Consider the following 144,179-nt stretch of genomic DNA (forward strand, 5'->3'; position numbering starts at 1 on the left):
ACAGTAGCATATAACAAATGAGCCCAGTGACGTATGAGGAAACATTGCAGGTGGGGATTAATGTATTGGTGTATGATATATGCATGCTCTGCATTCATTGTTTTTTTGATCCTTCTGGTACACACTGTCTGTTTTGTTGGTACAACAAGTGCAGTAGTTCCTTGGATTCTTCCCACACCAGTGACCCTTACAGACATATCTGTTGTACGAAGGCCAAGGCCCCATGTGCTTAGCCCTACACCAGTGACTCATGTGAAGTCACCTAGCTCTCTGACAAATGTCCCTATGACTCCCCCTGTAGGAAGGATATATACTGATGGTTTACACAAGTTGCTTAAACGTACTTACTTTGCAAGAAAGAGACCTCAGAGAGGTATAAGAGAAGATGATTATGAGTTAAATGATTATCTAAACAGTACAGCAGATTTGGGGAATAACATGTGGTATCAACACATGAAAGAGGTAGGCAAAAGACCCTTGGAGGAGAGTTGCTATGGTTGTGCTCTCCTACCTTATGCATTGGGGAATTCATAGATATGTACAGCTATAGAAATAGATGTCCAAACAGCTCATTGCCTGACACACCATGCACTCTGTCACACAATAGGTCAATTTCAGGGTCGAACAGCAACCTTGGTTTGGGTGACAGAATGGTCAGCACAAAAAGAAGATGATTATGTACAAGATTTGAAAACAAGACCCCACACCAGAAATCATGTGATAAGATATGAACAGCCTGGAATGAAAGGAGTAGGAATTAGATGGGAGATAAATAAAAAACTTAATTGCCAAGGAAAGACTGAAGAAGAAATCTGAAGATAAGAGAAAGGACAAATGCAGATTTGGGGAACTGTACTTTCACCAGATGGATGGGAAGAAGGAATAGTTGTATGCAGAGCAGTATCAGTAACTGGACATCACAAACCAGTTATAGATCATGTGGCGATAGGATGCAAACCTCTCTGACCAAGACTTGCCAAGCTACTGGCCTGGGTTGAAGATAATGCAGGCCCAGTGCAGATTGTGCCTTTACAAGTGCAGAGCTGTGCTTCAGAAATAATGGCACAAGAATAGTTGGAGAGTTGGAGAGAATCAACACTGCAGATTAATCTTTGATGTGCCAAGAATGAAGGATGGGACAGTAGTGATCATGGACCACTACTGGGTGTGTGGATCCAGAGTTCATATGAAGTTAAACAAACTATTTTTGGCAGAGAAGGATTATTGTGAGAAACAAGGCGCCCTGAAGTTACCCACAGATTGTGGAGGACTATGTTCTATAGTGATCATTCATTTACCAGCATTAGTTATTCCAAGAAGCGATCTGAATATTCCAAATGCTGATGCTCATCTAAGAAAGAAGAGGTCACTTGGATGCCTCAATCGAACAAAGAGGGAGAACTATTTCTCAGCCAAGTCAATAGAAGCTTTCAATGCTATTCCATATGAGCAGAGGTTGTTCAGCAAGACTGTGTCAGTATTCACAACTATCTTCATGCCAGGGATCCAGACGATGGCAAATGCTAAATGGTTACAAATAACCAGATGGGAGCTTTTGCAGACAATTAACACTACCATAAAGGGATTCAACACGATCATAGAAGAGCTGAGATCCATAAGACTGATGACATTCCAGAATAGATATGTCTTGGACATGATCACAGCAATGGATAGAGGTGTTTCTGCCAAAATTGGGGAATCATGTTGCTCGTTCATACTTTCTCATGATGATGAGAATGGAACCTTGACAGAGGCTATAACGTTTCTGTTGAACTTACATACCAAGATGGAAGATGAAGTAGAAGACAATGCAGATGACAGCTGGTTTGCATTGATCTTCTCATGGGTACCGCAATGGATGGCAAACATGTTCCAGTTTTGTTCCAGTTTCTTGGAACATTACTGGTGATGATAATTCTTGGATTCTGTGTGATGAGGATGATAATGACACAGGGCAAGAAGGCAACGAAGAAAGCAGTAGGAATGAGAATTATGATCGATATTGAATCTGGGCTAAAACCCAAGGAACTGACTTATGAATAGATCAGAGACTGTACACAGGCCAGTATTTGTGCACCTGAAGGAACAAAGTTCCCTTAGCCAAGAGACCACAAGAAGTATGTGGGAAGATGGATCTGCTGCAGATGAGAACTGGTTGTCGAGCTTCAAGAGATACAATGAATTCAGGCGACTGGCCAAGGTACAGCAAAAGGACAATGTGTGCCAAGTTTTATTCATTTTCAAAACAATTAAATATGAAGAAGAAGTTAGAAAAATGGTCTCCAGTCATGAGAACTAGATAGAAACAGACTTGGTCGGACAACGCTGAGGCGAGAAGATGAGAGCAGACTCACACTCCCTTTTTGTTCCCAGGAGCTGTGCAGTTTGCAACACCATGTTCAAAGGATAATTGAATGACAGAAAGTAAGAGTGATGATAGATGTTGGGCTAATTGGGTGGGGAGGCATGGTCAAGCCCAACACACCAACACCTGGGGTACCAGCTTGTGTATTTGCTAGCAAGTGGAATATTCCAGGATGGTGCAACTTTGCCAACCAATTATAGTGGGCTACGTATGAAAGAGCCCTATAGTTTGTGAACCAATAAATTGTTGTGTATTTTATGATGCTGAAGATGACTTGCACTAGAGAAGGGCTTAGTTGCCCACCTGACAATAGAGACCCAATCACACCTCAATACAACATAGAAAGTATATGTAGATGTTTTCCATTATCCAACACAATCCAGTTTAAGTTTTACAGTTTTCCACGTGGTGTGGCATCATTGATGATGAGGTTTTACTATAAAAGCTTGTTTTTTATGTAAATTGGAGAGACCTTGCTATGACACGTTCATTGATGTCCGTTGTACTCCCTGTTTTAGAGAATTGTTAATATAACAGCATACTTTTTGCCAACTTCCTGAGTCGATCTTTTTATTGATGTTTGAGTAACTTCTGCATCCCCATCCATCCTATAAGAGTGGCACCTCGTCTTAGAGGGCCCTTCACATGTTCAGATACAAGCATGCAGCAATTCATCAAAAAGGGGAGAGAAAGTGGTGTGAAGGTCATTAGAGTCAGTACCCTGAAGCAGGGACATCTCAAAGGCCTGGAGCCAAAACAGTAAAAAACATCAAATGGCATCCTGACTGCTTTGGCCTTTTGTTAGATATGTGAGCTGAAACTCAACATCTTGCACCCTCTCACCTCACTTCTACCACCGCAGATCTGAGATCCTGGTTGGGCTGCCAGCTCCATACACTAGCACCAAGTTCAAAAAGGGCAATCCCAGTGTGAGTGGTGGGGCAAAGTCCAGAGAATCCAAGATTACCCACAAATAGTTTGTCTTGCCAAGCATCCAGATAAGATAATTGAAAGATTGTTTTGTTTTCATTTGTTTTACTTTGGGTTTATCTGTAAGAGACACTGGTAAATGTGCAACTCAGGATTTGTGCCTGTGTACACGGGATCCTTTGAGGCATCTGGTCTCCTGATTAAGAATAGATGTACTTGTTCCGCCAGTGATTAATTTGATTTAACCCTGGTGACAGTAACCTGCATATTATCGTGTTGGGAAACAATCCTTGTGTCTGGCCTATCCTTGATCCACGTTTGCTTTGTGACAATACATTTCACACCTCTTCATCTCGCATGAGCCTATCCTTTTCAAGTACATTGACACATTTCATGCTATGCTCTACCCTTCTGGCTACTCGAATACTACAATTTGGGTTGCCTTTGAGCTCAGGTGCAACAAGTTCGCCTTGAAAGCAAGACGATGCAGAGCCACACAGGTTTGATCCCCGGGTCCGTGGTTAGAAATCTCTGTGTATTAAGGGCATTATAAATAACCAATTATAATGATCACCATACAATCACAGCATTGAAGTGCAAATTGATCCCTGGGCTCCTTTCTGTTTGGTTCCTGAAATTACAAATGGATGCCAGCATATATAAAATTATGTACCTTTCCACACCTTCCCCTTCCTCTTGCCTGCACAGGCAAACACTGTATGGTAATAACAATATTACGCCAATCTTAGGATTGCAGTACTTATCTAGTTAACGCATGCACATTTTATATACATTCAAATCTTCACTCTCTTCTTCCAACTCAGGTAGATTTTTAAATATGTTAAGCCCACTATTGCCTATTATTGTTATTATAATTATTTTGGTATTTATTGAGCATGGACCTAGCTTCGAGAAGCAAAAGAGCGCTTTACAGAGGTATACAACAGTACAGATGCATAACAGAGCACTTTTCAAAGGTAACAGCAGAACAACTATACAGCGGGCTGGTGGAATACAGAAGGGCACAGGGGGCGGGGGGGTACATCTGTACCGAATGGCATGAAGAAGAGGAGCCAGTGACGTCTAGTGAGTCAGGTGACGCGAGGGGCGATGTGATGGCCTAGGTGTTGAGGCAGAGAGATTCCTTGAAAAGGTTGGTCTTGAGTTCTTTCCTGAATTGTAGGAGTGTGGAGGTGAGTCTGATGCTGACAGGGAGGGGGCTCCATAGTCTTGGGGTGTAGCCTAAACAGTGCATTAGGAGTGACTTCTACCTGCTCCACTGAAATGTGGCAAAGGCCATTTTCCATTGTATCCATTGAACAGCTCACTTGGTAATGATAGGGATATGGAAGGTAGGGCGACGCTCTGCGTTACCTCATTCTGCAGAGGTTCCATTGAATGACCAATTGCCCGATAGCGATGGGCACGCATTTGGCGGTGGAGCACTTTGCTTTATCTCTAGTGGCCATTTTGTAGACTGGAGAAATACAAGGAATTTGTGGGTGAAGGCTATCGAGTAGTCCCGGGGCCTTAGACCAGTGTATGCTGTGTCATGCACCAAATACTATTCAGTCTAGACAACATATTGTGACTGAATGTAGTACATTACAAGATTTACGAATTCAATTGTTGAGTAGATTTGTCAATAATGAGGAATTTTTAAATTCGACAGATATGTATTACAGACTCGCTAGAGGGGAAGACACTCTTTTAACCATGGCCATGATAAAGTTACTCAATGGTGCGGGTTCAATACATTGAACATGGTAACTTGCAACTGCAACTTATTCATTGATTTTTATTTCCACTGTATCTGTTGAGAGATGGAGAATCAAGATGCAAGGATTGGTGGAATTTTGTACCCTGTATACAAGATTGTATTTCCCTTTCATATTCATGTTTTTATATTGATGTTTTATATTTATGTTCTATATATATGCCTTTGTATTCTTTTGTATTCTTTAATTCTGATATGCGATAATTTGTGTGCATTTTTGTGTAAGGTTGACTTGTATCAACCAGAATCACAATAAAGGTAAAACAATGATCTCTGCTGTCCGCTGACTTGTTGCTTAAGGATATGTGATGCTTGATATTTTCCAACCCTGATATCTGGAGAACCAACTTGGGGCTTGAGTTTAAACTAGCCCAGGGCCTAGTGATATGCTCACGGTTAGCCCTCATCGGCCCCCGACTAGATAACTGAGTTCAACTACTCGGTCCCCAACTGGGTGCCCACGTCCTTCTTCACATAAACAGGTGACCCTATTCCTAGCGCAGACGTTGGCTCAAACCACTTATTCTAGTTTGCACTGTTTACCATTTCTTGTTCGTCGAGATGTAAGCGCGACTTAATTGGCTAGCATTTTGCCTACAACCACTCTCCATGAGTCTTTGCTGTCCATTTCTTTACCACTGCACTGTTTCGCGACCGTACCCTAATGGAATCTTTGGTTAACATTATTGTGCATTCATTTTTTTTAGAGAGGAAACCTTCCTCAAGTTACCCCTGATATATGTTCTCTTATGAGTTGCAACCACCGCTGGCCTAGTCATACGTGGGCATTGTCTGCATCTGGTGTTACTGTCATATGGGCTCAGAGCCATACTGCCAGGGTTCTGCACTGCACAGCAATAGCATGCTGCAACGTCCACCTTAGTGGGTGCAGTGGAGAGAGGCGCACACCATTGGGCCGGCCACATTATGCATGTATCTCATTCATGCAACTTCTTTGTCCCACCATCATTCTTCAGTAACAGACTTCTGCTTTAGAAGTACCTGGTCACACATTACTGGTGCAGCTACATAGCCTGAAAAGTCCAGCTCAAACTCAACCCACACAGTTGGCTCCCCAGAAACACTGTGACTGGTCATTGGCGTAGACTGTAGACCTCCTGCTCCGACTGCTTCCAGAGTACGAACAGGGCTCTTCCTCGCACCACTTAATCTCACGAAAAATGAGCACCTGTTGACACTGTAATGATGCAAAACTACCATGGTATTGTTCAAATCTTTTTTGATTTACTTTTTGATGGTCCCAAAGAGCTCTGATGCCTTGCACCTCCTCACTGCTTACTCTCTTTGTGACACATTGAATTATGCCCTGTAGGAATGCAAGGATGAGTAGAGGCTACAGCGTACACTCAGCCCTCACACATCTACAAACTAGGAGCCAACACAATCATAAAGGTGAAACAGGCACAGTTTTGAGATTCCCTCCTCTGCCTTTTGTGATAACATTGGACGAGGCAAGGCTACACTCTCAAGAGGGGTGGGAATGTGGTTCAGTAGCAACCCAAACAGCAAAGTAATAACAGTCAGAAATAAAGGAGTGTCCAATCAAGTTTCTATAAAAATAAATACTTTAATCAAACACACCATCTACAATAATACCTAACTAGAAAACACTGTAAAAAACCCACACTTGTAGAAGGAGCAGAGAATATGCAAAGACAGAATAGATGCAGTACTCTGGGTAATGGAACATAGGGAGAAAAGGCAATCAAAGATCACAGTGCTCAAAGGATATGTTTGTGAGCTTGCAAAAAGGGATTCAAATAACCTATCCAGTCTCTAAGGTCCAAATATGGACTGTGGGGCAGATAATAGTCCATAAATCCTGTATAAAGGTCTTGGTGGTTCGATGTCACTGAACCAGGCTTCTCTGCATTGATCGCAGGTTGTCTTCAGTTTGAAGATGCAGCAGTTGTGGAGGTCCAGAGGCAAACTCGAATTGAGTCAGGGCTGAATGGGAGGTAGCTGCAGGCTCGAATAGTCTACTTGAGCGGTGTAGATCGGGCGGTCATCGGGTTTGTGTCAGTGGTCGAGGATTGATGGTGGTCAAGCTGGTACGGGGATGTGCAGGTGGGTCAATTCTATGCAGCGCTCAGATGTCACGGTTCAGGAAACACCACGGCCAGGGCGATTGACTTACAAGAGCAGTGATGGTGAGGCTGGTGCTTCGGACTTGGATTCGGCAATGCAAGTCAGTGGTGCTTTGTTGGTTAGAGTCGAGGCAAAGACACTCTTCAGTTGGCGAGGTGCGGCGGCTTACAGAGTCAAACAGAAAAATGGCAGTTTGAAGAACAATGAACACCAAAGGCAGCGTTGAAGGGACCTTATAGTTCACTCAACATTGAATACGCTTGAAACACGGCTCACAGCGGGTCAACATCAAAAACAGACATCACGGCTGCTCTGACTTACAAGTGCTGTGAGTCCCACTACAGGGTCTCATGGGCCAAGGTTATTCCTTTCTTTGGCTTTCAGACATGTGGGAGGCTGACACACACCTTCATGGCTTCTGCAACACAGTGAGGTCCCTGGAAAGAGGGTGGCTGGCCGAGAGGTGGTCTTGGACCAGCAACAGAATTCATACCCAATGGTCCCAAGGAGGGTTTGGGGGCAGAGCTCACCTCTGCCTTGGAACACCTGCCTTGACCTCACAACTGGAGCACTCTGGAAAGGACTACTCTCCCAGCAGGGTCCAACAAAATCTTCTTTCACGATTGGAGGACAAAGGATAATTCTTTTAAAGTTGAACGCCCCCATGGGATTGGACTAAAGCCAGCCTGCTTTAGGAGGCCATTCCCTGCTCTTGAAATAGTTGGTTTGTTTGTTTGTTTGGTGGACTTTGCTCTTCTGACATCACACCCAAAGTGTTTTGTGCTACAGGAAGTGGAGCGGACAAGTAAGAGAAATAGAGGCAGAGATAACCAGGATGGCAGAATCTTCCCATAACTCTACAGATCTTTCTCTGGCTACACTAACCCACACCCTTTCCCTTCTTAATGGTATCAAAGGCCTTTATAAATACAGCAAACCAATGTGAGGACTAGCCCTTTGTGAATGGGTGTGCCCTTTGATTTCTGTTCCCCGGCAGCTTCCTGTGGCATGGCTTTATCTGGGGAAAGAGTGTTATCTGTCATTACAAAGGAACAAAGGGAGGTAATCCCTGTAGCACAGCCTGGACCTACTTCTTTGGGAGTTGCCCTTTGCCATGGGTCCTTAGCAGAGGGCTGCCTGGGCAGTAGGCTGCCCTGGGAGTGATGTAGATAAGGAGTTCATGGGGGAGGCCCACAGGCCAATCAGCAGGTGGAGGGCAGGAAGGGAGGAGGGCATGGAGAGAGAAGTGCCAAGGATTGGGAGGGAGGAGGAAAACAGGAGCTCAGTGCCCAGGGGGGAAAATTGCATTAACAAAAATGTCTAAAATCAATGTTTAAAAGAAATGAATTTCACTTCATTAAACAAAAGTGGGAGCACTGGGGTCTCTGATTAAACTCACCCGACTCTGCGTGCAGATGAGTCCTTAGGGGCTCAGCTGCATATGCCCTGGTGTCCCTTTCCCATCTCACGTGACTCACTGGTCTCCTCTGACGCCTTTGCTTTCTCTCACGGTGAACTGTAGCACTGGCTACGGTGAAGTCTGCTATGCTTTTGCTTCCTTCAGTTCCCTCTGGCTTTGGCGATCACCACTTCTCACAGCGTATTGGATAAGAGCTCTGGTAGGCCTCGTTCATCTTGCCCGCACCGGTGCCTGGCCCAGAGATTCTCCTCTGCTCTCTGTGTCCCCACAGCCTGCTGCTTTCTTGCCGCAGCTCTCGTCAGTAAGCCTCTCTGCTCAACCACACCGCACTCACTTTTTCCTCTGCACGGCTTCCCAGGAAGATGTGTTCTGTTTGTGTCCACAGCCATAGCTGACACCATCTCTCTTCTTCCTGTAATACGGATATTTAAACATCCTTCTGAGATGATTGGTTCTTTGACTACTAGACCGCACATTGTTGGTTCTAGAGTCTTTTGTCTCTTTGTTGCTTCTTCCTCGTCCCAGTAATAAAGTGGTGTTTATATGAATGAATGTCAATGGGAAAATAGGGATCTGACCTGCAGTAACCCACAAAGGTCTGGGGAATTGAGGGGACCTTTTGAGAGGAAAACAGGGATTCCATATCTAATCTAAGGGTATCTCATCTCCTCCCCCCAAGACTTCTCCACCCAGGTGATCCTCCTTTTCATATCCACCCCCACGGACAGGATCCAATAGCAACAGCCTTTTTCATGGCCAACAGGGGGAGTGGATATATTTGGGGAAGAAGAGAGGATGCCCTCAGATTCTTCACACCGTGCCTTTGGCTAGTTTCCATAAACAACACCGTGTGTGATATGTACCCGTGTGCACCGGCTGGTTTTTGGTTGCATAGATGCAGCTGGATTTAGAGGGTGTGTGAATTCAAATTGCAGCCACAATTCTGACCATTAGCTATTTAAAACACCTAGTATTATACAATGGCTACACTCTAGAAATCCAATCTAGATTCAGGCTATAGGTTGCCCTCAATTTCATCTAGATGCAGTACATTGGTCTGGCTTCAGAGTTGCCAGAGGCACGGAAACTGCTCTCCTGAACACCTGTGAAGATCTGCCCTCTAATATTGACTGCAGCCTTCCTTCTGTCCTCATCTTCCTTGATCTTTGCTCGGCTTTTGGCATGGTCAACCACTCCATTCTGATGAAGCGACTCTGTGAGAACCTGGGCATCACTGATCAGGCCCTGGAGTGGTTGACCTCCTTCCTCCTGGACCGACCTTGACATGTCCATTGGTCCTTTCTCTCCACCAACTCTGTCTCCACATGTGGTGTTCCCCAGGGATCTAACCTCTCACCCTGGCTCTTCATGTCTTCTTGACATCTTTGGTCCACCTGATCTCTACCTTCTCCACTAACTTTCAGTGTTATGCAGATAACACTCAGCTCTCTTTCAGACGACTCCACTCAGCCTCCTCTCTTCTCTCGCTCATTCCTGTCTTTCCGTGATTCAAGATTGGTGAGCCTCCAGCGACCTATGCCTTAATGCCAGTAGGACAGAGATCCTTCTCATTTGGACCCCTGTGCTCGCTTTCCCTCTCTCACTCTGACCACCCTCCTTGTGCCGTATTTCTTAGCCTTCCTGTGAGGAAAAAACCCTTGGTGTCATCTTCGACTCCACCGGCTCCCTTTCTCTGCACATCACAGACCTTGCCAAGAAGGCCTCACTTTCCTCCAGAGGCTCACTGTCTCTAGAGCCTTGGTTCTCTCTGGGCTGCACTTCTGCAACAGCCTCTCTCTCACTCTGCTGTCCTCTACTCTACGCCCTCTTCAACTAATCCAGAACAGGACTGTGAGACTTATCCTTCGCCTCAAGCCCATGGGCTGTATCTTTCCAGCCATGAAATCCCTCCACTGGCTCCGGGCGAGGGCAAGGATCAAGTTCAAGAGCCTTTGCAGATTTTTAGGGCCAGGGCCCACACTACATCCAACTCTCGCTTACAAAATACCTTCCTTCTCGAGCCCTTCGATCAGCTACCTCAAACTCTCTGAGGGTGAGACACTTCTGCAGGCAGAGATTGGGTGGCAGATCTCTCTCTCCTCTGCTGGTGCCTCCCTCTGAAGGGCCTCCACTGAAATGGCCTCCCTTCACCTCTCAATCCTGAGCTGGACAACCTAACATTCCAGGAAGCAGCTCTCAAAACCCTGCTTTTCGCCTCTGCTTTCTCTCTCTCCTTTCCGTGCTGACCTACCTGCCTGCGGCACTGACTGGCTGCTTGGCTGTCATCAGAGACTCACTGGGTACCAGGCTCCTCCATGATCAGTCTCCCCTGCACTGCCTCCGGGCCTACAGTGCATTTAGGGGCTGTAAATGTAACCTCCACAGACCCCTTCCTCATTGCTCTTGCCAAGAGCTGTGCTGCCCTGGCTGCACTTACTCAGAGCAATGCTGTCCTGATTGTACTTCCCCCTTCCCTCTCCCTGGTACTTCCCCCTCTCCCTTACACTTCGTATTGTCGCACTTGCACAATCTGAATGACACAAAAGATTGTTTGTCTTGTCCTCCCTATGTCTTCCCTTCCTTGACATATCGCACCTAGAAACACTTGTGTACAGGTGCGTTATAAATGACATATATGATATCAAGGCTGCAGACCTGCCAGTGGGCAGGGGGACCCTTTAATCTTTTCACACCTGAACTGGGCCCACAGGGCTGACACATGTGTGATGTCAATTTAATGTGGTTGGGATAAGTATGAGAGATGCTGGCCACCATACCCTAACTCAGGTCAGGCTTACATTTTGTCCAGGACATTGCGGGGTAGCTACTCAATGTAGACACAGCATGATACGGAGATCTGCATGGCAAGTTATCTGAATATTTTTTCCTCACTCCAACATTGATTATGAAAGACAACATCTTTCATACCATGCGACAGGAAAAGGGCCAATCCCTCACCAACTTCGTGATGAGACTCTGCATCAAACTGAAATACTGTGAATTTCACTGTTACTCCAATGGAGAAGTCCTACGGTCTCAGGTGACTGCCGGCTGTGCAGCGCAGCCCTTCATTAAACCCCTACTGCAGAATCAAGGGGGAGGTTCTCGCACTAGCTCTGATGAAGGCGGCTGCGGAGTGCCAGCTCGACAGTTTGTAAAAAATCATGATCCAGCACTGATCGACAAACCCTGATGTCATAAACAAACTGTCCTCCACACCCAATCAGAGCGGGAAGCGCTCAGAGGCCATGTGCTTCATGTGCGGCTATGAATTTCCACACACGAGTGAATGCCCCACCCTGGGGCAGCAGTGTGCTGTCTGCGGAGGAATGGACCATTTCAGAGCCGGCTGAAACAATGCACCATCCCCTACACCCGGTAGACAAAGATTCCAAGAATGACGGAGGAGTTCTCGGCTAAGCCCACCAGGCAATAGGTGTCATGACCACTGTGAGGGGGCACAAGTTGTGCCACAAGCAGGCTCCCACCAGAACCCTGAGGGCCTTAAAACCACTGCAAAAGGTCTCCTGGAGCCAGTCCTGGCGCCTTTGGCCCCAGGCTCATATGTAGGAAGGAAGGGCAGTTCAAACTAGGTCCCATTTATGTACATGGGCCTTTAAATCCAACATGGAAGCACCCACACAGTCTAGTTCTAAGAACCAAGACCTGCGGTCTAGTGTTTTGGGTGTGGCAGGCCTGGAACTACTTTCCCTGGTACTACTTTACCTGGGCTATATAAACCACACCCTGACTGCAGAACAGACTTCGAGTTATTCTACAACCTGCAGCGTGACGGTCACCGTGTTCAACTCCTGGTCTTCAGCATCTTCCTGTAATCCTGCAAGAACAAGAACAAGATTATTCTGCCTTACCTGAGAAAACACCATCCAGCACTCAGCATCTCAACTGGGCTGCAATCTGTGTAAACCGAGATAAGAAGAAACATCACTCAACTGTGAGTACTAGCTTAAGGACTTCCGGCGAACCGCTACCACAGCTGCTGTTCGAACATTGCGACCTGCAATAATGAGAAAGGGAAAAACAATATTAGAACGCGCGCTTCCAAAACATCGAATTCCATCAGTCTGACCTGAATTCCATTGCGTTACGCCACGCTTCCATCCGGGGCAACACAGCAACATCTGCAAAGGAAAAGACACATATTCAGGTTTGCTTTCAATATTAAACAACCGCACAGCGCTGTACTTACCTTAACGGATTCCGGGGGCCTGTTTTTCATCGCGCTCTCATCCACTCGCAGCACCACAGCGGCCTGTGAGAGACGAAGAAGAAAACACAGGTTAGCTTTAAAAGACAATGGGCCTCATTACGAATCTGGCGTTAAGGGGTTAACGGCGCTGACCCTTAACGCCTGATTACAAGGTCCCTTAGCGCCATGGTGATATTAACGCCTGCTTTTTGCAGGCATTAAAATCCATGGCGCTAAGGGACCATGGTGCTAATTACGCCACCATAATTTACGGTGGCGTAATTAGCGCCTTCCCCACTCCCATTATGCCCTATGGGGCAAAAATGGGAATGGGGAAGGGTAAAATGGGAAATGGGGATTTACCGCCCCGCTGACCTTGGAATGGGGCGGTAAATCCGCCATCCACCATGGTGTAAACGTAGTTTACAGGCCCACACCACGTAGTTTACACCATGGTGGTAAGGGTACGACCCAGGCGGTAACTTACCGCCTGGGTCGTAATGAGGCCCAATAAAGGCGCTGCGCTTCGCGCTTTCTCTTACCTAGAAAACGTGCCTCTCCATCCGGGACGCCAGCATCAAGACCTTTGCACCTGAAAAGAAGGAGATAAAGACATTAACGAATTCCCACCATAATAAGAACAAAGACTTACAATTAACAAACCTACCTGCCAACCAGCAGATTCAGGGTCACAGCAGGCCTGGGCCCAAGGAAGGCGTACTGCAACAGTGAAGCAACTCGGGCAGCTCGCCAACAAACATCAAGCGCCCCTGCACAAGAAACGCAGGACGGATAGCTCACCCTACAAATAACTAAAGTGAGAAAAGAACCCAGTGGGAAGGGAATCAGTCAGAGGGAGGTGGGAGATTCACCCATTAGAGACAGTTATCACAAATCCTCCCTTCTGTAATTGCAGATTCATTATTCAGCGCTGGACAACTACGCATCTAGGGTTCAAGATCTCATAGCCTTCCAGATGCCCCCGGGGATATCGGGTGAGCGTAACAATAGGTTGGAAGGTGACCCGAAGAGTCAACGGTGGGAGAACAGAGAACGCAGAAGTGAGTACACCTGAGAGGAGAGACGGCCATCAGAGGGATCCAGGCGCAGCAGGAGGAGATGATTCATCCGCTATATAGAGATGAGATCGCCCTCGAGCAGTGAGTCCCCATCGTCAGGTGAGGATCAGCGGAAGAAGGGATATGTATGGGTGCTTAAAAATGACACCGCCGCCCAACACAGCCCTGTTCTCACGCTACAAGTAAATGATACGCCACTGGAATTCCTCATCGACACAGGGGCTACCCGGCCCCCAAGGCTAAAAAAGTCAACAGTTGACATATATCTATACGGGGCAACCATGCCACTGCCCTGTAAGGGCACCATCATGGTCTGGTGAACACACAAGACGCATGTGGAAAAGATCCTGTTACATGTACTAAAGACAGCGGCTGCATACTAAGCTCCAGGACAACTGTCGCCATGGATCTAGTCCACATCTTATATCAGCTGATGGCCCACAAGTACTTTGCCAGGCCAGAAGCGGTGGAAGCAGCTTTCCCGAAGCTATTCAAAGGACTGGGGAAGATGAAGCACAGGAAAATCCAATTGGACATAAACCCAGAAGTTCGCCCTGTAGCCCAACACTATCGTGGCATACCAGTCAACATACAGAGGCAAGTCGAGGAAGAGTTAGACAAACTCATCAAATTAAATGTGATTGAACCAGTCACAGAACCAATGCCCTGGGTGTCGCCCATAGTCCCAGTGCCCAAAATGTCCACTGACGGGTCCATACGCCTGTGTGTGGACATGCGGAGGGCAAACAAAGCAATTGAAAGGGAGCGACAAAAGGCACTGAGGATCACCGACATGATTCACCTACTCCATGGCACGAAGGTATTTTCCAAGCTTGACATCATGGGGGAGTAGCATCAGACCAAAATTGCGACTTTCATCACTCAACTGAGGCTTTTTCAATGCAAGAGGCTCTGTTTCAGCATCTCGTCGGCAGCCGAGATATTCCAAGGGGAAATACACAAGGAAATACACAAGGTCATACAACACGTGCCCAACAGCCACAACTACTCGGACGACGTCTTGGTATTCAGGAAGACAAAGGAGGAACATGATGTAGCGTTGCACAGGGTGTGTGCCGCACTGGAGGTGGCAGGCCTCACTCTCAGCAAGGCAAAGTGAGAGTTTGGAAAAGGGTACTGGAGGTTCTTCAGACATATATTCTCTGAAAAGGGGATGAGGCCAGATCCAGATAAAGTGGCAGCCCTCAACACAGCGCAACCTCCCAAAAACACGACAGAGTTACGATCCTTCCTGGGCTTGGCGAGCTACTGCTCGAGGTACCTCAAGGATTATGCCACCGACAGCAACCCTCTGCAGTTGCTCATCTGCAAAGACCAGCCATTCGAGTGGTCTGATGACTGCCAAAGAGCGTTCGGGACCATCCGCGACAACATCGCCAGGGCGGAGGACATGGCGTACTTTGATGCACAAAGGGAGACCCAGGTGATTGTGGATGCCAGTCCCGTGGGGCTGGGAGCCATCTTGACACAAGGACACCTGGCTTACCCAGTCAACCTATTCATCGTGGCCTACACCAGCAGGAGTCTCACTGCCACAGAACAGGCATACTCCCAGGCAGAGAAAGAGAACCTGGCAGTGGTGTGGTCCTGTGAATACTTCATTTACTCCTGTACGTAAAGGCATTCACGGTCATAACGGACCATCAAGCCCTGCTGACGATCTATGGGGATCCCAAGGCCAGGATGCCTCCCAGAATCACTAGATGGGGGCTGCACCTCCAGGACTATAAATTCGATGTCAAACATCGGCCAGGCAAGGGAGACAATCCAGCTGACTACTTGTCCCGCCACTCCACCGGCCCGGCTCGAGCACAGACATCCATGGCTGATGCTTATCTCAACTATGTGGTGCATCACCTATAACCAATCCCAGTATGATGGTCTGATCTCATCACCCAGATGGAGCAGGATCCAGCCCTTCGCATAGTCAGACACTGCATCTAGTCGGAAACACAGGCCCATCTCAAACAACAAGAAAAACTTGAGAGTGAATCTATAAAGGAAGGTATCCGATGATTAGACCTGGTCAAGGATTAACTCTCCATTGTAGATGACCATGTCGTCTTGAAGAGTTGTAATGTGATGATCCCGGAGGCGCTACGAGAGAAGACAGTCTGGCTGGTGCTTTAAGGCCACCCGGGGGTGGTATCAACAAAGGGCCTGCTATGTCAAAAGGTGTGGTTCCTGAGACTGGACGCCTTGGTGGCGGAAATGGTAGGAGGCTGCCAGACATGCATGCAAGTGGCCCCACCACCACATATGAATCGGCTGCAAATGTCCCCACTCCCTGAACATGTGTGGGACAAACTGATGATGGACTTCTTTGGCCCTCTCCGCAGCGGTGCCTATGTCCTTGTGCTGATAGATGAACATTCTTGTTTTCCAGAAGCACAGCTGGTCGAGAGCACGGCTGCCACGTGTGTGATCCCGGTGCTGGACCACATGCTGTTCACATATGGCGTCCAAGAGTCATAAAGTCCGACAACAGCCCGCCTTTCACCAGCCAGGACTTTCAGAACTTCGCAAAGTACATGGGCTTTCATCACAGGAAAATAACCCCACAATGGCCTCAAGCCAACGGCATCATTGAGAGGTTCATGGCAAGTATCAAGAGGACTCTTCAGATAGCCACTATTCTTAACAAGCCCTTTAAGCAGGCCCTCTACCAGCTGCTGAGGGAATACCGGCACACCCCACACAGCACTACAGGGGTATGCCCGGCGGATCTGATGTTCAGGAGACCCATTAAGAATAGGCTACTGAAAGGTCCATACCTTACACCATCAACTCTGCTAGAACAGCAAGTGAGCTACAAGGATCTGGAGGAAAATAGCAAGAAGAAAGACAGAGCCAATGCTCAGAGGCAAGCTCACAAATCCACCTTGGAACCGGGGGATCGAGAGTTGATACATCAACCGAAGAGCAGGAAGGAAGAAACCACATTTGCACCAGAACGTCTGACAGTGAAGCAAAGGAAGGGCACCACGATCACGGCCCGTGGGGATGGACATTCGTCTGTGACGTGTAATGTATCGCACTTTAAGAAGGTGACAATCCCGCCAGAGCCTGAGTGGGAACACATTCAGGACAGCCCTGACGAGAGATGGTCAGATGAACCATACCTTGGTGATAGGGAATTGTCAGACGAAGATGGGGGTTGTGGAGGTGAACCTTTGCCCCCGTCGATGCCTCACATTTCCATGAGGCCACAGAGGTGCTGCATGAAACCCCACAGACTGATTGAGGAGATGGGATAATGAACAGTGAGTGATACATTGCTTTAAAAAGGGGTGTGTGCAGGAAACACCCAGATAGCCCCACCACATTGTTGCGGCCGTCTTCCAGGGCATGTGGGGTGACGTTGGGGTTAGGGAGGAGGGCATTGGAGGGTAAAGGCAGTTCCTGTTTGTAACGACTAAAGAAGGACGTGCCCAGCAGCTCCTTTTGTCTGTGCCTCATTTGTGTTTGGCCCGCTCAAGTGAATGTGAGTGTGAGGCCCGATAGTTGGTTGGCCCTGGAGGCCAGCCGGCAGTTCCACAGTGGAATATACTTTTCACGCAAGAATGGGTCACCATGTGTATTGTAAATATCAGTGTGTATAGGCCCATATTACCAAATTACTGTGAATGCAAGCAGATGTTCAGGACCAAAGGATGATGACTTGTTATAATATAGCACTTACACTTAAGCGCTTTATATAGAACAAACAAACATGCATTATCGCCCAACTGGTGTTGGTACACATTTATCAACCTCAGAAGGATGAAAGGCTGAGTTGGCTTTGCCGGAATTCGAACCTGAAACCTGCAGATCACACACATTGCAGCAGCAAGCGCTCAACCCATTGAGCTATCTTACTGACTATCGCTATCTTACCGGCTATAGTAAAATTAGCAATTACATATCTGAATGTTCTCAATGTCAGGAAGCAAATTACACTTTGTAGTGAATGCTATTAAACTGCAGGTCTGGTGCAAAGTTGGGCACATGTCAAGCCTGCGTGGATCTACTTTTCAGGCTTCAGAGGTTGGCAAAATACAGACCATTGGGAGGGTTCATAACTTTGCATTAAAGAATTTAGAGTAGCGCAGGGAAAGCAGCGCACTCACACGGAATCGCGTACTATGGGCACTTGTCACTTCATACATGCAAACAAACATCCTGAACAGAATTCCAGGGAGCCAGGAAAGACAGACACATTACAACAAAGCATTAATGGTTGGACAATGAAATCAAGGGCCACTTGATGTGCTAGGTTATACATTTCTACTCTGTACACAAGCTTTTAAGTGCAAAGATTTTGTCAAGTAACCAAGGACACTGAGATGGAATGTCGTGTGATGATCGAAACAGAGACAACGGCAGGAAAAAAACATGCTATAACGGCAACTTACAAAGAGCAAAATAGATGGTTATTCTACTCTAAATGCTTTTAGGACGTTTGTGTCTGCATTGTGAATTCGAGGTGTTTAAGAACAGACTAAATCAGTGACTCTCTCCCCCTTTGAAGTGTGCCTGAAATAAATCTTTAATGAGTCCAGCAATTATTGTATAGAGTTCCAGAAAGACAAAGTATTTGTTATTTCTATTCTTTTTTATTTAAGGTCACTTCTCAAAGTGTTAGACTTAAGGAACTCCCTGTTTCTTTTAAAGAGGCCTGAATAAGAAATCCAGCCACTCCAGAAACAAAGAGCCACATTGCACTGGCCACAGCCCAGGAGCTTCAATTTCATTTGTAAACACTTTTTTAGACATGACCTTTCACTTTACGTCTTCCTACAGCAGCCCTAGTGTTCCTTCTGTCCAAACTCGACTACTGGACTGCTCTCCTCACTGGACTCCCCAACATCACCCTTGCCTCTCCCTTTCAGGCCATACAAAAAGCAGCAGCAAGACTCATCCTCCCAAACATTCACACATCACCCCAGGTATCACCAAGCTCAATTTGCTCCTCGTACCCCAGAGAGTTTCTTTCAAAGAACTCTGCATTGTATTCAACACCATTCATCTCACTTCATGACAAATTCAAACCCATCACCCACAGAAACACCAGAGAAGCCAGCCAGCATCTTCAATACATTCGACTCTGCAAACTTACAAACACACAAAAACAAGCATTTATTCAGTGGACACCCAGAGCATGGAACACCATTCCACTTACCATCCGAACTCCACTCTTCATCACCCCTTTCTGAAAGAAGGAATAGGTAGAGTCCATCACAGGTTTTTCCATAGAGGGAGAAATCATCTAATTATTTCAACTGATGTTACAGCAAATGTACGTGGGTGTGGGTTAGGGTAATAAAAAAAGTTAGAGGAGTGGGGAACCCGCGGAGGTCTGCCCTACAAACCTTTGTAGTCAAATGTCCTACAAAATAACTTAGAAGAGCATCCAAACATACCTGTTTCCCCACAAGTAACCCATCTAATCTGCCTGCCCTCCTACCATGTGTCTATGATATGTTAATTTATACCGCACACCGCTACCACCCAGGGGCAGCACTCAGGTGCTCATCTTAATCTTCCTATACTATCCTGGAAACATTTTCTAACTTCCGTTTCACCTCCCACCTTTTGAACCTTTGAACTTTGTAAGCCGCGTCAAGACCCTCTGGGTAGAGCCACCACTGTACAAAAAGTCAAATGTTAATAAAATATTCAAGAATTTTTCCTGGCCCAGGCATGAACAGCAGATCTTTTCTTGAGAGATTTCACAGATCCACCAGGCTCCACAAATATACATCAGTTATTCCTAAAATCTCACAAAGTAACAGCAGGAGGTAGCACACCCTACATTCTGACTCAACAGGTAGGCAATGGTGTTTGCATATCTTCCTTGAGGATCCATGCAATGGGTGATATTTTGGCTTTCCACAGCCTGGTTTTCCACGTTTCATTCTGGGGCTTTTTCCCCCGATGTCAGTATAGACCTACAAATTCCAGCATGCAATGGCAAAACCAGGTCTGGCTGAAGGTTTCACACAAGACTTTCGGACACTTGCAGCTATGTGTTTGCTGTAAATCAAGTAAGAGGAGTTGCAACATTGCTATGTTTCTGCAGGCGTGTGATGCAACTGTGGTAGCAAACTAGAAATGGTACTTTGCCAGTTTGTTGCATGAAAACAGCCAATGCGTCCCATGTTCACTGCTGTGACAGTAGGCAGTGGCTGTATCTTTTGTGTACTTTACCAATAGATGTTAGTAGTACGAGGGGTACCTTTTATTTCAATGTTAAATTTGACAGGTGGCCTGCCCCCATTTCCGGTCTTAGCCCCGCCCCTTTGATATAAATGTGATTGACCCCCACATTTTTGATTGACCCCAACATTTCTGATTGACCACCAAAATATTTCATATCAATTTAATGAACCGTCCAAAAAATTCATCGGACCCCACCTTTTATTATATAATTTTAATATACATTTTATATAAATGTTATAAAAAATTTGATATACATTCTCTATAGTATAGATAGTATAGATGATGTCATAACACCCCAGACTTTGATGCCTTCCAAAAAAATCCTATACATTTGAGTTCACTTTCTCAAGCAATAGCATCAAACATTGATATAAATGTAATATGCATTCTATATAAAGGGCCTGATTCATGGTATTATCTGCGTGGAAAATTGGGATTTTGCATGCCAAACAGTGTGCAAAATCCCATTTGTCGTTTTATGGAATGGACTGCATGGAACATTTTTGTACTTTACAGGGAATTTGCACAGGCTCAGCACATCACTGGGAGAAGCCGAGTGCCTTGCGTGAGACACCATGCAGAGTGTGGGCGTACAGACACTTGCACATGGGATTCACTGTGCAGATGTAAGATCTGGTGTTTAATTTAGGGGTGCGCGCATGCACGCAGCCGTGGTTACTATCTCACTTAGGGTTGTGTGTACGCAGTGTAGCCGGGTGCAGGAATGGTTTACGGGGGTTCACATCGGGGGTTCACATGCAGATTTCCTGAGTTTTACCCGAGTTACGATTAATTGTTTGCATGTTGTCGTGGTGCTCGTAACTTTTATGGGGGACTCCATGCAGGGTCCCAAGATGCGGCCTGCTTGCGGGGGACCCCACGCACTGTTTGAAGGGTGCATGTATTTGCACTGGGGGGAGCATGCAAAGGTAGCTGTTCTGGCTGTTTTTTGTTTGCATTGGGGTGTGTCGGGGTCTTTCCAGCAACGACTTGCGTATACAGTACTTTGCGCAAACAATTCCATGAATACGTTGAGCTTGCAGAATTAATTATGCATGCAGGTTCGTGCAGTGTCGTTCTCCGCACGCGGCCATTGCAGCATAAATACACACTTTTCCATGCATTGGGCCCTAAGTGTAAATAGATGATGTCATGACAACCCAGACCTTTGATAGCAGGCAAAAATAACCCTATAATTTTGAATTTGGTTTATAGGTAAAGTATGTTTAAAAGTGCCTACACAAAAGGCTGAGCTATTGGTCTTGACCATGCTTGTTCTTTCAGGAAAGTACCGGTATTTTAACACCAACTAGGCATTTGAATTGCTTTAGAAACAAAGTTTCTTCACAGCACTACACAAAAGTTCTAGCTATTGGTTTTGAGATTTTGACTATGCATGTTTCTTTTAAATAACGAAAACAACTTGTGCCATGAAAGTTTGCCTTCATCAGACTTACACAAAAGCAAATGCTTTGGCAACGCATTAATCTTTTAAATTAACACAATGTAGGTAGAAAAGGGCTAGCAAAGGGGGAATATTCTGGGAGTGTGAAAGTGACCACTGACTGGTGTTTCAATGTTTCAGAGGCACGTTTCCGATGCACCCACACTGTTTTGCAGGGGGGCTGCAGCGCCTCTTGAGGCCTACGGCCCTTCAGCAGACAGATACAAATAGAAGTGACGGAGCTCAGCTACTGTTGCAGCGCAAGAAGAGTTTGCTTCTGCCACAAAGATGTCAGAGGAGTGGGGTTGCTGTGGGGAGGGGCTGGAGTTTTGCTGTGCAAACCCCAGGATCAGCTGAGTAAACAAGAGTTGCAGCTATTTACAGCCTCTGACACAATAACGTGACTCAGGAAGCCAGATATTTCGTAATTTATGTTGACATTTCTGCATTCTGCAGACATCAGCAGTGAACCCACATGAGTATTGATAAAAAAGGGTTGTATTTCACTGAGTTAGCTCTGCGTGACACTACTTCGACTTCTGTGAGGTTGATCACCAGCTGTGTAAACACTGGCTCCAAAATACACACAGAGGCTGTTTATGTATAGTCATCCAGGGTGACCAGGCTATTTCTATCTTTTGAACAATGACACTTAGGTGATTTGAAGGAAAAAGGAAACATTTGTTTCAGAATCGGTGTTCATATAATGTGCGTTTTTGCATTTAGGCCAAAAAAACAGCTAAAACATTTCTGAATGTGTGATTTGGCTGAAAAGTTTGACCAGATCACGCAATCGGTCCTGGTGCTTCAGGGCTGTCCCTCGCACCTTGCTCACTATATTGTGAGCAGGGTTTGAGGGTTGTCCCCCGCAATTTCCCGCTCACTATACATAACAGTATAGTGAGCGAAGGGTTGCGGGGGACATCCCTGCAGTTGACCCAAAGGAAAAAAAAAAGGAAAGACCCTGCGGCGCCGGTTCCTGATCATGGAAGTGAAAGGGAACAGGGGTCGCAGGGACATAACGAGACAGAATGCAAGCTAAGTAAGGGGGTGGAGGGTGGGGGTGTGTCAGGGTGTGTTGGGGGTGTGGGTGGGGGTGTGAGTAGGGGTTTGGGCACATCGGGAATGTTCAGGGGAGAAAAGAACGAAGATTATTTCGAACAAATGATCTTCGGTAGTTTCTCCCTCGAACATTTCGACCTCAGGAAACCAACCCCAAATCCATTTTTTATGCGCCATCAGGAAATACATGGCTGCAGGATATCTGTGGTTTGTTGATAATTGTAGAGGCCTTGTACTTCTATGCTCAGGGTGCGGCAGGAGATGGGATGCAGGCCTTTACCCCTTAAAAAACGGTAGGACTTCCAGTTACCCCTGTGGATTTTTACCTAGAGTTTGGGGATGTATTTCTGGGAATTACAACCATGGAAGTCTTTGGTCTTTGGAGTCGCTTGCTGTGCAGCTAATTGACTGATTGGAGTTCCTTTCAAGGACTGCGAGGAAGCATTGCTGTGCTATCCTAGAGTTAATTGCATCCATCATAGCTCAGGGCCACTGGGCAGAGGACTCCCCCCTGGAGAGCTCTATTTGCAGGGTATTGCTGACTACTAACAGGATTATGAGCTAACTTCAAACTCTTGCTGGCAGATATTAAGGTAGCTGCTTTTTATTTTAAAATTAAACATGCATATGATTTGGTTATATTTCAAAATCTGTGTTTCATTGTGTTGCAGTTTTTATTTTCAAAAATGTATAGTTTTGGGGGTTCAGGAGGGGGCTGTCTCTGGGTTGCAACTTTTGACTGTCATGGGGCTGTTAGTCTTTAACTATTAAATGCGGGGCTTGAATTAAATGTGGGTATTTTGTTTAAAATGTGTTTTGACTTGTGAAATATTTAGAATGCATTTATTGTAAAGAGCAAAGACACATGTAATACTGCAAAGTGTTGTCATACAGGCACCATTCCATACCCTTTTTGAGGCAGTCTGCTTAAATATGTTTGTAGTATTTTGCGGTCGCAGGCGCTACCCTGTGTTCAGCCAGTGGATTTTCACATCAGCTAGGATAACTCATAGGTGATGAACAGGCACATACAGAAAATGGGATGCTTCTGAAAACCGTGAACTTTGCCAAGGCCAAGTCAAACCGTCAGCTCGTCAGCACGAGCGAACTGAAAAGCGAGCGGTGAAAAGGACGCCGCCGCTTTAAGTGCTTCGTTCCGAGGATTCCCCTTTCTGTGACGTGAAAGTCACGTGACATCCAGCAGGGGATATCAGCTGATCCAAGCCGCCCTTGCGGCGTAAGCCCTGTGGCAAAAGGGCTGTGTGAACTGCTGTTTAGCTGTTTGGCGGCTTTGGCGATCGGCGATCAGTGAAACTAACGCTGTGAGCGCTGTCTGATGATTGCTGAAGAGCACAGGTAAGAAGTAAAGAAATGGCTGAGGTGGGTCCTCAAACACGATCGAAACTAAAGACTTGTGCACAGGCTGTAGACAAAATTGTGTCTCTAGATGGCAAAACGATCACCAGAAAATGTGAGCTTGAGGGGTATAAGTGGTCGAGACAAAAGCAACAAAATGACATAGCGGAAAATGCGGCACACACCACTCGAACTGTCCAAGCATTACAATCTTCAAGCACAAATGCCTCTGTGTTTCCTTCACTAGCTAAACTCACTAGTATATACCTTGCTCGAATCTCGTCTGAATGTGCCCCAATACAACAAGACGAGGTAGAAGGGAAAAGAATAGCAGACATCGCCCCCAAGGGTGACAAGTCAAACTATGACAGTTGTAAGGAAATCACAGGGAACAGTGAAATCGTGAAGGAGGACGACGCAATCAATGCCAAAAGTAATTCACACTTAAACAAAACCAGCGTGTGCTGCTTAGAAGTAAATACAATTGAAATCTCACAAAACGTATAAAATGATAATGCGATTGAAATTAATACAGTGGTTTTTGATTCTCCATTTGACGTAACAGACCTTGAATTGCTGCAACTCGAGGTTCCAATTGGAACGTGTGAAGAAAGCTCAATGAGATTTGTTTACCCGCCTACAGAAAGAAGGAAAAACGACGTGGGAGTGAGAAAGATGCTAAACAAAACATTAGCAAATCCAGGGCAAATATGTTACAAAATGCCTGTTTCTATCAACAAACAAGGTCCAAACAAAGACCTGACTGACAAAGTAAACGGAAATAGAGCAACCACGGAATCAAGGCTTGTGAAGGGTCCAGCAAGTCCGAGCAAAAGTAAAAATGGTCAAAACAACAACGAAATCATGAAGGCAAATGACCAAAAGCAGACCAGTACCTTTGACTTTGCAGGTCGTGAAGCACGGCTTACAGAACGACTAAAAGCCGATTTTGAAGCGATGAAGCACAAATTGGCTGAAAGCTTTACTGACAAACACAAGTCTAAAGACAGCCAACCATGTACGGAGTCTCTTCAAAATGCTGCAAAGAATGGAGAACGTCTAAATATACAAACAACTCCTGCAGTGCACGGCAGATCAGGATGTCGTGACTTCAACACTGAAAGACCAAGGTTAAAAAAAACACTTCCATGGCACTCCGGAAAATACACCTAATGACAAGCTGTATGATCCGCAGGAAAAAAGGAGCTGTATAAGAAATCCTTGACAGCCAATGGTAAGCTGCACAACGCCAGCCGTAATGACCTCTTCAGTTGATGTCAGTCCATTGTCGCTGATGATCAAAGAAGCTCCAAATCAAGATAGACTCGATAGGGAAAGAGAGAGGAATGATTTAAAACACTATGGGCCTCATTACGACCCAGGCGGTAAGTTACCGCCTGGGCCGTGACTTTACCACCATTGGGTAAACTACGTTTACGCCATGGTGGTTGGCGAACTTACCGCCCCATTCCGACCTTGGCGGGGCGGTAAGTCCCCAATCCCCATTTACCCTTCCCCATTCCCATTTTTGCCCCATAGGGCATAATGGGAGTGGGGAAGGCGTTAATTACGCCACCGTAAATTACGGTGGCGTAATTAACTCCATGGTCCCTTAGCGCCATGGATTTTAACACCTGCTAAAAGCAGGTGTTAAGTCCGCCATGGCGCTAAGGGACCTCGTACTCAGGCGGTAAGGGTCGGCGCTGTTTACGCTGCCGTAAAACCCTTACCGCCTGAGTCGTAATGAGGCCCTATGAGGCAGAAAACGAATCATCACTAAAATCCAATTTGTCTACGGCGGCAGCCATACAAATTCATAACAACGTACTTGCCGCAACGTCCATGGCACTAATTCCATTCATCAAACTATATGAATCTCTTCACGACGAACTACAAAACAATAATGCGCTACTCAGTCATTTAAATGAAAAAAGTTTACAAAATGGAAAGTGCAAATGCAAAATTCAAACATCAATTCGAAAATGAAGTGTCTAAAACTTGGACCCGGCCCATTGAGCTAAGCACACAGCTGAGGAGTGATCACATGGAAAAAAGTTCCCTACTGAATTCCTTAAGGTGCAGCTTAATGCAGGGTCCTTTGCATCTCAAAAATGTGCCTCAAGCCTCTGCAAGCCTGATAGAATCGGACAAGAGCATGGCAATTCTGCCCTCTGACGGCAGCAATGGTGGCACAAAGCCCATATCATCAGACCATAAAAATGATACCACAGAATTGCAATGCCAATTGATCGAAAAGCAAGACCAAAGTACTCAAAATAACGCCTACTCACCAAATGACAAACGGCAAAAGGGTCAGGCGAGCGGTAGCGACTTGCCACTGGCTGAGTTAATCATTTCTGAGGAGCCACCATCATTGCAGAAAATAAAAACCGTGACTATTGGCGAAGTACATGCCAAAAAAAATCCTCAGCACTTCCTCATGGGTCGACTGACAAACTAACTTATGGAATCTTTGGAGGCACAGCAAAAAACATCATAAGTGATCCCAAATCAACTCAACCGAATTTGGTGAAGCAGTGCCCAGCTAAAAAAAAAAACTGAAAAAAAGAAAAATCTCGAGGTAGCAAAAAAACATTCTAGTGGCTTGCGAAAGTTCATACGAAACTTGCCTACCCCAGTCAAACAAAGTCTCTTTGTAAGAGATAAACAGGTCTGGAAATGGAGAAAGCTTTAATAAAAATAACAGGAGTAACCGATAAACTTGACACGACTAATCCCAAAAAAAGAATGAGACTAGATTTGGATAATGTTTCCATCCAATCTATACAATCTTTGGTGGATCTCTGTAATCTTTCAACTTATTCTGATGATTTCGGAGATGAAATGATGGCTGATCCCGAGGAGTCAGATGAAACATGTCAGGCAATTACGAAGGAGCCAAATGAAGGAGCCGCAAAACGATTCTTGACGCAACCAAATGCGCAATTAACAAAAAAAGTCCAGAGGAAAATGGGAAAACACAAAAAACCTGAATAGCTTACCAAATTCTGAGGTCAGCCAAGAGCGTGACAGAGTGATATAACATCATGTTTTATTAAATCCAAAACTCACACGAGCACAATCTCAGATCAAATCACTTGCTGCTGAAAAACACAAACATATTGCAACAAAAGATCTGCAGGGCAGAATACAGATTGAAAACATATTCCATGAGGAAAATGACATAAATCTGAACAGAAGAAATGTCATCCGATTACTGCATTCAGTGCCAATATTGAGAAATGTTAAAACAAATGACATTGCAATAGTGGAATATGTTTCAGAAGAACGTGGAGACCAAGTTTTTCTGCATATAAATTCAAAAGCTGTACGAAAAACCCTCATGGCGGCAAAAGATGAACTCTTGTTCATGGGCTTCGAGATTTCGGATGAAGAGCTACCTTTCTCTAAAAATTCTAGAGGCACAAACACAAGCAATAATGCAAAAGAGTCCTTAGAACAGCGCCGGGATACACTGAGAAATCAGATGAAAGCCAGGCAGCCATGTGCATCGCAAAAAGGTGATGTGGAAACAAGGCAAATAAATCATTAGCTAGACATCAACGACTGCGAAGGGCTGGTCACACTGATTTCATGGAACACGCGAGGTTTCCAACACCTATTTGAAGACTTCGCAGTTGATTTGTCTGAAAACTTTCTAATCTGCTTACAGGAGACATGGTTACGAAGCCCGCCTGTAAAGGGCGGGTACCTGACTCTGCTCAATCCAGCGGAAAAAAACGCTCGATGTCGCCCACAATCCGGATTAATTAGTATGGTGAAACATGGAACTACATGGGAAGTTTTGCGAAACCGAAAACCCAAATAGCCCTGTACAGGCAACTTTAATTCGAAAATCAAACGGTGAACTTACCGATTCAAAATATCTGCTCGTAATAAACCTGTATTGGAACCCAGTGAAGATTACAACTGAGAATTTCATCCAAACAATAACACACATAATTGACAAAAATCAAATGAAATATCAAGACCTATTGATAATCATATGCAGCGATATGAACCTATCTTGGTTTAATGATGAAATGAAGCTCATTTCATCAAAAACAAAGGATAAACAGATTATCAGTGAAAGGAGAGTGCGTTGGGACATTGAAATGGACGCTAGAGACTGCAATATGGTAAATGGTCAAATACCTGGAGACATACCGCCAAAGTTCACTTGGAGAAATTTTGGTCACAAAAAGATTCTTGACTACATATGGACATATGAGAAATGTATGGACTAAGATCACAAAGCTACGAATTATCCAGACTGATCGAAGTGACCATGACATCTTGGAATTGTCATGGCCTCTAAGTCAGAAAACAGAAGCAGCGTTCTGTAAACAATCAGTTGAAGTGAATCAAGGGCGAAATCGGCTACGCCTAAAAGAAAATCAAATAAAAGTACTAACAGAAGAATATCGAATAAAATAGCAAATTCGATAAACTATGTCACCCTATTGCCCTATCAACAGACGAACAATCCCATGTTTCAAAACAACAGGAAATCACACAAGCATGATTGGAGCAGAGTAGTAAACGATCAGAAGAAACTGCTCAATAAAGAAATAAGGAAGCTAAAGCGGAACATGGGAGTGAACGCCGCCCGACAAATCAAACAACGGCGACAAAAATACCATAATTGGCACAAATCGTTCGCCTGCGTAAGAGATCAAGAACGTGGCAAGTTGATGTTATCTTTGATTCAATCGAATAACGCAAGAGAGATTTGGCGCATTTTAAACAACAATAATGCAAATCAAACAGACGTGCTTGCCAATGGAGTTTCTGAGGGAGCCTGGCAACAACATTTTACAGGAGTCTTTAAACAACCACAACAAAGCCCATTAACAGACACGAATAGTGAGCTAACGCGTTGGGAAGTTGCAGAAACCGAGGAAGATATACAACATGCAATCTCTAAGCTAAAAAACTCAAGAGCAACAGGGCCTGACGGCATCTCCAACGTAATGTTAAAAGCACATAAAGCGGAATGGTCCATCTTCATCGCTATACTGTTTGACAGAATCGCATACCAAAAATCACTCCCAGCATCCTGGACTGCGGCGATTGTCGTGCCAGTATTCAAGAAGGGGGAGCGGTCTGACCCAGTCAATTATCGGCCAATCGCCCTTCAAGATACAATTGGAAAAATAATGGCTACGTTTCTCCAACAAAAATTAACAACATGGGCAACCAACAAAGGAATCATGGATTGCCGTCAGACCGGGTTTACTAGAGGAGTCGGGACGGAGATTGATCTAACCATAGTTAACCTACTGAAACTAGAAGCCTTATCAAAAAGCGCAAACCTATTTCTTGATTTTGTAGATATGCAACAGGCTTTCGATACCGTCAATCGTGATCTTTTATGGAAAAAACTCAAAAACTGGGGATGCCCAGAAAATATTTTACATCCGATAATGGCCTTCCACTCCAAAACATCAATTCGACTAAGGATAAATGGAAAGGGTGAATTAACTGAAGCAATAGCTACGAACAGAGGGGTGAAACAAGCTGCAGTCTCGTTTAAACTTTTCATTGCTGACATCCCGGATGCATTAACAAAAATACATCGCTTTTCTCCAAAAATAAATGGTCATCAAATCTGGTGCATAACCTATGCAGACGACCTGGTTTTGTTTGACAAAACCCAAATAGGACTACAGCGACTAATATTAGGCTTGCAACAATACATGGAGAAAAACGACCTAAGAATCAATGTAAAAAATAATGAAGTTTGGACCGTCAAACGGAAAAAGAAACCGAGACTTTAATTGGAGAATAGATAACGAAGAAATTGAAGCAGTCACTGAAATACGCTATCTGGGAGTTTTAATAAACAAGTCAATTTGAGAAAATAATTGGGCACTAAACCTGCTGCAACGAATGAAAACGTTCGCTCTACAAGGAGCTCGAATACATACCTTCTATGGAAAGTTCAGCTTAATTCCAGTGCGGCAGTTTTATGTGCAAAAGGTAGTCCCAGGAATCACATATGGCTCAGAAACAGGATGGAATATGGACCATAAAATCTGGGCCAAACTAGAGGGAATTTTCTGGCGGCGAGTGTTAAGACTACCAAACTATATCTCAATTATTGCAATAAGGTATGAATTGGCGTTAGAAGAACTATACAGCTGCGTCATCTGGAAATCCCTAGCGATGCTACGAAAAATTCAAATCGCAAATCCAGAACCTGCATACAAGTTATTAGCACCTAGAGATAACTTGGAATACACAGGACTACTTAAGAGCTGGACGCAAAAGCTCGAAGAGGTTCTAAAAGCGAGTGACATCAAGCTTGAAACATTGCTAGACCAGCCTCAAATCGCAAAGAAAAAGATAAAACAATGGTTCTGGTTCCAAAATCTGTCCAAATATGAGGATCTTGCATCTGCCCTGAACCACAGTCTAGTAAACATTTCCTTCACAACGTCATCGAAATGGATTCCTGAGACTGCGTCTAAATCCCATAAAGACAAAACAAATGTTAGTGGCACGTCATATTGAAAAATCAGATGACAACGGCTGCAGATTCTGTAAGACCAACATAGAATCACTCAAACATCTAATAACACAATGCCCAGAACTTAAGACCCTGAGGTCAATCCACCTAAGCCAATTTGCGCCTATATATGACAACATGGATTAATGGTGGTTAAGAATCTTGGGTGGAAGTTCAACTCATCTGACGTGCTCAGTAATAAACTTTGTGTAAGCCTGTTTGGACACTGAAACTTAAGTCTGGGCTTTATGAACTGTATTTGGAAGATGCTTGTTTTCTTAAAGGTTTGATAAAAAAATGTTTGTGATAAAAGTTTGATTCAAACTAAAAATTACAATAAAAAAAATAATAATAAAAAGAAATGGTTTGTAAAAAGGCGTTGCTGGCAGAGAGATGGATTGCATCTTTTTATTGTAGTATGTGAGATCACAGAAGCGGTGCTACTTGATACAGAGCTTATGTTCTAGAACCGTTTTGAGATTTTGACTACGGCACTTGAAACATTTGGCAAAATCATTGTCTGCCTTTCCACGGTGACACATGGCGCGGCACAGGCATTGAGGCATTGAGAGATCATTTTTCACCAACATGGTACACATGTCAAATTTAGAGGTATCTGTTTTGATTTGTGCCATGGGAGCTTTGAAACTTGACTCGCTCGAGTGTGACTGTTACCACAAGATTGTGGTGGCAAAACAGTTGAAGGCCTGCAAATGTATGTGATTCATCATAGAAAACACGTTTACAGTAGATGGGTATGACGTCTGGAGTGCGTATCCTGATTGAGAAACAGTGAGAGGGCTTACCATTCCCCTGAATATTTAACAAATGCACCCAGGCGGTCACTTTATCTTTACTCAACACTGAAATATGGCCATCATCTCGCTTTTGCAAGAAGAAAGAACTAGTCACTGACAAACTCTTTACCTGTCCCCTCTATAGCCACCTTCTTTTCTTTGGAAACATTTTAGAATGGACAGTTGTTTGAGACTACAGCATTTCAAGATGATAGCACCATGACCCTGACAAGCAGCATACAACAAAGAAAGCTGTATGGTGGTAGATTTAGGGGCTGGTGAAATCCTGAAAATATGATGTGTGGAATTTTCTGGGGCATTTTCATATTTTTCTCAATTACAACCAACCAGCTAAAATATACCCTTGGTGCACAAATTATTATATATTTTCCCGTGAACAGTATTGCAAAATCCCAAAGTTGCACGTATTTCTCTTTCAGAATGTAAATTATTCAGGTTTAGCCCAATGCAGTTTTGCCACTCAACAATCTTTTGTTCTCTGTAAAATGTAAAATGCTAAACATTATATACATACTGCAAAGGTTGCTTCCCAATGTCTGTAGTTGGAGGTCACACAACAGTATAAAAAATCAATTGTTTTTTAACCCAAGAGGAAATTGAATTTGGAAGACCGCAGATTGTTGGAAATTGAAACACTTAGCAATCTGTGCCACGCTGAAATAGGTACTGCAGACATGAGAGTTGGTTGTATATCTGTGCTGCTTAATTGTCCGGGAGAATACTGTTCATTGTGAGATGTCAGAAACTCGTGGACATCTTGCAGGACACTACCATATTTATGGGTGTTTAAGCATTGTGTCGGGTGGCATGGCTGCAGCGAAATGTATGGAGGCTATTTCAGGTGAACAGTGTCTATCTCCATGAACAACTTTCCTTATCTTTCCGGATAAGCACACATCGGATCAATTGCTCTCCTTTTGAAACCAGCCTGCAGTCCTGCAGCAGCATCGCAGCGCACAGTTTGTTCAGTCTGGAATTCAATTTTCATATGCTTTAAAGGCTGTATAGAAACCCCCATCCACTCTGTATGACACATGACATGCCTTGGAGCATTGTTATGAATCATCTGGCATATAACGGCCCCATCCCCAGACTGGCAGAACAATGCATTTCAAATGAAAACAGTAGTGTCCACCACCACATCCGGTAGCATTGGCTGGGAGCTAAAGACCACTACATAAAGTGTTCCATGATTGCCGACTTGATAGTGACGCTGCCCCAGATGTTTAACCCCTTGCTATAACAAAGCAGTGGGATCCGGCACAGTTCTTTGGGCTTGCGGATTGCTACTGCATCCAGAAGAGCCCTCCTGCTTGCCGATGCATTTCAAAGGTACCAGTTGCCGATGCCTATTGAAAAACCACTGCCCATCGTTGGGGTGCCTCGTCCATTCATCCTTGTTGAAGCACCCCAAAAGCCTTTATGAAACTGGGTTGAACCTCAAAAACAGCCAGGACTTATTGAATCAAATGCACCAAATTCCAGAAATTCAGCATCTGACGTCTGTGGGTGGCACATACGACATCAAGAGTGTGTGGCTGGTTGTGCAATCTTACTGAGAATATAGAATTATTATTATTATTATTTTTTAATGGTTTAGTTTTGTTACAAAACTTTTTATTTATTTTCAGGAGATTGATACTTTAATAAAATCTGTCCATCATCCTCATGAGTTCTAGTCTTTTATTTATCAATCGAACATTTTGCAATCAAATCTTCTGTGTATGGCTCCATGATATTTTCCAGAAACTGGATAATTGTTTTGACAAGGTTTTTGTTTATTCCTAAAACCAGTGGTCGAAGTGTACAAAAGGAAGTAGTGGAACTATGTTCCTTGCTGGTCTGCCCCACTCCCAACAAACCCAATCCCTGCACCCCCTCCCACACACAATCCATACCCCCAAACAAACATACCTGCTATTTATGGGAATGTGGAGTCCGGTGAACTGAAGTGCAAGCTTCAACTTCTTCCTACACGTTTATTTTAAAACGAAAACATTCCAGAAAGGTTTATTTTTAAAATAAAAGTATAGGAACAGTGAAACTTAAAAATAAAAAGTATGAGAACACCAATCCCGACCGCTCCCGCCCTCTTCAACCTCTGCCTAAAACAATCTGCGCCCATCTTTCGTTCAGGGCGAGCAGCATTTTTGATGTAGTCAGCATGTCTCTGAAGAGGTTTTGTTTTTCTGTGAGGCCTGGGTGCTCCATTATCATATGATAAAGTGATTCCACAATATCCTGCTGTGCACAGAATCAGCAATGTTGCAGGGATTTTGGGATTAGTCTTGACTTCACAAGTACTTCTTGAGTTGGTAATAGGTTGAGCCGTAGCCTCAAAAATTGATCTGTGATACGTTGGTACAGAAAAATGTGCAGGTATTGCGGCAGTCTGTTGATTGGTCTAATATCTAATTCACAGTTGATGTTAAGTTGGTATTTCATTTTTAAGTTGATCGCGTCTATCCAATCAAGTTGCAAAATGTGCTTCTTTGCATGTTGTGGTCGATGTATACGCATGTACAAGCTAATTTCATATTGAGTTAGTTTCAGCTCTGCTGCCTGTTTCCATATATTAAGGGCTGTATCGGATATTGAGTTCTTTCTATGGTGAAGTATATCTATTGCTGGTATTTGTTCATCATTACACGTATTCCTATATAGATCTAACTGTTTCCAGGTAACGATAGATTTGAGTGATTGCGTTGCTATTTCATATCTAATTCCGGGCATCGGGTATGTAATGGGCAATGTCAGGGTTTTGCGCCAGAATATACCTTCGAATGTCTGCCAGATAGCTTGGTCCATATTTAGTATATTTTGCATAGTTTCACTGCCGTAAGTGAGAATAGCCGTTACCTTTTGTTTATAGAAAATGATGACAGGTTTAATTGAAAATTTCCTGAATCTCCGATGAATACAGAGACCCTGGCGAGCCAGTGATCGAGCCTTCAATTTCAGGTGGTCAGACCATTCCTTCATGGTTTCGGAGTGACGAGGCCATATTCCCAGATATTTGATCTCTTTTTCATGTACCAGTTTTTTCCTGTCAATGAAGAAGGCCTTGGTTTTTACTTTAGAATTGGGGATCTTGGACAAAGTCATAGGGCCTCATTTCACGGTAGGCGGTAAGGGTTTACCGGTACCGGTATTTTACCGGTACCGGTAAACCCTTACCGCCTTACTACGAGGTCCCTTTGCGGGTTGGAGAAATTAACGCCTGCTTTTTGCAGGCGTTAAAAACCAACCCGCAAAGGGACCAGGGAGCTAATTACGGTACCGCAATTTGCACCTTCCCCATTCCCATTATGCCCTATGGGGAAAAAATGGGAATGGGGAAGGGCAATGGCGGATGGGGGAATTACCGCCCCACCAATCTTGGAATAGGGCGGTAATTCCCCTTTCCACCAAGGCGGTGCCGGTATTTTACCGGCATGGACCAAGGTGCTAATAGCACCTTGGTCCACTGCCGTCCGTGTAATGAGGCCCATAGTTTTTGTTTTAGTCGTGTTGATTTGTAGGTCATTTTTGCTCATATATTCTTCTAATTTAGTAAGACTTCTTTGTAGACTTATTTGGGTTTTATCCAAAATCACTATGTCATTCAGCAAATACGAAATATGAGGAATCAGAGTAGCATTGAGCTTAGGTGGATTTGCTGTTATAAATCGATGTTCCTCTGCAATGTCGCATGTATACAGTTTAAAAAGAGTTGCAGCGAGTGGACATCCCTGTTTCAACCCATTTGTGCTGGCAAGGGAGGCTAAAACCACTCCGTCTTGTGAAAGTCTTACTTTGATGGTGGTGTTGGAATACAGTTGCTTTATTGGCTCCAAAATTTCAGACGGGCAATTCCAACAGATGAGTGTATCCCACAATTTTGATCGGTTGACCAAGTCGAAAGCAAGGTGAAGATCAATGAAGGCAGTGTATACTAGGCTTTTGTTCAAGATTGATTCCTGCTTCATCATGTTTAAGATGATCAAGTTGATGTTGGTGCCAGTGTTTTTGACAAAAACCAGTTTGTCTGATGTCGTACTTTTGGTATTTTTGATCCATTGTTTTAGATTTTTAAGAAGGAAGATGGCAAAGATCTTGCCAGGTGGATCTAAAAGGGCAATGGGCCGATAGTTAGACGTTCTTATCGGTCACCATGTTTGTATATGGGAATAAGCATGGCTGATTGCCATGATGATGGTATTTGTTTTTGTTTTTCGATGGAAGTAAAAAGTTGTAGACATATGGTGGCCCAGATGTCAGGATTGCGCTTAAGAATGGCATTGCATAAGCCATCTGGGCCAGGGGCTCTTGATGTATTTAGCTTATTTATCACTGCCCGAATTTCATCTATTTCCCACGTATTTGATGTTGGTTTGGATCCTTTGTTCATCGTCGTTTGCCCTTTTCTTGTATAGGAGTGAGAAGTGCTCGAGCCATATTGGTTCTGGGACATCGTGTAGCATTTGATCTTGTCGTTTGGTTTGCGGGTTGAGAAGATTCCACAAATCTCTTGTGTTGTTATATCTAAGAGCCTTTAATATGGTTTCTGTGTCATTTTGTATCATGAGCATCTTTATTGATTTTGTCCAGTTTTTATTGCGTTGCCTTGCCTTGTTCATGATTTGGTAATGATTGGGTCCTTTTAATTTGCCCAGTCTTTTCACTTCTCTCCTTAATTCTCTTTTCTTTTCAACAAGCTGAGGGTTATATACATGTTTGTGTGTACTTGGTCTCTTTTGCATTATGATTGTTTTTTGTTGAAAGGGGCGTAGCATCCATTCATAATTTATTGTGACCATGCCTGTAAGTCTTGTGTTCTGAAGACTCTGTAGCATGGTTTCTAGTTGTTTCTCATTAATTCTCAGTCTGTACATTCCACTGTTTAGCTCCATCTGAGGGAGTATGGTTTTTTTCCTTGCGCGTGCATGCAGACTTCCATTGGATGGTCAATTATTGGTTATAATGTTCTCAAATTAGGTGATTTGTTTAGTTATCGCTTGTGATACATAGTTATAGTCCAGCGTTGCAAACGAGCTACCAGGGGACCAGGTTGATTTATATATGGAAGTATTGGAGCTAGATGATTAAATTAAATCCAATTTTCTATTGTTCGTCTCTTTATTCCAACGTTGAACTCTTGCCGGGAGTTTATGATGTGAAATGAATTCCCCAGTAGAGCTAAACAGATGGATATGCAAGTCTCCACATACAATCAATTGCATCTACTGATATTTGTTAATTGCATGGTCAATGGCTGAGAACACGCTGTCAATAAAGATGTCGTCAGTGATTGCAAATGGGTTCCAGTATAAATTCACTATGCCGAGAGTTTCTTTACTGTGTTGTAGGCCATAAGAATCTTGTGCACAGTAAGGATATGTGGGATATTCACAGATCGTAAATTGTGTCCATAGATTTATATTCTGGGCTTCAAGTATATCTATCTTTGTCTCATTTTTGATGAGGGATAGTTGACCTGTAGATGGACGTCCTCTGGTATGCTGAAGCGCTGGATTAATAAGAATATGATACCCATCACAGGCTGGTAAGTCTGATATCCACGTTTCCTGTAAGCAGATGAATTGGAACTTGGATAAATCGTTTTTGTTAATATGGAAGAGATGGGTGAATCCTCTTATGTTCCAGAAACATAATGATAGGGGTGCCTTTGTTGTTTTATTGATGTTCTCTTTGCGATTTCCCGGTAGAATTCAGTGAGGTGTTCCATTCTTGTATCTCTCTCCCAATGAAACGTTTAGTGTAGTTTGAACATGGGATACTCCTATGTTCGTTGTACGCGGTTCTGTGTTCCCTAAAGAATGCATCATTGGGGGTTTCTATGTATTGTTGATGTGTTTCGTCTTTACTGAATGTAATATCTTTTTCTTGTTTAGGCCGCTGTTTGAGCATCCTTCCCCTGTCATCTATTGCACTTGCATGTTTACATCCAAATCCTAATTGGCGAAGTTGTACTGCTGCTTCTATGACTTTCTTCATGATGTCAATCGAATTAAATTTGATCATTACTCTGGCTGTGACAGAGTCGTGAATAAATTGGACCAGTGTTATGTCTGCTGATCTCATATTTTTTAGCATAGGGACGGTGTGAAGGAGGCAAAGAATATTTGTTCTATTAAGAATTAGTATTTTATCGCTGCTGTCCAGCCTTTCTATTTTCAATTTAGTTTCTTGTCCCACGTACCGTTTAAGAGGAGGTGCCAAGCACCATCCACACTCCAGCCACCCCCTTCAAAGTGCCAGGTACGTTCACGCCAAAATATGTGACTTATGATGGACAAATAAACCAGCAAAGAGTAGCGGTTGGGCTTTGCCCAGTGCCTATAAGAGTGACAGCACCTATTGAAGTACCGACACCTAAGAAAACTTGGACAGTAAGGTACCCATTGATAAAACCACATCTACAGGCAAGACAAAATGACGGTTGTCAGAATGGAATACCCAAAGTAGCCAAGAAGATAATAAAGGAAGACGAATGGTGACACATAAGAAATCGGACTGATGCACATATAGAAGATATAATGACCTAAGAATACTGACAAAGAGACGAAATGCCATGGATAAGTGACATCTTGAGCCTAAGGTGAAGCAGTTGATGTCAAGATGCAGAAACATGTGCTATATGCACAATGAAGATATTCATTTAGTTTAAACGTGTACAGATGCAAGAAACCGCAAGAAGCAAAGACATTGTTAAGCTTCCTTATGCTTAGTAGCAAATAGATTGCGGCAAGTGCCAACTTATACATATATATGCCTCAGAGAGTGTAAATCCACTACGCACATGAGCAGAATTGTACAAAGGTTACTAAAGGTCTCAAGAGGAGAGTGTTGCAGCAAACAAATCGAAAATTAAGGCAGAGAGAAACCCAGCTGAAGGTAACCATGCCAAGAAGCCAAAGTCATATCGGGCTGGAAAAGGCCAACAGTGGATACAATTAAAGAGAAAAAGAACAGAGTATCCTGTTCAGAAAGGTTAAGATAAGCCACAGATGGTAGAAGACTGGCAGAATGAAATCAAATACACAAATATACATGAAGAAGAGGCTGATTTCATGGTGTCCGAATCACGTGACAAGGCAGGCAGGAAGTGATGAGACTTTTACACCTATGCATGGATCCCTGCCATACCCATACTCCTTAAACTTTCTCAGACCAAGAAGCAGACTCGAGGCCAAACTACAAAGAAGTAACTGACACATGACCACTGAGGTGATGATTGATTGTAACATAATTGGAGGGAAGCTGGGGTGCAGACAAACTCCTTGCACCTGGCTGGTTGTTCTGCATGCTGCTAGACGTAAGTGGAAAGGTATGAGTGGGGTTGATGCCAACCCAATCATAGTGGACTCTGTAATCTAGGGTCCTATAGTGAGTAGAACCAATGGGACGTCGTACTTTTAGTGACGTTTATAGTGGCCATTTTGAAGGAAGGGCTTAGTTGCCCCACCTGACATTGATTATCCAATCCCCTCTCCCCGTTACCACATACAGTTATATTACCTATGTTAAAGTTACCTTCCTATAACCAATCACGTTGCATGTTAGGTTTTTAAGATTGCGTGTCAGTGATGATGAGTTGTTGATATAAATACTGTGTTTTATCTGAAATTAAGTGGAGTTGAAGCAAGAAGGAACATCGAGCGGTTGCTGATGTTCATTGTACTCCCCGTATTTTGGACTTGTCATTAAACGGACTGCCTTTGCCAAACTATTGAGTTGTCATAGTTATTTGATGCAAGAGTACGAATCTGCATCCCCATCTATCTCAAAGGTGCTACTATGCATCTAAAAGGGCTGTTTGGAGACCTACAGTTAAATGGGCCGGCTGGGGTCCATCCAGTTCACTTGGTAGCAGAGATTAGATGGTTCGATTAGATAAGATACCCATTGGTCATCGACATAAGTAACTTCGGGTCCTCAGCAATATCACCATCCTTTGCCATATGGATTGGAAGAACGAGAAGCTCCCCGTAGATAGTGGTTAGTTTAATTAAAAACCCTGCAGGTTAGGTGTGACGAAACCTTTGCTTCCCCCCCTGGACCCCTTCCCACTTCTACGAACAGCTGATCGAACGAGCGGCACGGAAAGGAGTCAACGAAGGCGGTGATCCCGAGCGTCCGGAGAGGAAAAATATGCAAACGGTGAGTGGAAAAAGACTTAAAAACAAGTAAAGGGAAGGTAACGGAGGGAGGTGGAACAAAAATAATGTCATAGTAAGAGTATAATGATTAACTCAAGGGTGGCCAAGCAATATAGAGAGATACCGGGAGTGGCCGAGATAAGGGTATATGCCCAAGTACCTAGGTTTTAAAGAGTGCTAGAAGAAGACTTCATTTAAAGTCCTGAATTGATAGGATGACGTAGAAGACCATATCGATTAAAGACAATCTGAAAGAAATGGGCTTAAATTCTGTGTCAGAATACAAATTAGGGGCAGGATGCATCTGAGGAAGCAGATGGCATGACATTTGTGTTGCCGGCCGCAGTATGGCTGTCTGTTTTATGTGTTTTGGTAAATCTATGATGTCATAAGGTAAAAAACATTTTGGGAAATAGCATGAAAATTGCACGATTGTAAAAATAAGATGTTACATGACATTGATTGATGGTTGTAGTTAACAAAAGTAAAAGTGAAATTATTGTTGAAAAAGGGATTGGAGCTTGCGACGATTGGTGCCTGCTCATATTGTTGATCTTGTTTGTGAAACGTAAAGCATAACAAAGTGTTATATAAGGAGAGGATAAACAGGGTAAGTATGGAAGACATTACCCCATTGATACACTTGTGCAAACAGCTGCCGAATCATGCACCCAAGCTTAAACAGTACAGTGAAGAATGGGTTAAAAGGACTGCAAACAAAATGTTTATGCCATGGCCACAAGGCGGATCTAAAACGGTCCTGCAGCACATGACAACATATTTGCACGCCACGTATACTGGCAAAAAGTTAGACAAACGCCTAGCTAGTTTAGAACTTTGGAAAATGTACCAAGAAGAAAAGGAGGAGGAGGAGCCACCATTAGATTGGATGCTGAATATATGCACCGAGGAGGGTGAAGAGCCTTCTGCACCACCCGCCCCAGCTGAAACAAAAAGCGAAGCTGGTAAAGACAAAGGATTATACCCCCTGAGTGAACTTAAAGCAGCCACAGGATATAGCAACCCATCATATAAATCGCCTATGCAAAGTAGTGACGAAAGCCTAGAAAAGGGCAGAGAAAGAGATGTTGTCTCCAAAGTCCCGAAGGACAAGGAGAGACGTGAAAAGGAAAAAGGAGACCAAACACAAGCAAGTGCATCTATAGATATGGGAAGAGAGGTAAAGAGATGGTAAGGAGATGAGGATAGGACTGATGAGGTGGCATTCAAACAGAACGAATGGATGGGAGGTCAGATTTTATTGAAACTCGATGGTAAAGGCATTGAGGATATGAGACAAAGAGGAGAACAAGATGAATTAGAAAGGAAAGAGAATTAAAAGGAAAACGATTAAGAAAAGAAGGGGCCTGGAAAAAAGATAGGCAGAAACGAGAACAGTTATATTGTCATGAGCAGGTCAGAAAACAGGAAAAGGCGGAGGAACAAAGAAAACGCGATCATAAGCAGAAAACAGCTGATGATCAGGATAGAATAGAACAAAGGAGAAGAGAAGAAGAACAAAAAATACGGGAGAAGAGAATAAAAAGACAAAGAGATGAGGAAATGCGAAGGGCAAATGAACAAAGAGATGCGAGGAAGCAAGAAGAAGATAGGGTCAGAGAGGAAGCAAGGAAGCGTAGAGATTTTGATGACGACATAGAAGACACAGCGCACGGGATCGTAAATATCTGGAAAGAGAGGTTAAAAAACCTGATCCAGTAGTAGACTGGGAAGATATGGAAAAATTATTTCCTGAGTACGATTCAGTAGCAGGCACGTATAGGGCAAATATAGAAGATGACTTTGACACCAGAAGCATCAGAGAGATGATTGATAGAATATACGATGAGAAGGAGCTAGAAAAGGTACCCTAAGGGAAAGGAGAGGATGAGCGTCTTGAGAGCACTCAGCTGTGCGATACTGAGGATGCCTCCCGAAGTAGCAGAAATAGAGAGCTGTCCTTAGATAGGCTGACACTAAATAGAAATGAGGAGGATGAGAGAAGTTGCACGAGTTGGGCACAGACAATATTGGATGCAGAAAGAGAAAAATGTGAAGGAAGAGAAGATGAGAGAAGTCGCAAAAGACGCTTCTCTAGGGGAAAGGGAATAAGATGGTCAGATTCTAGTGGGTTTGCACCTAGGGCAACGGAGTTATCCAACAATCAGATCGGCATGAAGGAGTATCATACGGTCAGCGGGGGGTGTCTCCGCCACCCTATCTGAGCAGATTAAGGACATTGCTGGGTAGACGGCGATGCGGGAATATTCCCCTGCGGTAGATAGAAAAATGATGAGGAAAAGGGGTGTCATGTGTCACAGTTCCCTTTACTAGAAAAAGGAGGAACAAGGCCACAGTATATACCTTGTCCACAGATGGATAGAGAAAGCCTGAAAAATAAGCTCCCAATATTGACATCTGGAGCTGGAAAATGGATCCATGACAGGAGGGAACACGTTAGCTATAGGGGATATTAAGGGTCTTTTAATCCCCCTAATTGGTGATAGAGCTGACGATGGGTGTACACGTGCAGGTTACCCTGGGGTGACTACAATTAATACTGCGCATGATGGAGCGCTGTTTAACAATCGCAGAAGCACGGTATGGAAAGCAATTTGAGTGCTATACCCAGACACTTCTGATATGGCAGCTATAATGAAGGAGAGAGATGATCTGTTGCTTTACATCCATATTTTCCAAGACGCATGGGTACTGGAAATGCAGGAATCTTGGGGGAAATCTATACCCGTGTTTTACCATATATTATGCCAAGGGCTGCCAGAGCAAGCACAGAAGCAGCTCAAGAAATTGGTAGGGATTGAGGCTTAGCCATGGTCTGAAATGCCCCTTGCGCCTGGTCTTGCAAACTCATCACAGCCTGCAGACCTTTTCTGAACCCTCATAACTGCATTAACCTTGCAAGAACACTCATTATGTCCAGAATCGATTACTGCAGTGCCCTCTACTTGGGGACTAGCCAGTCTAACCTCAATAAACTGCAAACTATCCAAAATAATGCCATAAGGGCAGCTCTCAACATCCCTAGACGGTCTCATATCTCTAAAGTCAGAGCTGATCTACGTTGGCTTCCAGTAAAACATAGAATTGCCCTGAAAACACTAGCCTTGACTCATAAATGCTTGGACAACAATGCCCCACCTTACCTCTCCTCTCGTCTCACACTCCACACCTCCTCTGGACCCACTAGATCAGCTCAAACTCACACCCTAATCCTGCCTAGATCTAAACTCGAAAGAGCGGGTGGTGTGAGCTTCCCTGTCCTAGCTTCAAACTCTGGAACTCTCTGCCTACCTCCATCAGAACTGAGCGTTTGTTCCTAACTTTCAAGAATAATACCAAATCTTGGCTGTTCACGCAGAACCTATGAAGCTGCTTCATTTAAGACTTACTACTGACTTGTAATATATCTCACCTGTGTATATACGTTATAATGTACTTGTATTATAATTTGTAAATTGAAATCTGTGTATATTGTATATATTGTAACCTGTATCTAAGAATATGCGCCCTGTTGCTCAGGGGCCTGGCTGCGCTTTACAAATAAACTAAACTTCAAACTAAACTTCAAATACAGCTGACAATCGTGCACTATTGCAGATTGCTGCAAGAGAAGAATTGCAAAAAGGATGCTGCATGAAAAGGTGAAGAGGCTAAATTAGTGCAGAAAAAATTATCAAAGTATGCCATTGAGGGGGCAATGATAACTAATACAGATAGATCAAACATGCAGCAAGTCATTAGCCAAAGACAGTTTGATCAAGGTAATTACTGGTTTTACCCAAGAGGAAGAGGCTTTTGAGGAAGAAGATGGTAGAGAAATCAGGGTGGTTTTCAGACTAATCAGGGAGGTTTTCAAAATATGCAAAGCGGAAACCAGGATATTCAAAATGGGCAAATAATCAGAACACCGCCAACATGTTGGATGTGTGGGATGACAGGGCATCTAGCATGCACGTGCAGAAGTCAAGGAATGGTGCAAAACGACCAATTCACAAGAGGAGGGATGGTGAATCCATCTGCGTTCTCGCAGCAGGGTGGAAATGGATTTGTACAGAATCACACAGTGCAGTAGCAAGCGCCAAGAGTCCAGCAAAGCTTGCAACCACAGCAGAAGGTAACACATTTTCCACAGGGACAATCTCAACAGTCGCCAATGCAACTTGTACAAACAACAGGCACAGGACAGGTACTGAATTCTGGAATAGGAGATGCCACAAGTGACGGGGGAAATCCATTCACTCAGAATGGGACAAGGTAGGACAGCTCACTTGGAGACCTGATCTGTTCTATACTATCATGACAACGAACCCTCACGAGGAACCATGGGTAGATGTCTGCAAAGGGGATAAGGAATATTCTTTCTTAGTTGGAACAGGTGCGATACGCTCGTGTATACGTGAAAGGTTTTCTTTGTCTGGCAATGCCATAAATACTCAAGGCTTCACAGGAGCAACAAGTCGTGCTCCTTTTACAAAAGAACTTCCAGTTTCCATAGGAGAATGTGACATCAAAGTGCCACTGCTATATTCAAGGCAGACACAGGTGAATATTTTTGGACGAGACCTAATGACAAAATTAAACATAACAATCTTGTTCACCGAGAAGGGCTTAGTATGTTCAACTCCAGGAATGCATTATTTGAACATGTGCAAAATGATTAGAGCATACGCAGGACAAATGGCTATGAGAGCTATTCCATTAGAACCCGAAATATTTGCAAATGGAGTGCGTATATTAATGCCATGGATACAAGGCCTTGCAGACAAAACAATGAGAGCCCCAGATGAGTTTGTGTTCAGACCAAGAATACCTATGCATGAGGAAAAGGGTTAAGAGTTTCCCTTAACAATGCAAGCAGCCATAGTGCGAGGAGAGATGGCTTTGCTTGATGGTTGTGATGATGAAGGCAGACAATGGTGCGCATTAATCGCCATTGGGGAAGGTTGACTGACGTCACTGATGATGAACTATTTGAAGAGCAAATAGGTGAAGATGAGATGACAGTTGAGGTTAATCTCATTTATTGGGGGAAAATGATCAAAAGAGAGGTGCCTCAGAAAATGAAACTGGCACAAAAACGTCCTGAATATTTTGATGATGACCTGGCAAAGGTGCCAGTCTCAGTATGGACTGCAGGCCTTTATGACATAGGCTTACTGAAAGTCGAAGAAGTGAAGATTAAAATGAAACCAGGAGCAAAGGTACGACAGTATCCCATGTCTACGGAGGCAGATGAAGGGATTTTTAAGACAATTCCTGCCATGATGGAGCAAGGCATCTTAGTGACATCAGAGTTGTCATGCAATACTTTGGTTTATCCGATTAAAAAATCAAAGGGAGGGTCTTGGCGTTTAATACAAGATCTTCACCCGATAAACCAGATAGTCGAGGGCGAGTTCCCTCTAATCCCGAACCCATCCACGATCCTATGTAATATACCCATTGAAGCAAGGTAATTATGTCAGGGCTTGGGACTTTGACTACAGCTTTGACTATGCCCTGACATAATTAGAGGCCCTTGTTACAAGCCTTAAAGAAAGCACAGGCAACGTAAGAAAAAATTGTGTGGACAGAGACCACGGGAGAAGGGTTTGATGAACTAAGAAAGGTCATTGGCACTGCACCAGTTTTAGGGATCCCCAATTATGCAGAGGAATTTTACCTGTTTTCACACACGAATGGCAGTGTTATCACAGTAGTACTCACACAGAAAACCACGCTGGGATACAAGCCCATTGCATACTACAGTGGGAATTTAGACCCAGTGATGACGGGTCACTTCCCGTGCGAACAAAGTTTGGCTGCCACAGCGTTCATGGCCTTTTCCATGGAGAAGGATACAACCATTGTAATGGGGTGCCCAATGACGTTATTCATCGAGCACACATTATTTGCCATTTTGGAGAAACCGAAAGGCACATTGACATCTCAGAGAGCTTCTGCTTATGAAGTGGTCATATCAAATCCAACAATTAAAATAGTTTGATGCAAAATAGTGAACCCAGCTATGTTTATAGCAGAACCAGTCACTGAATGAGAGCCAATACATGATTGTGCAAACTACGAAGAATGTTATGATGAGATTCCCAGAGTGAAAGAAAATGCACTGGCTGAAGGAGAAATCGTCTTCGTTGATGGTTCTTCGAGGATCGGTCAAAATGATGGATAGAGATATACAGGTGCCGCTGTGGTGAAGCACACAGCAAATGGGGAATTTCGAGTACTCATTAGTGCACAATTACCATCACATTATTCAGCACAAGCTGCAGAATTATTGCCGTTGATACTCGCACTCGAGAATCAAGCAGACCACGAAGTAACGGTGTACAGTGACTCTGCCTATGTGACGTCGACAGTGCACGCAGGCCTAGCGCGCTCCAAAAGGAGGGGCTAACTCCGAGTGGATGGCACACCAGTGCAGCACACAGCCTTATTGGACAGACTCATAAGGCACTACAACTCCCAATGGGCATAGCAGTTGTGAAATGCGCAGCCCACATGAAAGGGACAGATTTTATCTCACATTCAAATCAAGCAGCAGGCACTGAAGCTAAACGTGTGGCAACCAAAGACAAAATAATAATGAATGTGGAAATACTTGATATGCATGAGAGAATGATTGTTGCATGAAGTGAGCTGGAAGGCTATATCAATATGGCAAAAACTCAGTTAATGGAGCTCCAAGGAGAAGCACCACAGGAAGAGAAGAACCTATGGAAGCGACGAGGGTGTTCTTTAAACCCCTCCGAGAGCTTGTGGCGACAAGACAGCACTGGTAAACTGGTGATGCCTATAGCCTTATAGAAAATAGTGCTGGAACAGTTACACTATCCAGCGCACATGACAAAGGAGAATTTAGCAGCAACAATTGCCGAGGACTGGTTCATACCAAACTTGGCAGAACACGTTGCATTTTCTATGGTAAACTGTATAATCTGTCAGCAGTTCACAGCTGTGCATATACTATGTGAGATTAGAGGAGTTATCCTAAGGCCTAATGGGCTTTTTTCAGTACTTGCATATCAATTATGTCGATATGATTCAAGTATGTAACGGGTACCGGTATTTAATTGTTGTGGTGTGTCCATTTTCTAGATGGATAGAAGAAGGTTCATATACACACCCAAACTCTACCTGTGCGGCCAAATTCCTGGTGAGGGAGGTGTTTCCCAGATGCAGAGTGTGTGAAGTGATGAGGTCAGACAATGGTCCTCATTTTGTCAATACAGTATTTGAACAGATTAACTTGTTGCTTGGTATAAAGCACAAGTTTTCTTCGGCATATCATCCTCAAGGGAATGGGAGATGCGAGAAGCTCAACGGCTTGTTAAAGGAAAGGATAGCCAAGTTGAAGCTTACTCTGAAGAAGGGATGGCTGCACTGTCTTCCACTGGCACTGTATGCTCTCAGAAACCAGCCTGGTTCTGACCACCATCTCATGCTGCACAAAATCATGATGGGCAGAAGGATGCAAATGCCATTACCACCTCAAAATAGAGCTAGATGTGATGCTCAGCCAACAGGAGAAGTATTAGGATTGGAAATGCAAAACTGCTTGAATTGCATGACATCTTGTCTTACTGTAATTTCAGGACAGCTGCAGCGACGACAAGAAGGGTGTAGGGCAGTACAGAACACAGAAGGAGATGCTGCAATAGACAAAGTTCCAGAATTATGTGTTCCTCCAATATTCCCTGGGGACAAGGTCCTGGTGAGAAATCACACAAGGAAAAAGTGGGACGAGCCAAGGTTCAACGGGCCCTTTAGAGTGGAGGATGTCACACCCTCTGCAGTCAAGTTACAGGGAAGAAGAGCTTGGATCTTATAGGGTGACATCAAGCCATACATCGAAGAAAACCCTCTGCCTGCACCCCACCACAGAAAGACTAAAGATTATGGGGAATAATCACAGCACATGCAGACAAGATCCATGACGAGGAAGAAGGAAGCATGACCAGCCAAGCAAAAGGCAAAGAACTTTTGTGCAAAGTTGTGGCTTGGTTCTGGACACTTCCTTTGAGCAAAATAAGGGAAGAAGGACATAAAAACACGGACACTCTGGGCATCCTAGTTGCAGGGTAAAGGAGAAGAATTGCGCATATAAGCAACAAAATAGCTTGTTGACTTTGAAATTTGGACTGAGGCACACCGAAGCCTTGATAAGAAAAGATATGCCACATTTTGATCGAGGATACATCAGTTGGAAGAGAATACAGTATCCTGAGTCTTTCGACATAGAATTCCTGTTTTGGACTTTCTTATGGTGTCACGCAATAATGACCTCACCAAAGACATTCTGATCTATTTTGAGTTAGTATTGAGGTCATACCCGTCGTTGGTGGGAAGGCTCACGAAAATAACAGAGTTTCTTCAAGACCCTGAAAACGAAAAGACAATAAAGAGGCTGCTCACAGTGATTGCAGAACTGTTTCCTTTTCTCCCAGAGTACAGCAAGGACAAGACAAATGTCCCTGTTACAAGAGAATAGCAGACTAGCCAGTAATGTATTTTCTCGCTTAATTGACAATTTTCCAGAACTTGTGGGGAGACATGCCAATGTCGACGTCCTCACTTTCATCAGAGACCCAGCGAACACTACACATCTGAGTATGCTCCTGCATGGTATCATAATTCCGGTCGAACTTTCTAGTCAGCATCAGAATCCCAGGAGAAGATTGTAAATTTTCCTTCGTGGGGCAGATCGTGAAGGTGCTGCCACGGACTTCACTTTTTATGCTGACAAGGAACCAACATGTCGTCTGGAGTGAAACAGATTAGAGGCATAGACTGGGAATTGGTTTACATGGAACATGCTAATTAAGGCTTACTGAACTTATTGCCTCATTTGATACTTTTGTTAATAGAAAAAGAACTGTTTCCAGAGACATTCTATTATTCGGACAAAGAGGATAATCAGTCAAGCACCCGTGACATGCAAGCAGAGGCAGCATATTCCAGATAAAGCAGCAATATTTGGCATGTATTAAAGAATTAGTTTTGCTTCCTTAGATGATTGAGTTGGAAAACCAGAACAGTAACGTTGTACTCCCTTATGAGGAAAGATGTTCATATTGGCCCAGGAACAAATGCTGCAAATTGACGTATAAATGTATCATTTACACATGCATTGTATTCATTATCATATTACTGTCATTGATGATTAGAACTGTGTTTTTCATTGGTGCACAACACGTTCAGATTCCCGTACACCCACCTAATGTTCTACGCATGAAACCTACAAAGGTACCGAGACCTTACATAGTCATTACAGTTCCTAGAAAGAATGATAGAGTGACTGAGCATGAGATGGATGTGATAAACAATGACACGCACACAGCACTTGCATTAACAAATGGATTGAAACACCGGCGACAGGGTCGGCAAAGCAAACCCGAGAAGGGGTTGATGAAAGATACAGGTATACAAATAATGAGTACATACACACCTGGTCTAGTGTCAATGGCATCAGAATCACATTCCAGAAAATGGGGAGAGGTTGGACAGAGCTCAGCAAGGAGCTTTGTCCCAAAGGGTGTTATAAGACACATGAAAAAGGAACTGTTAAGGAGACAAAAGACTCTAGAAAGTAAACGAACAGAGACTGCACCGATGAGCTCGAATGATCCAGTGATGAAAGGGTCAAGTTTAAGTCCTGCAATACAATCAGATGCTGAGATAATAGCAGAATCAATATGGACGTTAATAAACAGAGCCAAAAAGAGACAGGAAGACAAGGAAAGACTTATCAGACTTCCTCCTACTAAAATGATACAGATGAAAATGCCAGGATCATTGATGGAGATACATGAGAATGCTCCAGCAAGAAGAAGCTATACGGATCTGTTCAAAGATGTGGTTTTAGCAAACTACAGAAAGACTTTAAGAATTAGAAGAAGCCCACAAGAAGACAATAATGAATTGAACGATTACCTGGACAGCACAGCACAGTTGGGAAACAACATATGGTACCAACATATGAAGGAAGTTGAAAGATGAACTTCAGAAGAAGAATGCTTTGTTTGTGCACTCCTAGCGTACAGCATGGGGAAGTCAAAAATCTTCGTAGCTGTTGAAATAGATGTCAAGACAGCGCACTGCCTATCACATTTAGCAATGTGCATGACCAGAGGCCAGTTCATGGGAAGTGATGCTTCACTCAAATGGGCAACTGAAGCAAATTACCCAGATGAAGATGATTATGTCTAAGACATAAAGACGAGAAACGATGGCAAAACAAAGAACATTGTGATCAGATATGAGAAGCCTGGAGTCAAAGGAGCGGAGATCAGAAGAGAAACAAACAAAAAGCTGAAAGTCAAAGGGAAATCCACAGAGGAAGCTCAAAGATGGAAGGACAGCGGTCAAATGCAAATTTGGGAAACAGTGCTTTCTCCAGAAGGATGGGAGAAAGGAGTAGTGATCTGCAGAGCATGGATGATCATTGGATACAATAAAGAAACAATTGAAAATGCGCAGATGATATGCAAACCATTATGGCCGAGACTTGCAAGACTGCCTGAGACAGAGGAGGACCATTGAAGATAGTGCCATTGGAGAATGCCAAACTGTGCTTCAGAAACAATGGTACAAGAAACATGGGAGAAAATTAGAATTGTGGACAAATCTTCGATGTTACAGGAATGATGCATGGAACATCAGTGATCATGGATCATGATTGGGCGTGTGGATCCAAAGCATATATCAAATTGGCGAAGAATGGGGGAGGTATATGTACATTGGTAAATGTCCATGTTCCAGCATTGGTGATTCCAAGAAGTGATCTGAGTATTGACAGTTTCCCGAAAGCAGATGCTCACCTGAGGAAGAAGAGATCTGTGGAACTGACAAACAGGACGAAGAGAGAAAACTACTTCTCTACCAAATCGATAGACGCCTTTGATGCAATCCCATATGAACATAGATTGTTCAGCTTAACCTCATCAGTGTTCACAACAATCCTGAAGCCAAGAATTCAGGTTGGAGCAAATACTAAATGGTTGCAGATAACCAGATGGGAGTTACTGTAGACCATCAACACAACCAAAAGGAATTTAATGCAATCAAAGAAGAGTTAAGAGCAATTTGACTAATGACGCTCCAGAACAGATATGTTCTAGACATGATCACAGCTATGGATGGAGGTGTTTGTGCAAAAATCGGAGAATCATGTTGTACATTTATACGATCACATGATGAGGAAAATGGAACCTTAACAGAAGCTATAGGTATGCTTACACAACTGCAGAATCAGATGATAGATGAAGTTGACGAAGTTGACGATGACAGTTGGTTTGGAACACTGTTTCCATGAGTTCCACAATGGATGGCAGATGCATTCAAGTTCCTAGGAGCCCTGTTGGAGATGATATTGCTTGGATTCTGCATAATCAAGCTAATTATCTGTCAGTGCCAGAAAACTGCAAAAACAGGCCATAGGGATGAAAATCATGATTGATGTTGAGTCAGGATGGAAGCCCAAGGACCTGACTGACAAAAAAAGAAATAAGAGATTTTGTGAAGGCCAGAATTTATTTATCAGAAGGAACAAAGTTCCTATATCCGAGGAAACATAGAACATATGTGGGAAAATGGATCTACTGCAATCCAAGTGAAGAATGTCAACTAATGAGATGGAACAAACATGAGCATGTAAGAACAGCAGGATGCCTGAAGGGAGTCATAAAGATATGGACCCTAAAGAAGCATTTCTTATGACCTAGATGTCTAGATCCAGAGGATGAAATTAAAGTGAATGCAAAGAAAGAAGTGAGAGTGGTTGATGAATCACCCAGAGGGGGGAGTGAAGAGGAAGTGCAAAGCACCATCCACACTACAGCCACCCCCTTCACCAGGTACATTCACGCCAAAATATGTGACGTATGATGAACAAATAAACCAGCAAAGAGCAGCGGTTGGGCTTTGCCCAGTGCCTATAAGAGTGACAGCATCTATTGAAGTACCGACACCTAATTAAACATGGACAGTAAGGTGCCCATTGAGAAAACCATATCTACAGGCAAGACAAAATGACGGTTGTCAGAATGGAATAACCATACCAAGAAGCTAAGGTCGTATCGGGCTGGAAAAGGCCAACAGTGGATACAATTAAAGAGAAAAAGAACAGAGTATCCTGTTCAGAAAGGTCAAGATAAGCCACAGATGGTAGAAGACTGGCAGAATTAAATCAAATACATGAAAATACATGAAGAAGAGGCCAATTTCACGGTGTCCGAATCACATGACAAGGCAGGCAGGAAAGGATGAGACTTTCACACCTACGCATGGATCCCTGCCATACCCATACACCTATTGAAGTACCGACTCCAAAGAAAACTTGGACAGTAAGGTACCATTGATAAAACCATATCTACAGGCAAGACAAAATGACGGTTGTCAGAATGGAATACCCGAAGCAGCCAAAAAGATAATAAAGGAAGACAAATGGTGACGTCATAAGAAATTGGACTGATGCACATATAGAAGATATAATGACCTAAGAATACTGACAAAGATACGAAATACCATGGATAAGTGAACTATTGAGCCTAAGGTGAAGCAGTTGATGTCAAGATGCAGAAACATATGCTATATGCACGATGAAGATATTCATTTAGTTTAAACGTGTTCAGATGCAAGAAACCGCAAGAAGCAAAGAAATTGTTAAGCTTGCTTATGCTTAGTAGCAATTAACCTTTGTTCAATTGAGCAGAATTGAACAAAGGTTAATAAAGGTCTCAAGAGGAGAGTGTTGCAGCAAACAAATCGAGAATTAAGATGGAGAGAAACCCAGCTGAAGCTAACCATGCCAAGAAGTCAAGGTCGTATCGGGCTGGAAAAGGCCAACAGTGGATACAATTAAAGAGAAAAAGAACAGAGTATCCTGTTCAGAAAGGTCAAGGGCATCGGGTATGTAATGGGCAATGTCAGGGTTTTGCGCCAGAATATACCTTCGAATGTCTGCCAGATAGCTTGGTCCATATTTAGTATATTTTGCATAGTTTCACTGCCGTAAGTGAGAATAGCCGTTACCTTTTGTTTATAGAAAATGATGACAGGTTTAATTGAAAATTTCCTGAATCTCCGATGAATACAGAGACCCTGGCGAGCCAGTGATCGAGCCTTCAATTTCAGGTGGTCAGACCATTCCTTCATGGTTTCGGAGTGACGAAGCCATATTCCCAGATATTTGATCTCTTTTTCATGTACCAGTTTTTTCCTGTCAATGAAGAAGGCCTTGGTTTTTACTTTAGAATTGGGGATCTTGGACAAAGTCATAGGGCCTCATTTCACGGTAGGCGGTAAGGGTTTACCTGTACCGGTATTTTACCGGTACCGGTAAACCCTTACCGCCTTACTACGAGGTCCCTTTGCGGGTTGGAGAAATTAACGCCTGCTTTTTGCAGGCGTTAAAAACCAACCCGCAAAGGGACCAGGGAGCTAATTACGGTACCGCAATTTGCACCTTCCCCATTCCCCTTATGCCCTATGGGGCAAAAATGGGAATGGGGAAGGGCAATGGCGGATGGGGGAATTACCGCCCCACCAATCTTGGAATAGGGCGGTAATTCCCCTTTCCACCAAGGCGGTGCCGGTATTTTACCGGCATGGACCAAGGTGCTAATAGCACCTTGGTCCACTGCCGTCCGTGTAATGAGGCCCATAGTTTTTGTTTTAGTCGTGTTGATTTGTAGGTCATTTTTGCTCATATATTCTTCTAATTTAGTAAGACTTCTTTGTAGACTTATTTGGGTTTTATCCAAAATCACTATGTCATTCAGCAAATACGAAATATGAGGAATCAGAGTAGCATTGAGCTTAGGTGGATTTGCTGTTATAAATCGATGTTCCTCTGCAATGTCGCATGTATACAGTTTAAAAAGAGTTGCAGCGAGTGGACATCCCTGTTTCAACCCATTTGTGGTGGCAAGAGAGGCTAAAACCACTCCGTCTTGTGAAAGTCTTACTTTGATGGTGGTGTTGGAATACAGTTGCTTTATTGGCTCCAAAATTTCAGACGGGCAATTCCAACAGATGAGTGTATCCCACAATTTTGATCGGTTGACCAAGTCGAAAGCAAGGTGAAGATCAATGAAGGCAGTGTATACTAGGCTTTTGTTCAAGATTGATTCCTGCTTCATCATGTTTAAGATGATCAAGTTGATGTTGGTGCCAGTGTTTTTGACAAAAACCAGTTTGTCTGATGTCGTACTTTTGGTATTTTTGATCCATTGTTTTAGATTTTTAAGAAGGAAGATGGCAAAGATCTTGCCAGGTGGATCTAAAAGGGCAATGGGCCGATAGTTAGACGTTGTTATCGGTCACCATGTTTGTATATGGGAATAAGCATGGCTGATTGCCATGATGATGGTATTTGTTTTTGTTTTTCGATGGAAGTAAAAAGTTGTAGACATATGGTGGCCCAGATGTCAGGATTGCGCTTAAGAATGGCATTGCATAAGCCATCTGGGCCAGGGGCTCTTGATGTATTTAGCTTATTTATCACTGCCCGAATTTCATCTATTTCCCACGTATTTGATGTTGGTTTGGATCCTTTGTTCATCGTCGTTTGCCCTTTTCTTGTATAGGAGTGAGAAGTGCTCGAGCCATATTGGTTCTGGGACATCGTGTAGCATTTGATCTTGTCGTTTGGTTTGCGGGTTGAGAAGATTCCACAAATCTCTTGTGTTGTTATATCTAAGAGCCTTTAATATGGTTTCTGTGTCATTTTGTATCATGAGCATCTTTATTGATTTTGTCCAGTTTTTATTGCGTTGTCTTGCCTTGTTCATGATTTGGTAATGATTGGGTCCTTTTAATTTGCCCAGTCTTTTCACTTCTCTCCTTAATTCTCTTTTCTTTTCAACAAGCTGAGGGTTATATACATGTTTGTGTGTACTTGGTCTCTTTTGCATTATGATTGTTTTTTGTTGAAAGGGGCGTAGCATCCATTCATAATTTATTGTGACCATGCCTGTAAGTCTTGTGTTCTGAAGACTCTGTAGCATGGTTTCTAGTTGTTTCTCATTAATTCTCAGTCTGTACATTCCACTATTTAGCTCCATCTGAGGGAGTATGGTTTTTTTCCTTGCGCGTGCATGCAGACTTCCATTGGATGGTCAATTATTGGTTATAATGTTCTCAAATTAGGTGATTTGTTTAGTTATCGCTTGTGATACATAGTTATAGTCCAGCGTTGCAAACGAGCTACCAGGGGACCAGGTTGATTTATATATGGAAGTATTGGAGCTAGATGATTAAATTAAATCCAATTTTCTTTTTTTTTAAACTTTTATTTATTGGCACAAAGGTCAAGACAGGCACAGTTCAAAGTACATAGCAATGGGCTGACAACACAGCCGAACATTCGGCACCACATCATGATCAGGTTATACATCACAAACTGATAGCAACTGATATCGCAGGGGAGGCTCTGAGAGTCCCAGAGGGGAAGCATAAAACCAATAGGAGAAGCTAGATCGCCCGTAGCACGTCGGGCTGTCCTGGTGGGGGAGGTGAGGTCAGTTCCACCTCATCTCTACCATTTAAGTAGCTACAGAATTCCGACCAGACGTTTTTGGGTCGAGATGTCGGAGGTAGGGAACCAATGTATTCCTCTTCGCACATTTGTGTCCAGGTAAGGGCTTTCAGCCACATCGCAAAAGTGGGAGGATTGTGGCGCTTCCAACATTGCAAAATGCATCTTTTGGCCACCATAATACTTACATTTACAAATTTTGCCATTTTCCTTACATTCTCACCCTCCCATATACCAAATAGTATGGCGAGTGGCTCCATAGTTACCGGGGAACCAACTATTTCGGAGAGGGCCTCTGTCACGGCCGTCCAGAATGTGTTGAGGGCGGGGCAAGCCCAGAACATGTGTACATGGTCTGCCTCACAGGATTTGCATTTGGGGCACACAGGGGTCTGGGTGCCTGTGAATGACGCCACTCTATACGGTGTGTAATAGAGCCTATTAAGTAGCTTAAATTGTATGCAGCGGAATCTGGCGCTTAGGGAGACCTTTCGTGTGTGTGTACACATTATGCCCCAGAGCTCGTCTGTGATTTCAACTCCGAGTTCCCTAGCCCAGGCCTCGCGCGGTTTAAGGGAGTTGCCCGCAGTGTCATTCAGTTGCATCTTGTACAAATTAGAAATTATGCTCTTGGCACCTCCGGAGTTTGCTATATAATGTATTTCAGGAGAGTCTGGGGGCTCAATAGGGAATGAGGGCCACATCGAGCGCACTGCAGCTCTAATCCTATAATACTGCAGCATTTCGAGTGGAGAATTGGAGTGGTCAGGGCGCCATGTTTGGGGGGTGATAAAAACACCATCGGGGAAGAGGTCAGTAAGAGCACGGTATCCCAGGTTTTCCCAGCAGCGTATGAGATTTGGATCATGTGTGGGGGGGAGTCCGGGGAACTGCCACAGGGGAAGCCACTTGTAGTATGGGGACTGTTCCTGGTCAGAGCCGAGGATGCTCCTCCAGGCCCTAAGTGTAGCGGCCACCGGGTCCGCATGAGCATCTGTCTGGAATGCCCGGTTCAGTAGCAGGGACATAATATTAGTTCCACCTCCCGCTAGTTTCTCAAGTTTTACGTGTATGGGAGGGTTCTGGAGCGTGTACCAATGGGAGGCATGGTGGGCCTGTGCCGCATTCCAGTACAGGCGAAGGTCTGGGGCTGTGAAACCCCCTTTGTCGTAGGGCAGCGTCATGTGTTGCCACTTCTTGCGGACCGAGCCTGGGAACCAGAGAAATTGTGCGCACTCCGAGTGGAGTTTTTTGAAGTATTGGGTCCCAGGCCAGATCGGCACGTTAGCAAAGACATACAGGAGTTTGGGCACCACTACCATCTTTATCAGAGAGAGTCTGCCCGCTAGTGATAGAGGCAGGTTGCGCCATTTGGAGAACTTGGAGAAGACTAGGTGGGCCGCTGCCTCATAGTTATCTGTCAGTAGGGAGGCCTTGGTTAGTGACATTTGTACCCCGAGATACCTAACCCCACCCGGGGACCAGCGTAGAGGGTACTCACAAGACGGTCGTTGGGTTGCCACAGTAAGAGGGAACATTTCGGACTTAGAGTAGTTGATTGTGAAACCTGAGAACGTACCTATCTTAGTGATATCACGGATGATCGGGTCCAAATATGTGGACGGATTCCTGACATACAGGAGCACGTCGTCTGCATATAGAGAGATGATCTCTGGTGCCTCTTTTAGTCGTATGCCTTTCCCGCTGTGCCGAGCCCGTATATGATCAGCCATGGGTTCTATGGCGAACGCAAAAAGGAGGGGAGAGAATGGGCATCCCTGGCGAGTGCCTCTGTGTAGCGTAAAGGGAGAGGAGGGAACCGAGTTTACGAGAACTCTAGCTCGTGGGTCCGTGTATAGCAGTTTTATGTAAGAGGTCATTTTTGGACCCACGCCCATTTTCTCCAGCACTGCCCACAGATATTGCCAGGAGACCATATCAAAAGCCTTTTGGGCATCCAACGTTACCGCCACTGCGTCCGCGCCTGGGTCAATTCTGGACATCACGTTGAATAGGCGACGGATGTTCAGCGATGTGGATCTGCACGGGATGAAGCCGCACTGGTCTTCATGGATCATGTGGGACATGAAGGGGAGAAACCTCTTAGCTATTATCTTGGCAAAGATTTTCGTGTCGGTATTAATAAGGGATAGGGGTCTGTAAGACCCACATTCGTCTGGGGGTTTACCAGGTTTGGGGAGGACAGTTATTAGAGCTTCTCTAAGGGAGGGGGGGAGACAATTCTTACTAAGCGATTCGGCCCAGACCCCGTGTAGCACAGGCGCTAGTATCGCCACATGCTCCTGGTAGAACTCAGAAGTGAGCCCGTCCGGGCCAGGCGGCTTGTTTTTGGGGAGGGCCGATATCACCTGAACTATCTCCTCCAGGGTGAATGGGGCGTCTAATATTTCTTGGGTGTCTTGGGAGATAAGAGTCATAGGGATGCTTTCAAGGAGGTCGTCTAGGTCTTGGGCAGAGTGTTCTGGTTGGGGACCGTACAGATTGGCGTAGAAGCTAGTGAAAGTGTCTAGTATGGACTGATCTGACCAGTGCCTCACTCCACTGTCATCTATGATGCTGTCGATGCGGGTCCCACCAGTCTCAGCACGCACTAGCCTGGCCAGGGTTCTACCCGGTCTATCCCCCTCCCCATATTTACGGGCCGCGACAGGGCGTGTGTGGTATTGTACCTCCCTCATAGCGTGTGACTCAAACTTTTCCAACTCTGATCTGATTGCAGCTAGGGTCGTCGGGGACTGGGTGGTCAGGTAGTCCTGTTCAAGTGCTTTAAGTTTGGTTTCCGAGTTGGTTAAGGCCTGCCTTATAGCCTTCAGGACCCCAGCTTCTCTGGAGATGCACATCCCCCTGATATAAACCTTAAACGCCTCCCATCTAATACCTACGGGTGTGTCGGTTGTATTGTTGTTTTCAAAGAATGTAGTTATATCGGCTAGGATCTCAGCTTTAAAGACGATGTCTGATAGGGCGGTGGATTTGAAGCGCCAGTGGGGTCTTGGCGGCACTGCGTTACCGAGTTGAATCTGTAGGAGTACAGGGGAATGATCAGATAGCGTGCGTGCAAGTATCGTGGCATCTGCGACCTTCCCAACCAGCCTGCCAGAGAGTAGAAACATGTCTATTCTCGAGGAGCTGTCATGCACAGTGGAATAGAAAGTATAGTCTCTGTCGTGGGGGTGAAGCGTCCTCCATACATCGTGTAAATTGAGAGAATCCATATGTAGGAAGAGACGTTTGGTCGCTCGTGGTGTGGGTCTGCGACTAGTCGTCGTCCTGTCTAGTAAACTGTCCAGTGTTAGGTTCATGTCTCCGCCCCATATTATGGGGACGTCTATGTATCTCATGAGTATGGCCGCCACTCCATCAAAGAACTCGGGTGAGTCGATGTTGGGCGCATATATGTTGACCAGTAAGCATTCCTCGTGGGCCAGGGTGCAATGCAGGATTACATATCTGCCTTCTGCGTCAATATGCGATGAGTGGAGAGTAAAGTGGATAGACTTGTGAATGAGAGTCAGGACCCCTCTAGCTTGGGTGCAGTATTGGGTGAAATATCTGTTGGGACCCCAGGTTTGTGCAATGTTCGATGATAGGTGTTTAAGGGCATGTGTTTCTTGTAGTAGGAGGACCTTGACCCCGTGTCGTTGTGCGTAGGCTGCGATCCTACGTGCTTTCGTGAAATTTGTCAGACCACGTATATTCCATGTCATCATTTTAATCGTCATGTAGGCAGCCTACGGGTCATCCCATGGAAAGGCCCTGCCCTTGATATATGCCATGAGTGCTGCCATGCTGGCTCGCCGCCATCGTGTGTAGCCCGCCCCGACCCCCGTGCCATTTTGAGTGAAGTCTACCCCAACTTTCCAACCCCCCACCCCCACCGCCCTGTTCCAACTAGCAGTGTGTGAGTACCCACCCCAAAAGTGAACTATTGAATGCCATCCCCAACTTGGCAGTGCATGAGAAACAGCCCAACCGGGGCGAAGACACAAACATTTAAATTCTACAGGAATTGCAGCTGCAGTGGGGGCCACCGCTGCCGTTCTGCCCACCAGTATTGATACGAATCTTGAATAAACAACATAATCGAAAATACGGCTCACATAAATGAGGTTACAGGACAAGGATGCATGTGTTAGCGGATATCAAGACTAACTTATAAGGAGAGGACAGCGACCAGATCTAGTCGTCGTCCATCGGGCCCTCAGGTGGCTCTGCCAATGGAATCTGTGCCTCGATGAACTTTACAGCCTCGTCCGGGACCGTGAAGAAGTAGAGCTTGTTACGATGGGTGAATTTTAGGCGTGCGGGGAAGAGCATAGCATATTCAATCTTTCTATCGCGCAGCATTTTCTTCACCCCAGTGAATCTGCGTCTCTCCATTTGCACACCCACTGAAAAGTCGGGGAAGATCCTGATTACTTGTGCATCCATCCTTAATTCCCCCTTCTCCCTGGCCAGGCGGAGTATATGATCCCTGTCTTTGTAGCTGAGCAGTTTTGCTATGATAGGTCTGGGGAAGTCCCCTGGCCGCGGTCGAGGTGCCAGGGAGCGGTGAGCTCTTTCGACCGTGAAGAATGGCGAGAGCTCGGGGTCATCCAGGAGATCTCTGATGAGTTTTTCCACCGCTATTTCCATTCGCCCTTTGAGTGCAGTTTTGGGGACCCCAATTATGCGAATGTTATTTCTCCGCGACCTCGATTCAAGGTCATCGCATTTTGATTTGACCTGTTTCATGTCTCGGACGAGCTCTGACACTGTGTTTTGCAGAACATGCACGTTATCTTCAGTGGAGCTAGTCCTCTGCTCTACTTCCGTAATCCTAGTCCCGTGCTGGTCAAGCTTAGCCCTTAATGATGCCACATTTGCGTTAATATCGTCTAGTTTTTCATGAAATGCTGCAAAGTTTTTAGCCATGGATTCCATCATAGTGGCCAAGTCTGGCTGCGGGGGGTCCGGCAGAAGGTCGCCCTCCTCCTGGGTTGTAGAAGCTGATGCCTGGTCACCCCTGGGTGTCGCTCTAGCGAATTTGTCCATAGCCCCGGCTTTGCTGGTGGCCCGCGATCTGTTAGACATTCTCCTGGGGAAGAGTCAGGACCAGCACGACAATATAGATGGTGGAGGGGGCTTGGGTCGCCCCGCACTGTGCTGGACCACGCCGAGGCCCCGTCACGGCCACAAACGCCGCAGGTGGAGAGAGCCGGGGGAGGGCGGGCGAGCCTTGTGCAGCTTGTGTCGCTAGGAGTGTGCCCGGGCCCACAGGCAGGGTGTCCCCACAGGGCTGAACGGGTGAAACTGTTCTCAGCTACGTGCGTTTAAATATTGGGATGCCTTCCCCAATCCGCAGCCCCTTGTAGCCAGCACTTGAGTATGTGGAGTCAATTCAGACACGGCGCCTCCAGGTGGCCATGGAAGTGATAGGACAATAAGGCAGAGCGGGTGTATCGCGGGGGGCCACAAGCACCGTGGGCGCAGCTAGTAGCGGGGCAGATGGAGAACCCCCAGCAGGGCGTAGAGCGGTCGCCAGCACCCACCTTATAGCCTTTAGGGTGGCTAGACCCGTATGTTCCTCGACGCAGGGCTGGGGCCAACGAGGCAGTGGCGCCGCGGTCGGCCAGGGGTTAATGTTGCAGTCCACACCGCCGAGGGATGTGCAGGAGTCCGGCACAGGTGCGTCCCGGGGGGGGGGGCAGCGTAGCTCGCTCCTCGCTGGGGTAAGGGGGGCCAGTCACGTTCACCGCCGCGGCCGCCACAGGCCAGATATGTCGCTGTGTGGACGGCGGGTTCTCAGGCTCACAAACGAATATTCCGCCGCCTCTCAATCCAGCTCAGGCAGCCCCCGATCTCCCAGCCCGGGGGGGCCGCGACTGCACGCGACTGCACGCGAGCGGGCGCCGGGGCCCCAGCCCAGTCCACGGCCGCCGAATCGAGCCGGCACTCCACCAGGCCGGCAGCCGTCAGGGCAGCCGCGCCGAGCAGGCCAGCCACACGCACACGGCCGGGGCCGGCGGGTTTCACGGATGAGAGGGTTCAACCGGAGCCAGGGGGCCGCAGGCAGTCAGCCGATGACGATGCCCCGGGCGTGGCAGCGGCCCGGCGGTCGACGCTGGAGCGGGCGGGAACGGTCCCGCAGGGAGGCCGGATGCCGCCGCCGGCCCAAGTGCTCGGAACTCCGGATTCCGACTCCGATTTCACCCCAGATTTCAGGCACCAGGAGCGGAAAGCGTCTGCAGCAGAATCGTGGCAGTAGTGATAGGGGAAGATGAGGATTAGCGCCGATATCAAGCTGGTTCTGATGGGCAAGAACGGAGCTCGCTAGCTAGGCAGCCATATTGCTTGGCTGCTCAACAGCGCCCCCTAAATCCAATTTTCTATTGTTCGTCTCTTTATTCCAACGTTGAACTCTTGCCGGGAGTTTATGATGTGAAATGAATTCCCCAGTAGAGCTAAACAGATGGATATGCAAGTCTCCACATACAATCAATTGCATCTACTGATATTTGTTAATTGCATGGTCAATGGCTGAGAACACGCTGTCAATAAAGATGTCGTCAGTGATTGCAAATGGGTTCCAGTATAAATTCACTATGCCGAGAGTTTCTTTACTGTGTTGTAGGCCATAAGAATCTTGTGCACAGTAAGGATATGTGGGATATTCACAGATCGTAAATTGTGTCCATAGATTTATATTCTGGGCTTCAAGTATATCTATCTTTGTCTCATTTTTGATGAGGGATAGTTGACCTGTAGATGGACGTCCTCTGGTATGCTGAAGCACTGGATTAATAAGAATATGATACCCATCACAGGCTGGTAAGTCTGATATCCACGTTTCCTGTAAGCAGATGAATTGGAACTTGGATAAATCGTTTTTGTTAATATGGAAGAGATGGGTGAATCCTCTTATGTTCCAGAAACATAATGATAGGGGTGCCTTTGTTGTTTTATTGATGTTCTCTTTGCGATTTCCCGGTAGAATTCAGTGAGGTGTTCCATTCTTGTATCTCTCTCCCAATGAAACGTTTAGTGTAGTTTGAACATGGGATACTCCTATGTTCGTTGTACGCGGTTCTGTGTTCCCTAAAGAATGCATCATTGGGGGTTTCTATGTATTGTTGATGTGTTTCGTCTTTACTGAATGTAATATCTTTTTCTTGTTTAGGCCGCTGTTTGAGCAGCCTTCCCCTGTCATCTATTGCACTTGCATGTTTACATCCAAATCCTAATTGGTGAAGTTGTACTGCTGCTTCTATGACTTTCTTCATGATGTCAATCGAATTAAATTTGATCATTACTCTGGCTGTCACAGAGTCGTGAATAAATTGGACCAGTGTTATGTCTGCTGATCTCATATTTTTTAGCATAGGGACGGTGTGAAGGAGGCAAAGAATATTTGTTCTATTAAGAATTAGTATTTTATCGCTGCTGTCCAGCCTTTCTATTTTCAATTTAGTTTCTTGTCCCACGTACCGTTTAAGAGGAGGTGCCAAGCACCATCCACACTCCAGCCACCCCCTTCAAAGTGCCAGGTACGTTCACGCCAAAATATGTGACTTATGATGGACAAATAAACCAGCAAAGAGTAGCGGTTGGGCTTTGCCCAGTGCCTATAAGAGTGACAGCACCTATTGAAGTACCGACACCTAAGAAAACTTGGACAGTAAGGTACCCATTGATAAAACCACATCTACAGGCAAGACAAAATGACGGTTGTCAGAATGGAATACCCAAAGTAGCCAAGAAGATAATAAAGGAAGACGAATGGTGACACATAAGAAATCGGACTGATGCACATATAGAAGATATAATGACCTAAGAATACTGACAAAGAGACGAAATGCCATGGATAAGTGACATCTTGAGCCTAAGGTGAAGCAGTTGATGTCAAGATGCAGAAACATGTGCTATATGCACAATGAAGATATTAATTTAGTTTAAACGTGTACAGATGCAAGAAACCGCAAGAAGCAAAGAAATTGTTAAGCTTCCTTATGCTTAGTAGCAAATAGATTGCGGCAAGTGCCAACTTATACATATATATGCCTCAGAGAGTGTAAATCCACTACGCACATGAGCAGAATTGTACAAAGGTTACTAAAGGTCTCAAGAGGAGAGTGTTGCAGCAAACAAATCGAAAATTAAGGCAGAGAGAAACCCAGCTGAAGGTAACCATGCCAAGAAGCCAAAGTCATATCGGGCTGGAAAAGGCCAACAGTGGATACAATTAAAGAGAAAAAGAACAGAGTATCCTGTTCAGAAAGGTTAAGATAAGCCACAGATGGTAGAAGACTGGCAGAATGAAATCAAATACACAAAAATACATGAAGAAGAGGCTGATTTCATGGTGTCCGAATCACGTGACAAGGCAGGCAGGAAGTGATGAGACTTTTACACCTATGCATGGATCCCTGCCATACCCATACTCCTTAAACTTTCTCAGACCAAGAAGCAGACTCGAGGCCAAACTACAAAGAAGTAACTGACACATGACCACTGAGGTGATGATTGATTGTAACATAATTGGAGGGAAGCTGGGGTGCAGACAAACTCCTTGCACCTGGCTGGTTGTTCTGCATGCTGCTAGACGTAAGTGGAAAGGTATGAGTGGGGTTGATGCCAACCCAATCATAGTGGACTGTGTAATCTAGGGTCCTATAGTGAGTAGAACCAATGGGACGTCGTACTTTTAGTGACGTTTATAGTGGCCATTTTGAAGGAAGGGCTTAGTTGCCCCACCTGACATTGATTATCCAATCCCCTCTCCCCGTTACCACATACAGTTATATTACCTATGTTAAAGTTACCTTCCTATAACCAATCACGTTGCATGTTAGGTTTTTAAGATTGCGTGTCAGTGATGATGAGTTGTTGATATAAATACTGTGTTTTATCTGAAATTAAGTGGAGTTGAAGCAAGAAGGAACATCGAGCGGTTGCTGATGTTCATTGTACTCCCCGTATTTTGGACTTGTCATTAAACGGACTGCCTTTGCCAAACTATTGAGTTGTCATAGTTATTTGATGCAAGAGTACGAATCTGCATCCCCATCTATCTCAAAGGTGCTACTACGCATCTAAAAGGGCTGTTTGGAGACCTACAGTTAAATGGGCCGGCTGGGGTCCATCCAGTTCACTTGGTAGCAGAGATTAGATGGTTCGATTAGATAAGATACCCATTGGTCATCGACATAAGTAACTTCGGGTCCTCAGCAATATCACCATCCTTTGCCATATGGATTGGAAGAACGAGAAGCTCCCCGTAGATAGTGGTTAGTTTAATTAAAAACCCTGCAGGTTAGGTGTGACGAAACCTTTGCTTCCCCCCCCTGGACCCCTTCCCACTTCTACGAACAGCTGATCGAACGACCGGCACGGAAAGGAGTTAACGAAGGCGGTGATCCCGAGCGTCCGGAGAGGAAAAATATCCAAACGGTGAGTGGAAAAAGACTTAAAAACAAGTAAAGGGAAGGTAACGGAGGGAGGTGGAACAAAAATAATGTCATAGTAAGAGTATAATGATTAACTCAAGGGTGGCCAAGCAATATAGAGAGATACCGGGAGTGGCCGAGATAAGGGTATATGCCCAAGTACCTAGGTTTTAAAGAGTGCTAGAAGAAGACTTCATTTAAAGTCCTGAATTGATAGGATGACGTAGAAGACCATATCGATTAAAGACAATCTGAAAGAAATGGGCTTAAATTCTGTGTCAGAATACAAATTAGGGGCAGGATGCATCTGAGGAAGCAGATGGCATGACATTTGTGTTGCCGGCCACAGTATGGCTGTCTGTTTTATGTGTTTTGGTAAATCTATGATGTCATAAGGTAAAAAACATTTTGGGAAATAGCATGAAAATTGCACGATTGTAAAAATAAGATGTTACATGACATTGATTGATGGTTGTAGTTAACAAAAGTAAAAGTGAAATTATTGTTGAAAAAGGGATTGGAGCTTGCGACGATTGGTGCCTGCTCATATTGTTGATCTTGTTTGTGAAACGTAAAGCATAACAAAGTGTTATATAAGGAGAGGATAAACAGGGTAAGTATGGAAGACATTACCCCATTGATACACTTGTGCAAACAGCTGCCGAATCATGCACCCAAGCTTAAACAGTACAGTGAAGAATGGGTTAAAAGGACTCCAAACAAAATGTTTATGCCATGGCCCCAAGGCGGATCTAAAACGGTCCTGCAGCACATGACAACATATTTGCACGCCAAGTATACTGGCAAAAAGTTAGACAAACGCCTAGCTAGTTTAGAACTTTGGAAAATGTACCAAGAAGAAAAGGAGGAGGAGGAGCCACCATTAGATTGGATGCTGAATATATGCACCGAGGAGGGTGAAGAGCCTTCTGCACCACCCGCCCCAGCTGAAACAAAAAGCGAAGCTGGTAAAGACAAAGGATTATACCCCCTGAGTGAACTTAAAGCAGCCACAGGATATAGCAACCCATCATATAAATCGCCTATGCAAAGTAGTGACGAAAGCCTAGAAAAGGGCAGAGAAAGAGATGTTGTCTCCAAAGTCCCGAAGGACAAGGAGAGACGTGAAAAGGAAAAAGGAGACCAAACACAAGCAAGTGCATCTATAGATATGGGAAGAGAGGTAAAGAGATGGTAAGGAGATGAGGATAGGACTGATGAGGTGGCATTCAAACAGAACGAATGGATGGGAGGTCAGATTTTATTGAAACTCGATGGTAAAGGCATTGAGGATATGAGACAAAGAGGAGAACAAGATGAATTAGAAAGGAAAGAGAATTAAAAGGAAAACGATTAAGAAAAGAAGGGGCCTGGAAAAAAGATAGGCAGAAACAAGAACAGTTATATTGTGATGAGCAGGTCAGAAAACAGGAAAAGGCGGAGGAACAAAGAAAACGCGATCATAAGCAGAAAACAGCTGATGATCAGGATAGAATAGAACAAAGGAGAAGAGAAGAAGAACAAAAAATACGGGAGAAGAGAATAAAAAGACAAAGAGATGAGGAAATGCGAAGGGCAAATGAACAAAGAGATGCGAGGAAGCAAGAAGAAGATAGGGTCAGAGAGGAAGCAAGGAAGCGTAGAGATTTTGATGACGACATAGAAGACACAGCGCACGGGATCGTAAATATCTGGAAAGAGAGGTTAAAAAACCTGATCCAGTAGTAGACTGGGAAGATATGGAAAAATTATTTCCTGAGTACGATTCAGTAGCAGGCACGTATAGGGCAAATATAGAAGATGACTTTGACACCAGAAGCATCAGAGAGATGATTGATAGAATATACGATGAGAAGGAGCTAGAAAAGGTACCCTAAGGGAAAGGAGAGGATGAGCGTCTTGAGAGCACTCAGCTGTGCGATACTGAGGATGCCTCCCGAAGTAGCAGAAATAGAGAGCTGTCCTTAGATAGGCTGACACTAAATAGAAATGAGGAGGATGAGAGAAGTTGCACGAGTTGGGCACAGACAATATTGGATGCAGAAAGAGAAAAATGTGAAGGAAGAGAAGATGAGAGAAGTCGCAAAAGACGCTTCTCTAGGGGAAAGGGAATAAGATGGTCAGATTCTAGTGGGTTTGCACCTAGGGCAACGGAGTTATCCAACAATCAGATCGGCATGAAGGAGTATCATACGGTCAGCGGGGGGTGTCTCCGCCACCCTATCTGAGCAGATTAAGGACATTTCTGGGTAGACGGCGATGCGGGAAAATTCCCCTGCGGTAGATAGAAAAATGATGAGGAAAAGGGGTGTCATGTGTCACAGTTCCCTTTACTAGAAAAAGGAGGAACAAGGCCACAGTATATACCTTGTCCACAGATGGATAGAGAAAGCCTGAAAAATAAGCTCCCAATATTGACATCTGGAGCTGGAAAATGGATCCATGACAGGAGGGAACACGTTAGCTATAGGGGATATTAAGGGTCTTTTAATCCCCCTAATTGGTGATAGAGCTGACGATGGGTGTACACGTGCAGGTTACCCTGGGGTGACTACAATTAATACTGCGCATGATGGAGCGCTGTTTAACAATCGCAGAAGCACGGTATGGAAAGCAATTTGAGTGCTATACCCAGATACTTCTGATATGGCAGCTATAATGAAGGAGAGAGATGATCTGTTGCTTTACATCCATATTTTCCAAGACGCATGGGTACTGGAAATGCAGGAATCTTGGGGGAAATCTATACCCGTGTTTTACCATATATTATGCCAAGGGCTGCCAGAGCAAGCACAGAAGCAGCTCAAGAAATTGGTAGGGATTGAGGCTTAGCCATGGTCTGAAATGCCCCTTGCGCCTGGTCTTGCAAACTCATCACAGCCTGCAGACCTTTTCTGAACCCTCATAACTGCATTAACCTTGCAAGAACACTCATTATGTCCAGAATCGATTACTGCAGTGCCCTCTACTTGGGGACTAGCCAGTCTAACCTCAATAAACTGCAAACTATCCAAAATAATGCCATAAGGGCAGCTCTCAACATCCCTAGACGGTCTCATATCTCTAAAGTCAGAGCTGATCTACGTTGGCTTCCAGTAAAACATAGAATTGCCCTGAAAACACTAGCCTTGACTCATAAATGCTTGGACAACAATGCCCCACCTTACCTCTCCTCTCGTCTCACACTCCACACCTCCTCTGGACCCACTAGATCAGCTCAAACTCACACCCTAATCCTGCCTAGATTTAAACTCGAAAGAGCAGGTGGTGTGAGCTTCCCTGTCCTAGCTTCAAACTCTGGAACTCTCTGCCTACCTCCATCAGAACTGAGCGTTTGTTCCTAACTTTCAAGAATAATACCAAATCTTGGCTGTTCACGCAGAACCTATGAAGCTGCTTCATTTAAGACTTACTACTGACTTGTAATATATCTCACCTGTGTATATACGTTATAATGTACTTGTATTATAATTTGTAAATTGAAATCTGTGTATATTGTATATATTGTAACCTGTATCTAAGAATATGCGCCCTGTTGCTCAGGGGCCTGGCTGCGCTTTACAAATAAACTAAACTTCAAACTAAACTTCAAATACAGCTGACAATCGTGCACTATTGCAGATTGCTGCAAGAGAAGAATTGCAAAAAGGATGCTGCATGAAAAGGTGAAGAGGCTAAATTAGTGCAGAAAAAATTATCAAAGTATGCCATTGAGGGGGCAATGATAACTAATACAGATAGATCAAACATGCAGCAAGTCATTAGCCAAAGACAGTTTGATCAAGGTAATTACTGGTTTTACCCAAGAGGAAGAGGCTTTTGAGGAAGAAGATGGTAGAGAAATCAGGGTGGTTTTCAGACTAATCAGGGAGGTTTTCAAAATATGCAAAGTGGAAACCAGGATATTCAAAATGGGCAAATAATCAGAACACCGCCAACATGTTGGATGTGTAGGATGACAGGGCATCTAGCATGCACGTGCAGAAGTCAAGGAATGGTGCAAAACGACCAATTCACAAGAGGAGGGATGGTGAATCCATCTGCGTTCTCGCAGCAGGGTGGAAATGGATTTGTACAGAATCACACAGTGCAGTAGCAAGCGCCAAGAGTCCAGCAAAGCTTGCAACCACAGCAGAAGGTAACACATTTTCCACAGGGACAATCTCAACAGTCGCCAATGCAACTTGTACAAACAACAGGCACAGGACAGGTACTGAATTCTGGAATAGGAGATGCCACAAGTGACGGGGGAAATCCATTCACTCAGAATGGGACAAGGTAGGACAGCTCACTTGGAGACCTGATCTGTTCTATACTATCAGTGACAACGAACCCTCACGAGGAACCAGGGGTAGATGTCTGCAAAGGGGATAAGGAATATTCTTTCTTAGTTGGAACAGGTGCGATACGCTCGTGTATACGTGAAAGGTTTTCTTTGTCTGGCAATGCCATAAATACTCAAGGCTTCACAGGAGCAACAAGTCGTGCTCCTTTTACAAAAGAACTTCCAGTTTCCATAGGAGAATGTGACATCAAAGTGCCACTGCTATATTCAAGGCAGACACAGGTGAATATTTTTGGACGAGACCTAATGACAAAATTAAACATAACAATCTTGTTCACCGAGAAGGGCTTAGTATGTTCAACTCCAGGGATGCATTATTTGAACATGTGCAAAATGATTAGAGCATACGCAGGACAAATGGCTATGAGAGCTATTCCATTAGAACCCGAAATATTTGCAAATGGAGTGCGTATATTAATGCCATGGATACCAGGCCTTGCAGACAAAACAATGAGAGCCCCAGATGAGTTTGTGTTCAGACCAAGAATACCTATGCATGAGGAAAAGGGTTAAGAGTTTCCCTTAACAATGCAAGCAGCCATAGTGCGAGGAGAGATGGCTTTGCTTGATGGTTGTGATGATGAAGGCAGACAATGGTGCGCATTAATCGCCATTGGGGAAGGTTGACTGACGTCACTGATGATGAACTATTTGAAGAGCAAATAGGTGAAGATGAGATGACAGTTGAGGTTAATCTCATTTATTGGGGGAAAATGATCAAAAGAGAGGTGCCTCAGAAAATGAAACTGGCACAAAAACGTCCTGAATATTTTGATGATGACCTGGCAAAGGTGCCAGTCTCAGTATGGACTGCAGGCCTTTATGACATAGGCTTACTGAAAGTCGAAGAAGTGAAGATTAAAATGAAACCAGGAGCAAAGGTACGACAGTATCCCATGTCTACGGAGGCAGATGAAGGGATTTTTAAGACAATTCCTGCCATGATGGAGCAAGGCATCTTAGTGACATCAGAGTTGTCATGCAATACTTTGGTTTATCCGATTAAAAAATCAAAGGGAGGGTCTTGGCGTTTAATACAAGATCTTCACCCGATAAACCAGATAGTCGAGGGCGAGTTCCCTCTAATCCCGAACCCATCCACGATCCTATGTAATATACCCATTGAAGCAAGGTAATTATGTCAGGGCTTGGGACTTTGACTACAGCTTTGACTATGCCCTGACATAATTAGAGGCCCTTGTTACAAGCCTTAAAGAAAGCACAGGCAACGTAAGAAAAAATTGTGTGGACCGAGACCACGGGAGAAGGGTTTGATGAACTAAGAAAGGTCATTGGCACGGCACCAGTTTTAGGGATCCCCAATTATGCAGAGGAATTTTACCTGTTTTCACACACGAATGGCAGTGTTATCACAGTAGTACTCACACAGAAAACCACGCTGGGATACAAGCCCATTGCATACTACAGTGGGAATTTAGACCCAGTGATGACGGGTCACTTCCCGTGCGAACAAAGTTTGGCTGCCACAGCGTTCATGGCCTTTTCCATGGAGAAGGATACAACCATTGTAATGGGGTGCCCAATGACGTTATTCATCGAGCACACATTATTTGCCATTTTGGAGAAACCGAAAGGCACATTGACATCTCAGAGAGCTTCTGCTTATGAAGTGGTCATATCAAATCCAACAATTAAAATAGTTTGATGCAAAATAGTGAACCCAGCTATGTTTATAGCAGAACCAGTCACTGAATGAGAGCCAATACATGATTGTGCAAACTACGAAGAATGTTATGATGAGATTCCCAGAGTGAAAGAAAATGCACTGGCTGAAGGAGAAATCGTCTTCGTTGATGGTTCTTCGAGGATTGGTCAAAATGATGGATAGAGATACACAGGTGCCGCTGTGGCGAAGCACACAGCAAATGGGGAATTTCGAGTACGCATTAGTGCACAATTACCATCACATTATTCAGCACAAGCTGCAGAATTATTGCCGTTGATACTCGCACTCGAGAATCAAGCAGACCACGAAGTAACGGTGTACAGTGACTCTGCCTATGTGACGTCGACAGTGCACGCAGGCCTAGCGCGCTCCAAAAGGAGGGGCTAACTCCGAGTGGATGGCACACCAGTGCAGCACACAGCCTTATTGGACAGACTCATAAGGCACTACAACTCCCAATGGGCATAGCAGTTGTGAAATGCGCAGCCCACATGAAAGGGACAGATTTTATCTCACATTCAAATCAAGCAGCAGCCACTGAAGCTAAACGTGTGGCAACCAAAGACAAAATAATAATGAATGTGGAAATACTTGATATGCATGAGAGAATGATTGTTGCATGAAGTGAGCTGGAAGGCTATATCAATATGGCAAAAACTCAGTTAATGGAGCTCCAAGGAGAAGCACCACAGGAAGAGAAGAACCTATGGAAGCGACGAGGGTGTTCTTTAAACCCCTCCGAGAGCTTGTGGCGACAAGACAGCACTGGTAAACTGGTGATGCCTATAGCCTTATAGAAAATAGTGCTGGAACAGTTACACTATCCAGCGCACATGACAAAGGAGAATTTAGCAGCAACAATTGCCGAGGACTGGTTCATACCAAACTTGGCAGAACACGTTGCATTTTCTATGGTAAACTGTATAATCTGTCAGCAGTTCACAGCTGTGCATATACTACGTGAGATTAGAGGAGTTATCCTAAGGCCTAATGGGCTTTTTTCAGTACTTGCATATCAATTATGTCGATATGATTCAAGTATGTAACGGGTACCGGTATTTAATTGTTGTGGTGTGTCCATTTTCTAGATGGATAGAAGAAGGTTCATATACACACCCAAACTCTACCTGTGCGGCCAAATTCCTGGTGAGGGAGGTGTTTCCCAGATGCAGAGTGTGTGAAGTGATGAGGTCAGACAATGGTCCTCATTTTGTCAATACAGTATTTGAACAGATTAACTTGTTGCTTGGTATAAAGCACAAGTTTTCTTCGGCATATCATCCTCAAGGGAATGGGAGATGCGAGAAGCTCAACGGCTTGTTAAAGGAAAGGATAGCCAAGTTGAAGCTTACTCTGAAGAAGGGATGGCTGCACTGTCTTCCACTGGCACTGTATGCTCTCAGAAACCAGCCTGGTTCTGACCACCATCTCATGCTGCACAAAATCATGATGGGCAGAAGGATGCAAATGCCATTACCACCTCAAAATAGAGCTAGATGTGATGCTCAGCCAACAGGAGAAGTATTAGGATTGGAAATGCAAAACTGCTTGAATTGCATGACATCTTGTCTTACTGTAATTTCAGGACAGCTGCAGCGACGACAAGAAGGGTGTAGGGCAGTACAGAACACAGAAGGAGATGCTGCAATAGACAAAGTTCCAGAATTATGTGTTCCTCCAATATTCCCTGGGGACAAGGTCCTGGTGAGAAATCACACAAGGAAAAAGTGGGACGAGCCAAGGTTCAACGGGCCCTTTAGAGTGGAGGATGTCACACCCTCTGCAGTCAAGTTACAGGGAAGAAGAGCTTGGATCTTTTAGGGTGACATCAAGCCATACATCGAAGAAAACCCTCTGCCTGCACCCCACCACAGAAAGACTAAAGATTATGGGGAATAATCACAGCACATGCAGACAAGATCCATGACGAGGAAGAAGGAAGCATGACCAGCCAAGCAAAAGGCAAAGAACTTTTGTGCAAAGTTGTGGCTTGGTTCTGGACACTTCCTTTGAGCAAAATAAGGGAAGAAGGACATAAAAACACGGACACTCTGGGCATCCTAGTTGCAGGGTAAAGGAGAAGAATTGCGCATATAAGACACAAAATAGCTTGTTGACTTTGAAATTTGGACTGGGGCACACCGAAGCCTTGATAAGAAAAGATATGCCACATTTTGATCGAGGATACATCAGTTGGAAGAGAATCCTGAGTCTTTCGACATAGAATTCCTGTTTTGGACTTTCTTATGGTGTCACGCAATAATGACCTCACCAAAGACATTCTGATCTATTTTGAGTTAGTATTGAGGTCATACCCGTCGTTGGTGGGAAGGCTCACGAAAATAACAGAGTTTCTTCAAGACCCTGAAAATGAAAAGACAATAAAGAGGCTGCTCACAGTGATTGCAGAACTGTTTCCTTTTCTCCCAGAGCACAGCAAGGACAAGACAAATGTCCCTGTTACAAGAGAATAGCAGACTAGCCAGTAATGTATTTTCTCGCTTAATTGACAATTTTCCAGAACTTGTGGGGAGACATGCCAATGTCGACGTCCTCACTTTCATCAGAGACCCAGCGAACACTACACATCTGAGTATGCTCCTGCATGGTATCATAATGCAGGTCGAACTTTCTAGTCAGCATCAGAATCCCAGGAGAAGATTGTAAATTTTCCTTCGTGGGGCAGATCATGAAGGTGCTGCCACGGACTTCACTTTTTATGCTGACAAGGAACCAACATGTCGTCTGGAGTGAAACAGATTAGAGGCATAGACTGGGAATTGGTTTACATGGAACATGCTAATTAAGGCTTACTGAACTTATTGCCTCATTTGATACTTTTGTTAATAGAAAAAGAACTGTTTCCAGAGACATTCTATTATTCGGACAAAGAGGATAATCAGTCAAGCACCCGTGACATGCAAGCAGAGGCAGCATATTCCAGATAAAGCAGCAATACAATATTTGGCATGTATTAAAGAATTAGTTTTGCTTCCTTAGATGATTGAGTTGGAAAACCAGAACAGTAACGTTGTACTCCCTTATGAGGAAAGATGTTCATATTGGCCCAGGAACAAATGCTGCAAATTGATGTATAAATGTATCATTTACACATGCATTGTATTCATTATCATATTACTGTCATTGATGATTAGAACTGTGTTTTTCATTGGTGCACAACGCGTTCAGATTCCCGTACACCCACCTAATGTTGTACGCATGAAACCTACAAAGGTACCGAGACCTTACATAGTCATTACAGTTCCTAGAAAGAATGATAGAGTGACTGAGCATGAGATGGATGTGATAAACAATGACACGCACACAGCACTTGCATTAACAAATGGATTGAAACACCGGCGACAGGGTCGGCAAAGCAAACCCGAGAAGGGGTTGATGAAAGATACAGGTATACAAATAATGAGTACATACACACCTGGTCTAGTGTCAATGGCATCAGAATCACATTCCAGAAAATGGGGAGAGGTTGGACAGAGCTCAGCAAGGAGCTTTGTCCCAAAGGGTGTTATAAAACACATGAAAAAGGAACTGTTAAGGAGACAAAAGACTCTAGAAAGTAAACGAACAGAGATTGCACCGATGAGCTCGCCTGATCCAGTGATGAAAGGGTCAAGTTTAAGTCCTGCAATACAATCAGATGCTGAGATAATAGCAGAATCAATATGGACGTTAATAAACAGAGCCAAAAAGAGACAGGAAGACAAGGAAAGACTTATCGGACTTCCTCCTACTAAAATGATACAGATGAAAATGCCAGGATCATTGATGGAGATACATGAGAATGCTCCAGCAAGAAGAAGCTATACGGATCTGTTCAAAGATGTGGTTTTAGCAAACTACAGAAAGACTTTAAGAATTAGAAGAAGCCCACAAGAAGACAATAATGAATTGAACGATTACCTGGACAGCACAGCACAGTTGGGAAACAACATATGGTACCAACATATGAAGGAAGTTGAAAGATGAACTTCAGAAGAAGAATGCTTTGTTTGTGCACTCCTAGCGTACAGCATGGGGAAGTCAAAAATCTTCGTAGCTGTTGAAATAGATGTCAAGACAGCGCACTGCCTATCACATTTAGCAATGTGCATGACCAGAGGCCAGTTCATGGGAAGTGATGCTTCACTCAAATGGGCAACTGAAGCAAATTACCCAGATGAAGATGATTATGTCTAAGACATAAAGACGAGAAACGATGACAAAACAAAGAACATTGTGATCAGATATGAGAAGCCTGGAGTCAAAGGAGCGGAGATCAGAAGAGAAACAAACAAAAAGCTGAAAGTCAAAGGGAAATCCACAGAGGAAGCTCAAAGATGGAAGGACAGCGGTCAAATGCAAATTTGGGAAACAGTGCTTTCTCCAAAAGGATGGGAGAAAGGAGTAGTGATCTGCAGAGCATGGATGATCATTGGATACAATAAAGAAACAATTGAAAATGCGCAGATGATATGCAAACCATTATGGCCTAGACTTGCAAGACTGCCTGAGACAGAAAAGGACCATTGAAGATAGTGCCATTGGAGAATGCCAAACTGTGCTTCAGAAACAATGGTACAAGAAACATGGGAGAAAATTAGAATTGTGGACAAATCTTCGATGTTACAGGAATGATGCATGGAACATCAGTGATCATGGATCATGATTGGGCGTGTGGATCCAAAGCATATATCAAATTGGCGAAGAATGGGGGAGGTATATGTACATTGGTAAATGTCCATGTTCCAGCATTGGTGATTCCAAGAAGTGATCTGAGTATTGACAGTTTCCCGAAAGCAGATGCTCACCTGAGGAAGAAGAGATCTGTGGAACTGACAAACAGGACGAAGAGAGAAAACTACTTCTCTACCAAATCGATAGACGCCTTTGATGCAATCCCATATGAACATAGATTGTTCAGCTTAACCTCATCAGTGTTCACAACAATCCTGAAGCCAAGAATTCAGGTTGGAGCAAATACTAAATGGTTGCAGATAACCAGATGGGAGTTACTGTAGACCATCAACACAACCAAAAGGAATTTAATGCAATCAAAGAAGAGTTAAGAGCAATTTGACTAATGACGCTCCAGAACAGATATGTTCTAGACATGATCACAGCTATGGATGGAGGTGTTTGTGCAAAAATCGGAGAATCATGTTGTACATTTATACGATCACATGATGAGGAAAATGGAACCTTAATAGAAGCTATAGGTATGCTTACACAACTGCAGAATCAGATGATAGATGAAGTTGACGAAGTTGACGATGACAGTTGGTTTGGAACACTGTTTCCATGAGTTCCACAATGGATGGCAGATGCATTCAAGTTCCTAGGAGCCCTGTTGGAGATGATATTGCTTGGATTCTGCATAATCAAGCTAATTATCTGTCAGTGCCAGAAAACTGCAAAAACAGGCCATAGGGATGAAAATCATGATTGATGTTGAGTCAGGATGGAAGCCCAAGGACCTGACTGACAAAAAAAGAAATAAGAGATTTTGTGAAGGCCAGAATTTATTTATCAGAAGGAACAAAGTTCCTATATCCGAGGAAACATAGAACATATGTGGGAAAATGGATCTACTGCAATCCAAGTGAAGAATGTCAACTAATGAGATGGAACAAACATGAGCATGTAAGAACAGCAGGATGCCTGAAGGGAGTCATAAAGATATGGACCCTAAAGAAGCATTTCTTATGACCTAGATGTCTAGATCCAGAGGATGAAATTAAAGTGAATGCAAAGAAAGAAGTGAGAGTGGTTGATGAATCACCCAGAGGGGGGAGTGAAGAGGAAGTGCAAAGCACCATCCACACTACAGCCACCCCCTTCACCAGGTACATTCACGCCAAAATATGTGACGTATGATGAACAAATAAACCAGCAAAGAGCAGCGGTTGGGCTTTGCCCAGTGCCTATAAGAGTGACAGCATCTATTGAAGTACCGACACCTAATTAAACATGGACAGTAAGGTGCCCATTGAGAAAACCATATCTACAGGCAAGACAAAATGACGGTTGTCAGAATGGAATACCCGAAGAAGCCAAGAAGATAATAAAGGAAGATGAATGGTACATCATAGAAATCAGACTGATGCACATATAGAACATATAACAACCTAAGAATACTGACAAAGAGACAAAATACCATGGATAAGTGACATCTTGAGCCTAAGGTGAAGCAGTTGATGTCAATGATGAAGATATTCAGTTAGTTTAAACGTGTACAGATGCAAGAAACGGCAAGAAGCAAAGAAATCGTTAAGCTTGCTTATGCTTAGTAGCAAATAGATTGCGGCAAGTGCCAAAATATACATATATATACATATATATACCTCAAAAGCACTTTATAAATGAGTGTAGATCCACTATGCACATGAGCAAAATTGAACAAAGGTTACTAAAGGTCTCAAGAGGAGAGTGTTGCAGAAAACAAATCGAGAATCAAGACGGAGAGAAACCCAGCTGAAGGTAACCATACCAAGAAGCTAAGGTCGTATCGGGCTGGAAAAGGCCAACAGTGGATACAATTAAAGAGAAAAAGAACAGAGTATCCTGTTCAGAAAGGTCAAGATAAGCCACAGATGGTAGAAGACTGGCAGAATTAAATCAAATACATGAAAATACATGAAGAAGAGGCCAATTTCACGGTGTCCGAATCACATGACAAGGCAGGCAGGAAAGGATGAGACTTTCACACCTACGCATGGATCCCTGCCATACCCATACACCTATTGAAGTACCGACACCAAAGAAAACTTGGACAGTAAGGTACCATTGATAAAACCATATCTACAGGCAAGACAAAATGACGGTTGTCAGAATGGAATACCCGAAGCAGCCAAAAAGATAATAAAGGAAGACAAATGGTGACGTCATAAGAAATTGGACTGATGCACATATAGAAGATATAATGACCTAAGAATACTGACAAAGATACGAAATACCATGGATAAGTGAACTATTGAGCCTAAGGTGAAGCAGTTGATGTCAAGATGCAGAAACATATGCTATATGCACGATGAAGATATTCATTTAGTTTAAACGTGTTCAGATGCAAGAAACCGCAAGAAGCAAAGAAATTGTTAAGCTTGCTTATGCTTAGTAGCAAATAGATTGCAGCAAGTGCCAACTTATACATATATATGCCTCAGAGAGTGTAAATCCACTACGCACATGAGCAGAATTGAACAAAGGTTAATAAAGGAGTGTTGCAGCAAACAAATCGAGAATTAAGACGGAGAGAAACCCAGCTGAAGCTAACCATGCCAAGAAGTCAAGGTCGTATCGGGCTGGAAAAGGCCAACAGTGGATACAATTAAAGAGAAAAAGAACAGAGTATCCTGTTCAGAAAGGTCAAGATAAGCCACAGATGGTAGAAGACTGGCAGAATTAAATCAAATACACGAAAATACACGAAGAAGAGGCCAATTTCACGGTGTGCGAATCACGTGACAAGGCAAGCAGGAAGTGATGAGACTTTTACACCTATGCATGGATCCCTACCATACCCATACTCCTTAAATTTTCTCAGACCAAGAAGCAGACTCGAGGCCAAACTACAAAGAAGTAATTAACACATGACCACTGAGGTGATGATTGATTGTAACATAATTGGAGGGAAGCTGGGGTGAAGACAAACTCCTTGCACCTGGCTGGTTATTCTGCATGCTGCTAGACATAAGTGGAAAAGTATGAGTGGGGTTGATGCCAACCCAATCATAGTGGACGTGTAATCTATAGTGAGTAGAACCAATGGGATCTCGTACTTTTAGTGACGTTTATAGTGGCCATTTTGAAGGAAGGGCTTAGTTGCCCCACCTGACATTAATTATCCGATACCCTCTCCCTGTTATCACATACAGTTATAGTACCTATGTTAAAGTTACCTTCCTATAACCAATCACGTTGCATGTTAGGTTTTTATGATTGCGCGTCAGTGATGACGAGTTTTTGATATAACTCGGAGGCACCTCCTTCTACCACTTAGCCGCAAAAACCTGGAATAACATCCCGAAAGAAATAAGAAACACTGAAGATCACCTAAAATTCCGAAAATCACTAAAAACCTGGCTCTTCAACACCACAGGCTAAATCTGGAAACCAAAACCGGAAAAAGGACGACTAAGCCGGAAAGGACACGGACATCTCCGACCTGAGAGGGTAGCTCCCACAGCACCTGGACGGGTGACGCGGGATAGATTGGAACACAGGCGGCATGCACAGAGACTAAGTGAACTACCCCAGACAATCCCACCAACACTTTCGCCCGCCCCTTAGTAACCGCCAGATACCACAGTAGCGTGGAATTGTCGAGATATTGGCTATCACCACACTACCTGAGAGGTTGACATAGGCAGGTGCACTGGCCACAGGAGTAGGAAGGGAGGGTAAGGGGAGCTATGAGAGAGCATGTTAGAGGTGGGGGCCAGAGGAGTGAGGAACCCTGTCTACCAGTCGGACCCAGATCAGGACCGAGCCGCATCAGGGGAGACTACGCAAGCCGAGCGCCTCAATTCAGGATAGGGACGCAAACTAACCAACCCCACTAACAATTCCCTTTCTGCATACACCTCTCAAACTCCAAACCAAACACAACCAAAACCTACAGGACAACAAACCGCACAAACTTCATTACATTGCAACAATGAAACAAAAACACACATAGTCTTGCACAAAAGTACACAACGACTACTGACCGCAAACACCCCAAGCCCAGCCAACGGACCCACCGGGCTGAGGCCGCCAACAGCACATCACTGCTCTCTTGCACTTTTCCTGCTTCCTCCCACTAACTCAACCTCCCCTCCTCTTTCAGAGCCGCCAGAGCGCCAGGGGACCACTCCGGTGGTGATAGTGCGCGGTACAAATGTCCTTTAACATTAACATTAACATATAAATACTGTGTTTTCTGAAATTAAGTGGAGTTGAATCGAGAAGTAAGATCGAGCGGTTGTTGATGTTCACTGTACTCCCCATTCTTTGTACTTGTCATTAAACGGACTCCCTTTGCCAAACTATTGAGTTGTCATAGTTATTTGATGCAAGAGTACGCATCTGCATCCCCATCTATCTCAAGGGTGCTGCTCCTCATCTTAAAGGGCTGTTTGGAGACCCACAGTTAAATGGGATGGCTGTGGTCCATCCAGTTCACTGTGGATCCACGAAGATTGGTAGTTTCAATTCAGTGGGGCCTGTGTCCTGTGTCTGGGCCTCTTTCAGATATATGTGTCTCCTACTTCTTTCACCTGTTCCTTGTATTCTTGGTTTGTTAACATCTGAGGTCAGGTCGATCACAGTGGTTGATTCCCAAACAGTAACAGCAAGATCAGCGTCAGAGATATCTTCGCATGACAGGTCATTTGGTTGAGCTTGGACAGTATGGCCTTTATCATATTGGTCTAGGATGACTAATGAAGGATCGTCATCTTCCAGCATTTGCACAACATATGTTGTATATTCATGATCCGTATGAGTTGATAAGTTCAAGGGTCTTCAAATTGTTGTTCAGATGGTAGAGGCGTTTGAACTCGATATTTCTGAAGTCGCTTGTACGGAATCTGTGGCAATTTATTGAATATTTCAGACCTTATTGTATCAGTTGTCTGATTCTTAGGTTGTTCCTTTTCTTTTGGTCATCCTGGCGTGGTGAGATTTGTAGGGAAAGCTCTGGACCCACTGGTTTTTCTTTTTGCTTTCTTTGCCTTTACTTGGTTTGGAATTTGTGTGTTCTTAAGTGTCTTCTGAGGGAAAATTGCGAAGGTTTCTGAACCTTTCCCTGCGACCAAAACTATAGTTGTCATTTCCCCAGCGGGTTCTGAGATAGTAGGCTCTTGGGATTGTTTTTTGTTGAAATAGATGGACCTACCGTTGGGGGTGAAGGTGGTAACTTCCCAAAGTCACATCATTGTCTGTTGACATCCCCTTCATGATCAGTGGTAGGGGTATCTTCATATATAGAATATAGAATTGGAATATGACATCTCTGATATGATATGATAGGTTATTTATAACACGCTTAATACCCAGAGGTTTCTAAGCGTGGATCCGGGGATCGGACCTGTGTTGCTCTGTGTCGTCTTGCTTCCAAAGCAATCACGTTGCCCCTGAGCTATCCTCCTGAGACAGGGCCAATCAGCACCTAGACAGCGCCAATCACTGTTTTGTGATATTGAGTTTTATTTTCAAACATTAATGGATACTGTGCTACATTTACCATTGATCATTGGTAAACGCAGTAAATGCAGTTTTTAAAAAAATCAACATTTCAATCAGTTTTTGTGAAAGAATCCTGGCTACACAGCTTAATCAAAATGTGTTATCTTTGAAAAATACTCGAATTCCACTGTGCATGGGCTGCCAAAATTGGGAGTTCATAAAACCCTGCATCTTGGTGTGTGTCAGTATTGTGTGAAAAACAGCAGAAGTTAAAACTGTATTTTAAATTGGTATCACATGATGTCTCACTTTTAGTTCAAAGTCAACAGATAAAGTGGTGTGCACATTAGCACCAAGCACACTCTTCCACGTGTAAAAGATGAATTCTAGCACTCTGAGCTTCCCTTGCATGCAGAAAGTAGCGCTGCAAACTGCATATGCTTTTTACCGCTTTCCTCACACAGAACAAATAATATAAAAGTAATAACAATATAACAATATGATAAATAATGAACCATATACACATATAAAATCAATCAATCTAAAAGCTCAAGTGGCATGTACAAGATAAAAAGAAAGAGACAGTACAAATTTACACAATAACACCCACAATGTCGACTATGATATACGGACAATAATTCAAGGCGATAAACTAGACTTAGTCCATTTCTCACAACTACAGTACGAAGGGGACTCACAGCACATCCAATTACCTCGTCCCAAGGCAGGGGCAGTGACTATTTTAGGATACGAGTACTAATTTCAGATCTGAATATCCAATATTTCTTCTATCCTAGTCCAGATGTTGAAGAGAGCTAACATTACTCGCATACTCTCAGAATTCAAGCAGTGATGCCAGAATAATGACGTTCCGATTGATGCTAGATTATGGGAGAACTTCCCCAAGTGACATTGTATTACATTAATCATAGTGCCACATTCTGTCAAGATATGTCTTGCTGACTCTAATACATTGCTTCCTTTACACAACCGACAGGTGCGTTGTTCCACTGGCAACTGCAATCTTCTGCCCATGACTAACAGGATAGGAAGTTGGTCCAGCCTTAATAGAAGAATAAATCGTCGCAGTTTTTTTGAAGGGCAGAGATTGAGATACCCTTGGGGTTGCATGAATGAGTATAACCTGTATTGTACAAATGCGTAGCTTTTCAACGAGCTAAGATGAGCGAAATTCTCTAACCAATCCCACATTTCTACCCGCTTGTCAAGTGCATTTTGAACTTGCTTAGAATATGGCCCTTCTCGCCAGGTCCATCCAATGGTAGCAAGATGTTTTATCATCATCACAGATGGAGACTGAAGATTTTGTTTCTTGCACAATTCTTGGAAGATAGTGGTCAGGAGAGGGTTGGATGTTACACTACGCATTTTCAAGTAGTGCCCCAATCTCCTTTTCATGACGATGGCCTTCATAGAGGGTAATCCCAGTTCCAGTCGAATAATTGCCATCGGAACTCCCGGACCCAGGCCAAGTATACAACGCCAGAATTTCCCCTCGATGGTTTGACGCCAACTAAGATCTAAGTCTAGAAGTGATTCTAGACCATAAATCATCATAGGGATAAATACCTGCGTATACAATTGGCGCGTACCCCAAAGCGTGAATCCTCCTTGCTTATTGGTGAAGTTGGCTATAAGAGATGTTACTTGCGCCGCTGGCATTATGCGTGAGAGTTTAAGTGCCACATATTCCCCGTTGGGCTCAAAGTCAATGCCTAGATAGCGATAGAGTGGGGCGTATGGGATCAAGTTATTATTCACCGTGAGGTTCACGCGGGACACTCTTTTGCTAGTAAATCTCAATACCTTAGTTTGATCTAGGTTAATAATGAGACCATTGGATTCGGCGTACTCCCATAATGCTGTGGCTGATCTACGTAAGCCACCAATAGTATGGTCAAAAATGACCAAATCATCAGCATATGCCATAACGGTGCAAACCGAATCCCCGTTTTTAGGGGGGCAATTACGGGCAGAAGCTAGAGCAAGCGGAATATCATGCACATAAAGATTATAAACTAGGGGGGCAGTCACACAGCCCTGTTTGACCCCCCTGTTTTGACATACCTTACTAGTCAGATGACCCTCCTGGTCTAATTTTAACCTGACCAAGGTATTGTGATGTAACAATCTAAGAAAATACAGTATGCCAGCAGGGCAGCCTAGGGCAGCAAGTTTAGACCGTAGGCGTTCTCTAGGTACCAGGTCAAAAGCTGCTTTAAAATCGATATAAAGTGCATACAGCAGTGGCTCATTTCTTTTACGGGCTCTTGCTCTCAATAGGTTCATTACCAGCAGGTTATACCCAGTGGAGTAGCCTTTTCTAAAACCACATTGGAATTTAGATAGTATATGCGCCTGGTCTACCCATGTCTGAAGGTCCTTGAGCAACAGGGCGGCGAACAATTTGCCTGTCGTATCCAGCATAGAAAGGAGTCTATAATTATTCGGGTCTAGCCGATTCCCCTTTTTAAAAACCGGAATCAGCACGGCTGTTTGCCACGACTTAGGTATCACCCCCTGGTTCAAAATTTTCTCAAACATAATTGCCAACAATCCTGCCCAAAACTCAGGTTGGGCTTTGATAACTATATTGGCTAGGCCATTAGGGCCGGGAGCTCTAGAGGATTTTAGAGTTTTTATCTTACAGAATATCGCAGTGTATGACATATCAAATGATATACTGGATCTTGGAGGAAGCGGTGGGAACCTCTCCTCTGTCTGCAAGATGGCGTTACGATTCTGCAGGAAGTCCTCCCATTCCTTTGCACCGATGGGATTTACCAATTGCCCCTTGACTGTTTCCCTAGCTTCACCCAAAAGTGCCCAAATGCTACGTGTGTTTTTCGAGCAAATGGTGTGTATTAATTTCTGATATGCCAGAGATCTTTCGGCGAGCCGTAGCTTTTTGATATTGGCTCTATATTTATTTTTGCATTTCCTAACAGCCACCCTAAGATTTTCTATAGGTTCGCACCTCTGCTTGATCGTGCGAAGCTCCCTTCTAAGTTCCCTCTTAGTGTCTCTGATCTTTTTATTAAACGGGAGAATCCCACCCTCAGGTCTAGTCATACGCCAGTTGGGGGCTGAGGCATGAGTATTAGAGAAAACACTGATCGAAGTTTCTATAGATTCAATAGACATATCGTTGAAATTGGGTATTAGGGGCCAGTTTTCAATATTTAGTGCTTCTGATGCTAAGTGTATGTTCTTAGCTGTCCACCTAATACTAGAGCCCACTTTGTTTACCCGAATTGTACCCATATTGCTCTTTTCTGGATTAGTATGGGTAATATTTAATACACACTGGAGCGCAGCATGGTCACTCCATTCATTTAAGGATACCGTTAGGTCAACAACACACATCAACATTTTAGGGCACACAAATATATAGTCAATTATACTGGAAGAAGACCCGTTAGCCCACGTTTGTTTCCCTGGATGGTCACTGTCAGTGTAACCATTCAACATATCCAAGTCCCAGTCATCGAACAAAAGACGCCACTGCGGACCTTCAGTATCCTTTTTAATATGCGTAAGTAACCGCTTGTTTCTTAACCTCGGATTTTGTGGCTGTAGCCTTCCCTCCCCCGGTATTCGGCAATTGAAGTCACCTACTACCATAACCGCTCCGTTTCCCAGAGTGGCTGACCAGGATGCCAACAACTCGTGGAGGGCTGCTTGAAGTGGTTCTCTTATCCGGGCATAAGGAGGATTATATAGATTTATCAGCAGTACATTTTCTCCTTTGCCCTTAGTCCCATATTCAACTTCCACTGCCAACAGATTATTATCTTGGCTACAGGGTATCTGTTTCGAGTGCAGACAGCCGGTCACCCCAGTAAGCAACCCACCGAATGGTCTACCCTTCTCACCCCTTTTCGCAAAAGATTGATAAGTCACATATCCATCCAGTAATAATGGGTCCATTGCCCAGGACTCTTGTAAACATATTAGCTCATGTTTGGCCACAAAGTTTACTGATCCCTCCGTGGACAGCAGATGCGCAAAACCTCTGCAATGCCACGATAATAATGACCAGGTTCAATGATTGGGTAGAACTTCAGGAAGCGATTCGGCCAACCATTTTAGCACGTGTTGTATGTCAGCCACTTCCACTTTCTTTCCCTTAGGTACAATCGGACAGACATCAAGATCAGCCGATCCACTTGTTTCACTGTTATCGACACATGGATCAAGTTCGTCCAATCTGCATCTATCTCCACATCAACTGCCCATAACTCGTCTCGATATTTCCTGATCAGCTGTGCGGTAGATAGAAACTTGCAATGCAGGGCAGATACACACGAATTCCGCCCCTTCAAAGGCTCCACAAACTGGAAGTCATCAGATTGCAACACGCGCAGTTCAGGAACGGAGTATAATCGAGTTAGAAGCTCCGACCGAGACAGCCATCTGCGATTGCCGTTGTTGTAAAGGTTCTTAATCCGGCATATCCTACTGAATGACTTGCCTGAACCAGCCTCCGTTGGTTTGATAGGGGGATGGATGATTTTAGCCTGAGGCGGCAGAGGCTGGGACGATTTCTCCGGAGACCCACATAACCTTTCCTCTATCAACTGAGCATCGACTTCAAGTTGTTCCCACTCTTCGTCCTGCTCCTCCAGTTCATCCAAGGTCAATGTACCTTTGGCCTCAGCACCCTCAGCCTCCCTTGTAGGCGTTAGCGGCTCCTTCAACTGTTCCTTGTTCTGATCTTGGTCAGTAATCAGCCAGCTAGTCAGGCAGCCACCTCCAGTGCTGTTCTTTTTCTTAGCTCGGGCAGCCCTTTTCTTTGCTTTTTTTGAACAGCCACCGATTTTCACAGATTTTTCTATTGAGGGACATACTGACAGTTTTTTCCTGTTTTGTTGAGCCTTCTTGGCCAATTTGCGCTGTTTGCGAGAAAAAAAGACCGTCTCGCTCTGATCCATGATAACAGAGGCTTCTTTTGTTGACATTGCATTTATCTCCTCAGCTATGTCAATGGCCTCCGCTAAGTTGATTTCTGCCTCGTCTTCCACAGGATTTTCATAGGTCCGGATAGTAGTCGGTGCGGTGGTATTGGCTAAAATACGCCCGGTCATTTGGAGCAGAATTTTTAGGGCAAACTGAAGAGAAGTTACAGAAGATTGTATCTCTGCTAATTCATTTGCTCCAGGAAACGGGATAGATACGTCTATCCCCTCATTGTCCGGGACATCCTCCATTGACACCATTACCAAATTAGGGGAGGCAGATAATCTGCCCATCTGCTCTGAGTGGCCCGAGGTAATAACAGGAGAGGCCGCAGGATTCGATCCCTGCGTCAGATCTTTATCATCCTGCCTCCTGGGTATCAGGGGGGGTCATCCCACGTTGAATACTCAGGCATAAATCTAGTAGAGAGTTGTTGTCGATGTCATCGAAGTTAGTAGTACTCAAACAGTCCCCCCCACCCCCTCCAGTATATGCTGGTTCTTCTATAATCGTAGAATTAATTTCAGGTATAGGATTTGGAGGGAAGAAACCAGTAATCATCCCTTGACCTGGGAGGGTGGACTTTTTGGGCTTCTTCATGGAGATTTCCTTGGGACTTCCCATCTCCTCACTCTGCAGTGCCTCTACTTCTCGGGCTTTCGTCGTCTTCCGTAAATTATATTTATTTTGTGCTGTCTTTTGCCCCGAAGACATTTTAAGTTGTTTCAATAAGTAAATGATCAAAGGGAGGGTGGTGTTACTGTTTTTATAAAGCCACCTACCTATCCCACCCCCAAATAAAATATAAACAAAAGAGGGAAGGGAGAGGTAAAGAAAGGGGAGGGGGGGTCCAATGGGCCTCTTCCACTAGGAATACCTCCCACACCACTTCCAGCACCACCCCAGACAGAGTGATTATCTATCACAAAAAGGGGAAAATCAACCGCCCCTCTCAAAGTCCTGGAACATCCCCTGCACCACAGGTGCAGCTTGCTGTAATGCGCCAAAGGGGGGGAGCAGGGACACCAATAGGCACCCAACAGAACGTCCGCTGCACTTACTTTAAGTTCTGTGGTCCCAGCTAAGACACCCGCGCCTTCCTCCGATGAAGTAATGAGCTCGTGCCTCCTTAACAGGGCCCCCGGGAGGAGCGCGGGCACGCAACACTCAATTCGGGATTTACACGCGCGAGTAGCCGTGCCGACCACCAATAGTAGCCCCCGCAGCTCCCTTTATCGTGGCGTAGCGTGTTCCTGCCTCTCGAGCAAAGTTCCCCGGTTCCAGGCTGCGTTCCGGTCGCTCAGGTCGCTCAGACAGGTCGCCCAGACGGCGATCAAACAGCCAAATTCCACGCCACACTCTGAGGACTGGAGGGCTGGAGGACTAGAGGAAAGAACCTCACACAGCAACAGGCAGACTGTCAAGCCGCGCCGCAGTCACAATCTCTCCCAATCAGTCCAGAGGATTGAACGGCCGCTTCCGACAATGCAGCTGGCAGAACTAACAGAGCTAATGCATACTTGAAAATACAAAATCAGTCCAATAGACCCCATTAGACATTAGCTAAAACATTAATTGGCACAGTAATTGGAGCTTGAAAGAAGCCAGCTTTTACACAGTGGCAATCACCTTTTTGAAATATTCAAATACAATTATCCATCTGCAGGAATACACAACATATTACAAAGTAAGCGTCCACATCTTAAGTCCAGTGTAAAACCCTAGCACTTGATCCTGTGATAATGTATTGGACCTGATTCACAAAAGTGTTTTTAGTGGTTATAAGCCTACCACAAGTCACATTTATCCAAGGAAGAGCTGTGGGTCTCGAGATCCATCCCCTGCCCATGCTAAGACTTGCTGAGACCAGTGAGTTGTGTCCCAGGCTGCTAAGTGCTGTTGAGTATGGTGCGGACCACTCGCCACATCTTGCTGCTAGTCTCTGACTGTGTAATGGGCTGCGACGGGCCGAGAAAGCTGGGTATGGTGAATCTTACTAACCTAGCGAGCACCTCTGACTTTCAATTAACCAATTGTTAATTCAGCTAGTGGAGGTGGTTTTGCATTATGACATTCCGCAGTTGGGTAAGATTCCCCTCTTACTTATCGAGTTCGCTTTCTAGGACCGGCTTGTGTTGGCGGTGTAATTTCCTTCCCAACTGAAGTCTAATTGCACTGCTTGATGCGGCTTGCTGCTTGCCTTTAATCACGCTCTCTGCATATCGAACCTTTGAGCCCTCATGTTTTTTGATCAATTGAACAGTAAGCATGAATACTGATCCGATGGGTCTTATATGGCATTTCTTGGGGGGGATTCTGTGCTACTGTTATTTTTTTCTCTGGAACTGTGGACCCCTGACAAAACGCCAAAGTGGTGGGCCACTGGGGGGCGTGGCAGTCCAAGCCTCCAAAAGATTCACATTTTCTAAAAAGGGGGACATGAAGCCCTTCTTCCTGGATTATGTTGTTATGGCTAGTGGCAGGGAAGATAGTTACTGAGTGGGCAATGCTCCTGAGGACATGGCTATGTTGCCTGAGGACTTGGAGCCTGGCGCCCCATCCAATTCAGAACTAAATTTAGGTCTTCGCCGACGTTCCGGAGGCTCTCCGCAAAAGACATTTATTCTAGGCGAGGCCTGAGGGAGACTGATTGACCAAAAAATAACTGACTTTTACTCCACACAGGCTACGGCACAGGCTTTGGCAATCGCCACCACCACTGAATATTGCTACTACTGACTGGGGAACTAACAGCTTCTCTTGCCTGTTTCGGAAAAAACATGAATATAAATGTGTTAAGGGCTTTGGTTTCGGGCCGCTCGGAGCAGTCTATCCCAAATCCATCCTCAAATCTCCTCCAGTGCATTCACTGGCAGCGGATAGTCGACGGCTGACTAGTTTTCTAGCAGACAATCTCTGCTCAAGCCTAGTGGAGCTCAACGCTGAAGCAATCGAAGCTAAGGACATGGCTGCTGACTTGACCACCTTGGCCACTCATGCTCCTGAGTGTAACGAACCCCATTCATAGATCATGCCTATGCTTCCTCTTCCAGTGGCAACCTACTCTATTGATCAGGGTACTATTAAAGGACTACTTCCCTGCGAAGTGTGCCAGCCTCCAGCTGGTCTTTCACAGCCTGTGTTTGACGAATGGGCTATTGATTTCAATGTCTCATTAAAAACTGCCGATGTTATCAGTTCTTCAGTGACTATGTTTGCTGTACTGGAAAAGGTATTAATGCAATTAACTGTTCACTGTGATGACATTTCCAAAAAACTGGAGAAGCAGGGCATTTCCCTCTAGCATATCGAGGGTACAGCGACCAAACTTATCAACATCGCCAGTGGCCACTCTGCCAGCCTGGATAAAATCCATACTAGAGAGACTGCTCTGTTGAGCTTAACCCCGGCACAAATGACAGTGGGCAAACAGGTTGCACCTTCTAATTTGGTAGAAGTGGAACCTAACCAAGCCATCTGATATAAACACAAGAAGAAAAGGGTATACCATCAATTTGTTACGTACAATGATCTCTGTTGAAGAAGAATAGAAAAGCCCCAGTGGATGCTGTATTGGATCCTTCCAACTATCCTCCAACTAACGTCATGCATGCCAGTAGCACTATGACCACTTCAACTGTCAAAGGCCCCTATAAGGAGAACGTACTGCTCAATGACTGTGTATCTATGTTGCTGTCATCAGTGGAAGAGGATTTTAAGCTGCTGACTAGGGCTGCTAACCCTTTTTATCCTCCGACAGGAACATCCAGTTGGGCGATCGTGCTGGCACCAGAGGTCAGCCCCGTAAACAAAGATCCATCTAAGTCCAAACCAGGCAAAAAGGCCTACAGCCCATGCAAAGGAAATATTGTCTGCTTAATCTGCACTTGAGGAGCCGGTCTATAATTTAGAAGACTTGTTTAAATGCACTGAGGCAGTGGTAAAGCCAACTGACCAAGCCCATACCACCGTTAATGCTCTGGTTCAAACAGACCCAAGCAGAACGGAAACATGATGACTTGCAGATGCCCACAGAAAAAGGATGGTTTGCTAAAACCAAGGCATTACAGATTCAAAGCCTTTTTTGTGATGACAAGTCTTTTTACCTGAACCACTCAACACTATTGGGATCATTTCACTCAATTCTCACGCTACGCTTCATCAGAAGCAACAACCTATGAATAATGGACATCTGTAAAAATGTCAGCCGCGCCAACTGTCTACTTTAGGGCAGAAAACTCTCCTGCCTTTGTTATGTACTACTGTCCTGCACTCAATCGACTAGGGTATGAATGTAGGTCAGTGGAGGTTGACACATGCATGGATCTGGTATCCAGAGTTAAATACTCAGCAAACTCATTAAAGGTAATAAACCAATGGTGAGAGACCTTAACGGGGTTCCCGAAGAGGGCTGGAATGACTATGTTGAATCATCTCTTGGGGAGATGAAACTCCGGCAATATCACTGTGGCCTGGCAATTAAAGCATTAATGACATACATAGACTTATTTTGGTGGGGGGGCACTTTCTGCATGGGGTCTCCCTTGAGAAATCAATTATATTGTATATGATTGGAAGTCACCTCTGCTTACTAAAATCACTCCAAGTCGACAATTGGGCTTCATTGAGCCTTGACATATGTTATCATTTATTCATATGCTTTTGAATATTGTGTTTTATTCATTGTTGTTACATGTTGTCACGTGTTGTGTTTTTTAAAAAAAAAGATGGACCATGTTGTCCCCTGTTTTATGATGTATCAGAAAATAAAATTCAGTATATTTTTGTAATACTGGCTTTTGTTCAGATCTTGGTACATAGGTTTCATATTAGATTATGATTTACAGTCTCCTCATGCTAGTCTGAATCTCCTACTTATACGTTGACATCAATAGGTCGCTTGTTTTGGGATTCTCCTTTTGTCCATTGATTGAGGCCACAACCCACAAGCCCCTAACAAAAATGTGGGTGGTCCCATTTTGCTCATATAGCATTTCCCTGTCCTAGGACAACCCGTATGGTTGATTAAGCACCATCTCCAGTTATTAAACATGGAAAGTGTACATATTGTCACATTTACAGAAGACATATATAAACAATGCATTGGAATGCCCTCTATTCTTGATACCCCGGTCGCGGGACCTTCTGCCACTCCACCTACTAATACAAATGATTTGGACGTTCTTGCACAAAAAACAAAGACATTGATACGAACTCAATCACATGGACAATTTATGATTCAATATCTGAAGGCTGGAGTGATTCCCGAGGGCCTACAGGTCAAAAATATACTGAGAGTATTCCTAGAAAATCCTAAATTTATGAAAGGATTCAGTGGGGTTGGCAATAAATGTTCCCGCGACTAGGTGATTCTTATCATTGAAACAGCCGAGGAAGAAAGTAAAAAACAACAGGAAGACTTAGACATCTTGGAAAAAAAGATAATAGAAGAATCAAGTAATCCAGAGATCAAGTCCGCACTAGAAAAAATGAACACAGAGATGTCAAAATTCCAAACTTTAACGTTGGATAAAAAAATCTGGAAACTAAAGAAGGATATTGCCAATTACAAAGAGGAAATAACATATCCGTATTTTAGTTTTCCACCAATACAATACAAACCAGACAAACTGGAATAGACAGTTCCAGTCAAGATCACAAAAGAATATGAAGTTTGTGAGTTTCTCCAATTCTTCTAACAGCAGTGATTCAGATATATCTTCAAATGTTCCAAATGCTAGTGGAACCACCCAACCCCAAAGGGGCCAACAACAGTTTTTTAACGACAGGGCAATCGGGGAAGAAACAGACAGTGGGGCAACCATGGTATGCAGACCCATCAGTGGATCCCGCCACAGACTTGATAAATCCAATCTTTAACTTGAGCACACACATATTACTGCCAGATGAGATATCGGTTCTATCAAAAGGGTTGTCCTTTGTCCCTGTATCTAGAGCAGACACTTTCCAAATGGAAGTTGAAATGCGTAACTTTTTTCGTATCATCAGGCTAAAATATTTCTTCCATGATAAAAATGATCCAACACCTGACAATGATAACCGATCGATTAAAAAACTACCCTCCAATTTTACACCATTACAATCAATGGTATCACCGGAAATATTAGCTTTTGAGAACAAAGTCTTAAGGGAAATGAGATTTCTATGTGCAAATAAAAACCAGTGTCGAGATAATCTCTCAAAATCAGAACATCTAGCTTTAAAAAAATCTAGAAACCAACTCTTTATTTGTAATAAAACCAGCTGATAAAGGAGGGGGCATTGTTCTCTGGGGTTCTAACCTCTATTAAACCAAGGTGGACAAAGAATTGTCTGATACCCTAGTATATAAATCCATTCCATCAGACCCGACAAAAAGAATCATGGAGGAAATAATCAGCCTGGTTACACACGCAGCCGAAAAGGGTTGGATTAATGATGAAGAAAAACATTTTTTGATCAATAGGAATCATGTCACCCCGGCATTCTACTGCTTGCCAAAGATACATAAACATCTAACTAGACCTCCAGGACGGCCGATAGCTTCTGCCATGAGTCAAATTAAATCATTTGTGCAGGATTCCACTGCAATAATAAACATTTTGGATTCTCGTACTATTGAGATTGATGACATCTTTGTCACACTTGATTTTACATCACTCTACACTAATATATGACAGATGAATTGTATCAATGTTATGTTAGAATTGCTTGAAACACGAGAAGACAAACGTCCACCTTCAGCTTTCATTGCCGAATGTATACACATTACATTGACACAAAATGTCTTCATTCATGACAACTCTTTTTTTCAACAACTCAATGGCACCAGTATGGGGGCCACATTTGCGCCAGATCTGGCCAGCCTATACATGGACCATTTTGAAAAAAATCATATATACACTGACACCAATCCTTTTGTCAATAACATCCAAGATTGGTATCGATATATTGACGATATCTTTATGATCTGGCGGGGTACTATGGAAGAACTAAAGATCTTTAACATTGGCTCAATCAATGTGAGCTGTCTCTAAAGTTTACATGGGAGGATAACAATACCAAAATTGCCTTCCTTGACTTACTCATCTATCGAATGCCAAACAATCGTATTGGTACAAGTCTTTATAATAAACCGACTCAAAAGAACACACTACTTCATTTTGGAAGTTTCCATCCGCAATCTTTGAAAGAAAATCTCCCCTTCGGTCAATTTTTGCATATCAGACGAAATAGTTCGGATAACAAGACTTTGTAGCCCATAGCAAAACATTAAAAAATAATTTGAAAGCCAGGGGTTACCCATCACATACCCTCAGAAGATCATATAAGAGGGCGGCTAATATCCAAAGGATTGATTGACTGTCCAAACAAGAGAACACCAAATTGGACAAAATAACGTGTGTGACTTCTTTTACTCCTATAAGTAATGACTTGAGAAAGACCATCCTCAAAAACTGCAAGTTGATCAACACAGAGTCGTTCTCCATTCTTCCTCCACGTTTTGCCTTCAAACGGTTACAAAATCTAGGAGACAAACTAGTGCACACATACCCTAGACAGCCCACCAACTTGTCCACACAATCGACACTTTGGAACCTGCCTCCTGTCGTAGGACACTATAAATGTGGAAAATGTTTAATGTACAACTTCACCAAAAATTTGAAATCCATTGACCTAAAAACTGTCATTTGGAAATTGAGATCCTTTACAAACTGTGCAACAAAATGGGCCATCTATTGTATAACTTGTCCTTGTGGGCTTGTTTATATTGGAAATACTAAAAGAACAGTTTGTACCAGAATAGGAGAACACCATTCTTGTATAAAAAATGGGACAAAGGACAAACCACTAGTGGAACACTTCCAGATAATGAGACATTCGCACAATGACATATCGTGGTGTGTGTTGCAAACTGTAGACACACACCCACGTGGGGGACATAGGGACCTTAAATTACCTAAGCTCGAACAAAAATGGATCCATAAATTAGACTTGGTGAATAGCAGTCTTAATCTGTACATCGAGTGGAACCTTTTTGTCTATAAATGAGTCATACATTCAACACTCAGCTGTAGATCTTTAGAGCTCTGTACATCTACAGACCCCTTTCCCCGAAATATACAGTAATTAAGTATGAACGTTGTTCCACGGTCACATGCGTGGTAGGGTTAATATTTCGAATTCATATTGTGTTCAACCCTGATCTAAGCTACTGATGAGTACACCTTTCTCTCCAATTGTTGTGCTCTATCCTTCCATGTAATCAGCATGGACGGGCATGACAATGCCTACAAGAATGATTCGATACATGGCAACCAATAGATTGGCCGTCCCTGGCATCTGTATACACTAGAAACTAATATATATATATATGGACTGGGATGCATAAATATACACTTTGATATGGCCACCATGTAAATAGAATCTGTCTATTTAGACATCATTCGATGTCTTCCAGCTACGTAATGATGCTATCACGTCTCGCGAACCAACATTAATGTTTGGATTTTGTATAATATAATACTGGTGCTGGTTTTGGTATCGACACACAACATATGTTGGGATGTGAAAATAGACATTTTCAAATGGCAGCCACGCAAACAACACTCGTCCGTCCAGAGACCATCTGATGTCGTTCAGCCACGTGATGATGTCATTACGTCTCACGTTGGCTATATCAGTCATATCATGTGACTTAATACGAATCGTTCGTATCTTGCATATGGATCCGAATATGCCGTAGGCTTCCTGCCATACAAGTAAGTGCTTTATTAACTTTCAAGAACCACTATATTCGCTTGAAGGTGGACTCGTATAGCGTATTATTCCTTTGGGCTAAAACATTACTCTGTCTCTTAATCTATTATAACAGAGCGCTCGAGACAGTCTAGAATTTAGAAGAGGATAATTCTGGCCTGTTACATACAAGATTCCACACGTTGGTGACACGATAGAGTTTGCAGTGATAGTGCACCCGTGCAGTTTCATCAAAACTTGAAGGTAGGAATGCGTAGCATTTTGCGTACTTCGAGTCCAAAAACAGTTACAGTTAATATAAATGTACATTAGTCTTTTGTTCCCTCGAAATCCTGAGGTATGAACTCACAGTACTCTATGCACTTGAAGAACAAAACCAGGCACTGCCAATACGAATGTTTAATAGCCCTTCGTTCTTTCTAATGTAGAAATATATGGACACAAATGCATACGCTGGGCCGCGCTCACTGAATCACCAGCATGAATAAAAGAGACGTTTCGATGACTACATCGCTTGAATTCGTTTGGGTCCATCTCAATTAAATTAATAAGGTACTTTGCTTAAATTGGCTGAAATACTTGTCAGACATAATAAGTATTTGTTTCCTTAATTTATAGAACCTTTTCCCTATTCACTTCCTTACTTGATTATGCACAAGTGTGGGAACATTATGATTACAAATGAAGAATAATCATATTAGGTCAAGTAAAAGACATATATATTGGCATAAAAAGAATATCTGACGGATAAACTACACATATCCCATTTTGAAAAAAGTGGTATATACTTTATTTGATAATGATATACTTGTGATGTACATATAAAATTACTGAAAAAAGTTGGAAATATTAGACATAATGAGGTGATGTAATAACTACAATATATCACTTAGCCGGTTGGTAATATTTTTTCAATATTGTTTCTCATTTAGATACATTGTTAAATACAAAAAGCATCTGTTCCGAAAACACGACATCCAACACCAGGTGTCCTCTTTGTGTCCTGACGAAAGCATTAGTTGGACCATCAGGTGTCCGGTTACAACTGTTGACACTCATCTTTTGAAGTGTTCACATATCTAAGGCTGGAAACAGAGTCATCTCTGTCGGCACTTTCTGCATGGGGGCTCCCTTGAGAAATCAATAATATTGTATATGATTGGAAGTCACCTCTGCTTACTAACATCACTCTAAGTCGACAATTGGGCTTCATTGAGCCTTGACATATGTTATCATTTATTCATATGCTTTTGAATATTGAGTCTTATTCATTGTTGTTACATGTTGTCACATGTGTTGTGTTTTTTTTAAAAAAAAAGATGGACCGTGTTGCCCTCTGTTTTATGATGTATCAGAAAATAAAATAGAGTGTATTTTTGGAATACCGGTTTTTGTTCAGATCTTGGTACATAGGTTTCATACAAGATTTTGATTTACAGTCTCCTCATGCTAGTCTGAATCTCCTACTTATATGTTGACATAAATGGGTAGCTTGTTTTGGGATTCTCCTTTTGTCCATAGACTTATCCATAGACTTTTGTCCAGTAGATTATCTCGAGTGACTGCCCTGACGGTATCTGTAACCAATTACTCAAAACTGACTCAGACATCTAGGTCACTGGTTTTCAACTGGATTAGTGTAACCCAGACCATTCCATCATCTTGGCGGGACAGTATTATCGTCCCTGTACATAAAAAGGGAGCCTCATGGACCCTGGCAACTATCGATTGCTGCCCATTCTAGATGCCCCGGCAAAGATTTTTGCCAGGGTCCTGTTGGAAGAGTTAGGAGCCTGGGATGACAGTAACAACATCATTCCATATAACCAAACAGGGTTCCGGATGCGCCTTAATACCACTATTAATGGACTAGCCCTAGCCACTATTGTCCAACAGGCTTGGCTAATTCGCAAAATGTTAATGTGGCATTCATTGACTCTAGCACTGCCTTCGAACCGAGGATAGGGGTAGGCTATGGAGGAATATGCGCTCTTTGAGCATCCCTCTTGTCCTGTTACAAATGATCAACTCCCTACACGAGCAGACTAGAGTTAAAGTTCACCTCAACCAACTTGCCGGCTTGACTAGCTGGCTCCCTACCCCGAAAGGAGCTTAAGCAAGGGTGCATATTAACCACTATGCTGTTCCACCCCTATTTGTCAGACTTTGGAGAGGCTATTATTAACCCCTCCACTATTCTGTGTAAACTAGGAGATACTCCTATTCAATGGATTGTATGCTGATGATCTAGTGCTCCTTGACCTTGCTCCTGGAGGGTTGTAATCTTTGATTAGCCCCTTGAATAAACATTCTAAGTAAATTCACTTAGAGTGAATATTCTGTAAACTAAAATAATGATCTTTAATCTGACTAATTAGAAGGTACAAATAATGAAATAATGAATTGGCACATTGTAATTGAGATAGTCCCTGACTACAAATATTTATGTATTATTCTGGACTCCAAATTACTCGTTGCCATACATTTAAAATGCACCAAGATTAGACTTTGTCAGATAGCTGGTATCATTGGCTCCTTCACTAGCAGGGGTGGGTGTTATTCCTTAGGAATCTTGAACAAATTGTGCCAGGCTAAAATTCTGACCATTACTCTTTTGGTGCACAGATTTGGGCCAATGGGATTCCATCTGAGCTGACATTATTTAAGTCAATTATTTTGAAGAGACTTCTGAAATTGCCCTTCCATGCATCCCTGCAAATGATCTATCTGGAATTACATATAGTGCTGATACTTGTGTTTTACTATCTCAGTGTTCTAGTCAGATTCTGGAAGCTTGCTTATGCTCAAGAAGACGCATTGAACAAGTTGATGTATGGAGTGCTGCAGACCAGACCAAACCTTATGTCGTCTGGTTGCCTCGGAAATATTGGGCTCATGACCAACAGATGGCCTGGCATGGCTCCAGAAAACATATTAGCAATGCCCATTAGTCAGTTTAAGATCACCATAAGGAATATCGTACACATTCAGAGAGCAATTAACAACTGACTATGAACCTGGTCACTAAAGGCAATGCTGCTGAATGTATTGAGTACATTCAGTCACATGGAGATTTTACAATGTATACCCACCACTTCCCGGGCAATCCCCTGTTCTGGGATTATCTCAGAATTACATTTACTGTGGTAAGGCATTTGAAATAGTCGGAGCCTGAAGTAATATTCCCAGGCATGCAGCTGGAACACGTTAAGTGTCTTTTGACTGGATGCACATCTCTCCTGAAGCCCATCTCCTAGCACTGCATTCAGCAGGCATGTATGGGAACATCATGCGTGAAGAACTATGGACTACCTTCATTAGCGGGTGCCATGAAGCATGTATCAGTCTCTTTTCTATTCTGTGGAAAAAGATCAGCCAGGTTCTGGGTATTTTGGCATGGTGATTTGTGCTCACAATGTTGTGTAAATGCTTTATGCCAGCTTCCTTAAGTACTGTGCTGTGTCTGGGTCCTGTTGTTATTCATTTGTTGATTTATGTAATGGAATTGTGCAGTACTCAAAGTTTACTTTTGTTAACTATGCAATACAGCAAATAAATAAATAAATGGTATCATTTAGAATGCACATTAAAACCATGTTGAATTATAGAGCCTGTTTTATTTTCTATTTGATGGGCCTGTCTTGTTATTTTAGAATTGTATTTGTGTGGTTTTAATTGTTTTGAATTCCACAATTAGTGGCCATCTTTTAAGTGTGGTCTTTTAACATGTTAATTAAAATTTGATTAAGTGCTTGATTGATTGTGTGACCAGCACCTAACCACTTGCAAATACCTCTACACAATTCCCACCTGTTCCCAAGTGCTGTAGTCAAAATCTCAAACCAGTTCTAGTACACAAGCTCTGCATCCAATACTACAGCTTCTGTGATCTCACACGCTACAATAAAATGATGCAATCCATCTCTCTCTGCCAGCGACCTCTTTTGCAGACCCATTTGTGTCTGTGTCTATTCATCACCTCTGAGTTATCCTAGCCAACATGAAAATCTACCGGCTGAGCACAGAGTAATGCCTGCGACCAACTTCTAAACTCTACAAACATAGTTAATCACACTGCCTCGAAAATGGTATGGAAAAATGTCTGTCTGACAAACCTTTGCAATATCCATCGTGTGTTTGCTCCTTACAATAAATGCATTCTAAATATTTCACAAGTCAAAACACATTTTAAACAAAAGTCCCACATTTAATTCAAGCCCCCGATGTAATAGTTAAAGACCGACAGCCGATGCCGCTTCAAAAGTTACACCCCAGAGACAGCCCCCCTCCCGAACACCTGAAACTTTACATTTTTAAAAATACAAACCGCACCACAATGAAGCACAGGTCTTGAAATACCCCTACATCATATACATGTTTAGTTTGAAAATGAAAACAGTTCACCTTAATCTCTGTCAGCAAGGGTTTGACGTTAGCTGATAATCCTGTTATTACCCAGCACTGCCCTGCAATCAGAGCCCTCTGGAGGACAGTCCTCTACCCGGTGGCCCTGAGCTATGACAGATCAAATTCACACCGGGATAGCGCAGCAATGCTTTGTCGGAGACCTAGAAAACAATTCCAATTAATCATTTAGCTGCACTGCACGAGACTCCAAGTGCCAAAGACATCCACGGTTGTAATTCCCAGAAATGGATCCCCCATTTCCAGGAAAAAATCCACATGGGTCACTGCAGCCCCACCTCTTTTTAAGGGAAGAAGGCCGGCATCCCATCTCCTGCTCCCTTGGCACAGAATCACAAGACCTGTACAATTATCAACAAACAACAGATATCCTGCACCCGTGTATTTCCTGATGACACATCAAAAATGAAAATTATATCAACACAGATTCTGAAACAGACATTTCCTTTTTCCTTTATATCACCCCAGCGTCACTGGATCAGAAGATAAAAATAGCCTGGGTCTGACTTAATTGGACCACAAATAGAGGGCCTTAGATGAAAAAAGAGAGAAAGAGGTGTCCCGATCTCGGAAATGATGGACTGCAGGGCACAGGGGCATAGTGAGTATGCCCCACTCTGTGGCGGCCATGGGTGTAGTGGTTGCTGGACTCCTGGTTGTGCTAAGGGGGAAGGGATGTAAGCAGCAAAAGGATTGAACACTGGGGGTGGAAAGGGTGCTGCCACCTAACAGCCCTGTTTAGGATCCACACCACTACCTACAAAATAGAAGTGGTAATTGTAGCACCCCAGAATGGACAGCAGGGGAAGGGATATGTGCCGCTGGGAGTCAAAATGGAGGGGTTAGGATAGGGTACTGCCACTAAGCAAACATACAAAAAAATTCACCCTTTTGCGTACTCCTCTCAAACTCTGAACTAAACACAACCATACCTCTACAGCACAACAGCACAACAAATAGCACTCATTTCACTACACCACAACAATAAAACAAATCACCTCGCCCAACAGCGCATAGTGGCTACCAACTGAAAAATACACTTATGCTCAACAAACAGTGTAACTCGAACTGACGCTGCCAACAGCGCATCACAGCTCACTTGCTCTTTACTCCCGCTCAGTCATACTAACTTATCCCACCTCATCCCCTTTGCTTTACAGATCCAACAGAGCACCAAGAAACCGCAAATGTGGCAACAGTACATTGTACAAGAACCTTTAACATAGCATAACCTCTGCAGAATGCAGAAATGTTGTTATAGCTTATGAAATATCTGGCTTTATGAGTCACAGGCTGTAAATAGCTGTGCCTTTGTTTACTCAGCTGACCCTGGGCTTTTCAGACCAAATCCCCGCCCCCTCCCCACAGCAACCCCAGTCCTGTGACATCTTTGCAGCAGAAGCAAACACTTCTTGTGCTGCAACAACAGCTGAGCTCTGCCACTTACATTTGTATCTGTCTGCTGAAGGGCTGTAGACCATGAGCGGTGCTGGGGTCCTAGAAAACAGTGTGGGGTGCATCCGAAACATGGCCCTGAAAATTTGAAACACCAAACACACAAACTACAGTGGTCACTTTCACACTCCCTGAAATTCCCGCTTTGCCAGCCCTTTTCCACCTACCTTGTGTTAATTTAAAAGAAACATGCATTGCCAAAGTCAATAGTTTGTGGGCTTTTTTGCTTTTGTGTAGGTCTGGTGAAGGCAAAGGTTCATGGCGCGAGTTGTTGGCATTACTTAAAAGAAACATGCATTGGCAGAGCCAATAGCTCAGACTTTTGTGTAGGGCTTGTGAAGACACTTTGCATATAAAGTAAACTCAAATGCCAAGTTGTTGTTAAAATACTGGTGCATTCCTGAAAAGAAAAGCATTGTCAAGACCAATAGTACAGGCTTTTGTGTAGGCACTGTGAAACACACTTTGCGTATAAAACAAATGAAAAATGATGGGGTTATTTTTGGCCACCATCAAAGGTCTGAGTTGTCAAGACATCATCGATTTACACTATATGTAGAATTTATATTACATGTATATCAAAGTTTGAAGTTACTGCTTGATAAAGAGAACTCAAATCTATAGGGTTATTTTTGGACACAAGTAAATGTCTGTGGTGTCATGAGATCATCTATACTATATACAGAATCTATATCCAATTTTATATAACATTTACATAACATTTATATAAAAATAATCTAAAAAGAGGAGTTAGTCACATTTTTGGGGTTTCATTAAATTGATATAAAAATGATAGGGGTTCTTATCAAATTTATATCAGATATTTTGGTGATCAATTCAAAATGTGGGTGGTCAATTAAAAATGTTGGGGGTCAATCAAATTTATATCAAATGGGAAGGGCTAAGACCAGAAATGGAAGGCGGGCCACCTGTCAAATTTAACCTTGAGATAAAAGGTACCCCCTTGTACTACTGATGTTGATATCTATTTCCTTCATATCCTTAGTTAGAGATGGAACATTTGCTTTGTTTGAATGGGTATGTGGTACTGCTTTCCTGTGCAGTATCAGTCACAGAATTTTGCTTTGCGTCTGTAATGATGTGCCTTTGCTCCTTGGCATCAGCAAAACAAAGGAGATGATGGCTAGAAAGTTTTGAATTAATCTTAACCTCTAGCACTGCTCCGGACAAACCTCCAGACCATCAGTTGTCACCTGCTAAGCATTACAGAAAGGGGAAAGACCATATGCAAATCAGGCTTGGTTCCATCCCAAAATGCTGCTCTTCGGCAGCATGTGGGCTGTGCCACATTTCCATGTGTCAGAAGAAGTGGAATGGAATTTTTTGATATTTAAGCTTTCATGTCACAGTGCCCATTGTAGGGGAATCAAACCTGCCAACATGCCTGATTTCATTCGGGAGATTCTAGTCAAGTCGTACTTTTTCTATGCATTCTTGTAATCCTACATTTCCCCATTATAAAACTCTAGACTACAAGTCTCAGAATTCAAAGAAAAAGCAGGACTGGATTAGCATCTCATGAAAGGAATGAGGTATGCATATGAGGTCAAGTGTTGACAACCAGTGGTCGAAGTGTATGAAAAGAAGTAGTGGAACTATGTTCCCTACTGGCCTGCAACATTCCCCACAAACCCCATCACCACCCCCCCTCCCACGCACAACACAACCTCCAAAACACATGCACCTGCTGTTTAGGGGAACATTCAGTGCAGTGCACTACAAGCACAAGTTTTAACTTCTTTCTACACTTTTATTTTTAAACGAAACCATTCCGGCATGGTTTCTTTTTAAAATAAAAGTATAGGAACGGTAAAACTTAATTAAAAGAAGTAGAGGAACAGCGCTCCCGACCGCTCCCGCCCACTTAGACCACTGTTGACAACATGCAAAACTGTCAAACTCACACTTTCATTTACACTGCAGCTCAGGAGCCTGTATCATGTGGCCCTCCAAATGGTTTGAACTAGATGCCCATGATTCCTCACTTTTGAATGTGCTGGCTATGGCTGATGGGAGTTGTAGTCCAAAACATCTGGTGAGCCGAAGGTTGCAGAACCCTCCTGTAGACCCCTGTTGCGGAACACTGATATTTGCTCCACCAACACAAATCAGTTTTAAGGCCATCATCGACGTGGAGCCACTTTTATATAGAATCAATATGGAATCAGTTGCGATTCAAACAAAACAAGCCTATGTTGCTCCCTTCCTCTATTTTAACTGTCCCAGATATTCCTACAACAAGTCACTGATATCAGTTCATTTTATTCAGTTGACCTTAACCAAGACTTCAACACCCAGAATACATGTGTATGTGTCATGACCCGGTGAAATTGCCCCTTCTGGACCTCATGGTCATTGTCACGAAGGGCTTGTACTCCTTGTTTCTTCCAACATGGCAGTACCAAGCTCTGTGCTACGCACTAGCTTTCACGTCGTGGCACGTACTATAAATTGGTCACGCCCCTGCGGGTCCGCGCGTCTCAATGCTAAATTCGGTTCTGACCCGACGTGTGGTTACTCTCTACATTGGTTTCCTTTGATCCTCTTCCTTCCTTGCCTTTATCCTGTTCCTGGATTTCCCCCCTTCTTACTCGTTCATCGCTAACCTGGATACCCTGGAACCACGAACTTCCCAGAACTCTGAACGCGTCCTGCAACCTGACGAGGCTCGGGCGAGCCTATTCAAGACCCGAACCATCCACAGGAAGAGTCCTGTGGCCGAACAAGGGAGATCCCGATCACAGGTAAGACGGGGGGAGATTTACGACAGTATGTTAAATGAACAATATGGTCTTGGGAAATGGATGTTCCCATGAAAGTGGACCTCTGATCCCCTTCACCCCCCCTCTCACCATTCCTACAATTCAATAGCCTGGTGAGGACAGTCATTTAAATGCACATGATCGTACATCTATTCTAATCCTTCCGTCTCTTGGCCCCTGTTGCCCATTAAATGAAGACCTTCTGAAACATTTGCTGTCCTCAAGCCCATTTGACAATTTACCATTAGCAGAAAAATGAAATAAATTGCAGTAATTTACATGCTGAGAAGATGCATCTGCCGTTATCTTCTCCCTGATCGCCGTCCACTCTGTCAGCTCCAGTACATTAAGTACACAAAACCCTGCAATTTCAATTAGGCCGCTAGCAGCTCTTTACTGTGGAAATGCTAATGGGCGCGCTTCGCAGAATAAATGATTAGCTCCCAACAGAACACTTCCTGCATACACTCAACCCTTCCCCTCCTCACTTCACTCGCCATCTGACCTAAGGCTTGAATCACGAGATGGACACATGCATATGAGGGTATAGTACTCGCTCTCTCTCTCTCTCTCTCTCTCTCGAGATGCTGCAACATTCTGTAGAGCGCCATTTTGAGACCCTAGACACTCATCATTCCTGGCAATGGGTGATGCACCTTTTCTCTGGCCAAGGTAATTCTCATTGAACATATCAATATACCAACATAAATGGCTATTAATGCCACGTCACAATGGCCAATTAAACGCAAATGGTGAGGTTTTTAGTTTTCAGAAATGTGCTTGCTTGAAATTGAAGACATATACGCCTAATAGGAAAAGAAAGGCAACAGCTGCCGATCAGGTAGTGCAGCGAGTAGAGCCCTTGCTTTGACATCAGTGCAGAACCTACTGATGTAGGTTAAAATCCCGGCAAGGCCAAACTCAGCCTTTTATCCTTCCAAGGTCAATAAATGAGCAGCACAGACCGGATAATAATAAGCAGTGCTCAGATGCCTGAGGGTTCCTAGCACTATATAAATGCAAAATTATTATTAGCAAGTTACGGCTAGGGTAGTATGGGTAGCTGTGCCCCACCCATCCTCCATCCAGGTCCTGCAAGGTTCTTACTCCTTAAATTATTGGGTAGTTTTTTCTTCTTTGCATTTGCAAAGTCTCGGAAAACATTTTATCTTCTTTGTAAGTGCAAAGAAGGCAGCTTCCTGCCACCCTGCACAGTTTTAATAATGGGCTAGGACCAAGACCACTTAAAAGCAGCCCTGACCCTGTTGTCATACCTGCCTAACATCTGGATTTTTCTTGGAGACTCAGGAATTTTAAGCATTTCTCCGGTCTCTGGGAAAGATCCTGGAATCTCAGGAATTTTGGTGGGGGACAGCTTTCACTTAATGTTTTTTTTTTTGTTTTGTTATGCTTGCAGTACTGAGCCGCCGCAGACTCCCTGCCCAGTGCTTAAAGTGGGCCGGGGCCTGCCGGGGCCAGGCCCCGGCAGTCTCCAAAAAGTGGGACTGAGCCGGGGCCCTGCCGGGGCCCCCGGCCTACCGCAACATTGGCGGGATGCATTATCACGTCGCGGCCGCAGCCGGGACGGGAGATGCGCCTGCAATGAAGTCAGACAAGCTGACAGAAGTGGCAGCCAGCCACAGCGACGCTGTGACTGGCTGCCACTTCCGTCAGTCATAGTAACTGCGTCTGGTGACCCCTCGCGCGAGAGGTCACCAGAGGCAGTTACTGTCCCTTTGTTTCCTCCCCAGGTCGCCGAGGCGTCTTTAACCCTCGGCGAACCTGGGGATTCCTCGACATATTTCGAGGTTTATAAAAGATGGCTTTGAAAGTACACATTTCAAGCCATCTTTTATCAAGCTTTGCCGATGGACAATTTTGTCCGTAGTCAAAGCTTTATAAAAGATGGCTTGAATTGTGTACTTTCAAAGCCATCTTTTATAAATCCGAAATGTTTAAAAAAGATGGCCTGAAAACTAGTCAAACCATAGGGTATGCACACAAATATATATAAATGTTATATATTTGTGTGTGTACCTTACTATGGTTTGTGTACTTTGCAAGCCATCTTTTATAAACGTAGAAATAAAAAGATGGCTTGCATAGTACACAAACCATAGTAAGGTACGCACACAAATATATACCATTTATATATATTTGTGTGTATAGCCTACGATTTGCGTACTTTTTAGGCCATGCCCCTCCCACAAGCCACACCCCCAAATGAGGACCCACCCTCGATTTCTTACCCTGCTTAAAGCCCTGTTCCTGCCTGAGTGTGGCTTTATCTCTGCAGCAATGACTGTAACGCTTCCAGCACACTGGCAAAAAGAATGCAGGTGAAGCATAATAACGCGCGTTTATTTTGCTTCACCTTTCATTCTTGTTTGCCGACTTTCAATGCAAACGCGCGTTTATTTTGCTTTCGTTCTTTTTACCCAAGTTAGGTTGGACTCACTACATAACCTGATGAAAAACAACTAAGGTGAAATGTCCAATTTCGGTACTGCAAAATTAAGGGAAAACCTTTGTATTGGTTCTAACGTGTTGATTTTATGGAAGGCATATGCAGTTTGGTTGGTTGTGAAAAGGCAATTTAATGAAATATACATATTTCAATTCGAACTGCACATTTCTGACGTCACATCACATTACAACAAAGTTTACCTTTTTGACATGTGGGCGGAGCCATGTGAAAATGGACGGAGTTTTGTGTGACTGTGGGCGGGGCATACATCTCAGGAATTTTGATTTTCAAATGCAGGCAGGCATGCCTGTTGTAGGTTATTCACTGCACAGGACGTCATAGTGATGAACTCACCAATGACGAAAGATCTGAACCATGCTGGTCATAGCGAGGCTCTTCATCCCTTCCCCCGCCTAGGTTAGGCTGCGGTCAGAATGCGGACACTAACCTCCAGCTGATTCTAAAGCAGAAAGTGGTAAAGATGGCGCTCGCCTGACCCCTCAAGCCATGAACTTTCACACTATGAAAACAATCAGTCTGGATTGAGAGAGAGAACACCACGGTGTTCATGAATTTTGTATTGAAATAAATGTTGACTACGAAATGAACCCTGGTTAGAAGTATCTATCAGCATTTCTATTGCTTTTGGTCTCGGCCAGTTGTTTTCTCTAATATATTGTGCACCTGGATGATCGAGACCGCACCTGGTACCCTTAGTATAGTTTATATTGAGAGACAGAGGACATGCCTCAAGCAACAACAAAAAAGAAAAAATGTCTTTGTGAGACTGTGCTTCTGTTTGTGTGTACGTGCGAGAGTTTGAATGAGTGTGCATGTGTGTGTGTGTGTGTGTGTGTGTATGTGTTTTTGGAAGTATGAGTGAAAGCAATATGGGTCAAGACACTAAGATGAAGCAGCGACAGCAGCATGAAAATGTGTTTTACAGAGCAATGGTGACATATAGTGACTCACTGAAGCATGGAAACGTGTATAAAGGACAATGCATGCCATATTGTTGGGTACTGCCAGAATGACAATGTATTTCACTCAGCAATCCAAGCATGCATTGTTGGGCACTGGAAGCATGGAAGTTGGATGCACAGGCATATTGTGTGACACTACTTGTGATTTACTTAGGACAAAGCAACATTGACATGTGTGTTTACAGTAGCAATGATAGCATATATATTTAGGTACTGTTAGCAGGAAAACAGGTTTTATGGTTGCAACACTGGCATACAATGGGCACTAGCAGCATGAAAATATGTTTCACATGGCAATGCTTGCATAGATTGTTGACCACTGGCACCACGAAAGTGAGGCATTGCTGGCATATATCGTGTAGACAGGCCTTATGATCTGGTCTGGACATGGAAAACACGAAAATGCCTTTTACAGGACAATGCTGGCATAACTTGTTCGGACTGGGAGCAGGACAAAGTGCTTGATGGTTGGTTTAGTGCTGACATACATTGTTCAAAAACTCCTCATGGTTTTTGTTTGATCCAACCCACATTCAAATGCTTTGCTAAATGCTCATGTGTGCTCTTTGGAGGCTTGCATTTGTTCCCCTAAAGCACCTGAAATAAATGGTATGCTGTCCACCCACTTATTTAAAATGTGTGCTGCAGAATGCACCATTACCACCCATTTTTAAAAATAATGTTCTTGTGACAACACTCTGGGCTGCCACTAAATGATCCAGAGTCACTTGCTGTGCTTGGGTCAATATAGAGAAGAGTGGAATGAGCCTCACATTTATGTAAATTCCACAGCCGCCACTGCCCCAGACTCCAATTTGTTCTGACCTAAAAACCTGGGTCCGGATGAAGGTGACTGCCACAAGTTAACGTTTATGCCACAGGATCTTTCAAAGTGTTGTGCAGCTGCTCTTCTTCCGCCCTGGTAGATTAGAAATGAGACATCTATATGGACGCCATCTTGAAGCTGCCATCTTATTGTAATACAGCTCGCAAAACATTTTTTTTAGCCAATTAATCTCAAGCCATCTAGTTACATTTTCGGGTGTCTAATTTATTTCTACCATGCTTTATGGCAAAACGCACTGGCCCTGCTAAAAATGTTCCTGACAAAAAAGTCACTGTTTTTTGCAGAGACATTATTACATTGAACATGTGGGGGAAACCCCCGCAACCCCTGATTTTTTTTATTGTTTTACAATGGTGTGACAATGTCACATATCTAATGTCACCAATGGCTTTTCCCGGCGACATTATGTGTGGGGACATTATTACCTGATACCACGGACTGTGCACGTTACCCCTGTTTGCCCCTACTGTGCACTCTCTCTCTCCCTCTCTCTCTCTCTCTCTCTCCACTTTTGTTTATTTGTCATCTTTTTCGTCTTCATGTTTCCTCCTTTCTGTTTATTGTTTAAATATTCACATTCATACAAAATCATTTAAGAGGCGTGCACATGGAAACCATTGAGTGCGTTTTAGTTGAGAATGCCTTGCAATGAGCTGGGTTTGAGGTGAGATCTCTTTAATACAATGGGTTTCAATTAAGTTCTGGAGGAGAAATAGATGGATAAAAGGCAATGGACTCAGTCTGATCACTGGTATAGAAACTGTGCTCGTCAATGGTGTCCAGTCATTAGTTCGAAAACAAAAGGATCGAATGCAATACATTCGAGTCAAAAGAACCGAAAAAAAAGAACAAATGCCTTTTTTTTTAATGTATTTTTTGGGGGGGGTTTGGTATAGGTAAAATTAATAGTTTTTGGGCAAAAAACAGGGGTTTGGGGGTGGACCCCCCAAAAAATAAAAAACTCAGTCTTTTTTTCAGTCCTTTTGACTCGAATGTATTGCATTTGATCCTTTTGTTTTCGAATCTTTAACCTACAGCCCTCGCAAATGTCAAAGATAGCTATTAAAGTTTTAGTTTGGGTTATTTGGTGTCTCTTTAAACACCTGTAGGCCTACACTACTGCATTAGAGGATAAATAGGGAGAACTGGCATATGAGGTGGGATACACAGCTCGTAGGTGTTGTTTGTTTATTTGCCCCCCCATTGACTTACCCAGGCCATCTTAATCCCCATGGTCATTCCCACCCAGTTCTTACCCCTCCCCGTCAATAACACCTACCCATGGGAACTCGTTAAGCTAGCTTTAATCAAGCCTTGCCATCAAACTGTGCACTCCAAGCACCTGCCAATGTTTTTCCAAAGCAGTCTTCTGAGAGTTAATGACTTAATTAGAGTTGTAAACACGCTATTGGTGTAATTTAAATGGCTTAACCAGGGTGCATTCAGCCACTCGAATTATATGCACTCTGCTTGTCCTTCACTGAAGTCCTGTTAAAAACAAGCATTGGCAAAGCCAACCGTTTTGGCTTGTAGCAGTACTAGACATTTGCCAGGCACTGCTTTTAGATGCCCAGGTACTCACACCAGTTTGCACCTGCTACCATCAATGGCCAGTTAATACCACTACGATTGTGCCTACCATGCCTTTGCCATGCATATGCAAAAGCCCAAACATTTGGCATTGCCAATGCTTGTTATATCATGCGGTTACCTAGCTTGGTGATGCCACACTGTATGGCATCAAATGATAAATCGGTTCTTGATTTCATTGGGAGTCTTCAGTGAGAGCCACTGTAGCTTCCTGAAGATATTTCACTGTTTATTACTTTAGTATTTAATTAAAATCACAGGACCACAACAAGATCTAGAGATTGTAAGGACTTTATCGTGGCCATGGTCTTATGCCCATTTGTTTCCCACCTGAACCATCAGATCAGGAACATTTTAAGTTAAATAATTTGGAATGTTTTGTACATAACCGTGCCCAGGTGATTCTGACATCAGACATATGCCCCAACAGAGATGGGTTGAAACAAAGGTTCTTCTTATAATCAAATTCTGCCCAAGACAACTGCTGCTAACAAATAAGTCCACTCTTAGATGTAGCAGTAATTAGGAATTAGTGATATTATTGTTCAAAAACACTGTCCACAGTGGTAACAAATATATTGTTGCTGTAAATCATTCTCAATTTAAAAGTTGATTAGTGAAATCATATGTTTACATTTAATTTCTTAATTATTATACTTGTTTATTGAAGGGTATAGAAGAAGAAGATGTGAAAATAAGTGGTCATGTGTCAACATCAACAGTGAATCTATCTAATGGGTGTTTTAATATTCTTTACATTCATGAGGAGGGATGATGGAGTTGAGGGGTCGTACGGGTATACTGATTAATGTTTAGGCTGGACAATTGGAGGAATTACCTATTTGTAGTTTCGCCGAAGAGCGGCAAAATCAAAGCTGCATGAAAAGAGCCTTTATTTATTTATTTATTCATTTATTTATTTATTTTGATGCTTATATAGCACGCCAAGCCCAAAGGTATCTGTGCCCTTTCTTACAGAGAGAAGGTTACATTTGTTGCAGAGGTTACATATAAACAAGGCAAGGTATATACAGTTCAGATGCATTATCATGTATACATTATTTATGTAGTTACATGTGGGAGGACAAGGATGGCTGGTAGGGGTTGCATGAGTTCAGCAGACAGACGTGGGTAGGGGCACTAATTACCCAGGCCTTGAGTGAAGAGGTGCGTTTTGAGTTGTCTATGAAATAGCCAAAAGGATTCTTGTGTTCTTAGGTGGACCGGCAGAGTGTTCCATTGTTTGCTGGCAATCATGGGGAAGCTACTGCCGCCCGCTTTTTGTAGTTTGAATCTGGGATTTGTGAGGAGGTGTAGGTAGGCAGATCTTGTAGGCCTTGTGCAGTGTGGTATTTTGATTTTGGCTGATAGGTAGGCTGGGGCCACCCGGTGGAGACATTTGTGCATCAAGATTAGTGTTTTGAGCATGATTCTGTCTTTTATCAGTAGCAAATTGAGTGTTTGTCTTGTTGAGGAGATATGCGCTGATCTAGGGATGTTGAGCACAGCTCTGAGGGTGTAATTTTGTAGGACATGGAGTTTATGGATGTTGAGTATCTTTGTGCTAGGCTATAATGCGTTACAGTAGTCGATTCGGGACAGGACTAAAGCTCTGGCCAGAGTGATGCAGCTGTAGGTTGTGGGTGAAGTGGTAGTGTTTACTTGTTTAGTAAGGGTCAGTGACGAGTCGAAGTAAAATCCTAGTGTTTTTACCTCATTGGAGACTTTGATAGTGTTACCATCAATGTCAAAGGATTTGAAGTCATACTTTAGTTTAGGTTCATCCTTCAAGCACAGCCCCTGATGTACCAACCAAGCTTGGATGGTGAGGTAAATGGCATTGAGTGTGACAGAGTCAGAGTCCTGGTCCCTTGTGATCGGTATGAGACTCTTTGGTGTCATCTGTGTAGTTGGTGTAGGTGACACCCAGGTCATCAAGTCTGTCAAAGAGTGGCTTCGTAAATATGTTGTACAGAGTTGGGGAGACACACAATCCTTGGGGTACTCCACACGAGACAAAGGTAGGTGATGATTCTGCTTTAGGGTAAAAGACTTTCATTGTTCTGTAAGGAAAGATTTGATCCATTGGGTAGCGTTAGGGGAGAAATGTGCTGATGAGGCCAAGTGTTTGCATAGGTTGTTGTGGTCCACAAGATTGAATGCAGCTGAGAGGTCCGGGAGAAGAAGAAGGGCTAGCTTGCCTTTATTTTTCAGGTCATCCATTTGGATTTTTAAATCCAGGAGTGCTGTTTCGTCTCATGTTTCGGGGGGAATCCAGACTGGCGTAACCCAAGGATGTTGTTGGCTTCAAGGTATTTCTGTATTTGGATGTACACTACTCTGTCCTTTATTTTCAGTAGAAAAGGTACTGTCGTTATTGGGCGGTAGTTCGTGGGAATGTTTGGGTCCAGGGAGGTTTTTTTTAATAGTGTTAATACCCAGGCATTCTTGAGGTCCGTGGGGACGCAGTTGTTTTTAAATGAGGCGTTGATGAGATTAGTGATGAATGGCGTGAGTAGGTGTTAGTCCCAAATATGAGGCTGCTGTAAATAAATGAACACACACCAGTCACGAGGAACAAATATATAAACAACAGTTTATTATCGCTAAAGCAGCCCCAAATTCATCAATGCATGTGTACAGGCATAGAGAAGGTGAGCAAATACATGGGAGAGCAAACGTTCATTATCCATTGCAGAACAGTCAGAGTTCATTCTTGTCCATCATGTGATGAGGGTTCATGACCTACCTATGTTGGCATTTTACTATGGCAACACCTTCTGGAGAACAGAGCGGAGTGGGGTGCAGGAGTATATCTTGTTCCTAACACAAGGTAACATTCCTCGCGCTACATTATCTATGTTATTTCTAGACTAAAATGTCAGTCTGCATTTCAACTCAGGAGCTCGGCTTTTAGGAATACATATGTCGTGAACTGTGCTTCTTTTAATAATCTAGATGCACCTTCACAATTAGTTATGGAAAGGCAAGAGAATCAGGAAGGCACCTAATTTACAGATTAGCTACGTTCGTACCAGTTCTTCAAGGCTCTACGTTAAAGACAAACAATGTACTCAGCAGATTTAGCATTCCTGTGTAGGGGCATGTTTGAAGAGATTTCAGAGTGGTAACTTTGTGAATATTTACCGTGTTTGTAAAGAAAACTCAGTAAAGTGAGCAAAATGACCAAGATGGAGTTCGAGAGGCGCGATTGTGCGGTTCAAAGTGGTTGCGCTTAGGCCAACATTACAAAACAGAAATGGATGGATGTTTACATTGGGGTGCACAGTCTTTAATGACTGTCGGTGGGCCTGGGTCACTTTTACACCTTGATGGTTTTAGACTAGAGATGATTTTGAAGACCTCTGAGTTAGTGACCTCAGTAAATTCAAATTGGGGCACTTCATTGTTGTTAGGAGCCATCTTATGATGAACAGGAGGATTGGGAAGTTTAACTAAACTGTTTCTTTTTGTTTCAATTTTAGTCTGAAGTCGAGCGATTTTATCTTGGAGAGCATTCTGGATGTTCTGACACCAGCTTGCATCCTTGTTGCAGCTTTCCCTGAGAATTGAGAACAGTTCTTTCGTTTTTTAGCTAGCCTTGGTGATTTTGTCGTTATATAGCATACTTTTAGTGAAGAGCACTTGATGTTTGAATTCCTAGGCGGCCTTGTTCAAAGCATTTTTGTTATGTACTGTTGGTGATCTCTTCCGGTAAGATTCAGCCTTCCTTTTAGCTTGTCTTAGAGCTTTTAAGGTGGGGTAAACCATTCATTTAAGTGGGCAGGTTGTTTGGCTTTGCATAAGGCAAGTGGAGCTAATTTGTTTTTGGCTGCAAGTACAGTTTCATTGTATTGTGTGGTCATTTCGGTTGGATCTGAATTCTCCTTGAATTGTGTTGCCAGGATGGGTTGCAATAATGGTAGTAAGTTATTGGTGGTGATATTCCTTTTGTTTGTGGGCGGAGCTGCAGGGGCCAGTTTTAGGAGATTAGTTTGGTTGATCTTGCTATCTATGTTGAATGTTATGAGGTGGTGATCTGAACAAAGAAATTGATCGTTTGATAAGATGGTCGAGTTACAGTTTGTATCCTTTAAGTGATTTCAATCTGGCACACACCCAATTCAAAGACCAGCATGTAGTGCACAACTGAAACCCTTTTTTATTTTTGTCTATAGGTTCAATATTCTGAACAATATCCCACTCATATCACACCCTTCTCCTGGAACCCCTCACCCCGGTCACACGAACCAGGAATCAGGCTAGTTTGCAAAGGTAAATATTTATTTATGTATTGAAAATGTAATCACAATATGTTTTAATAGATAAACAACAGTCACCAATGGGGTGACAGAACATTGAATAATATCTTTAATACACTAGGAATAAGTAAGGAGCAAAAGAGATGCAGCACAGAAAATAATACTTTTGTGTTGGTTCAGATGAGATAAGATAGCGCTATGGTTAGAGGTTCCGCCTGCAACACCCCTCAACCCCCAATAGGCAATGCAAAGAGATGGGAGGAGAGAGCATGTATTCAGGAATAGCACAAATCAAACAGAATATCAGTCCCATCTTCCCCCCATAAAACACAAGAGAAAAGCGGAATTGACTTTTCAGCTGTCAGATTGGCTTTTACAATTGTTTTTAGAATTGACTGGGCAAAAACAGCAAATGTGGTAAAAAATACTTAATTTGTTATAAATTCTTATGGGAGCTGCTTTGAACAGTTGCACACAATCACAAGCAATGATTTAGTCCAAAGAAAACATTTGAAATCTTAAAATCCACGTCGGTAGCAGTTTAGAGCTAGTTCAAACGTGTAAAACTTTTCTGTGCGTGATATTCGCGATAACGAGAGAATCGCACTGTTTTGAAATGGGTTCTATGGATAGCTATGGATGTTAGGTACAAGTAGGAATTGAAATTCCATTTCTATCACAAAAACTGAGGGAGTTATGGAGGTTTTAGTAAAGGTCATTTTTGTGAGAGAGGCATGAGGATGGAAAACAGAAATGCACTTTTGAAAATGACAAATGGGTTTGCTTACACTAGAGGATGAATATGAAAAAGCGAATACCACACAGGGATCTTACAGTCACTTGATCAGGGTGACCTGCCTGCTAAGGAAACTCGACTTCTTTAGATGAGAAAAGGGTCCGCGCAAATATGGTTCTAACAATACTGGTTCTGAAGGAAAGATGGGATGGGTTTGAGAAAGGAATAAAACAATGCAAAGATACTCCAAACAATACTGGTTCTGAATGAAGGATAGGATGGGTTGGAAATAGGGATAAGACAAAGTAAATATACTATGGGCCACAGTTCTTCCTATTGATACTCACAGGATAAGTTTTTTTAAATGGACCGTCAGCTCTGGTCATAGGATTGGGTCTGGTCTAGGAAAGACAGCACATCAGGCACGGTACTGGATCCGCTATTCCGGTTGCCGGATTTGCACAGGATCCGCCCTCCTAGTCTGTAGGTATTTGAATCAGGTGGATGGCGAGTTCCTCAGGCAAGCCTAGCGGTGGCAAGCCAGAGAATTTCAGGATACTGGTTCAAAAGGCCTTCTCACACCACCCAGCCCTTATCTGGGTAGAGAGAATACATTTGAGGATTTGGGCCTTGCTGAAATCAATAGTCTCTATTGCTGGCATCTGGATCTGGAACAATATTAAAGCTGGATGTAGGATGCTGGATCAGAGTGCTTCGCCGGGATCAGGAAAGTGGCTGGATCAGTGAGTCCCTATGTGTTGTCAGCTGTCTCTATTTATGCTATAGGATGACATCACAAAGGGGGTGTGTGGGCCAGCTTAGCTAAGCTTGCCCCTGTGAGCTGGGATAGGACCACACTTCATCTCCCCCTTGCAATTTGAGTGATTGGATCAAGGCCGGATGATGTCACATTTTATGATTTGTTTTACAGTCCTCAGAGACCTCCCTTTAGCCACTGGTCTCAAAATCAGATTTGATACTAAATGTACATTTCTACATTGGTCACCTTTATACACATTGCACACAAAGATGCCATATTTTATGTAGCAGCTATTCCTCAAAACCCTGCAGCGGTGGGATCTTGTCTCGACTTTCTACAGAATGTTGCCCTTTTCGCTATAAACACAATTGCCAAATTGTATGCAAATTTCGACAAATGTGCACGTATAACAAAGGGATATGCGTGTACATTTTCACAATTCTAACAGTAATACATTTTGCATAAAACCACATATATTGCCATTCCTGTTCAGAATATGTCACACAGTTCTACCGCCTCTTCACACGTGCAGCCAGAAATTAAATTAACAACTCTGTCCTTTTTATATTTTCACAATTTTGAATAGCAAGTTATGAGTCTTTTAAACATTTGTTCTTTATTCATGTTTAGCAACAGATGGTCCACCCCTTTTTGTCTACCTGCAGTCCAGGGCATCCAACTCCTTGCTTGTTCCTTCCAGAGGCCATTTACGACCCCCTTCACACTTCCAGTTTCCTGGGCTGCAGCTTTGTCATTGTTCCTTCACTTTCTGTAGACACAATTCTGTTCTAAACCGTAATTAACACCTCCCAGTGAGTTTCTGCTGAGAGGAAGGCCGTCCTTCTGGTAGAAAAAACTGCTTTTCCAGTTCTTGAAGCTTCAGCCAGGCTAATTAACTTTTTAAACCCAGCAAAATCCAAATTTGTTACACCAAACATAAATACATTTCTTTCTTGGCCTTAAAATATGTGGGAAAAACACAACTAAAATCTGTATTCCTTTTTGGCAACAGTCCTTTTTAAGTTTGCTAATCCAGCAGACTTTTTATTTTTAGGTCCTTTTAAAGTTTCCTCAGTACTCCTCTGACAGCTGTCATTTAGGTAGCCCTGGGTACTGCACCCAGATTTTGGCCTATACTGTCAGTTTTCAGACAATCCAGTTTGTCTGAAGAATATTTTGCGCTTCACATTGGGACTTAGTATGTTCACAATGTTTCATTAAATACATGAATTTTAGCACCAGGCAAGATTTTGAATGTTGAGAAGTGTTGTGTATAGGCATTTGGGAGTTTTTAGCAACAAAGCGGATGTCATTTGTAGGCAGATTTTTGGGTTTCACTTGCAAAGTGCTGGTTCTCTCTCTGCACTCTGTTTGCTGGTCATGGAGCCCACTGGCACATTTTCTGCAGGGTGTACTCTATTTCCCCGCACATGCACCATGGGTGGCAGGTTGTGCATCCCTCTTTTTGTGTGCTGAAGCACACGGTTTTTGTAGGTTTTTGTAGGATTTTGTAGGTTTTTGGCACCCACATGGGTTTTGCTGCCATTGTTGCTGTTTCTTTCCCTATAAAGGCAGGGTGATGCCACATAGCAAACCGGAGTGGGTCAATACATCCCACAATCCGCCAGCCAGTCGAGTATTCGACTTTTCACATGGGTGGGGTTTTGGATCCTATGTGAGAAGCCAAGTGATGACATAGTGTTAGCTAAGGATAGCACATTTATGTCAAGTGGGTCATTGAGGTCTAGGTTAAAATCACCCAATATAATGGTTTGTGTTTCAGGTTTGACATTGGTGGATAGGATTTGAGTTACTTCATTCTCAAAGGCGAGTATTGGCTCTGGAGGTCGTTGCAGACAGATACTTTTTTACTGATAGGAGTTCACTTGAGGTGATGCGAGTGATATGGGTCTCTCTCATGTTGAAGGATGTTTTGGCAATGATGGCTATGCCTCCACCTTTGACTGTAGGTCGATCAATGCTGCAGATAGAGTAGCTGTCTGGGGCGGCTAGTGAGAGGGTTGGGCCAGCTGCGGGATGGAGCCAGGATTCTGTTATGGCAAGGAAGTCCAGCTTATGTGATGTGATGATGTCTGCAATGTCTAGTGCATGGGCTGGTAAGGATCTGGCGTTGGTGAGTGCTCCTAGGATGTTGTTGTTAGGAGTGTTGAAGTTGGTGTGGTGGATGTATGGTGGGTGCGTGTTGGTGCGGGCAGTTCTCAGTGTTAGGAAAAAGTTCCTTCTACTGATGGAAGGGGCATTGGAATGGGAAGAGTGTCTAGTGGGCTTTGTCCTGGATGTAGGGTTGTCGTTTCTAAGTGTAGGTGAGCTTGGGCGACAGGAGGTGTAACTGTGGACTTGCTGTGTTGTCGATGTTCCAAGATTGTGTGTAATCAGGTTGTTGGAATCACAAAGAGTCTTGTGGAGGTGGTTGGGTACTACAGATAGGGGGTGAGTCAGCTGGATGGAACTGGAATCGGGTGGGTTAGGAGGCATGGGTATGGACCGGGCTAGACTGTAGCTGGATCGGGTTAAGGCGTGACTAGCATGAAGAGGGCATTTGATAAGTGAGATGGACATGATGGTGGTAGGGGCAATAGGGGTATCGGGCCATGGGATAAACAACAGGCTAGGGCACAAGTATCAGGCTATAGCACATATGGCTAGGGCACAAGTATCAGGCTAAGGAACACAAGGATAGGGTACAAGTATCAGGCTATGGCACCCAAGGCTAAGGCATGAGTATCAGGATAAGGCATACAAGGCTAGGACATGTGTATCAGTCTATAGCACACAGGGCTAGGGCACATATATCAGGTTATGGCACACAAGGCTAGGGCACAAGTATCAGGGTATGGCACACACGGCTAGAGCACAAGTATCAGGCTATGGCACACAAGGCTAGGGCATGATAATCAGGCTAAGGCACACAAGACTAGGGCATGGGTATCAGGCTATTGCACACAAAGCTAGGGCACAAGAATCAGGCTATGGCACACAAGCCTATGGCATGCGTATCAGGCTTTGGCACACAAGGCTAGGACATGAGTATCAGGCTACGGCACACAAGGCTAGGGCACAAGTATCAGGCTATGGCACACAAGGCTAGGGCACAAATATCAGGCTATGGCACACAAGGATAGGGCATGAGTATCAGGCTAAGGCACACAAGGCTAGGGCACAAGTATCAGGCTATGGCACACAAGGCTAGGGCATGAGTATCAGGCTAAAGGCACACAAGGCTAGGGCATGCGTATCAGGCAAAGTAGCACAAGGCTAGGGCACAAGTAATGGAGCACAAATATCAGGAGTGGGCACCATGCAGTAGCTTGCAAACAAAGGCAATGCATATGTGATTAAGTAAGGTAGGATGGGAGGAAGTGTAGGCAAAATTCGTATTACGTAGCACAGGTATAAAAGGTGCAAGGAAAACTTTCAACAGCAGTATAAAGAGGCAGAGGAAGGAAGGCAGCGGGGGGCCACTGTTTTGTAAAAGTTCAGTGCCAGCGATGCGCAGCTAAATATATTGTCCTATGTAGCGATACGGTGGGAAGCACGCTGCCTCTATGGTGCGTAAGATATAGTTCACACTGATAGGGTTCCGGGAGGCAGTAATTTGGTAGTGGGCCTGGAGGGCAGGAGTTCTGTGTCTTGAGAGTGGTAGGCACTGGCAGATGTATTGCAGCCATGGAAGCTGCAGGTATCACATTTGAGTTGTGGCAGTCAGCATTGTGCGCTGTGATGGGAGTGCTGAAGGGGCTCACAGAGGTGAAATCACTGGTGCAGAGCAGCACCGTGCAGGTCAGTGTAATAGGGAGGGCACAGGGGCTTACCTCAGTTACAATATGGGTGGGAGTGTGGGTCTCCAGGCTCCCCAGTCACACGAACAGGCACAAACAGGGGCCTTGAGTGTGGGCCTCTAAAGGGGGCTGGCGTTCCCCTGCCAGCGGCCCCGGATTGGCCTGCTCAAAGCAGGAGGCAGGCCCATCACTGTAGCAGAAGGCTGGAGTTAGGAATCTCTCCGCTGTCGGCAAAGGCAGGCCATTTTAGAATGGATTTCCCTTCAGCAAAAACAAGTAGTGACAAAGCAGCATTGGATGGATGGGTATGCCGTTGCGCTACCTGTGTCATCTGCAGGTCACAATGCAGACTAGATAAAAATACATGGTGCCTTAATTTGCAAATGATGCGCTCGGCGGCGAGGATTGCATTCAGGGTGTCATATGATTCCATAAATATGAAGCCCGGCAGTGGCCACCTGTGAAAACTCAATCCATTCTAAAACACCTATGTCTCATTGCCATCCGACCCCGAAAGAACGGTCAACCATGAGAGTGGAAAAAGGCAAAGGTAAGGAACCCAAAATAAGGGTATGAGAAAAAAAATGTAGTGAGGCAGAGCTCCAGGTTCATGATGAAGAGGTGATCAGAAATGGTTATATGCTTTTTGGGTGGAGTCACTCCCATTACCCCCTGGAAGGGCAAGGGATCCCAGCAGTGGCCTGGAGTCTATTGGAAGAGCAGGCTGTCAACCCGAGCCTGGTGAGCTCAACATTCCAGAATGCCATCTCTGTGATGTGAAAGCATAACCAAACCTCCCTAGTCAGAGGCACATGCCAGGATGTGGAATCAGATGGGTTCAATGGCCAGTCCAAGCCTACTGTCAAAACGCAATGGGAATAATCCTGGAGTAACAAAAGAATGTGACATCCAGGGAGGGACCCAGTGAATGTGAAGACAGAAATGTACCATTGCATCTATGGATGTGTGATCTCATGCAAGCTCAAAATAAATCACGTAGGGCATGCCATGCCCAAATGGCCTCCCAAATCGCCCCCCCTCCCCCCGACCCCGTGGCCACATGCTTCCTATTAGATTCCTGCACCATTGAACCCACACTAAAACACCATGTGAGTGCCACATGAGCAACACATCTGCCAGTAAGCGTTGGCACAAATGGCAGTCCAAGAATTCATGTCGCGATGTCCCTGCACACAGGCATACCTCATTAGACTGCTGTGTGTGGGCCATAAAGACAAACCATGCATGATTGAGCAGTAGCATACTGTCTCCTTTCAGTAAACCACAAGGATCACATTTCAGCAAAACCCTCAGAAACCAAACTCCTGTCACACTTACCAAGGCGTGTGCATGACAAAGGGCACATGCACCAGTGGCAGAATAAATGTACCCCTGCACTTGCCCCCTCCGCTCTCCCATTGGCCTCAGCATCCTACAAAATGTCTTCCCCAGTCATTCAGCCTGATGACTGAAGGCATGTCATTCATTCCCAAACAGCTTTACATGCCGCCCAGGGAGGGGATGCTGTGTCTAGCCCTAGCATGTTTGTTCTACACAACCTGCCGAGGTGACAAAACAATCTACCAGTGACGTATCCGCCGCTCCTGCTCCCCACAGTCTTGGCACCTGCCGGGAGACCCTTAGCAAGAATACATCTGCCACCAGTAACTGCAAGGAAGCAGCACCCACCAGCTAGACTACCACCACCTCAGCAGCTGTGGCTACTACCACCACCACCATCACCGACGTTGCTCCTGCTGCACTAGTTTCACCTGCCCCCATCACCACCCACACCCACTACCTCTGACCTGCAGGTCTGTGGAGTGAACAGCCATTTGTTGGCGCTCTTCCAGCCATCCCTGGGGTTATAATACCTAACACCAGCCTGGCTCAAGATGAAACCAGTCTCCGAGCCCTTCTTGATTCCTCTTGACCAGCTCCACATAGTCAATAGCACCAGCATTGGAGAGAAGAGAAGGATAGTGATCAGAAAGCAGAGGCATAAACAGAAGAAGCATGGGATTGGACAGTGATATTGCAAGGGAAATAAGCAGCACACAGGGATGGAATGAGAGAGTTCAGAGGTTGAGAGGCAGATACAGAGAGGAGATCTGGAGAGGAGAAAAAGAAACATGCTGATTTGGCAACATTCAAGAGCTCAAAACTGGAAAAGACGACAGAGCGAGAAGGATGAGCGACCACATTTGCAAAATGTGGTCACCACATACTTTTGTGGCAATTTTGCAAAATCAAGTCATAGATATACAAAAAGGACATGAAAGGCTGAGCTTTGAAATAGGTCAGAGCAGAATGGCTAAATCTACAGCATAATGTATAGGTATAGTATATCATGGCCGTCTTTATTGTATCGTATCTCTCCAGGGCGGAAATCTCTGCACTGGCTCCCAGTGGCTGCGAGGATTAAATTCAAAACCCTCTGCATTGTACACAAGGCCTTTTGGGGTCTGGGGCCGAAATACCTTCAACTCTCTCTTCCTAAATATCTTCCTTCTCGAGCTCTTTGCTCATCTGCCTCCAACTCCCTCAGGGTCAGTCGCTACTCCAAGCAACCAGTTGGTGGCAGACCACTCTCTTTGGCATGGGCCTCTATCTGGAACAGCCTTCCTGCCTCCCCGAAACTCGAGGAGGACCATCTACGGTTCCGGAAACACCTCAAAACCTTCCTCTTTGCTTCTGCTTTCTTCCCTCCCCTCTCTTGCTGAATTCTGACTAAATTGCACTGGTTACCTGGCCACCCTTTCTAAACTCTGGCCCAGGCCTCAGCTACTGCACTTGGGGACCGTTTTGTCTGTATCCCTTCAGCCCCCCTTCCAGCACTTATGTCTGCTCTTCCTTGCACTTGCCACCAGTTGGCTGTTTTATGTGTTTATTTATCTTATTTATTCCACTTCCCATGTACTGCACTTTCCCCTCTCCCTTCCCCCCGCACACTTTTCCTTTCCCCCCTTCCCATGCACTTGCACGATCTGAATGACACCTGTCCTTGTAGGATCGTTTGTCTGTCCTCCCCTTGTTCCCCCCCTTGCCTTGTCGCGCCTTGAAACCCTTGAGTACAGGCGCGTTATAAATGCCATATCATATCATATCATTGCCTACACATTTTTTTTATTTATTTAGTATTTCTCAATGTAAATACAATATCAACATTTGTTTGATGGTAAAACCGATTTTCTTTAAAAAAGGGTGCGCTCATTTGAGAAATTCAACCAAAACCAAACTATACACACAATCTAAGTCTTCACAAAATTCTAGTACCTTGGTGATCGCCAGGGCCTTATTCCGTTTGTCCTAAAAAAAGGCCTCAGCCAAGTTCTGTGAAGATCTATAAAACGAGGACAAATTAACAGAAAATCCATCAATCTTCTTCTTGCCCCATGTGGCATTTGCACATTGCGTCACCATTTTTCCATCTTGTGCATTTGTTTGGTGGCAGTAAATGTAATCTTACAAGCAACAACTACCGGATGAGACAAGCCTGGTGATGTCTCCTTGCTTATACAGCCAATGTTCTACATATAATGTGAGTGAGGAAAGATTATTAATTTCCTTCCCTAATCATCTGCTTCATTTTTATTTCCATCCTCAAACTATTTTGATTAGGAAAGCGGTTTATCTCATATATAACCTTAATCTGGAAGGTCTTGCACAGACTAATTGCAGAGTAAGCATCAACATCGCACTTAAGCTGCTGCTACAACTGGGGAGAGTTGTGGTCAAGCAGCAAGTGGAAAAACCTGTAACGAGGCCCTACTTGGTCGGGAGGATAGCTCAGAGGCAAAGCGCTCACCTTGGAAACAAGACGACGCTGAGCAAAAAATGTCAATCTCCGGTCCGCGCTTAGAAACCTCTGGGTATTACAATACTGGATTTAATAGGTTGCGAGGGGGCAATCAAGATTCCTTGTTTCGTCCATATGAAATCCTTACTTCACCTTTTGCAATTAGATACTTTTTGGGAGAATCCAACGTCATTGCAACCTAGTAACAAGAAGATAATTAAAGATGCACATTGTGACTGGGGGCAAGCCAGAAGACTGAGAAGGCTGTTTGACGCTGGCCGTAGGCTGGGATTACCTGAAAGAAAAGCTTTCCTATGAACGTGAGAGCTATTTAATGTATATTAAATCACTGTTTGAGCTCTCTCTTTATAAGAAAATTAGACTGAATATCCTCCCACTGGCAAACCAAACAAATCTGTGGTTTAAAAACGGGGTCCGATGGTTGTCCTTTTTGTGATAGTGCATATGAATGGCTCCAACACTTTCTGTTTGTCTGTCCCGGTGACTCAAAGATTTGCCAGTCAAATTTGAAACACTGCATTGTGAACCATGCAATTAGACTGTTGTATTGCGCAACAGTACCCTGCATCAGTCTGTGGTATTTGCCACGTCTAACTGTCTAGTCAGGCCTTGGAGATGGAGGAACCTAACTATCTGAACAAACCTGATGGTTTCAGTCTTTTTTTAATTGAATTTTAGGGTTTTATCTCACATCATTGTTTTTATATGTTTACAATTGAATCATATGCTGTATATTAATTATGTATGTATTGATTCAATTGATCTTATGCTTTCTCTTATGGACTATGTGCCAAAATGTTTGATGATGATGATGACTAATTGCCACATTTTACCACTTGTGTTATGTCCCCGCCTGAGCTGTCACCTTTTCCAATATTCCGACGTTTCCATTCATATTGGTGGAGGGGCGTTATACTTCAAAATGAACGCTAGAAATCTAGAATTGGCCTATTTTGTCCAGTGGTCGAGATCCCTAATTCCAGTCTTAATGCACTGTTCAGGCTTCCTGGAGGAAGATCAACTGTCTCAAAAACGTAATTTGCACAATTTCCAGTGCAGGGCATTTAGTATAACACCAAATTTCGCTACCATACAGTGTCATGGTTCGGGCATTTGCTTTTGTCAGGCCTTCAGGCTCTGTACATTTAATAAATCTCTTGAGGCCTTTGGCGTTGAGGGTGGTTTTTGCCCCGATATTTTTGTACATACCTCGACCACTCCCCATTGCAGGTGAACACTAACCCCACATACGTGTATTATTTCACTATCTCTATGATAGTTGTATCGAGCAACCAATTATATGTTTGGCCTTTCCTCCCAAAAACCATAATTTTTGTTTTAAGCTTGTTTATTTTCAGCTTGTGCCGATTCAGATATTCCTTATCATAGCTTAAGCCCGGCTGGAGGTAGATCACGGTATCATCAGTGTACAAAAGTATCGGACTGATTTACATTGGGGTGGGCAAAATATCCCCTTGGTGTATTTGGTTCCAATTCGGTTAGAAACAAAATAGACAGCAGAGGAGCCAGTGGGAAATCCTGCTTTACTCCTATGGTTCTGGAGGGGGAGGCTGCACAGCTGTCGTCTCTCTTTAAATGATTGAGGCTGCAACATACTTGTACCAGTTTGTTTCAAGAGCCCTTTTGGCATGCCTAAAGAGTCTAATTTGCCCAACAGCATGCTACTGTCGACTGAATCGAATTCCCTTTCCAGGTCGAGAAAGGCTGTATATACATGTCCACCCATCACTTTACAGTCCTTCTCTGTTATAGGGTTTAGTGTAAAGCAATGGTCTATCGTGCTGTATCCGCTTCTGAAACAATGGAGAGAAGAGAATAAAAGAGATCACAAAGCAGAGGCATAAACAGAAGCAGGACCCTGGGATTGGACAGTGATATTGAAAGACAAATAATACAGGTAATGAATGAGAGTGTTGAGAGGGGGACAGGCAGATACAGAGAGGAGATTTGGAGAGGAGAAAAAAAACAGGCTGATGTAGCAAAATTGAAGAGCTCAAAACTGGAAAAGGCGGTAGAGCGAGAAGGATGAGGTGACCAGATTTCGAAATGTGGACACCACATCCCTTTGTTGCAACTTGCAAAGTGAACTGATAGACAGGGAAGAAGGACCTGAAAGGCTGACCCTAAAATAGGTCACACCATAATAGCAAAATATACAGCATAATAGGTATATCAGAGCAGTCTTTATTGCAGCAATATTTTGGGTACCATTAGCCTCTTTCACAGTTACTGCTTTCACAACTGGTTATGCAGCTTTTTGAGTAACTTAAACATGTTCAGGTACCACTGTATTCTTTTTCCACAGTGAACATGAGTGCACAAATTATGGAAATGTTCGAGTGATACAGTCCCACGTTCATCGATCCCTTTCATGCAGTCTCTTTTTGAGCCCATCCTTCATTTACAAGTATCTGCAACCCTTAGCTCGCCAGATATTGCACATGCCTCTCCCGTCAACCCTGGTCAGCAGAGTCAAAGGTGAGAGATCATGCGAATCATAGTACAAAATATTTGTAGAGCCCCAGGTTGTGCCCCTGGTTGTGGATTTCTGGATTCCTTCCTCACTCATTCATAAAGATTCTCCATTTCTATTCTACCCAGGGATGTTATTTGGCGGTCTCCACCCAGGGTTCATAGCTATGACCCCTGTGGTCTCTCATGCTACCCCGGCAGTCTCCCTTGCTACCCCTGCATTAATTGAAAAAAAAAAAAATAATGGAATCTCCTGGGCAATGGAGTAGCGGGGGGCCCACTGTGCGGGGGTCCAACCACACCAGGACTGGGGGGCCCCAGCCCAGTCCTCACCCATCAGAGTGAAGGCTGGGCCGGGGCTTGCAGCAGGAGAAGGAAGCGGTCAGTAGGGGTTAGAGCCACATACAGCTCCAAGCCTTTCTCATCTGGCTTACTCCCAATGCAGTGTGTGTGTGTGTGTGTGTGTGTGTGTGTGTGTTGTGTGTGTATCCTTTATTGACTTTGCGCATTTTGGTACAGCCAGTCTAGCCATTGCTTACTGTGGCATGAGATTTATTACTCAGCATCTTCGATAAAGCAAGCATGATAAGTAGTATTACTTCGCTAGACTGACGTTTTAGTGTAGCGGCCTACATATTTCTTACTGAAACATGACTTTTTATTAACTGAGCATCTATGATGAAGTAAGGATGATAAGTGTTCTTATGAGTCTAGACTGGCTTACATAGGAACCAGTTTGTACATGTTTTCTTGTTGTGACATGTCACTTTTAATGGTCAAACCAACAACTTACATAGAAGTACTGACATATACTGGCAGAGTCAGCTTTGTGCATAGTGCCAGTAATGATGCAATAAAAAAAATCTTAAAGTGAACATGAGTATGTTCTTATATGGGAATACTAGCATATGTTGGTGGAGCAAGCATGGAAATGTACAGACACAGCCAGCATGAACATGTTTTTATACTGGCCTATTTTGAAGGGAATGGCATGACAATGCATTGGGAAATGCGCTTGGTGAATTGCATCTATTGTACTTTTTTCATGTGGTACCGTAAACTCTAAAAAAAACCTATTGCAAACTGTCTAGCCTTTTAGCAAAGTTTCACAGAAAGGGTATTGGTAATGCACCATTTTAACCCATTATTCAAAACATTTTCTCATGGCAGGTGGAAGAATCCCCCACCCCCACAACTCCCTCAAACGCTGTTTTAGTTAATTCGGGAACCCTCACTATGCTTGGTCGCAATCACGTGGCAAATATTTGCACCCTCCAATAAAACAACTCACCAGCCACCAATGGTGGCTGTTATATTTGGGGACCAGGCACCGCCCCCTTTTTTCTATGCTAGGTGAAACATTTAAGCTTTGATAAAGAAACATAGTTACTTCTTTCACTTGTAGTAGTGCATGCCCATGCAGAGACATAATCATCATGGATATTGCGCACACATGGTGGTCCGGCCCAGGGTGTGTCGTGACTTGTGTTTTGTTAAGGAGCTTGGGGAGGGAGGCCCTCATAATGGCTCGCAGGGGGGGGCATATTTTGTGCTACACCACTGATTGGGTTCTGCTCACCTTGAATGCATTCAAGTGTGATGTAAATGGTTGAGCGGGGCCGCAAACTCGACCAGGACCCTGCTCGGGTGCAACAATGTTTAAGAAAATAAGCGCTGGACACAGAGTCTCAGAAGTGAGACAGCCATGGTGTGACCCACCCCTCTGCACTCAAACTCCGTCTTGGAATGGGCTTTGTGGAAGCTTCATTCATGGCCGTTCTGGGTGGGGGCATTGAATAACGCATGTCGCGCATAGAGCTCTGAAAACTGTAGGTGCATTGAGCCCCACTCGTGAGGGAAGTGTAGCCCCGCGCTCCCCATACCTCACCACATTAAAAAAGATTGAAGAGTCATGTATTAAAGCCTAGGGAATTAAAGTGTTATGTTCGGCCCTGGGTTGTGGGGGACAACATGTGGTTGCTTGTCACATAACTTGTCACACAGAGACAGATGGCCTTAGCTTACACCTGTACAATAGGTTTCTTTCATCATAGTGGTAGCTGACTCATAGATACATTTGTAACCACAGAATTTTGTTGATACCAAATCCTGGTCAATTATTTAATTTTCAGGCCTGCTCTTACAGCATTTTGTTCCTGGGTAAACAGACAGAACACGCCTCCCAGGTCAGTGCATTTTTGGTTTGCTTAAGAAATCCCTGCCACAGATTACGAGTACTTCTGTGTCAATTGATCTATATATGTTTCATACACTAGCTGTACACTGTGTTAAAGATGTTGGTTACCCTGTTACAAGTACTGCATTATTTATGTTTTACATAAAGGCCCCACAACAAATCTGGAAAATTACATTCCCCAAATGTGTGATCGTGGACAAATCACGCCTCCCTCTGTGCCTCAGTTCTTATATCTAGAGCGCCTGGAAACACAAGTGTTAGACGCATCTGAAGGTTGTGTGCCATCACTTCCTGCGTTGTGACTTGGGGGCGGGGTGAAATGACATAACTTCCTGTGATGTCATCAGAGGTCAAGGGTCATGTGATGTCAATTCCGCTACCCCTGGCATTTTGGTGAAATGACATCCCTGAGTCCCCCCCATTGCTTCCCACACTGCCTTTCACCTCTTTCTTATTTTCATTTTTTTAACGATTTGGCCTTCGGATCGAATGGCAGCAATAAAATATGCCTATTAAAGTCACACCATGAAATGTGCAAAACCTGGACTGATCTAAGGGTTATGTAGCCACTTCGCTCTACTCCACACCAGCCTTCCCCTGCACCTGCAACATAGACGCTCACACTTTATCAGTGAAGTTGTGAGACAAGGCTCTAGCTTCCAAGCCTTTTCATGAAAATAGAACATTTGAGTGTTTTTCATCATCTTGTGGGTCATGCTGTGAGAAACTGAGAATGTTCTCCCAAACTGGGATGAGTTGTGGGGTAACAGTGGTATTCAAACTTTTTCATACTGAGCCCTGAAACCCTCTTGAGTAAAAATATTGTTTGCGGGTATCCGACAAGCTACAACTGCTTATATTTCTATTAAATACTTATATATTATATTAAAAGCATCCCTTTATGAAGAGCCTTGTGGCCCTCCTGGAAATTCTTTGGGCACCCGCGGGGGGGGGGGTGTGGGGGGACAACCTTCGCAGTTTGAAACCCACTGCCCTTCAAGGAGGAAGTGGAGGGGTGAAGAGGGGCAGGACAGTACCTAGGCACACAGAGGAGATCGAGAGTGTCCTTGAATGGAGAGGCGAGAAAATGGGATTCAAAAAGGATAAGGGGCTTGAGAAGGGGAGAGGCTATAAATGGCAAGGGAGGGAGGCAGATTATGAATTAAGAAGGGGAGACGATGGGAGTACATTAGCAATGGAAAAGGAGCGGGAGAAGGAAGGAATGCATGAAAAAGAATGTGTCAGGCACAATTACACTTACAAATTCCACGGAAAGACACTTGCTGCGATAACGAGCCAAACTGAGGTACACATGTTTTTCCCTTGCATTCTTCATGGATTTCTTGGCAAATGATGCGACAGTGATGTTTGTAGAGTGGACTTCCATAGAGTATTACAATGTGGGCACACAACGGCGCTGACTACAGGGGGGCAAAAGGGCCAACAGCCCCCCTTTCTTCTGTAGCAACGTGGCCAGGAGCCACACTTTGCCCCTGTAGAGATGTTTAAACTTTTCAGCTGCCAAATGTACTTCCCAAACGAGACTTCACGTATTGTTAATTGTGCAGGAGATAAAACACGATTGGCTGTGCAGCCATGTACATTAACTGCACTACATTGACTGCACTGTTGTACCAATTGACACAAGATAAAGAAAAGGGTCAAGGATACAGTCCTGCTTTAGTCTGTTGTTAGTGTGCAGTGTATCCGTATTGCCTCATTGCCATCTAACCCTCCCTGACATGTTATCATGCATAGTTTTAACCATATTTAATAATGCTGGTGCCAAGCACGACTCTCCTAGTTTTCTCCAAAAACGCCCTCAAAATACAGCTTTGAAAGTGGAGAATCAAAAAAAGCGGCAGCACAAGGTGTACGGTTCTTCATTGCATTTTTGATTTTTTTTTTTTTTTTTTTTATTTGAGCTTTACTCGGTAAAAACTGAGTTTTGTCAAAAACCTTCTCTATGTTACATATCATAACAGAAAGCGGGCCCACAAATGGTAGCTTCTCACAAAAAACCCCCCTAGACGGTGACAAACCATGCCACAGTCCAAGTCCAAAACCTAGACCGGGCAGCTAAAAGGCCTCATTCTGCAGGATCACGGACCGTCACCGACGTACTTTCAGTCCGAAGACTGTTAATTTGTTCAAATGCTAGGTCGATGAGTTTGGCCAGAGCCAGGGTCCATCTTGTCTTCTCACCCGATATCAGTCTATTCCATAGTTCATCTAAATGGAAAATCCACATATTTTCGTCCAGGCAAGGAAGGTAAAGCCTTCTGTTTTCCATTGTGTTGGGACACTCGACCACGAGATGTTTTAAAGTCTCAGTAGCGGACTCGCTATTACATAAACGGCAGCGGCTTTCGGTTCCATTTCTTCTCAAAATTATGATCTCTCTCGTGGGGAGGAGGTTGAATCTGGCTCTCATGACAGACATTCTCAGCTTCTTATTTGGAAACTTTACACAGTATTGGAGCAGTTTTTCCCCTTGTTGAAAGTGGGTGGAAGATGTTTCAGGAGTTTGTTTTCCACCGCCTTTTCTGTTGTCACAATCCAGTCCATGTTTTCTGTCTTTTTTTTAATTCTTTCGGGGTTTTCTATTAGCTCTTTCTCGGTGCATTCAACTTTTCTCAGATCGTTCTTTCTCGCTTCCACCCATTTATTCAAGGCCTTACATTTGCCTAAAACAATTTCTTCCCGTATGGTATTATAGATGGGTAGGGTATCGGACATGATGATACGTCTGTAGAGGCGCAATGCGCTTTGGTCCACTGTCGATGCTAATGATATGAGTCCCAAATCTCTCCTTATGGCTGGCATGGCGGTGGATTTGGGTAGGCCTAGAACGGTTTTCCAGAGGTGGCCTTCAATTTTGCTCCAGATGTTGCGCTGGAGATATAGTACACACTCCGTACCATAAGTCAGAGCCGGAACAACCTTAGTGTTATAGAAAGTTATAGCCGGGATCAAGGAGAATTTGCCATATTTGCGGTCTACTGCTCTGGTTTGCGTGGTCAATCTTTTCACTTTTTCCCAGAGTTGGTCAACAAGGCTCTTTTCCGCACATGAACTGTCTAATTGAATCCCCAGATATTTAAAGTTGGTTACGATTTCAATTTTTGACTGGTCCAGGAAGATCTTTAGATTTTTCGTCTTTTTGCAGGGGACTTTCTCGAGCACCATGACCTTTGTCTTCGATTTGTTAAGTTCCAGCTTATTTTCCATGATGTAGGCCTCCAAATTACGGAGTTTTTTTTGCAGGCCCACCTTCGTCTGGTCGATCACAATGATGTCATCTGCGTAGAGTAACCGTGGGATCTCGGTTTTCCCGATTTTGGGGGGAAAAGATCGAATTTTTTCTTCGGAGAGTTGATAGTCGCCTAAGAAAGCTGAGAACAGTGCCGGAGCCAAAGGACAGCCCTGCTTTGCTCCTCGTTTAACATTTATCTCCTCAGATAGCTTGCCCTGATTGTTGAGTTTAACTCTTATTTTGGTGTTCGAATGTAGCGTTTTTATTGGCTCCAATATTTTTGCCAGGCAGTTCCAGTTTTGAAGCTTCGTCCACAGGCTCTTTCTGTCGATCTTATCAAACGCCTTTGAGAGGTCCACGAATGCCAAATATATTTTAGGCGCCCCCTCTTTGACTTTGGCTTTCATGATGTTAAGTATGAGTAGGTTGATTGATGTACACCCATTTTTCTGGAAGCCAGTTTGAAGCTGATCCTTGGCCTGGCTGACTTTTTCCCAAGCTCGAAAATGGACGAGAAGCAGGGTCGCGTAGATTTTACCTAGATGTCCAAAAGGGCGATTGGTCTATAACTCGCCGGTTCTTGTCTCGGTCCCTTTTTATAAATCGGGACGATGACTGCTTTCTGCCATGATTCCGGCACCATGTTGGTTCTACCACATTCCGAATAGATATCACTAATCATTTCCGCCCATTTTTTCGGGCACATTTTCAGGTCCATGTTGGAGAGTCCATCAGGGCCCGGTGCTCTAGATGTTTTCAGGTTCCGTATGGCTGTTTCGATGTCCATAGTATTAGACAGATCAACCCACGTTATCACTTGGTTTTGCTTTGTCCTTTGGCTATCACTGGTGGGGCAGTCGAATTCAGCCGTAAAATATTGGATCCAATTTTCTTCCGCTACAGCATTTCCCATTGCGGTGGACAGCGGCCTGTTCATCTCTTTTATTAGACCCCAAAAGTCACTAGATTTTTTTGTGTGAAGTTTTTGCATCATCGTCTCGGCATCGTTTTGGTACAGGGTGGCTTTGTGATGTTTATGCCAATTTCTGTAGCTTTAATTTTCCTTGCGCCAATTTTCCCAATCAAGCTCATCGTTGGATTTCTTAGCTTTTCTTCGCAGACGACGTACAATTTTTCTTTTTTCTACCACCGTCTTATCATACGTGTGATTGTTCTGGGGCGTATCCTTCGCTTTCCTTGTTCCTTTGACCTGGAAAGCCAGCAATAACGGTAGGTAATTTGGTCTTTCTCTCTTGTTAGTCCAAGCATGATATTTTACTCTCGCCTCCCAGGTATTTCTGATTTTCTCAATGTCTCGTTCGGTTAACCGCAGGCGAGTCTGTTGCTGGTTTACCTCTGTCGTCCAATTGTAGGTTTTGGATATCCTGGTGGTAATACTCCATGAACAGCACAGAAGGTTGTGATCACTATGGATGGTTTTTTTGACCTCGAAACCTGACAGCTCCTGGATGAGGCCATTAGAGATAAAGATGTGGTCCAAGGTTGCTTTTGATTCATTACGTTCCCATGTTGGAAAGTTGATTTGATGGGGGAATAACCTCTCTACATTTTGGACGTTTCTTTTGCTCATAACTTCATTCAAGGCTATACCTCTTTCGGTAGCAGAATCCCTGTCTCCCCAATGTACCCTCTGAGTAGACTCCAAGACCTCGGTGCATTTGGCATTCATGTCGCCGCATATGATGAGCTCGATTTTATCAAATTCTGCATATAGCTGGTCAATTGTTTCGGCGATGTTGTTGCAGAATATTTTGGTAGACATTCGCTGTGGGTTCCAATAGCAGTTTACAATAGCTAACGTCTTTTGATGTCCTTTTTTCCTTTTGATCTTTCCCTGGGCTATGGATGTCAGGATGACAAGCATTTCGTAGGACTGTTTCCAGTTTTTAGGTTCACTCAGTCCTGTCCCTGTTTTTATAGCTGTAAGTAAACCCGATGACGGTCTACCTAAGAGGCCTTTAACTGCTGGCGATATCTCCACGGAGAACCCGTCCAGAACTGGTTGGTGGATGAGCCAGGTTTCTTGGAGGCACAGAATATCGTATGCGCCCAGATCAACATCTCCCGGTGACGTGAGGTGTATATGGCCTCTTGTGTTCCATGAGCCCAATTTCAAGGGTGCCATTTCGGGTTGCTTGTTGCATTTATCGTTGCAGGTTTTGTTAAGGTCATTGCGACGAGCTAACCCAGTCCGTTGCTATTTGTCGTTCTTTTTCGACCAATTTGACATGAGCCACTTCCATGGGCCTTTCGGTTTTCTTTCATCCTCCATATTTTTTAGGTAACTTGTCGGAACTATTTGTGAACACTTCGGGCGATAGACAGTCCGATCTGGAGGAGTATTTAATCGATCTGTGATCATTTTTGTTGCTTCTTGCAGTGTGTTCTATCCCGTCAGAGTGTACCTTGGTGTATTGGCCGTGACTTTGGTTTGTATATTCTCTCCCCCTCCTATCCGAGGGCCGTCTTGTACCCCGGCCTTGATAGATAGGTCGTCTGTGCAGCTCCCTACTTTCTCGAGTATTATACCCTCGGGTTTGCCGGTATAGATCCTCCGTTTTTTTACTCTGTACTTCTCTTATATTCCATCAAAGACAGGCCTCGTTGCTGGAATTCCTCATAGACTTCCTCATCGATATGTTCGATGGCAGCTGATTTCAGGTGTATAAATGCTTTCGCCTTCTTTTCCATATGATAGGGTTCGAGGATTGTTGGTCTGTTCAAAATATGGAAGTTTCTCTCCAGTTCCATTTGCTCCAACTTGAAAATTTGTATCGCTTCTTTGGGTACCTTTCTGTTACCCACATCTCTTCTTTCCATTCGATGCTTACGTGGACTTTTTTGACCATCTTCCCCCTCACACTTTGATCGCTGTTTATGGGGGCTTTTTCTTGATTTCTCCCCCTCCGTTAGGATTTTTTCACTTTCCGGGATTGGTTGAAAAACAGCTCCCTGTCCCTCCGACAGTCTTTGTACAGTTTTTTCCATCTGGCTAGATCTCTCGTTGTCATATTTACCTTTTACTGTGTGTGTTTCTGCAAGATCTCTGTAGTTTTTCATCCCTACTTCTTTGTTGTCATCCTTTGGTTTAACTGACCCATTGTCTGAGTAAGTAGAGATATTCATTAAGTCAGTGCATTGTAGGAAATCCTCTGTTGATCGTGGTGATCGCGTCAGGCCCAACGCCTCTGATTTAGTGCTTGTCTCATGTCGTTTTTTGCTAGTCAGCGGTTCGCTAGTCCTCTGCCCCATACTGACTTCTTTATCCGCTGATATGGTTTCCTTTTGTTCATTTATTATTTTCTTACTCAGATCTGTTTTTACGGGATGTATCTTTTGTGTTTTAGTCTGTAGCCTACCATCTGGTTTGTCTTGATTTAATTGTTTAAAATTAACAGAATGTCGTCAGTAGAACAGTTATCACGATAGCTAATGTGCTCCATAGCTAAGATGTTCTTGCTGACAGACCATTGTTAGTATGGCTCTTAGGTGGCACTTTAGCGCAACCTATGAACCAAAATGATTGCATTACATATGGGGAGAGACAGAAAGCGTGTAGGGGTTGCTTGCTTATTTACCCACCCATTCACTGGCCATGTTAATCCCTATGGCCATTCCCACCCAGTTCCTGACCCTGCACACGCAATCAAGTCTTTGAGCTCGCTTTAATCAAGACTTAACATTAAACTTTGCATTTAAAGTACCTGCTAGTGTTTTGTGAAAGGAGTCTTCTGAGAGTTAATGACTTAATTAGAGTTGTAAACGTGATACTGGTGAGATAGAAATGTCTCAACAAGGTCTTCCTTTGGTCACTTAATTTATAAGCACTATGTGTGCCCTTCACTGACGTCCTGTTAAAAACAAGTGAACCCGTAGGCCCTTTTAAACGAGGTAGCACTATCTGGGATGGATGGGGATGCAGATTTTACTCTCGCACCAATAATCAGACAGACTAAGGAAGTTGGCAAATCTGTAGCTGTTTTATTAACAATTATCGAAAACAGGGAGCATAACAGACATCAACGGACAACGCACAAGCATTCTCAATGTTTCATATGAAAAAACACTTATTTATAGCAAAAACTCATCATCACTGACATCATACTACGTGGCAAAATAAGCGAGAACCTACGCGGGTTTATGATAGGCTCAAAGCAAACATCTAAGTATACTTTCTATGAGGGACTGGACTGTGATTGGATCTCTAATGTCAGGTGGACAGGTATGCCCACCTCTAGTGCAAGTCATCTTGTGTGTCATAAAAATAGACTTTTCATTGGCTTTCTAACTATAGGGCTCTATGCTACACGGCCCTCTACAATTAGTTGGCATGCTTGTACCTTTCTGGAGAACTCCACTCGCTAGCAGCACGCAAGTTGGTACCCCTGGTGCTGGAGTGTTGGACTTGACCATGCCTCCCCACCCAATTAGCCCATCATTCATCATCACTCTAGCGGTCTGCCATTCAATTACCCCTTTGAACTTGGCCTGTGCCTGAGAATAAAAGGGAGTGTGAGCATGGCCTTATCTTCTGGTCTCAGTGTAGCTTGCCCAAAGTCTATTTTCATCTTGACCATGTGACAGGAGACCATAATTTGATCTCCTTCTTTGCATTTAAGACTATTAAATGAATAAAACCTGGCACTAGTGTTTTTCCATTACACCGCAACAGAAGCTTGTCTCGCTTCTCACGTTCATTGTATCTTCTCAAATAGAGATAATCAGGTTCTTGGCGGCCCTAATTCTTAACACTGGGCCAGACAAGCCTTCTCGAATCTTCCTTCTGCATCAGCTGTTTTCTTTTACTACACCACACTTTCAGCCCTTCTATTCATAGGTTTCTAGTTTGCTAAAATGCGTTGTGGAACATCCAGAGTCTATACACACTTATGTATATATTGGCAGCACTGCCTGCAGTCTATTCACTACAATTAGGCAGCCTCATGATTACTTAGTCTACTTGCGTTACAGCATTTGTATAATTGTAAAATGGCTTGCATTTTCTTCAGTACTCTCCACAGGTGCAATCTTCATTTTGCTCACGAAATGTCACTCCGCTCTACTTCATCATGAGGATCTAAAAGGTGTATATACTCTCTTCGTTGGCGCCTCTTCTGGGTGCGTTATTTTTGCTTCATGTGAAGTCACCAGTCTTCTCTTTCATTCATCTTCACACTTCTTCTGGAACTTCCTTCAGAAGACCGTCATTTCTCTGTGGAAACGTCATATAAGGTTTTCTCAAGGGATACCTTGTTTCAAGGACTCTTCGCGGTATAGGGGACATTGCTGGCATTGCACATGTCACAATTTCCGGTTTCCAACATATAGGCAAAATAGGGTGGGATTTCCGGTAGGGGCACTTGGATCCTCCTCTACACAAGCATTGGCAAAGCCAACAGTTCAGGCTTTTGTAATGATTAGGCATTTGCAAGACACTGTTATCAGATGGCCACATACTCCGCACCATGTTGCATCTGTTACCATCAATGTTCAGTTAATACCTCTATGGCTGTGCCTTTCAAGTGCCTTTACCATGCCTACACAAAAGCTAGAACTGTTGGCATTGCTTCAATAATATGGCAGGAAATATTTTACTTGAAGCATCAAACAAAGTGATCTATCTTTAATCACGTGGATCACTTCTGTTGCCTTTTTAATAAGCATTGGCAATGACAATAGTTTTGGCATTTATTTTGCGTTTATAGGCACCAGGGTGAAAGGATGAGAAAGCAAAATGTCAAAGGAGGATGCAATAAGGGGGGCAGGTGTTCAATAGAATGAGAAGGGAAAACCATTGCTAGAGGGTGCCATTGATGATGAGCAAGAGGAAATATGAGCGAGAAAGGGTATGAGTTAGAGGGTAAGAAATAAAGCGCAACTGTGAGAGGACAGATGATAGGAGATAGGGAGAGGGTATAAGGTGGGTGGGTGGAGGGTATAGATGGGGTAGGGTAGGGGAATAAGGGTTGTAGGGTGAGTGGGGCTAAAGGGTGGAGTAGGGTGCCTGGTGGGGTAAAGAGAGCAGGGGTACGGTTGAGAAGAGAAAGATGGGGTACAGTGGGTGGGCGTAGAGAGAGTGGGGTTAGGGTGGGGGTTTAGGTGGGAGGTTGGGGTAGAGAGAGTGGGCTAGGGTCAGTGAGGATAGAGAGTGAGGTTAGAGTGGGTGTGTGGGGTTAGAGAGAGTAGAGGTAGGGTGGGTAGGCGTGGGTAGAGAGAGTGGAGGTAGGCCAGATAAGGAAGCAGACCCCTGACCGCCGCAGCGGTACATTTGGCTGGAAACCGTGTTCCTCCAGCATGAGAAGCTGTAGGTAAGCCCTCCTGGGCTATATTAATAGAAAAAGTGCTCTTTGCTTATCCGTGATATCAGCGTTAACATTATTGCATGGCTGCTACTATTAGTTATTTGTGCACGCTTGTGCTGTCCCAAGAATCCAACAAGCAGCGTGAATAACAGAAGCTGATGTAGCCCCAATCTACCATTCCTTTTTTTCTTCGGGAAGCAAACACCTTCCAAAATGGCTGCCGCGGCCGATGGCACAGGAGTGCTACCTACGTGCAGCATGCTGCTGCTTTGATTGGACATCCCTCAAACAAAGCTGACCGATCTGGGAGCCGGCTGGTGAACGCCGGCCCCCCAACTAAGGCCCACATTCTGGCCCGGACACTATCCACAAGAAGCAAGCCAGATAAGGAAGCAGACCACGACCGCCGCAGCAGTACACTTGGCTGGAGGCAGTGTTCCTCCAGCATGAGAAGCTGTAGGTAAGCCCTCCTGGGCTATTTCAATAGCAAAAGTGCTCCGTCCTCATACCTAATGGCAGCGTCAACATTTTTGCATAGCTGCTTCTATTACTTATTTATGCACACTTGTGCTGTCCCAAGAATCCAACAAGCAGCGTGAATAACAGAAGCTGCTGCTGCCCAAATCTGCCGCTCCTTTGTTTCTTCGGGAAGGAAACACCTTCCAAAATGGCAGCAGTGGCCGATGGCACAGGAGTGCTTCCTACGTGCAGCATGCTGCTGCATTGATTGGCCATCCCTCACACAAAGCTGACCGATCCGGGAGCCGGCAGGCAAATGCCGGCCCCCCACCTAAGGCCCAGACTCTGGCCCCAGACTCTATCCACAAGAAGCTATCCAGATAAAGAAGCAGACTCCTGACCGATGCAGCGGTACACTTGACTGGAGCCAGTGTTTCTCCAGCACGAGAAGCTGTAGGTAAGCCCTCCTGGGCTATTTCAATAGCAAAAGTGCTCTTTGCTTATCCGTGATGGAAGCATCAGTATTATTGTGCAGCTGCTACTATTAATTATTTGTGCATGCTTGCGCTGTCCCAACAAGCAGTGTGAATAAAAGAAGATGCTGCCGCCCCCATCTACTGTTCCTTTGTTTCTTCAGGAAGGAAACACCTTCCAAAATGGCAACTGTGGTCGATAGCAAAGGAGTGCTACCTACGTGCAGCATGCTGCTGCTTTCATTGGCCATCCCTCACCCAAAGCTGACCAATCCGGGAACCGGCAGGTGAACGTCGGCCCCCCACCTAAGATCCACACTCAAGGCCCCTGTCCCGAACTGTCAGAGCCGGGAGCTGCCGACAGCCACTATCCTTGTCCAACCTAACAATAGGGAAAGCTGGTCTACCTCAGAGGTTTCCATCACTCAGGCAGAGGTATTGAGGAAGGCTTTTGTGTTCTGTCACACTCAACTGTGTTTCTGCAGGAGCGATGGATGAGCCTCCCTTGACCCCGAGTTCTCACTTCCCCTGTTTTCACCCGCAGGGATTCCTTGATATTTAGTAAGGTGTGCAGTCCATCCTGCATTCGCAGGGGCGCAATTCGCTCATATGAATGATGCCAATGTCTGTTGGCTGAATTCAGATGCCACCTGCTGTTAAATGCCTTCACAGCAAGGCCGAGTGTTCAAGGCGCCATTTTCTTCACTGGCTAGAAAGTCTTTTCCACAAGTGAACCTTGCGCAGAGAATGTTCAGTGTCCTGAATTGTCTGTATTGTCTTGTTTGCCAAGGTATTTTGTGAGTGAGTAGCGCTGTGTGTAGAAGTCAGCAGCTGGTAGGTAAATGCAGCATCTTAAATTCGAGCATGCCTGGTAATGTCTCTCCCTTTTCCCTTGCAGGAGTGGATTATGTGATATTAGCGCCTCGAGTCTGGGTTCAGGCTACCAGAGACTTAGTGGTCTGGTAAGTTTGCACAGAGGCTTTGGTAAGTATGTTCTGCGTTATGAGAGGGAGTGCAGTGCAATAGTCTACGCATTATTGAGGCCAGTGCAATGACTAATATCTCTTCTTTCTTTTGCCGGAGTTTGGGCGCTCGTACAACTGACCTGAATTCCAGCGTCACAGGAAGATTCAGTGAATATGCACAGCGTTATAGAAGTGCGCGTGCTAACGCTGTTCTTCTTTGTTCTTAAAGGTGCCGGTGTTGAAGTCCCCTCTTGACTGGAGATAACTGCGGCATTGGCGAAAGCATGGAGTACCTGTAAGCAGAAGCAGAATGATCCGGAGCAGGTAAGCAGAAGCGGGAGGATCCGGAGCAAGTAAACAGAAGTATGATGTTATGGAGCAGGTAAGCTGAAGCAGGATGATCCGGAGCAGGTAAGCTGAAGCAGGATGATCCGCAGCAGGTAAGCAGAAGCTGGCTGATCCAGAGCACGGCAAGTGTGTCACTGATGCAGCTCACAGTAAGCAACACGAAGCACTGGAAGAATCTTGGGTGTGGCTTATATAGCCAGCCACACCCAAATACGAGAGAGCTCATGAATTGTCATGCACTTCCTGTTTGGCAACAGGAAGTGGTAACCAGGAAGTTACTACAAACACTAGGAAGAAATTAAGTGGAGGTATCGGCTATGGGCTTTTTGTGTGCCTATGCCAGGCCTGCCATGCCTTCACCCAGCTTGCCCCAACTACCTGCCTACTACCCATGACAGTATTCCCCCTCAAAACCCCTCCCAAAGGTGTGTTTGTGGGCTTTGGTTTCTCAGGATGGTCCCGATGGATTTTTTGCACCAAACGGGGGGCATGCACGTGTGTGCTGGGTTCCCATGATCTTTCCTGGGGTCCATACCCCTTCCAGTCAATCAAGTAATACAGGGTCTTTGGGACTAGTTTTGAATCTAATATGTTCTTTACCTCATATTCTGGTGCTTCTTCACCCACTGTATGGTTGCGGGAGGTGTGGAAGTATGGGTCCTGGGTGTGCTGGTTTTAATAGTGACACGTGAAATACGGGATGTATACACATATGTTGAGGTAACGCCAGTCTCATGGCTGCTGGATTAATTACTGTTTGAATTGTATACGGGCCGATGTATCTAGGCTGACATTTTTTGGGACCCTTTAAAGCAATGTGTCTAGTTGCCCGCCAGACCGAGTCTCCCACTTGGTAATCTGGGGCTTTTCGTCGATGGCGATCTGCGTTTCTTTGCTGTGTTTCTTTGGCTTGCTGTAGGTTCTTGCTGGCTTCTCTGGCTGCTTTTATGATGCTGGCATGCAGGTTCTTTACTGCGGGCATCTCAATATTTTCTGGCGGTTCGTAGAGCGATGTTCTGGTGTGTCGACCATATATAGTAAAGAAGGGTGTGACTTGGGTTGATGAATGTGTTGAGTTGTTGTAGGCATACTCTGCCATCCATAGTATTTCTGTCCAACTTTGACTTGTTTGGTGTAATGGACAGCGCAAATACTGTTCCATGGTCTGGTTCGTGCGCTCGGTTTGGCCATCTGTTTGAGGATGGTGACTTGAAGACAGACAGACTTCGACTCTTGCCAGGGCACAACATTTCTTCCAAAAATGAGATACAAATTGACTGCCTCTTTCAGAAATGATTACAGTAGTGAGTACATGTAACTTGACAATTCGGTCTAGAAAACCTGTGGCAGAGTCTGAGCTGAGGGAATACCTTTTAGAGCTATGAAATGGGCCATTTTGGAGAAGAGGTCCACTACAACGAGGATAGTATTATAACCTGAGCTAGGAGGTAAGTCAGTGACAAAGTCCATTGATCCTGTGTGCCAGGGCGCTGGCGGAATGGTGATTGGCTGAAGGAGGGCGGCTGGTTTTTGCCTGGATGTTTTGTATTGTGCACACACCTCACAGGTGCCTATGTAGGTGGCAATATCCTCTCGCCAAGTTGGCCATCAATAAGATTTGCTTACTTTCTTCATGGTTTTGGCTATACCCGGATGGGCTTCTAACAGCGAGTTGTGGTAGTCTGATGTAATTGCTTGTTGCAGATCCTTAGTTGGAACGTAGAGGCATTTTTGGTAGTATGGTAGTTTGTCTTGAATGGTGAACTGATCTCCCTTCGTGTCCTACGCCAGTAGGTCTTCTTCAGACATATTTTCTTTTATTGCTTCCTGCAATGTGTTTAACGGGGATGGGCTGATGCAGAAGCCGAGAATGTCATGGCTGGGTATGATCTTCACCGGGTTAGGGGCATTGTAGACTTCCTCTCCTGTACCAATGCGGGATAACGCATCCGCTTTCCCGTTGTTAACTCTGGGTCGGTAGGTGATCACAAAGTCATATTCCATTAGGGATAGGGCCCAACAGAGCTGTCTAGAAGACTGAGCTTTTGCTGAGTGCAAATAATGCAATTTCTGATGATCTGTTATTATTGTGATGGTGTGTTTTGCTCCTAGTAAGTAATGTCGCCACTCACACAGTGCGCTTTTGATTGCTAGGAGTTCTTTCTCAGAAATCGCATAGTTTAATTCTGCTGGGGAGAATTTCCTTGACCAAAATGCAATGGGATGAAGGCATCCGGTTTCGGGATTTTGTTGAGACAATACGGCCCCCATGGCAATGCTTGAAGCGTCCGTTTCCATGATGTACAGTAAATCGGGCTGTGGGTGTTGCAGTATTGGGGCTGAGGTGAATTTTTCCTTGAGGGCTCGGAAGGCTTCCTCCGCCGCTGGTGTCCATTCGAACTTTCGGTGTTTGCGCATTAAGAACATGATTGGATGTACAATATGTGAGAATCCTGGTATGAAGCGCCGATAAAAGTTTGCAAACCCTAGGAAACTCTGTACTCCCTTTACAGATGTGGGTGAGGACCAAGTGAGGATTGCCTCCACTTATCTATTTTCCATCTTGATCCCTTGTGGTGTCAGTACATATCCCAGAAACTCCACCTCAGTGATGTGGAAGGAGCATTTTTCTAGCTTCGCGTACAGTTGGTTTTCACGTAGTTTGCGAGTACTGCTCGCACGTGGGTTATGTGTTCTTGGGGAGTGGTGGAGTAGATCAGAATGTCATCGATGTAGACGACGGCGCAGACATCGAGGAGTTCCCGTAACACATCATTCATAAAATGCTGGAACGCGGCCCGGGCATTGCAAAGCCCAAAGGGCATGACCTGGTATTCATACAAGCCATAGCGGGTACGGAACGCGGTCTTCGACTCGTCCCCTTTCTTCATGCGTACCAGGTGATATGAGCCGCGTAAGTCAAGCTTTGTGAAAATCTTCACTTGTCTCACCTGGTCTATGAGTACTGGTATCAGAGGTAATGGGTACTTATTTTTTATGGTGACTTGATTCACCGCCCGGTAATCAATACATGTTCTTAAGTCCCCCTCTTTCTTCGGTACGAAGAAGAGTGGGGAGGTGGCTGGTGACTTAGATGGTCTAATGAAGCCATTGGCCAGGTATTGGTCCAAGTATGTCCATAGATGAGCATTTTCTTCCTTGGTTAATGCTTAAATGCGGCTGCACAGTACTTGTGCTCCTGTTTGCAGATCGATCGGCAGTCGTTAACTCGATGTGGTAGTAGCGTAAAACTTGCTCCTTTGTGAACACATCCTGGAACTCCTGGTATTCCACTGGTAAGGTGCCCACCAAGCCTAAACCTGCTATCTTTTCCTGTAAAGCTAACAATGGGCTTCCTTGGGGATCCCTTTGTTGTAGCAAGAGGCGCATTCCGTGGAAAAGAGTAAGGTTCGAGCTCGCCAATCTATCGTTGGGTTGTGCGTCTCTAGCCACGGTATCCCAAGAATCAGCTGAAATTGGCTTGCAGCGATAAGGTCGAATCTAATACTTTCCCTATGGCCATCTTGGCTGATTAAGGTGAGGGTGGAAGTGCACTGTGTTACTGGTCCCGAAAGGAGTTGTGTGCCATCCACAGCTGTCACACTTTCAACGGTGTCCTTACGGTGGAATGCCAATCCCAAGGTCTTTGCAGTGTTTATTTCTAGGTAGTTCACTATAGCCTCGCTGTCTATGAAAGCCTTGAGGGCATGCATTCAGGTGGGCTGTGAAGGGTCTACCAAAACCACAGGAATACTGAAATGTGAGATCTGAGTGCTCCATTCCTGGCTCGACAGACCGACCTCTACATCTGCCGGGCGTTGGAGTTTTCCACTTTGGTGTCTTCCTCTGTGTTATCTACTACTCCCATTGTCTTCCGTGGAGGTTTAACCGAGCAGTTCCGGAGGAAGTGACCAGATTGGCCGCAATATAAGCAAAGTTTTTCCTGACGCCTCCGTTCTCTCTCTGCTTTGGTGAGTGGTCCCATGAGAACACCCAATTGCATGGGCTCTGAGTCTGAGTGTGTTTCTGAGGCCTATCAATGGGACACTTCATTTGGTCAGACATACACTGGTCTATGTTCTGATCTGGTTTGGTTGGCCTTGCGATCCTGTAACCAGTGGTCTAGTTGCATAGTTAAATCGATGCATTCACTACAACCTTCGGGAGGATTAACTACTTGCGCCAAGACATCTTTTAATTCTCCTCTCAGTCCTTGATAAAATACCGTTATTCATTTCTCCTCTGGCCAACCTGATTCGGCTATTAGGCGATTGAATGTGGCGACATATGAACTAAGATCCTGACCACCCTGTCGCAGAGAGAGTAGCTCATCATCCGGGGCCTGACCTCGAGTCCGATGGGCACATTTTTTTTCCAGTTCACGCTGAAAACCTGGGTAAAATTTCTCAGTAAAGGGTCGTCCCTAAGCATTAACGGGACAGACCAGTCTGCCGCGTGCCCTCAAAAATAGGAGAGGACGAATGCTACTTTAGCTTGGTCATTCAGAAAAGTGTCTGGTTTGCATATGAAGTGTAGGCAGCATTGATTCATGAACGCTCCAAATTTCTTGGGATCACCAGAGAAGCGTTCCGGGGGTGCTAAAGAGATGTTGCCTGGAAGCAATACCTGAACGGGTGTGGCTAGAGGTGCCACGGTAGGCTGTCCCTGAGGAACTCCACCTGGTAGGGGTGCTAGACCAGCATGGGTCTGTAAGAGCTGTCTTGCCATTTTATCCCTGTTGACTACCAGTTCGCGCATAAGGCATTTGTCTCAGAGCGGGCTGCATGCACCTCGGCCAGTAGTTCACCTAACAATAGGGAAAGCTGGTCTACCTCAGAGGTTTCCATCACTCAGGCAGAGGTATTGAGGAAGGCTTTTGTGTTCTGTCACACTCAACTGTGTTTCTGCAGGAGCGATGGATGAGCCTCTCTTGACCCCGAGTACTCACTTCCCCTGTTTTCACCCAGAGGGATTCCTTGATAGTTAGTAAGGTGTGCACTCAATTGAATTCGCAGGGGCGCGATTCGCTCATATGAATGATGCCAATGTCTGTTGGCTAAGTTCAGATGCCACACACTGTTATATGCCTTCACAGCGAGGCCGAGTGTTCAAGGCGCCAGTTTCTTCATTGTCTAGAAAGTCTTTTCCACAAGTGAACATTGCGCGGAGAAGTTTCAGTGTCCTGAATTGTCCGTATAGTCTTGTTTGCCAAGGTATTTTGTGGGTGAGTAGCGCTGTGTGTAGAAGTCAGCTGCTGGTAGGTAAGCGCAGCGTCTTAAATTTGAGTGCGCCTGGTAATGTCTCTCCCTTTTCCTATGCAGGAGTGGATTATGA

This window comes from Ambystoma mexicanum, chromosome 13 (genome assembly GCF_040938575.1).
Source record: "Ambystoma mexicanum isolate Mex_15411 chromosome 13, UKY_AmexF1_1, whole genome shotgun sequence".
NCBI classification, from domain to species: domain Eukaryota; kingdom Metazoa; phylum Chordata; class Amphibia; order Caudata; family Ambystomatidae; genus Ambystoma; species Ambystoma mexicanum.